This window comes from Anolis carolinensis, chromosome 4, assembly GCF_035594765.1.
Source record: "Anolis carolinensis isolate JA03-04 chromosome 4, rAnoCar3.1.pri, whole genome shotgun sequence".
Taxonomy (NCBI): domain Eukaryota; kingdom Metazoa; phylum Chordata; class Lepidosauria; order Squamata; family Dactyloidae; genus Anolis; species Anolis carolinensis.
In genome coordinates, this window is record NC_085844.1 from 80,945,191 (window position 1) to 81,089,369 (window position 144,179).

Below are 144,179 nucleotides of genomic sequence, written 5' to 3' on the forward strand. Positions count from 1 at the left end.
TAACCCCAACTTTGAAGAAGTTACCCAAGATGGATTCTGTTCTCAAAATAGATTTAGCACTTCAGATTGCTACAAGTTTAGATTAAAACCTGTCATGCAGTCTACACTACACTGACATGGAGACCACCAGCCACCATTGGTAGACTTGCTGCTTCACCCATGGCTGGATCATATCACTGTTCTGCCTGCTTATAGAATCATGGAATCATAGAGTTGGAAGAGACCATGTGGACAAACTAGTCCAACCCCCTGCCATGCATTAAAATCACAATCAAAGTACTCCTGATAGACGGCCATCCAGCTTCTGTTTAAAAGCTTCCAAGGAAAGAGCTTCCACCAGACTCCGGGGCACAGAGCTCCATTGCTGAACAGCTTTCACAGTCAGGAAGTTCTTCCTAATGTTCAGATGGAATCGCCTTTCCTGTAATTTGAACCCATTACACCAAGTCTTACTTTCCAGGGCAGCAGAAAACAAGCCTGCTCCCTCTTCCTTATGGTATCCTTTCACATATTTATACTAGACTATCATATCTCCTCTCAACCTTCACTTCTGCAGGCTAAACATGCCCAGTTCTTTAAGATGCTCTTCATAGGGCATGGTCTTCAGACTTTTGATCATTTCAGTTGCCCTCCTCTAGCTTGTCAATATCTCTTTTGAACTGTGATGCCCAGAATTGGACCCAGTATTTCAGGTGAGGTCTGACCAAAGCAGAATAGAGCGGCACCATGACTTCCCTCAATCTAGACACGATACTCCTTTTGATGCAGCCCAAAATCCCATTGGCTTTTAAAGCTGCTGCATCACATTGTTGGCTCATGCAAATTTCTTGGGAAGACAAGCAGACAAATGTCAGTGTGCTGGAAGAAACAAAGACCACCAGCATTGAAGCGATGCTCCTACGCCATCAACCCCACTGGACTGGCCACAGTGTCCAAATGCCTGATCACTGTCTTTCAAAGCAGTTACTATACTCTCAACTCAAGAATGGAAAATGTAATGTTGGTGGTCAGGAAAAGAGATTTAAAGATTCGCTCAAAGCCAACCTTAAAACCTATGGCATAGACACTGAGAAATGGGAAGCCCTGGCCCTTGAGTGCTCTAATTGGAGGTCAGCTGTGACCAGCAGTGCTGCAGAATTCAAAGAGGCACGAATGGAGGGCTTAAGGGAGAAACGTGCCAAGAGAAAGGCGCGTCAAGCCAATCCTGACTGTGACTGCCTTCCGTTTGGAAACCGATGTTTTCACTGGGAAGAATGTGCGGAACATGTCAAGAATAGGTCTCCACAACCACCTACGCATCCACCACCAAGATACTACACCCCGAAGACCATCATCCTCGAGGGATCGCCTAAGTAAGTAAGTAAATCATTTATTACATACACATTCCATTCTCCTTTCAAAAATCAAGAACTCAGTTCTGTTCTCCTCACTTCCCTTCATGAAAGGAAAGCACATCTTTAACCCTCATCTAGGCAGATGACACATTTTAGTCTCCGAAGGTCATATTTTGTCACAAAATGCACAGAGAACTAGACCTTCAAAGTGAGTGTTTAATAACATTGTTAACAGAAAAGTTGTTAGCAATGCCCTCAATTTTCAGCCATCTGCTGTCTACAGATGTTGTTTTTAATGCAAACCAAAAATGCCTGGGAGAAAATTGTCCCTGCACATCGATTCCATTTATGTTGGTTACAATTTTGTTGTTGTTTGCAGTTGACAAATATCAACCATCTCATGGAGAACATATTTTCTGGGCCTGGGAGTGTGGTATTCTAGAAATGATTTTGCACCCCCAAACATTCCTGTGTACACAAGGTGTTTTTATATACTGGAATAGCCTGGAATTCTCACTGGAATCAGTATATGGCTGACATTAAGATATTCAAGGGAAAGTGTTTTTCTTTTTCAATAGCTGCCTGAATGGGGAGATTCATCTTTGTACAGCAATTACAATTCAGCAAACACTCCATCTCACCTCCAGCACCCTGATTCTCTAGCCAAAGGAGGTACGAGCTGGCTGGAAGTGGAGGACAGCATTTATTATACAAGCTATGAGATCACAGGACAAGTGACACAAGTCCTGGTGATTATTTTTTGTTTGAACAAACAAAAGAAATAGAAATGAATGGGGCGAAGGAGATAAGGAAATCACCAGTGACTTTATGGATATCAAGCAATCTAGGTGGGAAAAGTGCCAGAAGAAGCAGAAGGATATAAGAAAAATGTCGGGAACTGTTCTGTCACGCGCTGGGCCTGTGACTGCTTGTTTATTATATAGGACGTACGCTTTATGCCCAGCAGGAAGCCAGAATGCCTAAAGAAAGGTTGTTGAGGAATTTCTCTGAAAAGATGGCCTTGAAGTCTTTATTGGAATAACGAAGTCTTTATTGACGAACAAATAATAAATCTTCAAGGAGTCTTGTCCCCACAGGACAGGCGATTGGCTTTAAATAACTGTGAAAACCCTCTTATAACCCCTCCCAGGCTATCTATTATCTGGGCCTAGCTGGTCTGGGACCCACTGCCAACTCCAAGTGCGTCTGGTTGTCGAGTGGACCTACCAGCCAAGGCTTGCAGATGTTTCTGTGCTGTTGTTCTGTATTCCCAGACGGTCTTTATCCCTGGTGTTCTTGAAATATTAAGCTTTTTACGGGACGAGCTGGTCTACGTCCTATAGTTGAGCTTCCTAAGTGAGACTAACTTAAAAATGGCTCCTTCCCTCCCAGAGCCCTAAACAAGGGGCGGAACCAAACTTAATGGTGATTGACAGGTGGCCTGTCCTATGAATGCAAACATTTGCAGCAATAAAGTAAAGTAGAAGGTTCTGGTACAGCTGTACCAGCACAGGAACAGTACAGTGAAAGTGGGTGAAAATAACCAGAATAATAAACTTGAACTGTAACAAATTTCTGTACTGTGCTTGCTTGAATTGTCACACCCTATGTGAAGCCTCCTTTCGTTTTTCCATCAGCACCCATGAGACTGGTTGCCTCTTAGCAGTTGTCTACTCACAGCTATTGACCCCACTCTCTGCATTTGGTTTCCATATGGAATACACAGTTCTATTTCTAAGAAAAACAGATGACGGGCCCTGGCACATTTCCACAGAAGAATAATCTTGTTTCTATAAATATAGATTTAGATAACTTGTATCCTTTTGCAATCACTGAGTCGAGATTAAAACTCCAATGCATACTTCGACTCAAGGTGAACAAGGCTTAACGAAAAATGAAAATAGCTCCAACTGGTAGAAATTACCGAGAGAGAACCAGAATGGTGTAGTGGCTTACATGTCAGGATACTATGGTTCAGGTCCCCACTCAGTCATGGAAAATCCCTAGCTGGCCTTGGCCAAATTACACTCTACTGACTATTTAGGTATGTGGATGAATCAGCCTGTAGAGAGCCACAAAATGCACAGAGGATGACTCTGCATGCTTGTGGTTCCAACAGGCCTTTGAAAATGATTTGCTCTAGATCCCACCCTGGCCACTGGCTAGAACCCTGGTTGCACTTTACCCACTTCCCCGGCCCTATCACACCTTGTTGGACTAGTCTAACCCTCTTATAGCGACTCAACAGGCCATGAGATCAAGAAACCCAGTTTGCCTGGGGGAAATGTATAAGGGAACCCAAAACACCTGTTGGAAATGTAAAACTCATATTGGATCATTCTATCATGTATGGTGGACATGCCCCGAAACAAATAAATACTGGCAAATGATACATTTGGAATCCCAAAAAATATTACAAAAAATATTTCCTATGAAACCAGAATATTACCTATTGGGACTGACAGACTCAGAAACAAACTTCAATCTAAATGAAGATAAACTGTTTACTTATATAAATACAGCAGCAAGGATCATATACGCGAAATATTGGAAGTTACAAGTAATCCCTATGAAAGAACAATGGCACGAAAAAATGGAAGAGATTCGAGATATGGATGAACTAACTTTTTTATTAAAAATACATAGAGGTCAGCCAATAAAAAAGACAGATTGGATTTTATTTAGAGATTATATGAACAGACTGTAAGGAACATGCCTTGGAATTGAAGATTTAACAGGACAATAGGAGGGCAACCAGATCGATAAAAATTAAAACAAACATACTTTAAGGTCCCGAAGAGGAAGGATGAAAGAGCTAATAGTGTTTACCCTTACCTCTTATTTCATTGTATAGGGTGTGTGTGTGTGTGTTTTTGTGTTTTTTTTTAACTTCCTGTACCATACCTGCCCAAGACCTGAATATGTCCCCCTTTTTATTTTATGTAAATATGGTTTGTACAATGTTTTGTTTTGTGGAAAATTTTAATAAAAATTATTTCAAAAAAAGAAAAAGAAACCCAGTTTGCACTTTACCCATCAGCTTGCACCTTAACCACTTCCATCTATTTGGCACTTTGTTACACTAGCCCTGCCCCAGCCTTTCATAGTGTCTGGGCCCTCCCTGTAATCTTGTCCATTGATAGCTGAACTTCACCCAATGGATCAGTATTGAACTGGTTTTAATTTTGTATGAATATGTTGTGTCATAGTAATTATGTTAATGTTTTATTATGGTTGTGTTATATGTTTTGTATTGGTAATTGAGTGTTTTATCTATGTTGGAAACCACCCTGAGTCCCTTCGGGGAGATAGAGCAGTATATAAATAAAGTATTATTATTATTGGGTTGTTGTATGTTTTCCGGGCTGTATGGCCATGTTCCAGAAATATTCTCTCCTGACATTTCGCCCACATCTATGGCAGGCATCCTCAGAGGTTGTGAGGTATGGAGAAACTAAGCAAGGAAGGTTTATATATATATCTGTGGAAAGTCTAGGGTGAGAGAAAAACTCTTGTCAGTTGGAGGCCAGTGTGAATGTTGTAGTCACCTTAAATAGCATTGAATAGCTTCATCTCCTGGCTTCTTCCTGCCTGGGGGCATCCTTTGTTCAGAGTCTTTAGCTGCCCCTGGTTGATTCATGTCTGGAACTCCTCTGAGAAGAAGCTATTCAATCTAACAACACAGGAAAGGCCATTACTGCTTCAGAAGGAAGGCTTTGAGCACAAATGTAAAAAAAGGCATTCATAGCTAGTATATTTGTCTCTGCTTAGCAGTAATTTATAACTAGAAATATGATCAAGATTCAATAGTAAAACACATCAAAAAAACATCATTGGAATCCTCTAAAAAAATCCATGGATATGGATGTGTGGAGAATAAGCAAACAAACAAGAAAAATGACTTTGGACACATCAAATTAGTATTTGTGTTTAATTTTAGGTAAAGGTAAAGGTTTCTCCTGACATTGTCTAATCGTGTTTGACTCTGGGGGTTGGTGCTCATCTCCATTTCTAAGCCGAAGAGCTGGCATTCTCCAAAGACACCTCCAAGGTTATGTGGCTGGCATGGCTGTATGGAGGGCCGTTACCTTCCCGCTGGAGTGGTACCTATTGATCTACTCACATTTGCATGTTTTTGAACTGCTAGGTTGGCAGAAGCTGGGGCTAACAGCAGGAGCTCAGCCCCCTCCCTGGATTCAAACGGCCAACCTTTTGGTCAGCAAGTTCAGCAGCTCAGCAGTTTAACCCACTGTGCCACCAGGGGGGCTGTATGTTTTAGTATTGTATAATTTGTAGTTTGTGTTTGTTATGCATTTTATTCAATTTGTATATTGTGTACATCTTACTTAATAAAAAATTGTGTGTGAAGGATTAGATACATAGATGGCACAGCTCCTTGTTGTCTTATATGCTTTACATCTTAATAACTACTGAAGTAATACAGTAATACTTCGACTTACAAGCGACCCAACTTGCAAGTTTTTTGCGATATGAGCCATCGCTTAGTCGATTTTTTATTTGAAATGCGAGCTGAGATATGTCACAGAATTGTGGCACCCATTTCATTGTTCTTTGAGGGAGCCTTGTAATTCCTTGGAAGCTGGGGGTGCTTTGACCTTTGTCTCTTCCCTTAGATCATGAATCTCTCCGTCCCTCCTTTCCTCACATGCCACTCCCCAGAGAAAGGGGAGTTCCCATCGCCTAACTTGATCCAACTCAGTAGCTCCTGGTGGCGCAATGGGTTAAACCCTTCTGCCGGCAGGACTGTTGACTTGAAGGTTGGGTTACTGACCTAAAGGTTGCTGGTTCGAATCCTGTGAGAACGTGGATGAGCTCAGTCAGCTCCAGCTCCCCATGTGGGGGCATGAAAGAAACCTTCCACAGTAAGGTAAAGGTAGGTAAAGGTTTTCCCCTGACGTTAAGTCCAGTCGTGACCGACTCTGGGGGTTGGTGCTCATCTCCATTTCTAAGCCGAAGAGCCAGCGTTGTCCATAGACACCTCCAGACACCTTGGCTGTCATAACTGCATGGAGCGCCGTTACCTTACCGCCGGAGCGGTACCTATTGATCTACTCACATTGGCATGTTTTCGAATTGTTAGGTTGGCAGGAGCTGGGGCTAACCGTGTGCGCTCATTCTGCTCCCGGGATTTGAACCTGGGACCTTTCGGTCTGCAAGTTCAGCAGCTCAGTGCTTTAACACACTGCGCCACCACAAGGGGCCCACCTTCCACAAGGATGGTAAAAAAACAAACATCTGGGAGTCCCCTGGACAACATCCTTGCAGACAGCCAATTCTCTCATACCAGAAGTGAATTGCAAGTTGCTCCCGACACAAAAAACAAACAAACCATTGTCAGCTTGGTGACAGAACAAATTAAACTCATAAGTCAAGGCATCATTGTAGTTACTGTAGTCAGCTATGATAGCAGCAAGCTTTTCCTTGCCAAAGTCTAGTGAATGTACTGTTTGTGGGCATCCTTTTTCTCTGTGTGTGGAAAGGAAATGCTTCCTTGCCTATACACAGGATACAAGGTGATGACAACATTCTGCATATGATAGAGGAAGTGCTAGCTATAGACTCACCACCATTTCCAAAAAGGACAAACTATTCATTTGATATACTATTATAGGCTTATAGCAAAGTAACCTGGAAGGCAGTTGTTTGCATAAGAGAAGAGACAGGAGATGAAAGTACATTAAGCCCTTCCTGTTCCAGTTGATTTTTCCTGTCAAACTCAACCTTTTCTAAATGTTTCACCGTGTCTGCAAGAATAACAGTGGGCAGAGGAGAAGCTTGGGAACATGGTTTCGCAGCTGGAAGCCATGGGGCTTCCTTCCTCTTGATGTAGTCTAGTGTGACTTAACAAGCAACTGCTGGCAAAGAGAAATTTTATTGGGGTGTTGTATGTTTTCCGGAAAACATACAACAACCCTGTCATTCTGGCCATGAAAGCCTTCGACAACACAGAAAATTTATTCCTTTTCCTTGGGAGGTTGTATAAGTTCTCCATCTTCTCAGACTAAGCAGGGACTTTTAGGAAAAGGAAACAAGATTCTGCTGTGAATGTTCTGTTGCAGCAAAAGAATTAAATAACAACCTCATCAGACAGACTGATTTGCCCGTCCTATGCTACTTCTCCCTTTTCAGCACAGAGTCCTTCCCGCAATGCACACCAACTTCTGACTGGGCTTCCATGGTGAAAGAGGAGATGACGTGACACATGCCATTTCAAGAGCAACATGGGAGGCTTCCCCTGTTGCTTTAGGAGCAATGAGCGGAAGCTGGGTGGTGACGCTTCTCCCCATGGGATGGGAGAAAAGGCAAGTCACGCAATGCATGGCATGGACCAACACTTCTTAATGTCCCCCTCCCGGGCCCCCATGGATTTGCCATGATGTGTGGTGAATCTTTACCCCTTTGTGATAAGGTTGTAAGTCAGCAACCAAAGCTGCTACTTGAGGTTATGTATGGAACAAACTCTTTATATAGGACAGTGTTTCTCAACCTGGAGGTCGGGACCCCCGGAGGGGTCACAAGTAGGTGTCAGCGGGGTCGCCAAAGACCATCAGAAAACACAAATTAATTCACAGTGCTCTCCATAGGTAGGTGAACTACATCTCCCCTAAATCACTGTCAATTCCTCCCAAATCCCTCCAGTATTTTATGTTGGTCATGGGGGTTCTGTGTGGGAAGTTTGGCCCAATTCTATCATTGGTGGGGTTCAAGGGGCTCTTTGATTGTAGATGAACTATAAATCCCAACAACTACAATTCCCAAATGTAGTTTGGGATTGCTATTTCCCCCAGACTTCACCTGTGTTTACATTTGGGTATATTGAGTATTCATGCCAATTTTGGTCCAGATCCCTCATTGTTTGAGTCTACATTGCTCTCTAGCTGTTGGTGAATGACAACTCCAAAACTCAAGGTAAATGCCCACCAAACCCTTCCAGTATTTTCTGTTGAAGTTCTGTGTGCCAAGTTTGGTTCAATTCCATCGTTGGTGGAGTTCAGAATGCTCTTTGATTGTAGGTTAACTATAAATCCCAGCAACTACAACTCCCAAATGACAAAATCAATCCCTCTCCAACCTCACCAGTATTCAAATTTGTGCATATCGGGTATTTGTGCCAAATTTGGTCCAGTGAATAAAAATACATCCTGCATATCAGATATTGACACTACAATTCATAATAATAGAAAAATTACAGTTATGAAGTAGCAACAAAAATAATTTTATGGTTGGGGGTCACCACAACATGAGGAATTGTATTAAGGGGTCGTGGCATTCGGAAGGTTGAGAACCACTGATTTAGGAGAAGGGTGTTTCAGGATGGACAGTTCCTACAATTCTTCCATCATTTCTTCCTTATCTAATACTGTATGTTAATAGTAAGAAAACAAATAGGAATTAAACAGTAGGGAGATTATAAATGGAAGACAATATAAAATCCTATTAAAAATGCTGGTTGATTGTAAACTAACATCCACTCCTGACTGAGCTGGGAAAATCCAGAAGGCGAGAGAAGAAAGATTTTTTTCCAAGCCCAGCCAAACAGACCTTGCTTCTCAAGGACTGACTGATGACTCATTCTTTCCTTGAAATGATCCAAAAGCAGCAAAGCTGATATAGCTAATGATTTCTGAAATTATTTAGCATGCATTGTATGGAGTTCAGAAGAAATTTTAAAATAGCAATGATTTATCATTTCAAGCAAGTCTCTCAATAGTCAAGTGCCTTTATAATTGCAACTTTTTTTTGGGGGGGGGGGGGTTAAAAGCAACTTTCTTTTTTACTTCTTTGTTACTTTTCAAGATATCTGAATGTTTTCGATTAAGCATCACAACGCATAGCATCGACAGATATCTGAACCATGGGAGATTGCTTCTTTACTATTTAGTTACAGTTTGAGTGTAAAAATTATCCCTTGTTGAGTTACAAATGTAATCTAACATGGGTACACCTAATTACTGGGGAAAGAAATCAATTCTAAATAACATAGATTTATATGGAAATGTATGGAGAAAAAAACGCTTCTCATGGATCAAATGTGGAAACAGGACTTCAGCACGTACACGGGCTACTTTGTTTATGTGTTACCCATCAAGCTAAAGTGTCAGCAAAACCCATCAAGCAATGTTACGGTTCATTTTAGTGATTGAAAACAAAAGAGCATGCACTAGCCTCATGTCTCCAAAATGGATGGCTCTTCTGCTCTGCCTGCTCATTTGATTTGTGAAAGGAGTTTGTTCAAATAAAAATTAGAATTGCCAATGAAGCTTTAAAGACCTACGTACAATAAGTGTTTTGTTTTTAAAAGCTTTTTGCCCTGCATTTGCACAAAAGGAAAACACACAGATCAATGCTTTTAGCCACTTCAACTGATTGTAAAGATTGCTTCTACAAAAATCACTCCAATGATGTGATGAGCTGCTTGATGTTTCCAGAAACATCCATGAAGAAGGGCAGCCTTAAGGATTGGCTGGGAAGACTGTATGTCAAAGTCCTGGTGAATATACATGGGAAGAGAGCAATGGAAAAAGAGGGTTTCAAATCTTGCTCTGATGGGAATTTGTGGTGGAAACAATGGAGGAAGGAGTTTAATGCATATCTTTGGATGTACTGACCCATTTAGTTTTCATGGCAAGAATACTGGGATGGGTTGCCATTACCTTCCCCAGGGATCATATTTAGTTTGACCTCTCTGCCATGACCTTCCCATCTTGGGTGTCCCTTTTCGGTTTAGCTCATGGCATCATCGAGGCGCCCAAGCTCCAGCACCGTGTCAAGGTAATGATCCTTTACAGGAGTTAGACATCAAGAAAACCAAGATTATGGCAACCAGACTGATTGATAACCGGCAAATAGAGGGAGAAAACGTGAAGACAGTGACAGACTTTGTATTTCTAGGCATAAAAATTACTGCAGATGCAGACTGCAGCCAGGAAATTAGAAGACGTTTACTTCTTGGGAGGAGAGCAATAACCAATCTCGATAAAATAGTGAAGACGTTTACTTCTTGGGAGGAGAGCAATAACCAATCTCGATAAAATAGTGAAGGGTAGAGACATCACACTGGCAATAAAGGTCCGCATAGTGAAAGCAATGGTATTCCCTGTAATAACCTATGGATGCGAGAGCTGGACCATAAGGAAGGCTGAACGAAGGAAGATAGACGTTTTTGAACTGTGGTATTGGAGGAAAATTCTGAGAGTGCCTTGGACCGCAAGAAGATCCAACCAGTCCATCCTCCAGGAAATAATGTCTGGCTGTTCACTGGAGGGAAGGATATTAGATGCCAAGATGAAGCACTTTGGCCACATAATGAGAAGACAGGAAAGCTTGGAGAAGAGAATTATGCTGGGGAAAACGGAAGGAAAAAGGAGGCAGGGTCACCCAAGGGCGAGATGGATGGATGGCATCCTTGAAGGAACTGGCTTGACTTTGAAGGAACTGGAAATGGCGATGGCCGACAGGAAGCTCTGGTCCATGAGGTCAGGAAGAGTCGGAAGCGACTGAATGAATATGCAACAACAACTTCAATGCAAAGAAGAGGAATTGAATAAGGGAAGGAGCAATTTAGAAGTTGTATGTTTTGATGGGTAAGTGAGGAGGGAGGGAGGAGTTGAAAGACTTGATGAGGCTCCAAAGGGAAGGTGGGGAAAGGGGCAAGGAATTGGCATTGTTGGAATGACAGCAGTGGAGAGGTGGGTAAGCAGAAATATCCTGGCAAGGAGGTGCATCAGTAATCATAACTCACAAATAATCAAATCCACAAAAGTGAAACCTATGAATACAGAAGGCCGACCTTTCCTGTAACCAGAAAGTTTATTGGGAATGTTTATATCCCATTTTATTCAATACTCAATTTGCTCAGAAAAATATTCTTTATATGAAATGGCCCATTTTTGAAAAAATATCTGTGAGGAGAGGAAATTCTCAGCATGAAAAAGGTGTGGACTCCTATTTTGGATGAGGAACATATTCTGAATAGAATTCCTCAAGTGCTTGTTCTCCAAAACAAAATTTGACAATTTATATACGCTTTTTAAAAAGCACGACTAACATAACATGTAGTTTATCCTTGTGACAGATGTCTTTTTCACTCATTTGCTACACAGGAATTGTATCAAGTGGAACCCCACAAATTTGTCCATTTGTTGCTGTGAGTTTTCCAGGCTGTATGGCCATGTTCCAGCAGCATTCTCTCCTAATGTTTCACCTGCATCTGTGGCTGGCATCTTCAGAGGTTTTGTTGGCAGTGAGGCAAGTGGAGTGTCTATACCTGTGGAATGTCCAGGGTGAGAGAAAAAAAACCCTTGTCCGTTAAAGAAAGTGTGGATGTTTGTGATGGCATGCCTAAGCCTTTGAGAAAACTATTATGTCTGGCATTACTCAGAGGCTATCTGTATACCTTCTGTTAAGATAAAGACCCTTAACATACAGAGGCACTTTAAGTAAGATTAAAGTTAACCAAAACGAGTTTACTGAAAACAGGAAGAACAAAGGGCTAACTCCACCCAGGACTATGGTAAGATATCTTAAAACAATACATTATGAAAGGAGATTTTACTGGTTGCAGTCATCTCTCTGGAATCCTTGAAAGTCTTTTGCCTCTGATGTAAAGCGATGGATTATAAGCTGGTGTTTATAAGCTGTCTTGGTCTTCTACTTTGTGAAACTTGGGCTGACCACAAGCTTCTGTTGTCTCTGAGACTGATGGTATATAAATACTGCTAAATGCAGATTTTAGTGCTAAGGATGCCTGTTTTGGATTGCTAGGCCTAGGATTTCCAGGCAATGTCCAGGCCTCTACATGCTGTGGCTGTGATGCAGAAAGAAAAAAGGAGCCTAGCAAGAAAGCTCTGAACAGACAAATGGACTAAACCAACTAAGGCTGACCTCTAGGGGTGTTTTTTAAGCTCTACCCAAAAACTAATACAAATCGAGGCACCTACACTATTGGGAAACCCTAAACAGAGGGAACTGAAGCAAAGGAGAGGAAAAGGCAGAGCCAATGGACTTTTCTTGTCAAGATTTGTTCTTCAGGAAATTGCCAATGCTGTCCTCTGAGGGTGAAAGAGTGTAACATTGCCCAAGGCCATCCAGTGAGTTTCCATGCCTGAGCAGGGATTTGAACTCTAGTTTTCAGAGTTGTAGTCAAATACTGAAACCACTACACTACACTAGCTCTCTTTGGAAAATCTGCTCACTTTATATTACAGCCTTTTAGGGGAAACAGAAAAAGACTAGGACATTGGCTGGGACTCTTGCTAAAACCTCTAAGGCAGTGGTTCTCAATCTGTAGGTCCTCTGGTGTTTTGGCCAACAAATCTCAGAAACCCCAGCCAGTTTACCAGCTGTTAGGATTTCTGGGAGTTGAAGGCCAAAACATCTAGGGACCCATAGGTTGAGAATCGCTGCTCTAGATTTTACTTTCATGATAGGGTCAGAGTTTGGAAATGAATAGTTACAGCGAAAACCTTTCTAGTAAATTCTTCCCCATTTTAAATAATTCCTTACTTTACCCTTGTAATGTGGGATAACTTTACTCCATTTGTGCTGTGACTATAACTTTTAGTTACTTTCATAATTACATGGTGGTGGATACAGATAGTAGAGGAAAAAGATCATATGGTCCAAGTGCTTTGCTTCATGTCTTGTGTTGGGTGTTAGGGTGACATCAAATGGCTCAGAAGTTAGTATATTGTTGTAGCCCAGACCATCAGGTCGTAGCATTCATCTCCAAAAAGTTTAACTAATAGCATTCTTTTAGTTAATTTCTGGGAATGGGAAAGAACAGTTTTATCCTTTAGTTCCTTAGCACTGGAACAATATCTGCAACTACTTACTTTAAATGTAGTTTCCAAGCTCAATAAGATTGTACCTCTATGCCATTGAAAGTGGTTAGAGAGGAATGACATCATGTATTAGTGCTAGCTAAGTGCTTAATAAAATACATTATCATTTAGGCAGGCGGGCAGACAACATCCATAATTTGGCTGTTATTCGGTGACAGAGGACACAGATCATGAAGGTTAAGTATATATATACACATATATTCCAGTCGAGACTAGCTGGCCGCTTTGCCAGATTTGACTCCCAAAATCAGTCTGAATAATGAATCAATACCCAGCAAATTCAGAACCATTATCAGAACATATGCATGATTTTCCACATCCTTTCTCTATGTATATAATGGATGTAGCTATGGGTAGTCTCATGCAAGTCTTTTAGCACAGCATTGCCCTGGCACATTCCAAGGGAGCTTTACATCCTGTCTCCCCCTTAACCCTCCATTGATTTTCTGAGTGAAGAGAAAGAATGGCTGCAAAGTGACTTCTTGCTGCTTGCATGATAAAGGCCTCATTTCAAACCATCTGCAGAATAGAGGGTGGGAAGAGGAGGGAGATAAATCAGTATTCCACAGGCATTTCTACTGCTATTGTTGGTGGCTAAAATTTAAAAACCAATGTAATAGAATGTTAAAGGGGAAGATTTTTGTGCCGGTAGTCATAAGAAATGCATGGAGATGAAAAAGAGAGGAAATTGCAGAGGAATTGACAGGTGAGAGAAAGGAGGGGCAGAGCAGGGAGAAGACAGCACAAGACTGACAGGCCTATTCAGGTTTGGTGATTCTAGCCAAGAGAACAACAGGAAGCTGTGTGCACTGAATACTAACAGGCACCACTATCTTCTCTGAAAGCCCATGACTTTGCAAGAAGAATAAATAGGAGTGCACAGGTTGCCAAGGGGGAGAACAGCAGGAAACATGGTACGCACACAGATGGCATACTGGTGGAGAGTATTCATTGGCTGACCTACCAACAGGAGTCCTGCTCATTCTGGATCAAAACATAAATCCATCCAATTCAGCGGTATGTTCACACTGGCAGTTAGTGCAGGTTCTGTCAGATCCGTTTTCTCAGTAGTATTGCAGTTCACAGTCTCATTCTGGGCTGGCTGTAGCTTCTAAGGCAGTCATTTTTAAGGGCAGCTCCATGCATTGCAATTGTGATGTCTCAGGGACCCTTGATCCATGACCCCACAGCCATCATAGATCAAACTGAAGAGGATATGGGTTTTTCCCCATTTCAGCAAAATTCCTTTCCATTCCAGATGTCCTCTGTTGACAGTTTGGTGCCAAAGCTAATTACAGAAGCCCTTGAAACAGAGCCTGGTTCCCCGGAAAGTGTTGTGTTTGATAGGAAGTCTTTTCTCAAAACACATCGCTCCAATAAGGAGTTTTTGAGATGAAGTGCGAGATTAGTGGAGAGAGAGGATTGTAATTAAACCATTTCTCCTGGGAAGTTTAAGGGAGGCTTACATCTGGCAGGTTGTTGTCATCAGTCCGTTCCCTTGGGAAAATGAGGACTCAAACACCTGGTTCGGGGAGATTTGAACTTCCATAAAAGTTCTGGGCACAGGCTACCCGTCGCGGTGTCAACGTGACAGTTGGAAAGTTAACATCAACTCTTGTTCCTGTGAATCTTGGCGGCCTGACGGTGCACTACTCGTGAATAGGCCGGGAGTTGCATCCCGTTTCCCTGCCAAGTCTGGACTACATTTCGGTTCCACCACGACCAACCTTGCCTTGCCTTGATTCCTTGCCTTGGACATCGAACCTGGAACTTTCCTGAGAGACCTTGCTTTTTCCCCCACTCAAACTGCTTGGAAGTTTGAGTGTGTTTCGGTTATTGGATTTAAAAACTTGAACTCTAATACTGGACATTGAACTTCATATTATTGGACTATATTTGACCTTTCCTAAAAGGACTATTGCTGGACTATATACTCTGCCTATTTTTGTTTGATTCCTTTATTGCTTTAATAAAGATATTAGATTGTTTATTGGCCTCTGTGTTGGTTTTCAGTGCTCACACAGCCTAGAGGTGTTACAGCAATCACGATAGGCATTGCAGTAGCTTTGGTTGTCAATGGGAAGCCCACAGCAGCCCCTACCTCTAGCTTATGTTTCCCAGCAACTGATATACAGAAGCATATTGTCTCTGAAACTGAAGTCCTATTCATCCCTACTAGTGGTTGTGTATGACTTTCTGGGTGGTCCTACATTGCCATATACAGTGATTCCTCACTTATTGCGGGGGTTACGTTCTAGAACCACCTGCAATAAGTGAAAATCTGCGAAGTAGGGACACTATATTTATTTTAATATTTATACATTATTTTAGTCATTATACACTATTTTAAGTCTTTATCAATCAATTGTGTGTTGTTAAATCGCCTCCTTCTCCTCCCGTTGCCACTTGGGCTCCTTTTCTCTCCCTTTGGCTTCTCCTTCCTCCCTTCCTTAGGCTGTAATTTTTTTAATGATTTATAATAGACTTTTAGAGCTTATTGAAAAACCGCGAAACAGCGAATCTGCGAAAAGTGAACCGCGACGTAGTGAGAGAACACTGTAATGCAATGTAGACTACCATTAGCAAAACACAAGCAGGCTGGTGCAAGTTAATCCTGGGTAGGCCACTTAATGTGGCTGCACCCTGGGTTAAAAAAACACAGGGGAAAGTGTTCCAGGATATGGAATTTTTCCTGCATTGAGGCAGCGGGAATAGCCATTAGATCCCTATGCGGAATACAGGATTCTGACCTCTTAGCCATTGGGCAATCTGCAGGTTCAGGCAGCCTGGAGAGGCAGGGTGGCTATCCCCCCTGACCCCCTGCACGCACACACACAGACAAAAAATCATCACTTACCAAAGTGTACTCTTTATAATAAAACTTTATTTGTATTCTGCCCTATCTCCCCAAGGGGACTTTCTGATTTGACCCATGTGACTGAGCAAAGCAGCTTAAGAGGACCAAGTCCTCTCCCAAGCTCTTCCCAAGCTGCTGGGCTCAGTCACATAGCAGCAAACCAGGAGAATAAAGAGCAGGGAGCTCCAGGAAGGGGTGATTTTCTGTCTTTTTTTGGTGTGTGTGTGTGTGTGTGTTTAGAATCCTGCTCCAATCCCAATCGTGCTGAACCAGTTTTAGCATTGCTGGGCTGTGGGGCCATTGTCCTGCCCCTAAGAAGATTGGTAGCACCCCCATGTAGCTATACTTCAGCTCCAAAACAGCATTATTCACACCAGTTTGAGCTGCATTATGTGCCTGTGTAGAAACACCTTTTGTCATGTATTTGTCCCTTCCTCTTCTAAAGCTAGTTCAGTTAAGGTGGAGTTGAAGATTACACAATATTTTATGGATCCACTTACAGATTGTGAAAATGAGAGGCCATTTCCATCACACACACACACTCCCCCCAAAAGCGATGAAGTAATGATGAACATATTTGTGTGGGGGGCATGGAGCTTCTATGAAAACCAGCAGCAACAGAGGCTTCTGTGCCTTCTTGTTGTAGGCCATGGCTTTGACATTGCGACAAGTGTCAAGAGTGTTGCTATTGATGGCCATCATGTTCTACCACTTCCTAAAGAATACCTTTTTTGGGAAGGAGAGAAAAGCAACAGGAACTCAAAACACCCAATAGAAAGGATGTAGAGAAGAGACAAAGCCGCAGGGTGATTGAAAAGAGGATTTTATTCTTCCAATTAGCCAGATGTTTTCTGGACTAATAACATCTAATGTCCTTCTCCAGGGCCTGATAAAAGAAAAAAAGGACAATACATAAAAACAATTAAATATTACTAGACTGAAACAAGTTGGGCTAACTTGAAAGTATAAAATTGTCAATACTATTCCATTATCCAGGCGGAGACCAAAAGGAGATGCTAGAGAGAGAAGGATAGTCCATTTGGGGGGGGGGGGGAGCTGAAACAGGGAAACCATTTTCCCCCATTCACTGGTTATTCCCCCTCTCCACTTCCCATTTCATAAACAAGGGTTGTTTCCACAATGGCAACATGGGTGAGTGGAATAACAGGAAAACAAGGGGAAATTATTTTCCTCTTTCAATCCACTCTTCACCCCGATAAAATGGACTATCCTTCTCTCTCTAGCGCCCTCTTGTGGCCTCCACCAGGATAATGGAACAGTACCAAATTATCCAACGGCAAGGCGAATTAAGCCGTTGCCCACGCTGGGCCCACCTTTGGGGCCTTCAGAGATTTTGAGGTAAGTAGGGTTTATATATCTGTAGAAGGTCCAGGGTGGGAAAAATCACCTTGATTAGCATTTAATGGCCCTGTGGCTTCAAGGCCTGGCTTCTTCTTGCCTGGGACAATCTTTTTTTGGGGGGGGAGGTGTTAGCTGTCCCTGATTGTTTACTGTCTGGATTTCTCCTGTTTTCAGAGTGTTGTTCTTTATTTATTGTCCTGATTTTAGAGTTTTTTTTAAACACCGGGGGTTATCTGGGTTATCTAAGTCCACACTGCCCTATATCTCTGTTCAATGTTTGGTGCTAAATTCGCAAATATAGTAACATAACAGTACCATGTATTGAACTGCTTTTTCTGTTGATTTGTTGTAAAACATGATGTTTTGGTGCTTAATTTGTAAAATCTTGATGTAATTTGATGTTTAATAGGCTTTTCCTTAACCCCTCCTTATTATCCTTATATTTTGTATATGTGATTTTATTTGTTTTTAATTGATTTGTTTTTATATTGTGAATTTTATATTGTCTGTTTCGCCTGGGCGTGTCCCCATGTAAGCGGCCCCAAGTCCCTTCGGGGAGATGAGACAGGGTATAAAAATAAAATTATTATTATTATTATTATTATTATTATTATTATTATTATTATTATTATTACAGTAGAGTCTCACTTATCCAACATAAACGGGCCGGCAGAATGTTGGATAAGCGAATATGTTGGATAATAAGGAGGCATTAAGGAAAAGCCTATTAAACATCAAATTAGGTTATGATTTTACAAATGAAGCACCAAAACATCATGTTAGACAACAAATTTGGCAGAAAAAGTAGTTCAATACGCAGTAATGCTATGTAGTAATTACTGTATTTATGAATTTAGCACCAAAATATCATGATATATTGAAAACATTGACTACAAAAATGCGTTGGATAATCCAGAACGTTGGATAAGCGAGTGTTGGATAAGTGAGACTCTACTGTATTATTATCCAACATTTCCGCTTAACCAACGCTTTTATTTTTCAATGATTGGTTTGCGGGGGGGGGGGGGGGGAATGCTGTTTGCCTACACTTGAAAAATACCTAGGGCCGGCTCTGACTACACTTGTGGTCTTTTCCAACTCTATTATTCCATTCCATTCCATTCTATTCAATGGATCCAATTTAGACACGCAGATTTCTACACTGGTCTTTTCTGAAACATGGCTTCCTCAATCCCTTTTCCTGAAATTTAGTATGAGTCTGAACGCCACTCATTTTCAACAGCAAATAAATAAAAAAATAAATGGCAAAGACAGCACTACATGTTGCTTCAATTAGGCAAATGAGATGACTTGGCAGGAAGTACTGTAATACTTCAATCAAATCCATTTGGATGTGTCAGAGAAAAATTCACAGCCTTGTCAGGTGTCCTCATTTGGTAGCAGGAATAAAAGGAGCCCCCGATGGTGCAGTGGAGAGCAAGCCAGCTGCAATCAGCTGCAATGAATCACTCTGACCAGGAGGTCATGAGTTCGAGGCCCGCTCGGAGCCTATATTTGTCTTGTCTTTGTTCTATGTTAAAAGGCATTGAATGTTTGCCTATATGTGTAATGTGATCCGCCCTGAGTCCCCTTCGGGGTGAGAAGGGCGGAATATAAATGCTGTAAATAAATAAATAAACCCTTATGCCAGAAGGACTGGTGACTTGAAGGTTGAGTTGCTGACCTGAAGGTTGCTGGTTCGAATCCAACCCAGGGAAAGCACAGATGAACTCCCTCTATCAGTTCCAGCTTTATGTGGTGACATGAGAGAAGCATCCCACAAGGATGGTAAAACATCAAAACATCCGGGCGTCCCCTGGGCAACGTCCTTGCAGATGGCCAATTCTCTCACACCAGAAGTGACCTGCAGTTTTTCAAGTCACTCCTGACACGAAAAAAAGCAGGGATAAAACCTGGAGAGCACATTCAGTAGAGTCTCACTTATTTATTTATTTATTGATTTACAGTATTTATATTCTGCCCTTCTCACCCCGAAGGGGACTCAGGGCGGATCACATTATACACACATAGGGCAAACATTCAATGCCCATAAACACATCAAACAGAGACAGAGACAGACAGACACAGAGGCAATTTAACCTTCTCCTGAGGGATGTTTGATTCTGGCCACAGGGGGGAGCAACTGCTTCATCATCCACTCTGACGGCACTTCCTCACTTCCTCATTCCAACGTTGTAAATTAGTTAAACTTGCCTCCCCACTTTTTATAAGTGGTACCTTATTTCCTACTTGATAGATGCAACTATCTTTCGGGTTGCTAGGTCAGCAACGGCGCAGGAGCTATATTTTATTTTTAATTGACGGGTGCTCACCCCGCCACGGGCTGGCCTCGAACTCATGACCTCATGGTCAGAGTGATTTATTGCAGCAGGCTGCTCAACAGCTTGCGCCACAGCCCAGCCCCAACTTATCCAACATAAACAGGCCGACAGAATGTTGGATAAGCAAAAATATTGGATAATAAGGAGCGATTAAGTAAAAGCCTATTAAACATCAAATTAAGTTATGATTTTTACAAATTAAGCACCAAAACATCATGCTTTACAACAAATCAACAGAAAAAGCAATTCAATACACAGTAACATTATGTAGTAATTTACTGTATTTATGAATTTAGCACCAAAACATCGCAGTGTATTGAAAACATTGACTCCAAAACATTGGCTACTAACAAATTGACTAAAAATAAAGATAGAATTGCATAAAATGAACTTACAGTAACAACATTGTCAGAAATTAAATCCATAAAAAGTTCAGTCCTTGCTGCCTAGAGAAACAGCTGTGGATCCGAGCGGGAGGCAAACTGCATTGGATAATCCAGAACATTGGATAAGCAAATGTTGGATAAGTGGAACTCTACTGTATTATAAATCTTTTATAAGTAAAATGTTTTGTATAATGGAACAACAAATAAATGAAATTATCTTACTATGAAGTTAATAACATCTAATACACACCATTCACAAGCATAAATTTATATTTAATCACACTGATAAGTTATAAAGGAAGATATCCTCGAGACTATTTTAATTATTTATACATTTGCGCAGATGGTCGGAAGTGGGGAAGGGACTAGGGAATTCGGTGTGGCTGCTTCCAAGAGCATCTGATGCAGTCTAGCTGCATACTTTTTGTAGATGGCGTGAAGTGGCCTGATAGTAATGCAAGATAGTTGTGCAGATAATCCTGATTCACCTCCAATAGGTGTATTTGCTGTGTCAATTTTACCCCATGTTTGACTAAGCTGGTTTAGTGCTAAAAGTGGAGTTGCTCATTGAATACTTAATTTGCATCTCCAGTTACCCTCTCCAAGGCAAAGTCCAATGTTTTAGAAAATATGTCCAGTGGTATCACTCCGGGGAGGAAAAAGATTTTCTTCCTAGCTACTTTAGCAGATGGAGCCCCTGCATTAGCTCTCTTGCTGCAGAGTAGTTTTATATAAAGCTAAGCAAACAAGGGACCAGCTGTTGCAATTTCTGTTTCCAAGAGGGCCTGGATTGTTAGTGATAATACTAGTTATGCCGTGATTTACACATAGCCAGACCCTCAATGTCATGGTCCGCAGCTACTTACCAGCTGTTCTGTGATCTGAATTATGCTGTTCTTAAAGGCCAAGGTGAGTAAGGAATCTCACTTTTTCTATAGTCAGAGATGTCAGACATGAAGAGATACAGTATCTGTAAAGCAAGTCCAGCATTGTAACTGCACAGCACAAGAAAGTTACTTTCTTTATACAACAACTCTGAGGCCCCGTCTACACTGCCATATAAAGTCCAGATTATCTGCTTTGAATTGGATTAAATAACAACAACAACAACAACAACAACAACAACTTTATTTTTGTATCCTGTCTCCATCGCCCCAAAGGGACTCAGGGCAGCTTACATGGGTAAAATAACATAGTGAAAATGGGACACATTAAAATTCATATACGACATCATAAAACAATATAACACAAAACACCATGGCACAGTATAAAAACAGGATAAAAATAGTAATCAACAATAACTAGTGAGCATGGAAGAGTAAACAGTTCCTGTTTATATGGCAGTGTGGACATATACAATCCAGTTCAATGCAGTTTTTTTATTGTATCAGAAGCAAACATACTGCAAGTCGCTTCTGGTGTGAAAGAATCAACCGTCTACAAAGATGTTGCCCGGGGATGCCCGGATGTGTTATCATCTTACTGGGAGGCTTGTCTCATATCCCTGTAAGTTAGGGCTGACAGACAGGAGCTCACCCTATCTTGCAGATTTGAACCACCAACCTTCAGGTCAGCAGTTCAGCTGGCACAAGGGTTTAACCCATTGTGCCACCACGGCCACTTAGGGCCCTTCCACACAGCCATCTAACCCAGAATACCAAGGGAGAAAATCCCACAATATCTGCTTTGAACTGGGTTATATGAGTCCATACTGCCATATATCCCAGTTCTAAGCAGATAATGTGGGATTTTATTCAACTGTGTGGAAGGGGCCTTAGTTCAAAGCAGATAATGTGGATTATCTGATTTGATAACCTGGATTATATGGTAGTGTAGAAGGGACTTCAGACTCCCCAAGCCAACCCAACTACTGACCGTATCTGAGATCGTTTGTTGGTTAATCTTAAAAATATTGTTCTTTGTCCTTTATTTACTGTAAACGGCAAATGGCAACATTCCCCTTTAAATTCTAAAAAGACAACTCCAGTGATGACCTCAAAGCACATCACCATCAGCCATGCAAAGTATATACAACATGAGTCGCAATTGATTTAGTTCTGTGGCTCATTCAGTGAGCACACAAGTGGAGATAGCAAAGGCAGAATTTCTGCCAGAAGCCTCCTACCCTCAACCTTTAAATATCATGCAGCTAGTGCCAGTTTGCAGTGAATCAAATTATTATTTTTATCTAGATAAAAATTCACAGAGCATTGGCTTCCAGATTCTGTTGTGTTTCTTTCTTCCACTATTATGTTACTTTCAGCTAACAACAGAACATTAACATCTAACTACCTTGACACACGGATGCCAGAACCCAGCGCCACACACCCTTCGTTGCCCGGCTCCAGTTGAGAGCAATCCCATGGGAGGAAAAGTCAATTGCGCAGCTTCCCCCCATTAATTTCAATGGCAACACGGGAAGCCTTCCATTATTGCCACAGCAGTGGCATGCGCTGGTTCCACCCTACGTCACCCATGGAGCTCCGCCAGCATCGTTTGATGGGAACCAGCAGACTCTGTGATTGATGTTGGACAGCATGCAACCAAAATCCTCCCTTTGTGATGAGGTTCTTAAGGCTGGATTCTACATTGCCCTATATTCCAGAATCTGATCCCAGATTATCTATTTTGAATTGGATTATATGAGTCTCCACTGCCAGATAATCTATATATATATATATATAAGGGTAATGGAATCACGGCACCGGACAAAACAACTAAACTAAACGCCCCACAACCTTGAAAATTGACAGCACAACCTCTCATGCATGCCTCTACGTTCATACAACAAAAAGAAAAGAAAAATTAAGTCTTGGCCACAGCAACACGTGGCCGGGCACAGCTAGTCTAAAATAAGATCCTGGGATAAATGTTGGCCAGTCTTCTCCACACTTATTACATACAACCAAACTTGAGAGCAGTTCCAATATTGATAAATAGACTATCATTCCTGCCTGCTCCCATGGTTTAGGCAGGCCATGTGACTTCACACACAAACAGGTTTCAGTGTAGCATGCAAACTAAGATCCAATCCAGCTAAAAAAGATGTCTGTAGGTGTGTAGGAAAGCTAACCCAGCCTAATTTGGATAAAGTAGTACTTTCTTTAGACCAGTGTTTCTTAAACTATCCTCCTCCAGGTGTTTTGGACTTCAGCCCCCAGAAATCCCAGTCAATTGGCCAGCTGTTAGGAACTGTGGTACCCTGTTTCCCTGAACATAAGACAGGGTCTTATATTAATTTTTGCTCCCAAAGATGCACTAGGTCTTATTTTCAGGGGATCTTATTTTTCCATGAAGAAGAGCTCACATTTATTGTTGAACAACAAAATGAACATTTATTATATACTGTAAAGTAGTTGTCATCACAAACCAGCATAATCAGACAAACTATGAATCCTATCAAGAATTTCTTGTTACTACCATTATTTACATGTACAACAATCTATGGTACCTCTTGCAGTTTAGGTTTCACAAGGTTTCCACGCTGATTTCTCTCTATTCTAGTTTCAATATAGTCATGAATGATGAATAATATCATATACTATAATAATAATATGATAATATAATAATAATATAATGATATACAATATATTAATGAGATAATATAATAATAGCATATAATAATAACAGAATATGATAATACTAGCTGTGCCTGGCCACGCGTTGCTGTGGCGAAGTATGGTGGTATGGGAAATAAAGTATTGAGGAATTGCTGGTAGTTAAGGTCAAGGGTAAAGGTTTTCCCCAGACATTAAGTCCAGTCGTGTCTTACTCTGGAGGTTGGTGCTCATCTCCATTTCTAAGCCGAAGAGCCGGCGTTGTCCGTAGACTCCTCCAAGGTCATGTGGGATGACTACATGGAGCGGCGTTACCTTCCCGCTGGAGCAGTACCTATTGATGCACTCACATTTGCATGTTTTCGAACTTCTGGGTTGGCAGAAGCTGGAGCTAACAGTGGGGGCTCTCTCCGCTCCCCCAATTCAAACCTGTGGCCTTTCGGTCCAGAAGTTCAGCAGCTCAGCGCTTTAACACGCTGCGCCATCAGGGGATATTATTTCCTAAAGGTTGTGAATATACAATATTTCTGATTGGTTTTTTTTGTTTGTTGGAGGCAAGTATGAATGCTGCAATTAGGAAAAATGATTAGGATGTAATGGCCTTGCAGCTTTAAAGCCTGGCTGTTTCCTCCCTGAGTGAATTTTTTGTTGGGAGGTGTTAGCTGGCCCTGATTGTTTCCTGTCTGGAATTCCCTTGTTTTCAGAGTGGTATTGTTTGCGATATTTTATGTGCTTCTACTGTCTGTGGCCCTGAGAAAACAGAGGATTTTCCGGACTTTGATGATGGGAATACTTTGTTGGGAGGTGTTAGCTGGCCCTGATTGTTTCCTGTGTGGAATTCCCCTGTTTATTTACTGTCCTGGTTTTAGAGATTATATTGTTCTGCATTATTTTATCCCAGTAACTATTTCATATTAAAGAAGAATCTCACTTATCCAACATTCGCTTATACAATGTTCTGGATTATCCAACGCAGTCTGCCTTTTCATAATCAATGTTTTTGTAGTCAGTGTTTTAGATTCATTCTGATATTTTAGTGGTAAATTTGTAAATACAGTACAGTAGAGTCTCACTTATCCAACATAAACGGGCCGGCAGAACGTTGGATAAGCGAATATGTTGGATAATGAGGAATTAAGGATAACCCTATTAAACATCAAATTAAGTTATGATTTTACAAATTAAGCACCAAAACATCATGTTAGACAACAAATTTGTCAGAAAAAGTAGTTCAGTACACAGTAATGCTGTATAGTAATTACTGTATTTATGAATTTAGCACCAAAATATCACGATATATTGAAAACATTGACTACAAAAATGCATTGGATAATCCAGAACGTTGGATAAGCGAGTGTTGGATAAGTGAGGCTCTACTGTAAATACTACATAGCATTACTGCGCATGGAACTACTTTTTCTGTCAAATTTGTTGTATAATATGATGTTTTGGTGCTTAATTTGTATAACGATTACCTAATTTGATGTTTAATTGGCTTTTCCTGAATCCCTTCTTATTATCCAACATATTCACTTATCCTGCCGGCCTGTTTACGTTGGATAAGTGAGACTCTACTGTATATTGATAATCTTATATTATCTGATCAGAACTGGATTATATGAGGCTCCTTCTTCACAGCTGTATAAAATGCACACTGAAGTGGATTATATGGCAGTGTGGAGTCAAGATAATCCAGTGCAAAGCAGATAATATAAGATTATAAATGGGTTATATAGCTGTGTGGAAGGGCCTTGAGTCTACACTGCCATATAATCCAGTGCAAATTAGATAATCTGTGGAAGAAGTCTAAGTGAGGCCTAAATGGGCCTGTCCCCTAACTGAAGCCTGGCTGTCCCTTGGCTGGTTGCTAGGCAACCAAGTGGGCAGAGATTAGCCCTCTAAACTGGCAGCAATTGGATAAAAAAAATTATTGCTCTCCCTCTAATTAGGACTTTATTTTTCTTTTCTTTTTGTTGTATCAACCTTGAGGCGTGGATGATGGGTTGTGTTGTCAAATTTTGAGGTTGGGGGGCCTGTACTTTTGTTGTTTTGTGAATTGCCGTGATGCCATCACTCTTTTATATATAAAGATGGTATTAACAGGATAATATAATAATGGGATATAATAACAGAATAGCATAATAATATAATAATAGGATAATATAATAGAATAATAGAATGGAATAGAATGATATAAAATATATTAATAGGATAATATAAAATGGAATATAATAATAAAAGAATAATAATATAATAATATGAAAATATAATAGAATAATAATAGAATAATAATATAATGATATAATAATAATAGAAAAATATAATATAATGATATAAAACATATTAATAGGATAATATAATAATGGGATATAAGAATAGTAACAGAAAATGATGATAATAATAATATGGTAATAGAATAATAGTATAAAATAATAAGTTTCATGGCATGGGATAGGAATAAGGATGAGAGGAGAATCCTATGCGTCCTGTACCTTTAAGAAGCAGAAGGAGCAGGATGATTGGAAAGCCCTCTTCCTTCCCTCCCACTCTCCCTTGCCCTGTCTCCAGGAGCCAATCAGAAGCCTTGGGGGCAAAGGGAGCATGGCCAGGAGCCTTGTCTCCGAAGGAAGAAACGGCAGCGCAGCAGCAGCCATGAAAGGTTCTTCAAGCCACGTCTCTCCCTCCCTCCGGTGTTTTTGAGTGCTGCTTCTGCCCTGCAGCCATGCTTCCCAATGGAACTCTGCTGCAGCCTTAGTTGCTAGGCCTTACTTTCAGGGGAGGCCTTATATTTGGCAATCCCCCCAAACCCCTACTAGGTCTTATTTTTTGGGGAGGTCTTATTTTAGAAGAAACACGGTAGCTGGAGTTCAAAACATCTAGAGGAGTACAGTTTGAGAAACTCTGCTTTAGACAATGGTGCCTATAGTTTAGATACTTCTGGGGCCATCTTTGCCTCTGGAGGAGCAAGCTGTTACTGTGGTAAGGAATGTGTTGGCACAATTTAAGCTAGAATCCACTGTCTTCTATTTGGTGAAGTAAACTTTAAGGCCTACCTTGCAGGGTTGGGATGTAGAGGCAGTTCAAGGCCTTGCTTGGAAAGACTAAACCAGGCAGGGGGGAGGGGTGATCAGGCAGCTTCATGTATGGAGGTACAGTCTGATTGGTTGATGAAGTTTGAGGGAGTTGTTTGGCAGCAGGAGGTAGGCGGAGCCAGAGAGACAGTGGGAGCTGATCAGCCAGAGAGTTAGTCAGATAGGGTTTGGTGTTTGAAGAGTTTGATAGTGCAGTTTAGAAGAGGAAGGAAGGGAGAGTTTGGGAACTGTTAGTGAGAAACCTCTTTGAGGGAAATTTTAATTAGCCTTCAGGGAGAAGTGCTAAGAATTGTAGTGAGCCTCTAAAGTTAGAGTGCTTATGTTTCGAACCTCTGGAAGAGAGGGCTCAAAGGTTTTAAAAGCCTGTTTGTATTCCTTTGTGAGGGAACATATTTTCAAGAAACTCAAGTTAAAAGAACCACTCTCTGTTAAAGCAAAGTCTGTTATTTTTATTGAAACCAATACGCAACTTTCTGTTCAAGTACAAATAAACATATTTCTGTTTTATTTCACTTCAAGTGTTCATGTATCTTCCTGTTAATCATAATAAAGAGGTGGCCTGTCTGCTTATTTACCCATCTCTCTATAAGACAGAGTTTCCCTCCATCTTTGGGTCTCTCTGCGTGCTGGATATGTTGAGCAGTGGCACATATATGTTCTAAATGGTGGCAGAAAAAGTATATAAATCATAATTGGTGGCAGCAAAGAAATAATATATTTTGGTGGCAGTCCAGCCGCGTCCTCCACAACAACCCACACAAGCATTAGTTGCACTTAGCTATTGTAAAATGTTCAATGTGAAGCTGCCTTTGCTACTGATACAGATGGCTAAATCCAGCATATTCTTTGGGGAGGGGGATATCTGAGGCATATTGTACTAATGTTTTATTTTAATTGGATTTCTGTTATAAATACATTCCCTATTGGCTGCTGATTTGTTTTTGACCCAGATAAAAAATGACAGTTATAACCTTTAAAGTCCCAAATGGTACAGGTGCAGCAAATCTAAATTCACTCCTACATGATTACACCCACCTGCTGAAGTTGGTGAGGGAGCCTTTTTTGGGTCTTAGCACTGGTGTGGGTTGAGCCTTGGAGCTGCTTCTCCCAGGAATCCTGGATTTTTCTTGTCAAGTTTGAGAAAGGGCAAACTGTCTGAACAGGCATTTGACATTTGGTCCATGATTCAGTTGTAAAATATTGCTTATGAGATATGCACAAACCTGAGCCTATATACTCTAAAGCAGTGGTTCTCAACCTGTGGGTCCCCAGATGTTTTTGGCCTACAACTCCCAGAAATCCCAGTCAGTTTACCAGCTGTTAGGATTTCTGGGAATGGAAAGCCAAAAATATCTGGGGACCCCAGGTTGAGAACCACTGCTCTAAAGGCACCAGATGCTGTAGGATCTTGGAAAGTAAGTAAGGTCAGCCTTGATTAGTATATGAATGGGAGACTACCAATGAGTGACAGGTTCTGTAGGATATATTTCTGAGGCCCCTTCCAGACAGCTAAATAAAATCCTACATTATCTGCTTTATTTATTTATTTCCCATACTTATACCCCGCCCTTCTCACCCTCGAAGGGGGGCTCAGGGCAGCCTCACAACTGGGAGCGACTTGATGCGCACATACAATTTCAGAATAACTGTTATACTTAAAACTAAGGATTAAAATATAACTTATTAAACAACAATTTAAATTACGCACATTCATAATCATAGTCCAGGATCAGTCCATTAGTCAATCACTTTAAGGGTTCTTAATTAATTGGAATGCACTGACATGCTATGAATGTGTCCCAGCCCACCACCACATTTTTGTTATGTTTTTAAATAAGAAAATGTACTTTATAAATAAAAAAATGTATATATGCACATTCACATGGAATAATAAAAAAGAAATGGTAGAAGCACAAGGTTGTGGCACAATGGTAGACGCACAAAGTTGGGGCAAGGAAGCTCAAAGTATAGAAGGAGACACATCGTTTTCTTCATACTGTACAAATTCCAGCCTCTCTCCCTCTCTTCATGAAGCCAAACAATGTTGTTGTTTATTTGTTCAGTCGCTTCTGACTTTTCATGACCTCATGGACCAATCCATGCAAGAGTTCCCTGTCAGCCGTTGCCATCCCTAGCTCCTTCAAGGGCGAGTGTATCACTTCAAGGACACCATCCATCCATCTCACCCTTGGTCGGCCCCTCTTCTTTTTTCCTTCCATTTTCCCCAGCATCATGATCTTCTCCAAGCTTTCCTGTCTTTTCATGATGTGCCCAAAGTGTTTCATCTTTGCCTCTAATATCCTTCCCTCCAGTGAGCAGCCGGGCATTATTTTCTGGAGTATGGACTGGTTGGATGTTTTTGCAGTCCAAGGCACTCTCACAATTTTTCTCCAACACCACAGTTCAAAAGCGTCTATCTTCCTTCGCTCAGCCTTCCTTATGGCCCAACTCTTATATCCAGAGGTTACTACGGAGAATACCATTGCTTTAACTATGCGGACCTTCGTTGCCAGTGTGATTTCTCTACTCTTCACTATTTTATCGAAATTGGTCATTGCTCTCCTCCCAAGAAGGAAACGTCTTCTGATTTCCTGGCTGCAGTCTGCATCTGCAGCCAGGAATTTTCAGCCAGGAGCACTTAAAATTTTCAGCCAGAGATTTCCTCCAAAGCTTCTGTTCAAGCAACAAACTCCATAGGATTCAGATATGGCCATTAAATGGAATCAGAGTGCAACATTTGTACAGCGTGAAGGAGCCCTTGATCTTTCAAACACATATGGGTCTAAAACAATGGTACCACTTGATCCACAGTCCATAGTTCCATATCATAGTTGCCTCTCAAATGACCACAAGGCAGTGGAGAGCGGCAGACAAAGTTCATGTCAATATTTGGACCAGTTTGGGGAAACACTACTTTTCCCACTTGGTCTCAAAATGCCCATTCTTCCCTTTCTTCTTATTTGGAAAACATATTATAGTCAGGATGAGTATTAAAGTTTTATTATTTACTTTTCAACAAAATGGTGCTCACTCCCATATAAATCCATTCAGCATTTTATTCTTTCAGTCATATAGTGCTATGATTCATGTGAGTTTAAAACACAAAACTGCACACACTTAGAGGATGACATTTTTAAAACCAGTGTTGGAAAACAATTTTTCCCCTTGAACATGTCACCAATATCAAAGCATGCATGAAATGGTTGCAGGAAGAAGGGAAGGAGAAGATGCATTTTACAAGCCTGTCTCAAGAGCCCCTTCATGAGACTGTTAAATCTAGCTGTATAGCCTTTAGGGTTGCTTCCAAAGACTATGGTTCACTTGGTATGAAAAATGCAGTATGCAAAGTCCTTTGGCAGGAGGAAGAGAATTGAAGCAAGGTGTTTGCCAGTGTGGCATAGGAGCAGAGCTGCAGCTGCAAGGGAGGAGAGGCACTGAGGGATTGGCATAAGGTATGTTTTGATATTGCTCTGTTAAGTTGTAAACATATTATTTTATTTTACTTACTTAACTATATCAAGGAATACTCAGTTCAGTGTGCTCGATTATGCTGCTTTGAGTAACAGGAAGCCTAGGAGAACTTGAAAACTTCCACTACCAAATAGTGCACACAAAATGCAACATTAACACCACACTGGCATATTTTATATGTTATTCTACCATAATATATATAGCATAAGACACAAAAATGCTTTATACCAGAGAACACATATTTACCAAGGAAGGTACATCTATCCAATCATGAACGGACTCAACTAAACTGTACCCAAAAAGTTGCAGTGCTTAGAGCAGTGGTTCTCTACCTGTGGGTCTCCTACAACTCCCAGAAATCCCAACCAGTTTACCAGCTGTTAGGATTTCTTGGAGTTGAGGACCAACATCTGGGGACCCACATGTTGAGAACCACTGGCTTAGAGAGACTTCACACTTTGCAGCCCCTTCCTGTTGCTTCCATTTTGCTTACTTACTCTATGGTTTTTTTCAAGGATTTTTTTATTCTCTATGAGAGCAAGCACCTATGTAGCAGAAGTTTATATATTAAAGAACTAGACTATATAAAGTAGGGTCGCATGCATGAATCTGTTTTCATTCTCTCACATATATCATGTTTCTGCTATTCCATTTCGACATCAATTTGTATGTGTGAAAATGTTCACTTTTTATTTCCTCTTTAAAATACACAGTTCTAAACTATTTCTTCTCAAAACATGCATTTGAAGGTTATTTTTCTAAAATGAAAAACAGTGTTTCAGAATTGAGAAAGTGCAAAAAAAAACCCTGAAACGCTTTGTTCTTTTCTGCTCATTTGTCTGGTAGGGGCTGGTAAGCTCTGTTTACATTGGAATTAAGAATGTTTAAAAAAATACAAAATTCCTCATACCTCAAGAGGAAAATTTCCTCAGCCAATAAAATTTCTTCACTCTTGTGGGCAGGGGGGAAATGCAGCAGACTCCCCTTCCTTTTTATTGTGTTTTGTGCAAAAAGCATGAAAATTCTGTATCAGATTCTACTTAGCTAAGAAAGCGAAAAAAGAGAAGCATGTCAAGAATGGGATCTAATTAACTTCTCTTGGCCTAATCTCTTTGAGCATGATCTCCTTCTCCCGTAGTAAAGTAAGTTGGGGAAGGGGTTACAATCGAGGCAGTAGTGTCAAAATTGTGAATAAGTAGTGATTGTGAAACTTGAAAGAGTAACTGCTTTATCATTGTGTTGTTGAAGGCTTTCATGGCCGGAATCACGGGGTTGTTGTGTGTTTTCCGAGCTATATGGCCATGTTCCAGAAGTATTCTCTCCTGACGTTTCACCCACATCTATGACAGGCATCCTCACAACCTCTGAGGATGTCTGCCATTAATGTGGGTTAAACGTCAGGAGAGAATACTTCTGGAACATGGCCATACAGCCCGGAAAACACACAGCAACCCTGCTTTATCATTCATCAGCTACATGACGACAAAGATGTCTATTCTGATGATGATCAGAGCATGGTCAGGCCAGGAAAACTTATTTGGTTAAGTACAGTGTGAACTGATACAGCATTCTGACCATCATTTTTTCACACAAAGTCCTATTTTTGTACAATTTTTGCAAAAAAAGTAACAGAACACAAAAAATCAAGTCTCACTACAGAAGGATGGAATTTTGAAGTTTTCGATGTCCATTCTCCCAACTAAGAACAAAACAAAGATTTACAGCCTAACCTGAAACATCGGGACTTAATTTCTCAATCATCCATGGTTTAAAATGATTAATGAAATGTAGAGAACTTTATTAATGAATGGCAACCAATGATCCAATATCTCAATGTAAAATTAATCTAAAAATGTAAATAGGGGAAGCTATAAGAGTGTGGGCAAGGAGGAAATGGATATTAATTTGGAGCCTATACCTTTATATGTACTATTTAAATAGAAGACTGTGACCTCTTATTAAAAATATATTATGTGAGAAATGATTATGAAAGACTAATCGCTGGAAAGTATTGCACTGTATGCAACAAACACTCGCAAATGTATGTATATTTGAATGAATTAAAAAATAAATAAATAGTAAATCCAAAAAAATGATTAATGAAATTATGTGTGGCGGGGGAACTTATAAATGACTATGCATATCATCTCCATCATTGTGTGCAGAGAAATGCTACAGATATATATATATGTATATATGCATATGTATATATATGTATATATGTATATATACCTATTGGTGAAGAAGGCTGGATTACCCACTGTAGGCAGTTGACAGATTTCTGCTCTCCTGGACTGCTGGACTGTTGGTTGAAAGCTATCCACTTACACTGGACATAGTAAATATAAAATATTATATAGTGAGGAGAATGCAGAGTTTCAGAAAGTTATGCTTCTGGATTATACTTTCCAAATGGCTAAGGGAGCCTGGAGACTTTTCCAAACACTATAGCTACTATTAAGCCTTCTCTCTATAGACTCAATGGGAGCCATCAAGAACAATCCCCAACTGACAGGCATTATAGGGACAGCCACAGCCACATTCTGGGTCCTGTTTCTTGAGTCAAATATATGAAACAAACTACATATAAAATTGTGCATGTCTGCAAAATTCTAGTTAGAATGTCATCTCATTTAAAAGACTCAATTGTTTAGCTTTCTTGTGACCAAGTAAACTGTGACCTGGCTGCAGACACTGCTAGAAGAGGGAGCAGCATGTCAGGATGGGATCAAAGAATATTTAAAAAACGGGGAAAAAAATTAAGATATTAATCTGAATAAATGAGAGAGAAGAAAAATTGTTGTTCCTGAAGTACTAGTGATAAAAAAGGGATGCTTGAAGAAACAATAGTAAGTACACTAGGTTTATGTGAAATCTTTTTTATACAACACCATGAAGTAAATGAAAGTCAAAATGCATATAATGTTTTTATATGTATTTTTTTCTTTCTTTTCTCTCTCTCCTTTTCCATCTCTTATCCTCGTCTTTCCTTTTCTTTCCCCATTCTCGTCTATTTTTTTTTTTGTTGTATTTCTACTGTTGCTGTATTATATCTAATAGAAAACAACTTGTCAATAAAAATTATATTTAAAAAAAGGATGGGAATACTCTGACCCATATTTATATTTTGAACTATAAACCCTGCAGTCATTGACCATGCTGCTAGAGCTTCCAAAACTGAGACATCTGGAGAGCCAGAAGTTTCCTACTTTTGCTTTGCATGAGATGTTGAATCCCATGGGACCTTGAATGAGCCCTACGTTGAACATAAATTGACCATCAGTCATAAATAATTCTAGTAATAGTGGAGTCTGACGCACACAAAACGTTAAGTGGATAAATGCAGTAAATAATGTAATGGCTTTTAATATCTTTGGGCTATGGTAATTTTGAGAGAATATTTTCTCCTTGGGTTGTTGATAAAAGCCGAATGAAAGAAAAGATACTTATCTTTGAGGAGATATAGGATAATAGAGCTTGTTACAATAATTGAGGTCCCATTTCCATTCTTTGGATTTATTAATATGAGAAAAAAGCATTCATCACAGGCCTGTTTTAGTGCAAATGAAGCTGTGATGTTAGCATTATAGTCCACAATGGATGCCAATTTCCCTCCATTAAAACGTGACTCTAAACGGGTTAGGCTATTTTTGTCCCCCTGTATGAGTGTGTGCATGTGACCTCCTTACAAAAACATTAATGGTTTCAGATGAGACGCTTCCTTTCATAATAAATTTATAAACATATTGAATCCCTTTCCTGTAATCTGAGCAGTTGGACTAAAAGCAAGCATGACACTGATGCAGAAAGCTTGTGCTAATATCCCTCAATTTCAACAGTCGGGTGAGGATGGTATTTTTAGCATAGGCACAGCATTCACCCTGCTATCATGAATTACAGTGTTCCTCACTTATTGCATTCCAAGACCACCTGCAATAAATGAAAATCCGCAAAGTAGGGACGCTATATTTATTTTAATATTATTTTAGTAGTTATACACTATTTTATATGTTGATAAATTGCCTCCTTCTCCTCCTGTTGCTGCTTGGGATCCTTTTCTCTCCCTTTGGCTTCTCCTTCCTCCCTTCCTTAGGCTGTAAATTATATTTTTTATGATTTATAATAGTCTTCTAAAGTTTATTGAAAAACCAAGAAACAGCGAATCCACGAAAAGCGAACCGCGAAGTAGTGAGGGAACACTATAAACATCCCAAGATGAAACATATAATCTCAGAAGTATGCCCATAAGAGTTTGTGGGTCTCCGTTCCAATTAGGTCTTATAAGACTGTAGCCTGAAGAGCAGCAAGAGAGGTGTTAATAGTGCCTGTAAAACAGCTTTCCTGTAATTTGAACCCATTGCTACGAATCCTAGTCTCCAAGGCAGCCCCTCTTCCTTATGACATCATTTCACATATTTATACATGGCTATCATGTCTCCTCACATCCTTCTCTTCTGCAGGCTTAACAGACCCATCACTTTGAGCCGCTCCTCATAAAGCATGATAAAGATTCTATTATTTTTAAAGTTATGAAAGCTTTTAACCTTTGCCATTTTTGGTGCTATCTTGCCTAGTTACAAGTTTGCTTCAGTTTATTTTGTTAAAAGTATTTGCCTAGGTGACTTGCAAATAAGAGACTGCTGGAATAAATACATCTGGCATCCACGAAAAGCATCCATACAGAAAAAAAAAACGTGATCTGGATTCACCAAAGTGGCTAGGAAGGTGGTAATGACTTTATAAATGGAAGCCGTTTTCTGCCTTATGATTCACCCATCTATTTTCACTCTTGCCTCTTATATCTCATCAATGCTTCTCAACCATAGGGTACATCATATTTGCAAAGACATATCACACAAAAGTCTATGACAAGACAAAGAAACAAACATGCATTTCCCCTTCCCTGTGAAAGGTAGTTTAAGAACCCTGTTTCCTTGTTCTCTCTTTATTGCATAAAATCCCAACAACATCCCTCCCCCAATCCCAGCACAAAGTCTATTATAAAATATTTGTTTTCTGCAGAGTTTTGGAGCATTAGCAAACAGCGGGTGTCTACATAAAGTCTATTTTAAGTTGTGTATCTTAGGTACTAAAATACAACATATGCATAATACATACAGAATTGGGCATGCTCCTGTATTGTGAGGAGATAGATGTAAATACTGCACAATATCTAGTAGCTATATTCACATACTCAAACAGCTTCAAGATTTGGATTTTCATCTGCAAAAGATGGTTGTTGCCTAAGCAAGTACCCTTTGAGCAGGAACTATATATGCTTGCATGTTTGCAGAGCACCAGCATGAGTTTGTGAACAATAAATAACAGTCAATGACGATTATAAATAATATAATGGTAGAATTCAGTGCCACCTTGGTCCATTGGTGCAGGAAAGCAGAGAATGGAAGTTTTCATTAATGTCTAGTGAATTGTGTAAAGAATTTGTAAACTTGGGTGTAACTCCTCCTTCTTTAGGACAACCCTCTCCAACATGGTACCCTTCGATGAGTTGGACAATTCCTATCAGCCCTGGCCGGCAAAGGCCAATGATGAGTCTTGCAATTGGAAAGGTTTCTGAAGACTGTTCCTAGCACCTGGAAAATCAAATCTTTTCTCCCATAGCAAAACTGGCCACAATTAATCAGGTGAGAATATCTTATAGATCTTTTGGTACTGTCTCATTATCCAGGGAGGCCAAAAGGAGGCACTAGACAGAGAAGGATAGTCCAAGGAGGAGATCAATTTCCCATGTTTTCACTGGTTATCCCACCCCACCCCTTTCCCATATAATAAATGAGAGTTGTTTTCACAATGGCAACATGGGTAGGGGGAATAACAGGAAAACAGGGGGAAATGATTTACTCCTTCAAACACCCTTTCCTCTTGTAAAATGAACTATCCTTCTCTTTCTAGCCTCTGCTCTTTTGGCCTCCACTCGGATAATGGAAAAGTACTGATTTTTTTCAGATTTTTGTTTATTTCTTAGAGAAAGCCTTTTGCTCTTTACCCTGTAATTTTTTTTAAAAAAAATATTTAAAATTCCATTCCAGGACCAGCATTTCACACAGAGGGAGTGCCATTTTTGTTCCTAGCTTCAGTTTCCATTCTTTGCAAAGGGGGCCGAGCTGACATTTCAAATGAAAAGGAGAAAGAACAGTGTTCATATTTGGTTTGAAATGCAAAACTATTTGCAATGGCTGTTGAATTTGTGTTCTGTGTAAATGAATAAGGGACAGCATTTTCAAGAGGTAGAGAATGCTTCAGGGTCATACTAATACAAAACCATAGAAAGCTGAGCTTTTGACCTAAGAGTGAGTTCATGCACTGCCACATGTGCACAGGTTCTTCAGCCTGTGAAATAGTTGTCCAAATGGACAGAAATGCTTATCTCAGCCTTACTTCATCAGTATGTTTAAATTCATCCAAGTGTGTGGCTGTTACCCACCTTGAGTCCCCTTGGGGAGAAAGGTGGGTTATAATATAAATAAATAAATACATAAATAAATATAATAATAATAATAATAATAATAATAATAATAATAATACATTGGTGAATATCCAAATATACAGGGAAATAGTGCTGTGGGACCTTGGGTAAGGATTAGTCTAGAATTTCTTACCCGTAAACAGCATATGATGACATACATGCTCCATTGAACACTAATTGTGTCATAATATTTGCACTAAAATGTGCGGTGCAAAGCCAGAAAGTTATTTTTGTTATTTGCAATATATTCTGTCTACTTGATCTTTATGGGGGGGGGGGGGGATGGCAAAATCTTCTGAAATAACTGCTAAAGTTGCAAGCTTCTGTGCAGCAGCAATAGCTTGCGGGCGCAAGATGGTGTCACAGTCTTAAAATGTTTTATTATTTTATCTTAGCTTTTATTGTTATTTGAACATAGAAATATTTAATACTGTTTTAACTCTCATATTTAATACTGTCTCTTAACTCTGCTTTTAAAAGTTGTATTTTAATGCCTAACCATATGTTTTATTTACCGTTTACAGTTTGATTTAATGCTGGTTATTGATTGAAATAAAATATTTGAATGCAAATATATATATAAAAAGAGAATTGATTGCAGGTTTACTATCTTTTCAAACTCCAGTTGGGATCCAAGATTGATTGTTGATCAAGTATGGCCCTACCATTGAGCAGAGTGAGACATCTGCCTGAGGGAGTAGATTTTTGGTGTTTCAAAAGGCCATTTAACATAGTTCCTTAATTGGTGTTTTGGGGAGTTTCTGCTTCATGTGCCAAAACACTGTGTCTAGCTTTCGGTATTCTGTACCTTGATTTGGATAAGCAAGTGTCACTGTTTGCATCTAAATCTGACTAGATGAAATGTCTTGGGTCAGGTCTCCCATTCTTTGCAAAATGGCAATAAATAACCAAAGGAACACATAAGCTTTGGTCTTACTTGTCTTTTTTTGTCTGCAACCTAGTTGTTTGTTTGTTGCCCGCCACCATCCTATACCCTAATTTATGTATTATTAGCTACTATTCTGACTAAAGATAGAATTTGTGATCTGTCTTGTTCTTTCTACATTGTATCTTCAATTTCCAGCCTTGATCTCTGGACTTTTCTAACAACGGCAACCTCTTCCTACATTCTGTAGGAACTCATTCTGTGATCTGAGTTTTGCTGCCTGTTGCCCATTGCTGCTGATTATTTACAGACAGGCCTGGTGTAGTAACATTTTAGCAAGCTTCACTTTGTGACTGGTGAACTCAGCATATAGTATAGGCCAGATGTTACACTCCAAAAAAAGAGCATCGGCTGCAAATGATTTCGTTGCTCTTTGTGTACATGTGCTTCAGTTAAAAACAAGACGTGCCTGTGCACACAAATGAGGACCACAAAGAGACCATTGGACTTACATTGTGAAATGTTTTTACACATATACACAGCCCAGTTTCTCCATTTTCTTCCATTCCTCCTCTCATTCTACTGCTGTTGCAACACCAATGAACTTGAATTCACATATGGAAATGGATTTGGCCCAGTGCAGGAAGCTCATGGTGACTAAGGAGGGAAAGCTCCCCAGCTCCAGCCCTGCTTTAGCTGAGCCTTCTCTGGGTTTGAGATAGCAGGTCTGTGTAAATTTTGGACCTCAGGAACCTGGGATAAGAGTCTTTTTCCATAAGGCTGTGGATTTTCCCCTGAGCCTGGTCAAAACAGGAAGATGAGGGCTCTTGTATGTTCCGTCTTGTCACCTCCCGTGTCTGGAAGTCTATGTTCACCTTTAAAAAACGTAAAAGAAGATACTTTAAGAGCGGAAAAAACATCTCTTTTTCAACATAATATAGCAATTTTGTCTCTCTTCTCCAAGTCAATCTATTTCCTTTCAGCTGAAAATTGGAGGGTGGGCATATTTAGGACAATGACATACAGTGCCTTGTAGTAGTCACACGTCCCTTTGACTTTTCCAAACTTTTTTGTGTTGCAACCTGAAATTTGAATTGATTTAATCAGAATTATTACCATTTTATATATACAATAGGCTGAGCTCAACTTTGGCCACATAATGAGAAAATAGGAAAGCTTGGAGAAGATAATGCTGGCAAAGCCAAAGCCAGAAAAAATTGGGGAGACTTTTTTTTAGTGAATCATGAAGAGTACTTCCATAACACAAAATAATTTCAAAATCAGGCTCCATCAATAAACTTCAGTGGACACTCAAGACAGATACACTTCAGTGGACACTCATGGGGATTTGGTTAATCAGTTAAAATTTATGATTAAACCAGTTTTTTTTAAACCTGGTTAAAAATCTAACCCTACCCCCCCCCCCCCCCCCGGGTACAGCCCTGGATGCTGGGGAAAATGGATGGAAAAAGAAAGAGGGGCCGACCAAGGGCAAGATGGATGGATGGGATCCTTGAAGTGACTGGCTTGACCTTGAAGGAGCTGGGGTCGCGACGGCTGACAGGGAGCTCTGGCGTCGGCTGGTCCATGAGGTCACAAAGAGTCGGAAGCGACTGAAAGAATAAACAACAAACAAGGCTGCGCTCTATGAAAATAAAAAATTATTTATATTATGCCACAAAAATTAAGTACACAAACAAACAAACAAGCCATGGCACCTGTTGTTTCATGTATTCACAGCCTTTGCCATAACACTGCTGCAGCCTTTTCCCTCCAGAAGGTATATTGTTGAATGGGGTCCATCTTTATGCAATTTTAAGTGCCGTATGATCCAAATACACTTGTTTTCTGAATGCCCCAGAGATATAAACAAATCACATCATGAAGACCAAGGGAGCCAGCAATCCAGCAAGCACAGGGAAGCTGGTCAGGACTCGGAGCAAAATGGATGGCACAAATACAGAGTAATTCTAGAGGAAATCTGTTTCAAACACTAAGGATCAGGGATTAAGGCAGAGATTCACCATCTAGCAGGACTGGCGGGATCAGTCACAAAACTAAAGAGGAATCAGCCTGAAATTTATCCTGTCCGATGAGGTGGTATCTCAGCTCTCCTCCACCAAACTTTTCCCAAGACTACAGCAAGGTATGTCAGTTCCCAGAATTCCCCAGCCAGTATGGTTACTAGTCAAATAGGCTTGGGGATGCTAGTAGCTGTAGTCCAAATGAATAATATGTCCAGTCTATCCCCAAGGCACTGTTCAAAACTCATACAGCGAACATAACTATACCTCCTGTCTACTAACCTCTCGTGGTGCTTGCACATCAACAAATTCTTCAAAAATCCGCTGGGCCTTGGATGCCAGTTTAGCAGTAGACCTTGTCTTTTTGAACTCCTCACAAGCCAACCAGAACTCTAGGTTTTCCTCGCTGAATTCTGTCTTCAAAAAGGCACGAAATGCAGCCACTCCATCTGAGAAAAGATAGAAAAGAATTTTAATCAGAGTTAAAATTTGGTATTTTTTCTATTTGGGCATTCTATGTACCACTGTTAGTCCTCCATTGGGAGAAAGACAGCATATACATTAAATATAAAATAAATGCAGTGGGCACTGATTTTGCAATACTTTCTCAAAATTGTGCAGTCATTCTTTCAAATCTAAGACCTGTTTCTGAGCATATTTGACCCGCTGATTCCAAAAATGGTACCAGTTTCTCTCTATCAGCTCTAGGTTTTGGGATACAGAACATATCCCGTATACCATTCTTCATTCTGTTCACCCATAAAAAAATCAGGACATTTTAATGCAATGTTTAAATTATCCTTGAAAGATACTAATTACTAAGTATCTTTAGTAATAATACTAATTATAATACTAAGAAAATAATTAAAAATTAAAGGAAAAGTATACTACATAGAAATCTACTTATTTCATACCAAAAGCAGAGATGTATTATTCAAAATTTCCAGTATAAATGTAACAATATCTAAGAAACTAGAGCCAATGCTTACTATCCAGTACAATTTTTTGAATCAGCACTCCAAATTATTCCAGGAACAGGCCTAAAAACCAAGACACCATACTCTGAAGGCAGTCAGTCTTCTTGGTTGGGCTGTGTTATTGTAAGTTTGCTTTGAGGTTAAGTTTTTCCCACTTTGCCTTTACAACAGATATGGGGCATTTACTGCATTGCTAAACCAAGGCAGGTTGATACTATGCCAAATATGTTTGCAGGAAGAGGATGCCTGCCATAGATGTGGGCGAAACGTCAGGAGAGAATACTTCTAGAACATGGCCATACAGCCCGGAAAACATACAACAACCCTGTGATCCCGGCCATGAAAGCCTTCGACAACGCAGGATGAAGTGTGTGCCATTGTTTCCCGACTCTGTCATTCCTTCACAATCATGTTAAGCACATGGTGTTGGAATTAGTTAATGATGGTGGTGAACTAGCATCAATTTTTGCATTCATGTCAGAACTTTCTCTCACATCTTTCTCTCTGTTCATTTCCTCTCAGCCCAATCTGTAGCAAGACTTGTGATTAGTTTGGAAATTCCGTGAATGCTTTGTAATAGATGTTATTGGCTTTATTCACTTTCTGTATATAAATATTATTTGCCATTCAAATCTGTTACTCAGTGCTATCTTTCACTTTCTCGGGGAATAGTTCTCTATGTGTCACGTCCAGGAAGCAGTCCAATGTGAATCAATGTCCGCAGCACTTTGGATTTTGGAAGAGTTAGGCAAATCACTCTGACTGTGTGTGCACATTTTCAAAATCCTGAACTGTGATAACAAGGCAAGTACAAAAGGATGGGCGAAGAGCGATCTGTCTCCAACATGGAGCTGGCAATTGAAGTCACTGCCTTGTGAGCCAAGTTCATCGGTTTACAAATTTTCTGAACCCACAGCTTGTTACCAGCTAGCTTCTCAGGGAAATGTTTTTTAAAAACCAAACACATAAACAGCTTTTCATCATGCGTTTCCTGACTGTATTATTTTTGTATCATTCTTGTCTTCTTCATTTCCTCACTACTTACATTCCAAAAAACGAATGATCACCAGAAGACGTGAGGAAAAGAACGGAGACACTGATGAAGCAAAAGCATTTTCTCATGACTCCTCGGATGAGAAAGATGTACCCCAGAAATATGCAGAGTTGTACCCCAGAAAGCAATTTAAAGAAGTCAAAGGGCAGAACTACCAGTTGGAGTCCTAAAGATTTTTAACTAGCCTCCTGCACTGGATTTACTCCTTGGCCTTGTAAATAAAACAAATTATAGAAAAGAGACTTGTACTTCAGAGTGTTTATTTTATTATTTCTCTTCCCCTTGCCTTTCTACTCTGGCCTCGTGTAACCTGCATATTTTGTATCTCCAAGAAAGGCAACAAATTTTAGGACAGGGGAAATTAGACAGAACAGCATCACCATGGCCTCTGCTCACAAAGTGAAGGCAGGAGAAAGAAGTGCTCTTGTTTTGCTATCACAACTAGTCAAAGGTATTTTGTAGGTTTTTTTTTAAACATATCTTTTTATGAGAGATTAAAAAGGCACTTTGATTTGATTTATACCTTGCCTTTCTCCCAAACAGCACTTAACAAGATTAACAGTTCTCAAATAAGATAAAACATACACACTTGAAGCAGTAAACAGATTGAAAACACCATTGAAACAAATTAGTAAGGGGAGGAATAGCACCCAGTTGGTTAAAGCCAATCTGTTTAACTGCTAAATTGAAAGGTCTTTGTCAACAGAAGGATAACAGGGGGAAAGGCTGCCTCGCTTCCTGAAGGAGGAACGTTCACAGCTAGGAAAAGAAACTGCCATCAGGGTCTGTGGTGCAATGTTGTCTTCACTGGAGCCAGCACAACACAGAAAGCCTCCTAAGTCATAGGGAGGAGGGAGCAAGCTTGTTTTCTGCTGCCCTAGAGACTAAGATGTGGAACAATGGCTTTAAACTTCTACCTGAACATTAGGAAGAACTTCCTAACTGTGAGAGCTGTTCAGCAGTGGAACTCTCTGCCTCTGAGTGTGGTGGAGGCTCCTTCTTTGAAGGCTTTAAAGCAGAGGCTGGATGGCCATCTGTTGGGGGTGCTTTGGATGAGATTTTCCTGCTTCTTGGCAGCAGGTTGGACTGGATAGCTCATGAGGTCTCTACCAATTCTGTGATTCCATTATTCCTGTGTTGAGGTGGAAGCGTCCGGCAACACTTTCATCCTGGTTTGGGGGTATAGCCTATGCCGAATGTCACACAATGTCATGTGGTGTCTGGTGTTAGTCTTTGTCTTATACTCACATTTGGAATCAAACTGTTTGCAGAGTATGCGTGTTTAAAACTTAGATCTTTCTGATCCACATTTTAAAAACTCAAAAAAAAAAACAACTGAAAAAAAGGACTACAATCCACCTGATAAAGACTCTTTTGAGTTGAAACCGGTTGTGGTTTTGCAGTCTACTATCCATAATAAAGAACAAGAACAATAATTATATATAAGAAGAGGACTCAATTTGTGTATGTGGAACAATCAAAGAACTAAAGAACATTTATTGTTTATGAGAAGAGGAATAAATTCATCCTTCAAGAGAAAAATATTGTTTCTACTGTGAATGTAACAGTCCTTTGTTTGAACGCCATTTGTATCTGTTTTCATATTGATGTATTGAACTAAATTTAGGTTTAATGATTTCTGTATTACTGTAATAGTGGATACTTGTCTTTGTAGTTAGTCTTTGTCCCCCAGATGGGATGAAAGCATCCTAGTATGATGAAATCATCCTGTCTGATGAAGCTGTACAACCCTTTTATTCATGACTGCCTATTCCCAATAAAGTTCTATTAAGCTAAAGGACATCAAGTGGCATCCTCAGGTTGTGAATTGCCTTGTCCCCACAAATGTAATAGGTGGATACATTGTTTTCATTTACCATCAGGTGTCTTTTTAGCATCTAGATAGCAAATAGAACTATTAATTACATCAACCATCATCCCATCTAAAACGCTATTGATAACAATACCAACAATAACAAAACTATTAGCACTAATCATTACCATTCTAGGCATTATTATTACAATAGATACTGTTAATAGAACTACAATATTCTCTATAAAACATCCCCATTTTAACTTCTACTTGTCCAATCAACTAATGTTTTTTAATACATTCCACCGATCACTACCAATAAAAACCCTAGAACTTAGCCAAAACACAGCAACAATAACAAATGATCTTCTATGATTAGAAAAAGCCGGCCCAAAGGGGATAACAACAATACAACTTCCTATAACAAATCATCACAAAAAAGCCTAATAAAAAACTACCTTACAACATTTATCTTTACAATCCTACTAACTATAATTTTATTAACCTAACCACCCGCAAACTACCACGAGACACCCCACGAGTTAACTCCAACACTACAAACAATGTTAACAACAAGCCCCACCCACAAATGACTAAACCAAGTCCCCCCACCCCATACAATAAAGAAACCCCCTCAAAATCACCACGAACCTCATTAAAACCAGAAGCCTCACCTCCAACTACACCAAAGTTATAAAAAAAAGAATCACCACTAAATATTGCCAAAAATACCCCTAAAAAAAACAAAATACGCAATAAAATAACCTACAACCGATAAATCCCAAATTCCCTCTGGAAATGGATCAGAAGCCAATGCAACAGAATAAGCAAACACAACCAACATACCACAGTTGACATTGACAGCCATTTCTATATGAATAATTTAGAATCTGAGGACATACTATCATGCTGAATCCACAATGCCTCCTCAGTCTACTAACACTTATATAAGTTTCCTTGTATGCTACAGAGGGAATACTAAAGAAAGACCCACAACAACTATTCTTAGCGGCAGTCTCACAATCTATCAATAAATACATTAAAAATGAAATAAATGTTTCTTTCAACTTAGTGTCAGCACCACTGATTATTCATATTCAATCTTATTCACTGAGAAAGGAAGTTGTTTGCCAAAATGAAAAGTGAACCCTTGCCCTCAAAGATATTACAGTAGAGTCTCACTTATCCAATCTAAACGGGCCGGCAGAAGCTTGGATAAGTGAATATCTTGGATAATAAGGAGGGATTAAGGAAAAGCCTATTAAACATTAAATTAGGTTATGATTTTACAAATTAAGCACCAAAACGTCATGTTATACAACAAAGTTGACAGAAAAGGTAGTTCAATACGCAGTAATGTTATGTTGTAATTACTGTATTTACGAATTTAGCTCCAAAATATCATGATATATTGAAAACATTGACTACAAAAATGGCTTGGATAATCCAGAAGCTTGGATAAGTGAGACTCTACTGTATATTGAAGGTCCACCTGGCCTAGAAACACTTCTTTTAAAAAGTAGCAATGTATGGGAAGTTTAGAAAGGTTACATTCCACTCCCAGCTCTTCCTGAACTCATGAAAGATAATAATTTCAGGAAACATAGTTTGTTTGGCCTTTAGTCAAACCACGTTCAAAGGCCAGGAGGTCAAAGTCTGATTTTCTCACCAAGTCTTTACAAACAGATATGATATTTGCCCTGTTTAAATCATATTTTCTAAACCCTTGAAATCACTGAAAATCACATCACTTTTATGGGAAGTACAGGGATCATAGGAATCTAAAATTTCCCTCTGTGTGGGGAAAACAGAGGAAGAGAGAAAGTGGAAATTCCAGAAGGGGTAGAGGTCCTCTACACAAAAACTAGAGCAGAAAAGAAGGAATAAATATTTCCAAAACAAACCCAAGCATCCAGAGGTTGTTACTGCTGCTGCCGTCCACCTTCAAGTCATTTTCAAGTTATTGTGATCCTAGGGCAGTGGTTTTCAACCTGTGGGTCCCCAAGTGTTTTGACCTACAACTCCCAGAAATCCCAGCCAGTTTACCAGCTGTTAGGATTTCTGGGAGTTGAAGACCAAAACATCTGGGGACCCACAGATTGAGAACTATTGCCCTAGAGTAACCCTATCAAGGGGCCTTTTTTTGGTGAAATCAGCTCAAAGGATGTTTGCCTTTGCTTTCCTCAGTGGCTGAGAGAATGTGACTTGCCCAAAGTCACCCAGTGAGTTTCCACAGCTAAGTAGTCATAATTCAACCTTCATTGGCTGGCATGTTTTCTCCCCTGCACATGATAGTTGCTATCAGGCTGAAAATTTAAGGACAGACTGTCCTATTAGATGTTGAACAAACGATGAGCTACGTGTCGTTCTCTGTGAGGGATGAAATGTGAGATAGACTTGTTTCCTGTCTCTTCCAGCATCCTGTCAAAATGAATCTTCGTCCGTCTGGCCAAACAGTCACTCCTAGGCATATAATCTACAGGGATATCAAGCCCTCCCTCCTTTCCCTGTCCCTCCCTATCTCTCATTTTGTTGTTGTGTGCCTTCAAGTCATTTCTGACCTTATAGCAACAATAAAGGGAACCTATCACAATATTTTCTTGGCAAGATTGGTTCAAAAGTGAATTATCTATATCTTACTCCAAGACTGAGAGTGTGTGACTTGCCCAAAGTCATCCAGTCGGTTTCATGACTCAGTGAGGATTCAAATCCTAGTTTCCAGAGTCATAGGACCTCATCCCACACATTTCGAGCTCCATTTCCATTCACTTCAGAAACAGAGTCCCACGGAGGCCATCACATGATATAAGGGTACTTTCGGTGGGATTCAGTGGGATTTCGTTTCTACAACACATGGAAACAGATCCCAGACTGCATTTTCAGGATTTGGGTGCTACTTGACTCCAAACAGGGGAAAGTGGGGGAAAGACGAACCTCAACAGGAAAAGGATGGGGAATTGCTGGCCATCCCAAAGATGGATTTCAATGTGAAGGAATGGACTAAGACAGTTCTCTCTGTTTCCCCCTTCTTTCTTCCTGCTCATGGGCTGAGATTCATAGTCCAAAGCTCAAACCACAACACCATGCTTGCTTCTTTGTTCTCCTCCACTCCCCCATTACCCTGGCTGTGTTTTACATCATTACAAGTCTGACTTTGCTTTCAGACATATGAACTAAAAAAATAACAAATCAGACAAAAGGTGAGTGAATTTTTGGGTGTTTATCTGATGACTTTAAGCAGAAGTGGTATCATATTTGACACTTCCTTTACAAGTCAGTCCCACTAGAGGCTTAGGTCCCTATCACAAAGGCCCATGGATTTACTACACATTGTGGCGAATCCATAGGCTCCCAGTGGGGGGTGGGGGTGGAGAAGCCATCAATCCATGCCCCGCTTCCCACAACTTGTCTTACCTCTCATCTCATGCAGGGAAGCATAATCCCCCCTCCCCATTGCTGGTAAGGCAACACAGGAAGGCTGACATGTTGCAATGGCGGCAGTGTGAGCCGCTACCTCTCCTTTTTCAGCACAGAGCCTGAGTAGAAGTGCCTGTTTGTTGTCAATGGGCTCCATGCTAAAAGTGGAGTGGAAGCTGAGTATGACTGACAAATCAGCCCGTGTGATGGGGTAGTTAGCTGAGACAGAGCTTTGTCTATTTCAAACTCAGCACATCATAACCCACGCTATTCAGCCATGCGAAGCACAAGAACACTTTCCTTTTAGGCACACACTTGCCCCCTCCAGCATTGTCTCCTTCTGTTCAGTCATGTTGTGCAAAGCATCCTGGCCCTGTTGATGTCAGCCTACTGCATCCCTTTGTTGTCAGTGTGGCCTTCCCTTGCTTGTTTTTTCAAATTTAATTTGTAGCAATTGGAGGTAGTAAAACATGACTGAAATTGTCAGCTACTCTAATTTGTTGAGGTAAGTGGTACCACTGAGACTTTTCGGAGTGATGTTACCTTTAATTAATTAATTACTTTCTATCTTCATGGATTGCTCATTAGTGCCTGTTGAGCAGATGTAGAACACAAATGGCCTTTTTATTACCTTAATGTCCGTTTTTGTCCCCATGGATGTCCCCACTATAATTAAGGCCTTCAACTTCCTCAGTTTTATATAGAGGGGAAATAGAAGAAATGGGTAACTAACTACCATCAATCCACACAAGAGAACAGAAACCCACCTTGAGCCATTTAGAGAGAAACCTCAAGGAAAATTATTAATCTCACCAGTATACAATAGATCAGGTTGAACCTACCAGACGAAAACCTTGTCATTAACAGTTATTTCTTGATTTTGTTTCTAATATTTATGTGCTGCCTAGAGACAGTGTTGTCTGGACAGCCTACTTTAAGCAAAACCATGCATTTAAGTGAAACATAAAATACAACAAAATTTGTTCCTCTCTGAACAAATTTTGTCAAGAATTTGTTGGGCTGGTATAACTCAGTGATGATTTGAAAGCACACAACAATAACAGCAATAACAATAGCAACATAGACTGTTAGACAATACTACATTCACAGGCACCTTCCTATCCGGTGAAGATAAAAGAGTCTTGGTTAAAGCAAAGATAGACAAGTATTCTTCCAGATATTTCGGACTATAACCTGCACAAATTCCTAACCATTAGTTAGGCTGGTTAGGACTGATGGCATTTGTAGGCAAAAACATCCAGAGGGTCCATTTGTGCACTCCTGATTTAAACAGAGATAGCCTAATTTAATGTCCAGGTTTATCTGTCTGTTCAATGCCACTTTTCTTTATTAGTGGGCAACTACCTTTGCTTTTCATTTCCCTTATTTCACACTTTAAATAGAACTGTAGTTCAAAATACCAATTTATTTATTCTAGGCTCCTAATTCCCTAGAATGTGTTCTCCCCTTATTTGAATTTTAAAAGACTGCTTGAATCATAGTAGTCTCTAAGTGTTGTTTAACTGATGAACAAACATGAACGCCTCTGTTGTGATATAAGTTTTTCCACTCTGAACTGTGATTCTACATGTTTCACAGGCAATGTCATCACCAGTCAGAGGCAATAACTCCCATCCTGGATTTTAATGAACATTTTAATAGATTATTACAACCGGATTATCAATTGATGAACCCATTGACTGATCATTTTCAGAGACAGTTTCCCAAGCCAGTAGGGAGAGTTCAGACATATAAAAGAGAAAGTTGATCAAAAATGCCTTACACCAAATTCCTGATCTGGCACTAACTTTCCAAAGTATTAGGGAATGACTTTTTCTAGTTCAGCTACTTAAAATCCTTTGATTTGGGGCATCTCCAGCAGTCCAAGTGCTTCATATGGCATCTTATTTCCATTTTTTTCTTTTTTCACTCAGAAAAAACTTTCCTGTTCCCTGGTAGTGCAATTTCACTATGCTCCCAAGCTATTTTGGAGGGATCTCTTCCCCAAAAAACAGTAACTTCTTGGTTTGAAATATCCATTTAGCCTAAAAGAGCCTAGGGGCAGGACAAAAGCACTGCAAAATTGTCCATGATATCACCTTCCAAAGTCCTTCAAAAGGCAAAAGAAATGGGGCCATGGGTCTGTTTTCTCCACCATTGGTCTTGGGGACACATTCAAAATATTATTTGTCCCAAACTCCTTTATACTCAGGCAGATGTCCCTCTCTCTTTCAGACATACCTCCACAATCTGGTCATTTTAATTCTGGGCTGCACACTTCCTACGCTTTAGACACCATGAAAGCTGATGATGTTCTAAGATTAGAGTTGCCTGCATGAAGTTTAATTAACTTCTTCATCTCACTAGATCAGTAAAGCATTTGGGATCATTGGTTTTCCCTTAAGCTTTGCAACTCCCCATTTAGAAATTTAATCCATTGCACCTTCTCCCATTTGTTTTATCCCATTGTCCCTCCAGGATTTCAATTATTTTCTTTTTTAAAAGAACATCACCTCAGAAAGAAAGTGGTTTAAAATTAACCCAGATCTTTCCCCAAGCCTCTGCACTGGTAATCGTAAGAAGTGGTTTTAAATTAACCCTGATTTTTCCCCAAGCCTTTCTTTTGTGATTGTAGAAAGTTGCTTAAAATTGGGGAAATGGGCATTTCAGCTCCTCCCATACACAGTCATTGTTTTATTTACAAGCAGGCAATAGGGATTGACATGACAAGGGAAAATTGGCCATTTGGCCCATCTCTACATGGAGAATTTAACAATAAGTCGATTGCCAACCAGCTTGGGAACTGTTGGGGAAACCAATATTTTAGAAATGGCAAAATACCTCAACCCCATGTTTGAAGTTTGAGTCATGTGAAATGCACCGTGGATTGCCGTTTCTTAAATGTGTAGAAACGCTGATTTAACTGTGTGTGATAAAGTCCAGAAGAATCCAGTTTACCTGTCTGAACACATCTCCCTCTATGAACCACCCCAGAGATTAAGATCTTCCGGGGAGGCCCTGCTCTCAGTCCCACCACCGTCACAGGCATGATTGGCGGGGACGAGAGACAGGGCCTTCTTAGTGATTGCCCCCTGGCTATGGAACTTCCTCTCTGGCGAGATTAGATCAGCCCAATCCCTCCTGTCCTTCAGAAAAATGGTAAAGACCTGGCTGTGGGACCAAACCTTTGAGACAGCACAGTGAGGCAATAATAGGAAATCTACTCCGCTGACCTGAGCCAGCATGGTGTCCTGAGTTGGTTTAAACAGCTGATTTTAAAGCAGATATAACTGATGTATATATGTTTAAAGTTTTAATGTTTAATGTTTTTATTTTTTTAATATTTGTGTATATTTATAATTATTATAATTATTTATAATTATGGAATGTTTGCTGTATATACGAGGGTTGAATGAAAAGTAATGCGTCCACATTCGTTACTTGGGTTTGGATGGGAATATTTTAATAAATCAAATGCAGAAATAATCCTTAGAATGTGTTCTTTAACTACCACTATTTACTTTTCCACATAATCACCAGACAATTGGATACATTTCTGCCAATGATGAACAAGTTTTCTGAAGCCGTCACACAAGAAGTCGACACTCTGTTTCCGCAACCAGTATCTCACAGTTCTCTCAACATCTTCATCAGAAGCATAATGATGTCCCCGCAGATCTTCTTTCATTATTGGGAACAGATGGAAATCAGACGTTGCTAAATCTGGACTGTATGGAGGATGCTGTATGGTGGTGAGATCCAGTCTCTAAAGTTCTACTGTGATGGCATGTGAAGTGTGTGGTCTAGCATTGCCATGCTGTAGGAAAACATTTCCTTTTTCCTTTTGGACCCTTGTTAGCCATCGTTTCAAAGTTTGCAGCATTGTGATGTAATGCTCTGAATTTATTGTTGTTCCACGTTCAAGGAAATCAACATGGATAACACCATCTGCATCCCAGAACACTGTTGCTATGATTTTTCCAGCTGAGGACTGTGTCTTGAATTTCTTTTTCTGGGGCATGTCTTTGTGTCGATATTCCATAGACTGATGTTTCGTCTCTGGGTCATAATGGTATACCCACTTTTCATCTCCTGTCACAATTGAATAGAGAAAGGCATCACCTTCATTCTCATAACGCGAGAGGAGTTCCTGGCAAATTTCAAGTCTCTGCACTTTCATTTCAGGCATCAGCACCCTGGGTACCCATCGTACACAGATCTTCCGATAGCCAAGCAAAGAAATAATGTGACCCCCACGTTCTTGTGAAATGCCGATTATGCTTGAAATTTCTCTCTGAGCGATACGACAATCCTGAATTAATCTGTCAACCTTTTGCTTGTGAAAATCGGTGGCTGATGTCACAGGACGTCCAATTCTTTGTCATGCAAGTCAGATGTTCCCACTTCAACATCTTTAAATTTTCTCGCCCAATGACGCACAGTACTCACATCAACACAATCACCATAAACAGCTTGCATTCTTTGATGAATTTCCTTTGGGGTGACACCTTCTGCTGTCAAGAATTCAATGACTGCATGTTGCTTAAGTCGCATTGACTGACCATCTGCGCAGGGATCCATACCTTGCACTTTAACAACACAACCATTCAATGCTAAGGCTTCCCGCCTAATGGAACTGTAGAGGAGAGTCTAGTCAACAAGCCAGTACCTGCCGCATACCAGTACTGCCATCTGTTGAGGAGTTACGAAGGCGGAGGCATTACTTTTCATTCAACCCTCGTATGATGTGCTCCGCCCTGAGTCTCCTTTGGGGTGAGAAGGGTGGAATATAAATGTTTTAAATAATTTTTAAATAAATAAATATTGACACTCCTGATGAAGAGAAAGACTCTGGGTTGGGTGCTCAGTCTCTTTTGGAATGGGTGGTAGTCTCACTGAAGAACCGTTCTCCCTGAAGAAACAAGTATGCAGTCTGGAGAATACTTCTAGACTCAGCTTTTCATTTGGATCACCAAATGGCAGATGCAGCTAGAAGTGTCTTTGCCTTGCCTAGCCATAGTGAGCATGCCACAATTATGTCAAGAATAGATTAACTCAGTCCACTCTCTATGGGGCTACCTTTGGAGAATTTTTTGGAACTGTGCCTGGTTGAAAAAGTGAGTACTCACTTATAGGATCCAATGACAGCTGTCTTGCAAAGTCCTATACTGCTGGCTAATCCATTTCCAGGCACAACTCAAACTTTTGGGGATGCGTTTTAAATCTCTAAGTGGCTTAGTTCTAACATATCTTATTTACTATCTCATTTCTAAGGCCCTCAGGTCTGAAAGAGATGACTTCCTCTATAATACAGCTTTAGTTGAGATTTAAAAAGAAGCGTATTCCCAGCAGCCACAATTAAATGATATTCATTATATGACTTTTCGTTAATTAGGCTTCTATTTATTGGCAACAACTTCCACTGAAATCATTATATTGTGATTTTTTAAAACAATTTTATTGTGTTTTCAGGATAGATTGGATTGTTATTTGCTGCTCTAAGTCATGCCTAAGGGTCTAAAAGACAATTGTTTTCAAACAAATAAATACTTTAAACAAGGCTCTCATGTTTGAAACACACTTTGTTACTCTATTTTCTGCAGCAACCCCCACTCCACGCTATGCACTGTGTATGTATGTGTGTGTTGGTAAAGGAGTGTTGTTAGAAAGGCGGTATCCTTAGCTGGTTAAAATATGCTTTATGTTGGAAAAACTCACCGTAAAGGTTGTTTCCAATATCAACAGAAATTTGGGCATTCCCAGTGTGAAAACAGTAAAACAGAATAATATTTTCATGCATAGCACGGAGATAATTGATCAGTTTTAAATGGCGAAAAAGAAGCTGATTATATGGTGTGGAGGTTTTATATATAGCTTATGTGGAAATTACATACTGCAGGTTGTTCACTGCTAACATAAATTATATGGTCTAACAATTGAAATAAGTAGCTCTTTCTTACTCGGCAGAGGTGTGGGTGGAGAGCTGCAGCCTACCTTGGAAACTTGAATGCCCAATTCCTATTCTTTCTAATTAACTTGTTAGGCAGCTTGCAAAACTTTTCATTAATAATAATAATAATAATAATAATAATAATAATAATAATAATAATAAATTTATTACCCGCTTCTCCCTGTGGTTCAAGGTGGGATACAACATCATTAAAAGGATAAAACACTATTGAAAGATATTCAACACGATAGTAAAGGTAAAGGTTTCCCCTGACGTTAAGTCCAGTCATGTCTGACTCTGGAGGTTGGTGCTCATCTCCATTTCTAAGCCGAAGAGCCAGCGTTGTCCATAGACACCTCCAAGGTCATGTGGCTGGCATGACTGCATGGAGCGCCGTTACCTTCCCACCAGAGCGGTACCTATTAATCTACTCAAATTGGCATGTTTTCGAACTGTTAACAGTGGGCACTCATTCCGCTCTCCGGATTTGAACCTGCGACCTTTTGGTCTGCAAGTTCAGCAGCTCAGTGCCACTGGATGCACAGAGTTAAAATACAAGTTAAAATCCACTAATAAAATGCAGATTAAAATTCACAACTTAACATTGACCGGGTAGGCCTGCCAAGAAGAGATGGGTCTTCAAATGTGTCTTAAAATCCGACAGCTCATCTAGCTGTCAAATCTCAGGCCATTCAGTCGTGGGGCAGACAATTAAAAGATCCTCAAGGATGACTGTCGCCAGTTGTGTCCTGGCAAGCTGGAGTAGAAACCCCCACAGGACCTAAGTATGGGGTGGCATGTTGTATGGGAGAAGGCAATCCTGTAGGCAACCTGAGACCAAATCATGTAGGGCTTTAAAGGTTCAAACCAACACTTTGTACTTTGCCTGGAAACTAATTGTTAGCCAGTGGAGTGACTTTAGTATAGGGGTGATATTGTGATCGAGGTGACCACCCTCCCCCCCAGGACTTTGTAAAAGATAGTTCAAAAATCAAGACTTTATGTTCTATATTCCATATATTTATAGTAGAAGGTGATTGAGACTTTTTACTGGAGTTTACTGTGGATTATCCCTGCACTCTGAGGCAAGAGATAACAACTTCATGAATTGTAAAATCATGCTGCTAAAACTCCACTTTTATGAATTTCCATATTGGGTTCCCCAGATGTTATGAACTTCGTTCTTATCGAATATTTTCAATTGTTTATGTCATTCATGATTCCCCTTTATGCAATGTAACTCCCTTTTATGGATTCTCCCTTATTTCCATGAAATCTATCTGTCTGCCTATATGTATTTGTACTCTTTGGGATCCCCGGAAAATATGTATTTTTCCCAGCAGGGTTTATATTCCAACTTTATTTTATTTTTCATTTTATTTCATATAATTGTCAAGTCATGAAATCAAATAGGAAATATTTTGAACTCAACCTGAACCCCAGAACCCATCCCATTTTCTATGACCCAGGCTTCCCTTCCCAAAAACAAAAGGATAATCTGCCACCGCTTAACCCAATCAAATTCAGATTGCATGGACAATATAGGGCTTGAGTCGCCGAATTCGGAGTGTTGTCCTAAAGATGATTCGCCCCAAGGCAAACATTGTCATATCTCACCCAAAGGAAAACCCAGGACACCTCAGGAAGGCACCCTGCAGAGCCTGTCAATTATGGCTCATCACCACCCATCCTTACTTCCACCTCTGACACCCCAAGGCATATCTAAAATCTGTATACGTGACAGAAACCCAGGACATCCTTGATTGCTGCCATTAATCCCTTTAGAAATCGGTCTAGCAGGAATTAAATCCGCTATTTCCTGCCCTGTCACTTCATTGTTTCAATAACTCCCGCCTTCTCCTTCCTGATTGGCTCGAGTGGGGACAAAGAAGCAGCTCCCTATTGGGCCAACAGAGCAAGGCGGGAAACGAAAGCCCGCCTCGTTCAACCTTCTAGCCTATCAACGATCAGATGGGCGGGGAAGTGGGGCGGGAAATTCAAAGGGCTGTCAGACTGAAATTTTGTATAAATATGGCTTTATTTTGATTATATGGTACCCTAGTAGACTGAATGATCACTACTAGAGTCCTTTTCAGCTGAATCGCTCAATAAAGACTCCTTGGCGGATTTTCCTTCAACTTTGGCGGACCTTCTTCATTTCGGCTTCAGGTTGTATTGCGGCTCATATTTTCCTATTGGCTCCGCCAAGGTCCGTTCTCTCAGGACCGGATCGGCTCTCTCCTTAAGGGCCCGATCCCCTAAAACGCGGTCGACAACAATATCCTCACTCCTGAATTGTTGTAAGTTTTCCAGGCTGTGTGGCCATGTTCCAGAAGCATTCTCTCCTGTCATTCACCCACATCTATGGCAGGCATCCTCAGAAGTTGTGAGGTATATTGGAAAGACTAAGCAAGGAAGGTTTATATATCTGTGGAAGGTTCAGGGTGGGAGAAAGAACTCTTGTCTGTTGGAGGCCAGTGTGAATGTTGTAATTAATCACCTTGATTGGCATTTAATGGCTGCTTCCTGCCTGGGGGAATCATTTGTTTGGAGGTGTTAGCTGCCCCTGATTGATTCATGTCTGGAATTCCTGTTTTCAGAGTGTTGTTCCTTATTTACTGTTCTGATTTTAGAGTTTTTTCATACAATACTGGTAACCAGATTTTGTTCATTTTCATGCTTTCCTCCTTTCTGTTCAAATTGTCCACATGTTTGTGGATTTCAGTGGCTTCTCTGTGTAGTCTGACATGGTGGCTGTTAGAGTGGTCCAGCATTTCTATGTTCTCAAATAATATACTGTCTCAAATAATATCATGAATATTTCAGTGACCAATCTGGCTACTGTGTTTTGAACTATTTGGAGTTTTTAAACTTGGTACAGAGGTAGCCCAATGTAAAGGAAATTGCAGAAGCCCAACCTTGAGATTACCAGCCCGCACATCACCATGTTTAGGTCCTGGGATTCTAGGAAGGGGCATAGCTGGCGTATCAGCCGAAGGTGGTAGCAAGCACTCCTGACCGTTGCATCAGTTTGGGCTGACATTTGGAGAGATGGATCCAGGAACACTCCCAAAGTGTGAACACAGTCTTCCAGGGGGAGTGTAACCCCATCCAGGACTAGTTGACATGCTACCATCCCTAGGTTAGGATTCTTAATGGCAAGCACATCTGTTTTGTCTGGATTCAGTTTCAATTTGTTTTTCCTTATCCAGCCCACTACCTCCTCCAGGCATTCATTCAGAGGAAACACACTATCCTTAGCGAAAGTTGTTTTGGAAGGCACAGAGAAATATATTTGGGTGTCATCAGCTTACTCATAACACCCTGCCCCATGCCTCCAGATGATTTCTCCCAGAGGTTTCATGTAAATATTAAAAAGCATTGGGGATAGAATTAAGGAGAGCTGCAGAAACACACACAGGAAGTGTTGGGAATGCTGTATCTCACAGCAGATGTATAAACCCACATAGCATTCAGAGTGGTGAAATGATCAGAATACCGGACTATGACTCTGGAGATCAGGTTTCAAATCCCCGAAGTTAGAAAAGTCACATTCTTTCAGCCACAGAAGAAGGCAAATGTAAACCCTTCCTGGAGAAATTTTGCCAAGAAAACCCCAATCTAGATTTGCCTTCAAGTCAAAAGCAACTTGAAGGCATACAACCACAAACTTTCCATGGCAGTAGAAATAGGAGGCAGCCTCCCCCAGTTTAAATTCAGTGAGTTTAACAGTGGGAGAAATTAACTTCTTGCCATATCCTGAAGTTGCCCACCCCTGCAGTAAAAAGCGTAATTTGAGATGCTATTACACTATTTTCCCACTTGATAATATTGCTAACATGGGATGTCACACAGAAAACAAATCAAATGTATTTTCTTTGTTGATGTAAATTTAAGGAGTTTAAGGAGATGTCAAGTTGAAACTTGTACCTGAAAAATCCCCAAGACCTACATTGTGCTATATCTCTTAAAAGTGCTGGATCCTACTCCTCTTTCCCTTGAGACCTTTATAGAGCGATTAAGTAATATGTGTTGTCATTTATAACTATTAGTAAATTGCCAAGGAGGGACCGAAGATGATACCCCATACAGAAGAAAGGCACTTCCACTCACATTTGTGGGAGAGGAGGACATCAAAAGAGTCTCCCCATCTTGTAGCTTCTTCTGTTGATAATCTTCTATGAGAAAGAAACAGACAATCAAGCACTATAATCATGGGGTGAAAGTAAGTTATTTTTTAAAACAGTGGGATGGGAGAGATAGAGACTTGTCCATAAAAACCAAAGCTCAGAAAAACTCAATTGCCATCTTAGTAGTGGTACTATTTACCTAGTTTTTAATCCAATATTTTACTTGGGGTTGTTGCATGTCTTTCGGGCTGTGTGGCCATGTTCCAGAAGTATTCTCTCCTGACGTTTCACCCACATCTATGGCAGGCATCCTCAGAGGCTGTGTGGCATGAATATTTTACTTGATTGTTCCAAGGTTTAGTTTGCCACATATAACACACAAATGGTTTCTGTGTGGTATCACATAAGTCTTTTATTTCTCCTTTTGCTACTCTGTTTATAAATTAACTTCTAAATTAACATCTTATTTGATCAATTCTCTATTGATAAATTCTCCAATGTTCTCCAAAATTTGACTATTTTGAGTGTTGATGAACAGAAAATTAGTGAGGTCTTTATTTGACAAATCTTTATTATCAAATGTAAGGTAATGGTAAAGGTTTTCCCCTGACATTAAATCTAGTCATGTTCGACACTGGGGGTTAGTGCTCATCTCCATTTCTAAGCCAAAGAGCTGGCATTGTCCGTAGACACCTCCAAGGTCATGTGGCCGGCATGACTGCATGGAGCGCCGTTACCTTCCCGCCAAAGCGGTACCTATTGATCTACTCACGTTGGCATGTTTTTGAACTGCTAGGTTGGTAGAAGCTGGGGCTAACAACGGGAGCTCACCCCGCTCCCCGGATTCAAAACGCCAGCCTTTCAGTCAGCAAGTTCAGCAGCTCAGCGGTTTAACCAGCTGCGCCACTGGGGGCTCCATTAAATGTAAAGAGATCATTATTTTAGAGTGGCGTTACTAATGAAATAATTATTTTATAAAGGAGACTCTAAAATTGTTGCAAGCTGCATAGGATACCAACCGTAGGTTGTTCTGGCTGTCAAAGGTAAACTATAAAGATTAGTACTTACTTGAACCCTTGGTTACCAAAACTATACAGACTGTTTTCTTTACTCCCTTCAAGAGCAAAAACCAGGGGGGAATAAGTTCATGTTGTAGGCAAGGAAAAGAGGTAAATGAAAAGTAAGAGGGTGTCTACTCACTTCAAAGCCCGGTTAGGTTTGTCTGGCAAGATGGCTGTGAAATCGCTGCATGAGTCCGATTTGTGAGACAGGCAGCCAAGGCGAGTCCTCATCCCTCTGTTTCTGCAGTCGGTCATACAAGGCAGGGGAGCAAATGGGAGAGAAGGAGAAGGAAGGATAATTAGCCCCACAGCCTAAGTCAACATAAAACCCTTTGACAAACATTGACTAGTGCCAAATGCCTTCAGGAAAGTTACAAACTGGATAAGGAAGCCACTCCCCTACTTTTCCCACCACAAAACTGGTATTTTTGTTATGCCATTTCTGCACAGTGAGAATTATGTGCCACCCTATTTGGAGGGTCGTGCAAAATTGTCAAGCAGTTCTGGCGGAATTATTTACAATTAAAATGTGAATAATGAAAAAAACTCCAATGTTAACATATTCTGATTATTCCATTCCATTGTTGTCTATGTTTGTGTTCAAGAATTGAGGTACAAAATAATCTTAATTTTTAAAGTACCTTTACAATTTTGTTTTGGACCACATTTGTGTCCTGGGTCACAAGCGGCCTATGGGCTGTAGGTTGGACAAGCCTGATCTACAGAGTCCCTTTCAATTGTATGGTTCTTCACTCTTTCTCTATCAGGGGCTGTGATGGCACAATGGGTTAAACTCTTGTGCTGCTGAATTGCTGACCTGAAGGTTGGCAGTTCGAATCCACAGGACGAGGTGAGTTCCTGCTTTTACCCTAGCTCCTACCAAATAGCGAAACAACAAGTTGTCAACTGTTATACACAATAGTGTTATACAGTACTTAAACGTATGAGTCAATTTAATCTAGAAATGAATAGCTAAACAAAGATATACAATGGTACAATACCCAATAATGCAGGTTTTTTTTCTTTGCAGAGATTACTCATATAATCAGAGTTTTTATCTTCACTTGTGTATATAGTATTTTAAATATAAGTCCCGTTGGTAATCTGTATACTCCTTGTGGAGGTAATTCAAACTGTCAAGAATTATACCTAATAATAATAATAATAATAATAATAATAATAATAATAATAATAAAAACTTTACTTATACCCTGCTACCATCTCCCCGCAGGGCTTACATGGGGCAGAGGCCCAAACAACATAGGGACAAAATAAACAGCAACATAATACAAATCACAATATAAAAAAGATAAAACAGTAATACAATATGAAACAAGAGCACTACAACAGCCAAAGCCAATCAATTAAAACAACAATACAAGGATAAAAAAATTGCATTTAAAACACATAAATGGTAAGGCCATAATAATACAAGACTATTAAACTTACTCTTCTGCTATTCATTTCTAGATTGAATTGACTCATATGTTTAAGTATTGTATAACACTATTGTGTATAGCAGTTGACAACTTGTTGTTTTGCTATTTGGTATTTGTTATAGATATCTGTGTCTCTTGGATATTTACCCTATCTCCTGCCAACCTAGCAATTTAAAAACATGTAAATGTGAGTAGATCAATAGGTACTGCTTCAGCAGGAAAAGGCAAAAAGATGCTCTAAGCAGTTATGCTGGCCACACAACCAGGAGGTGTCTACAGACAATGCAGGCTCCTCAGCTTGGAAATGGAGAAGAGCACCTCCCCTAGAGCCAGAGATGAGCACCGCCTCCAGAGTAGGAAATGAAAGGAGAAGCCTTTGCCTTTGTCTGTGTATTTGTCACTCAGTGTATTTCATTGTAATAAGGCATTGGATGTTTGCCTGTGTCTGTTTATATGCTGTAATCTGCTCTGAGTCCCTTCGAGGAAAAGGGAGGAATATAAATAAAGTATTATTATTATTACAGTAGAGTCTCACTTATCCAACATAAACGGGCAGGCAGAACGTTGGATAAGCGAATATGTTGGATAATAAGGAGAGATTACGGAGAAGCCTATTAAACATCAAATTAGGTTATGATTTTACAAATTAAGCACCAAAAACATCATGTTATGCAACAAATTTGACAGAAAAGCAGTTCAATATGCAGTAATGCTATGTAGTAATTACTGTATTTACGAATTTTGCACCAAAATATCACTATGTATTAAAAACATTGACTACAAAAATGCGTTGGATAATCCAGAATGTTGGATAAGCGAGTGTTGGATAAGTGAGACTCTACTGTATTATTATTATTATTATTATTATTATATTATAATATTATTAATATAATAATAACTTTATTTTTATAGCCTGCCTCCATCTCCCCGAAGGGACTCAAGGCGGCTCATATGAGGACAAGCCCAATCAACACGCTTAAAATAAAGCATAGGATTCATAAAAACAACATCATAATGAACAAAATAAGCATATGCATATGCAGTACTGCATATGTTCCCACTCCCTCTCTGTTACATGAAGGGGCCAATTAGTAATAACATTGCTTCCTACAAAGGCTTTCTAAATTGCATCTCCAGTTGTCTGACTTGCTCTAGACAAGTGAATGGAATGGAGGCACTCCGAACTGAAAAAAATGTCGGTAGGCTCCACTACCTCATTAGGCAAAATATGGAAGCAGTCATTAAACAGGTGGTTATGAAAGGGCAGCAAATGTAAAGTTACACAATTTATTATTATTTCATTTTTATTCCTATAGAGAGCCTACTTTGGCATTTGTATTAACTCGGGTGCCCAAATAGGACTTTATCACACAAGCCTATCATCTCATTGAAATCATTTTGTTTAAGGAAACAGAAATATACCATTATTGGAATCATCACTTTCTCACCTCACTACAATTATGCAATGCTGCCACTTTGTTGATGTAAATTCCTGTATTCCTTTTTTTGCCCAGCTTCACTTGCTATGCATGTTTGGTCTACCCAGTGTCTATGCACAGTCCTAAGTTCTTTGGGCATCCAAGTTAATACAAATGCCACAGCAGGCTCTCTTTGGGAATAAAAATTACAAGAATACATTGTATAATTTTACATTTGCTGCTCTTTCAAAATCACCTGTTTAATGGCTGCTTCTACAACAAGGGTTGACCTTGTTGTTTTAACAGTATCTCTGCTGCACTTTATTCCTTTTCTTCAGTTGGAAATAGTTCCTATGTTTACACTTGCCCTAGCCCCTTATCAAGATAATAGTTCCGGGTATTTACCTCTTCCTCAGTTTACAATCTTCACTATATGCACTCTCTCTGACCCAGTTCATTTTTAGGAGCCTACCCAGGTTTTTATCTAACTATGTTTTACTGTAAATGTGATTCTTATATGTTTTATTGAATTATTTATATATTGTTGTGTCTTATATTGTCTGTAACCACCTGGCCCTGGCCCCATGTAAGCCGCCTTGAGTCCCTTCGGGGAGATGGAGGCGGGGTATAAAAATAAAGTTATTATTATTATTATTATTATTATTATTATTATTATTATTATTATTATTTTATTATGACACAGCAAACAGGATAGATATGCTGGATTTTGTATCACAAAATCACAAGTCGAACACTTCCCAAGTGTCTAGGACTCTGTGATGTATTTTCGGATGATGCGCGCAGATCCCAGTAGGGTGGTCTTTTGCAGTTGGCAGATCGTAATTTTGTCAATGTCCATTGTTTCCAAATGCCGGCTGAGATCTTTTGGCATGGCACCCAATGTGCCGATCACCACCGGGACCACCTGTACTGGTTTCTGCCAGAGTCATTGAAGTTCAATCTTGAGGTCCTGATAGCGGCTGAGTTTTTCCTGTTGTTTTTCGTCAATGCGACTGTCACCTGGGATGGCGACATCAATGATCCAAACCTTTTTCTTTTCCACAACTGTGATGTCTGGTGTGTTGTGTTCCAGAACTTTGTCAGTCTGGATTTGGAAATCCCACAGTATTATTATTATTATTATTATTATTATTATTATTATTATTATTATTATTATTATTCTACATTCTGCCTAATGAAGGATTGCAGCCTACCCACATTTTTTTTTAGTTCATGGTGCCTCCATTCCATTCACTTGTCTAGAACAAGTTTTTTCTATTTTTCTTCCCCTCATTTTGCCGCAACTGTGCAGTCATTTCTTCACTTTGCAATATTGGAACTGTAGCGGAATGACATTATTGTAAAGAGTGACAGATGAACAGTGATATTAGAGTGATTGATGAGCTTTTCCCACCAATGAAAAGACATAATTCTAATGCAATATGACAACAGAAGAGATATGACCTTATGGGGTATGCCCCATCAAAAGGTGCTATTATCCTGCCACAGTGGTGCTTTATCCGCTCTGTATGATAAAGCCTTCGTCAGCCTTGACTTGGGATGGGAAGAAATGGGTTTTCTGCTTTACCACAGGAAGACTGTGGCCTCCTAGTGGCTTTTTAAATTATATTAGCCTAGTATTTATGGTGGCCCTGGGAGTCCTGCCAATAGCACAAGGATTTGGAGCTTTATCTCATTTATAAACACAACAGTTGCATTTGAGTGATTATAAGTCCACATTCTGTGCCAGATGGTCACTTCCACTTGGAATTCTGTGAATATAGAACCGTGGAAGCCTAACAATCCTGGGCTACGGAGGTGGATGGATGCAGAGCTTACAGGAGGCAAGAAGCTTATGTAATCTTACATCATGACTTAAAAACAAGGTCATGAGAATTTCAGTTTGACTGCATGTCTCTCCCGAATCCTCGTGACTGCAGAGAAAAGCTTGCAGGAGTTTATTACAGTTTGACGTAAAAGTGACACCTCACACACTCAAAAACCCTCCCAAACCCAAACAAATCATTTATAGCTGTGCTTATGTTTAACTAGGTAGAACTAATGAAAAGTGTCTGTGCTTTTTGACTACTCAAGACATGAACGTAGTTTGGGGTGTTTTTTTCTTGATTTGGAAGAGTCCCTGTGGTTAAGATTAATGTCTCATTTACTTCTGGCTAATCTGTTAAGAAAATTGCTGTTTTCCTTGAAAAACTGTTTTTTTTCCACCCACACTTTCCAATCCTACCACATCAGCCCACTAATTTAGGTGATATGGTCACCTAGCTAGTTCTGTCACAATTATTATATAATGGTGATTTGGAAAGTTTAGTCATTCCTCCCAACAGGCAAAACAAAAGGATACTGAAAGACACATTTTGAAAGCAATGAGTATATTCTTCTCTATTGTTAAGTAAGAGGAAAAAATTAATTTGTGGTGCAATCATAAGCAAATTTACTTAGAAGAAGGCTTCAGTTCAATAAGCTTACTTCTAACTTAGACTGTATTAAATTGCACTGAAGGTATGTAGGATTTTAGCCTACGTGTGTGTGTATGTATGTATGTGTGTGTGTACGTGTGTGTGTGTGTGTGTGTAGACACAGGTCTGCTGAAAATGTTTTGATTGCATCTAAAATATGATTTCCAACCAATTATCCCTTTCATCCATTAGACAGAGGCAATTGGCTTTGTTTTGCTATTAAGACACAAGTTAATCACATGCATATTTATTAAACATATATGGATCATTAAGGGTTCTACATCTGACTTAGTTTGGAAAGTTATTTTTTAAGAAGGAATTACCATATTGGTCAGGTTAAATTGTCCACAACTGAGCAGTGATAGAATTATGCTCTGGGACTGCTAACCTCCTCCTTTCAGTAATTCAGCGGTTCTCAAAATGTACTCCGTGCAGCCCTTAGGGTTCTGTGAAGCATACTTAGTGGCTCCATGGTTCCCTCTTTTTCCTCCCTTCCAAGCTTTCCCTCCTTCCTGCTCCTCCCCCTGCTGCCAAAAGCTTCCCCCTTTTGACACTAAAAGCCTTTTCCCCTTGCCTTCCTCATTACCCAGATCCTTTCCCCCTCACCTTCTTTGCTTCCAATACCTGGCTTCCCTCCCACAACTCAGGAGGTGCTCTGATCGTGCTTTTCCTCCATGGCAAAAGGGGGTTGAACTGGATGGCCCCTGGGGTCATCCACTGAAATACTGTTAAGTTTGTGTTGGTTAAAGTGGTTTTTCATTTTAAAATTTATATTATCCTTTCTTTCCTTGTTTTTTTCTACACTACAAACAAGAGTTGTGCAGTGTGCTTAGGAATTTGTTCATTTTTTCAATTAGTTCACACAAACACTCTCCATCTATCTGCCACTGACCCAGCCCATTAGTCAAATTTTAAAACTCAATGCAGCAAAATGTTTGTCCATGCTTGACATTTATAGGTAAGGTAAAGGTTTTCCCCTGACATTAAATCCAGTCGTGACGACTCTGGGGGTTGGTGCTCATCTCCATTCTAAGCCGAAGAGCTGGCATTGTCCGTAGACACCTCCAAGGTCATGTGGCCAGCATGACTGCATGGAGCGCTGTTACCTTCCTGCCGGAGAAGTACCTATTGATCTACTCATATTTGCATGTTTTTGAACTGCTAGGTTGGCAGGAGCTGGGGCTAACAGCGGGTGCTCATTCCGCCCCCGGGATTTGAACTTGGCACCTTTTGGTCTGCAAGTTCAGCAGCTCAGCGCTTTAACACACTGTGCCACCAGGGGCCCTTCCTTGATATATATACATTATACATAATATAATATACAGGGCTGTAGCTGGGGGGGGGTTATGGGTTCAACCTCCCTCCCCTTGAAATTTTTCAGGTTTAAAAAAATCCCTGGGTTACTCACAAATTTTAACTGCTTCAAAAAGGGCTCAACAGCTGAAAAAGTCTGAGAACCACATGCACTAATTCATTACAGCTTCAGTATGTAATTATACTTCTGCTTTCTAAGTTCTGGTGGGTTTTTTTTAGTGCGCACAGGAGGAGAAGATGAAATGCCACTCTCTTGTTTTAAATGGGTCTCAGACAACCCATTTGAAGACCAGCAAGTAAACTGGGCTGTGAGAAGATGGCTGAAAGCAAGTAAGCATGGCAAAGAAGACAGAGCAGAATTTTGCTCCCTTTCCTTGGCACTCATCTAATCTTGCTTTGTTAAAAATATATAATTATCTCTTTGGCTACAAGCACCCATATGTCTACTTTGGCCCTCAAAAGGGAGCTTTGGTCATTTGGCAAGTGTACCTGAACCCTCAGCTATCTACCTTGGTCTGTAATTGAGTAGCAGACCAAATGGAGCTATACTGTATGTGAAACCATCAGGTTTTCGTACTTCTTAATTTTTCTCATGGCTTTTATTGTTGTTTTTACTGTTACCGTATGTTGCCTTGGCAGGTTTTACCCCAAGAGGGATGGAAACATCATTTCAAATAAATAGCCTGCATGATACATTCAGAAATCCAGAAATTAAAGGCTAGTTCATTTTTGATCTAAACATCTGTGACTACTTCTGAACATCTGCCATAGCAGAAGGCAGTGTGAGAGAGGGCTCCACATGCCTCACAAAGTCCTTCAGACCTTTGGGAATGTCAGAAATCTTTGGTCAGACCAATGTCAAATCATCAGTCAGACTGAACTTGTTATGAAGTCAGATAAGGCTGCACTTCTCCCTTTATCTTGATCAGCTTGAGAGGATGCACTACACCCGCCTATCTTCACATGCACATCCCTCCTCACATTCCAGGACAGGTCTTTTGGAACAACTGATTGTCTCTTCTTCTCATCATTCTCTAAAGGATCCCCAGAAATGCAGCTTGAAAACCACTCCAGCACACTCCATAGTATGCCACTGAGAGTCTAGCATCTAGGATAGCTCAGTTCATCCTGAAGTCATAACCCTGGACCTCAAAGGACTTTCTTCTGAATCTTCACAGTGAAACAGCCTGCAAGATCTTTTCCTCACTGCACAGTTAAATATAAAATGACATTTCTTAATGCCATATGGGAAGCCGTTGCAAAAAGCTTTGGCGCTCCCTCCGAGACACTTTCACTCTGCCCACTTCTCCCTTCTGTTATTATTGCTCTTGGATAGATTCTATTTATTGAATATTTTGCATATGAATTTAGAGCTAATCTAAGGGTTAGCTGCTTATGATAATCACCTCCCTAGTACCATACATCATGTCCCATAGTATTTTGCTCCTGCATAAACAAACAAATACAAACAGGAGAATTATTAGCATGCTCCACAGCAGGGGTCCCCAAACTACGGCCCGCGGGCCATATCCGGCCCGTCGGAGCCATTTATCCGGCCCGCGCATGCACACTTCTCTCCTCCCTTGCCCCGCACACACCTTTTTGACCGCCACCGCCGAGGAAGGCGCACATGGGGTGAGAAAAAGGCGTTCGCCTTTCTTCCCTTGCCCCGTGGGCAGTTTCCCACTGCTGCCACCAAGGAAGGCGTGCCGGGCGAGGGAGGAGAGAAAGGCACAGGCCTTTTCCTCGCCCCACACACAGCTTTTCCACTGCTGCCGCCAAGGAAGGTGCTCACGGGGTGAGGAAAAGGCCTGCACCTTTCCTCCTTCACCCCGCGGGCAATTTTCCCACCGCCACCACTGAAGAAGGCAGAGGGAAAGGTGTGTGCCGGGCGAGGGAGGAGAGAAAGGCGCAGGCCTTTTCCTCGCCCCACGCGCAGCTTTTCCACTGCTGCCACCGAGGAAGGTGCTCATGGTGCGAGGAAAAGGCCTGCGCATTTCCTCCCTCGCCTGGCACGCACCTTTCCCGCTGCCTTCCTCAGTAGTGGTGGCGGGAAAGCTGCCTGCGGGGCGAGGGAGGAAAGGCACAGGCCTTTTCCTCGTCCCATGTGCATCTTCCTTGGTGGCGGCGGCAGCGGGAAAGGTGAGTGCGGGGCGAGGAAGAGGCCTGCGTCTTTCTCTCCTCCCTCGCCTCACAGGCAGCTTTCCCGCTGCCTTCCTCGATGGTGGCGGTGGGAAAGCTGCCCACAGGGCGAGGGAGGAGAGAAATCCTCGCCCCACACGCAGCTTTTCCACTGCTGCCACCGAGGAAGGTGCGCATGGTGCGAGGAAAAGGCCTGCGCCTTTCTCTCCTCCCTCGCCCCGCAGACAGCTTTCCCGCTGCCTTCCTTGGTGGTGGCGTTAGGAAAACTGCCTGTGAGGCGAGGGAGGAAATGCGTAGGCCTTTTCCTCGCACCATGCGCACCTTCCTTGCACCATGTGCACCCTGCACACACCTTTCCCGCCACCGCCGTCACCAAGGAAGATGCACATGGGGCGAGGAAAAGGCCTGTGCCTTTCCTCCCTCATCCCGCAGGCAGCTTTCCCGCCGCCACCACCGAGGAAGGCAGCAGGAAAGGTGCGTGCCAGGCGAGGGAGGAGAGAAAGGCGCACGCCTTTTCCTCGCCCCGCACACACCTTTCTCGCTGTCACGGAGGACACAAGCAGGGAGTCCGCATGTGCCTCTCTCCCTCCTCAGTCATTCCAGTGTGAATGACTGAAAGAATACTCTGCAGCCCTGTTGTGGATTCTTTTTTCTTGAAAGCTAGCAATCTCTTCCAACCGTGATTATTACAGTGTTATTATTTTTGTTGTTGTTGTTAATGTTGTTGTTGTTGGTCAGGGGTGCTTTATGTTTTGGTGCACAAAGGCAGAAGGGGGTTGGGCAAGATAGCCGAAGGAGTATCTTCCAACCATGTTTATTATGGTGATATTATTATTATTATTATTATTATTATTATTATTATTATTATTATTATTGGATGGCTATCTGTCAGCGGTGCTTTGATTATGGTGTGGTGCACAAAAGCAGAAGGGGGTTGGAGTAGATGAGGGTCTTTTCAACCCTCTTTATTATTTTTATGGTGATAATGATCATTATTATTAACATTGAGGCTATATTTGTTCCCTATTTGTTTGTTTTTTTACTTCAAAATAAGATATGTGCAGTGTGCATAGGAATTTGTTCATATATATTTTTTAAAAAACTATAATCCGGCCCTCCAATGGCCTGAGGGAGTGTGAACTGGCCCCCTGTTTTAAAAGTTTGGGGACCCCTGCTCCACAGCATTTGATGAAAGAAAAAAAGGCCTGTTTTATCAAGATTGTTCACAGCATTCCTAGTAACTGACAAGAAAAGAGGAATATGCAGAACAATCTGATCTTATTTCAAGCCATTTCCAAAAGTTTACAAAATAACCCAATTAATATATCTACAATTGTTAACCAACTAAAGAATGTTTGGTTTCATAAACACCTGCCTTCTACTCGTAGTTTATGTGTCATCGTTTATGTGCCTTTTTGGACACTGTGGAAAATTTAAATTTGTCAAATGATTTATAAAAAATAAATAGCTAAATTTGTCAAATGGTTTATAAAACATAAAAAAGGAAAAGCCACTGCATCTTCACCAAATTCCCTAGTATTGTAACACATTAGAATCAGAAGAGCTTCAAAAGATTAAGAATAATACCTTTAACTTGTAGCAACCAGATCGATCAACAGATTTTAGTGAATTACTCAGCCATTCAACCTGATTAAAGTGTGCTTATATTTTCTGCCCACAGAGAGACATATATTCATTTCCTTCTCGACACAATGAATGAGACAAACATTTTATAAAAGGTTAGCATAAGTTTTAAAGTCATGAGTTGGAGATCCGGTTCTCAAGCAAAGCAGATTGTATTTATCAGATGAGTATTATCAGGTATTTTGAAGTATTGCTGCTGATTTAGGGTGAACCCATTCATTTGTCAAGAAAAAAATCTACAGGTTCAGCTATTTTTTTGTATATTTGAATTTTCTTTCACTGAATCTCCATCAGCTCGTGGTTTTCTTCCTCATTTGGTTTTCAGAACAACTCTGAGACAGGCTAGAGTAGGCTAGAGTAGTGACTAGTCCAACGTGCTAATAATTAGGGTCTAACTACTATACCAATTAAAAGAAGAAAAGTAATGCAGTGCCCTAATAAAGTTATGCCAACTTAGAGCAATGGGCAAAATTCTTCCATGGCCTCATCTACTGATAAAAGCCTGCTGATTACAAAATACCATGTTCTTGTTGTGGAAAATAACTGAAAACCTAGCACACTTACTCTGGGCAGCTTGAGATTTAGATGTTTTTTATATATACTGTCAAAGTGCACGGATACTACTCTTGCTCACAGGGGGCTCTTCTACACAGGGCAGAAACCCAGGAGGAAGTGGGTTAAAATAACCCGCTTCCTCCTGGGTTTCTGTCTTCACTCCTTCTCACAACCCTGGGCTTTCCATCAGGGAAATCCCAGTTTACTTTGGATTAATCTGGGTTAACCTGAGATGTCATTTTGATGCCTAAAATTAACCCATGATGGGTCACGAGTTTGGAAAGGTCCAGGGACTATTCTAACAAACACCCAAATCTCTCTGTTCAGGCACATCACATACATAACTGCCATGCTGCTTAAATTCTTCTGGTGTCTGGAAGTAAATGACTGCAGAATATGCTGACGGTGCACAGAAGACAAAAAAACTGCAGCAATCCTGGGTGGAACATTGCCACTAATGTCCAGAATGGGAAACAGGAGATACAAAGAGAAAGCACAAAGCATAAATCATGGTACAGTAGCGTCTCACTTATCCAAGCTAAACGGGCCGGCAGAAGCTTGGATAAGCGAATATCTTGGATAATAAGGAGGGATTAAGGAAAAGCCTATTAAACATCAAATTAGGTTATGATTTCACAAATTAAGCACCAAAACATCATGTTATACAACAAATTTGACAGAAAACGTAGTTCAATCCGCAGTAATGTTATGTTGTAATTGCTGTATTTATGAATTTAGCACCAAAATATCATGATATATTGAAAACATTGACTACAAAAATGCCTTGGATAATCCAGAGGCTTGGATAAGTGAGACTTTACTGTATAAGGGAAGAAGAAGGACTTTACACTGAGCTCCACATTCTTCAGTCTAGATTTATATTATTTGGAAACGAAGTTGCAACTATAGTATCTGCAATAAACCCTGAGGTGGTAGAACTGGCTGGTGCTGGTGACATTTCTTAAACTCCTTGCATGATATTAACAAGCACATCTCATTGGCTTGCATAAATATGAGTCTAGTGACTAGATCCAGGGAAGTCATGTTACCCCTCTATTCTGCCTTGGTCAGACCACACCTGGAATACTGTGTCCAATTCTGGGCACCGCAGTTGAAGGGGGATGTTGACAAGCTGGAATGTGTCCAGAGGAGGGCAACTCCTCTGGATCAAGGGACTGGAGAACAAGCCCTATGAGGAGCGGCTTAAAGAGCTAGGCATCTTTAGCCTACAGAAGAGAAGGCTAAGGGGAGATATGATAGCTATGTGTAAATATGTGAGGGGAAGTCATAGGGAGGAGGGAGCAAGCTTGTTTTCTGCTGCCCTGGAGACTAAGATGCGGAACAATGGCTTTAAACTACAGATTCCACCTGAACATCAGGAAGAACTTCCTCACTGTGAGAGCTGTTTGGCAGTGGAACTCTCTGCCCCAAACTGTGGTGGAAGCTTATTCTTTGGAGGCTTTTAAGCAAAGGCTGGATGGCCATCTATCAAGGGTGCTTTGAGTGCAATTTCCTGCTTCTTGGCAGGGTGTGGACTGGATGGCCCATGAGGTGTCTTCCAACTCTATTATTCTATTATTCTATTATCAGCAAGTGGCTGATCTACAATGTCTCCTCAAGTGCTATTTATCCAAAAGATGTTTTAAAAACAACTTTATGCACCATGACTCCTACTGGTCTGGTTAGCTGGTAGGTTCTGGGATCTATACTCCAAAAAAAATATTCTGCCCCAAGCTTTGACTCCCACTCATGTTGGGAAGTGATAATACTTTGTCATCTCGCTCTGCTCTGTGTATTGTTATTCCAGCCCACTTCCCATTGATATAAACAGATTTTGGTTCCACATTGTTAGATTAGCAGACTCAGAATCCTCCCAAACAAAGAAATGGACTGATGTGGAAAGAAAGTGAAGATGGAAGGAACACATTTCTGGAAGTTACCTGTTAAGCATCAGCAATGTTGCCATGCAGGCATCCCAATTAGTTAAAGTGTTCGCTAACCTTCTTGTTCGGGTGTAATTTCCAGGAGTCAAGACTTCAGGGAAGAAAAAGCAATAATGTCATACTCTGTTATTTCAAATCAAAGAATCCTTTGCAAAACGTGATAACTGTCTTGCCTCCTAGAATTCTCTTGCCTCCTGGAAGCGACAGCTGAATTTCCTTGTAAGTTGCTCAGAACTTAAGTTCAGTTTTAGCAGTAAATGCAACTGCTGTTATCACTTCCTCTATGCTGAGGTTAAGATCCAATTTTCAAGTTGCCAATGGAGGCGCAGCAGAGCAGCAGGAGTAACACAACGTCAATCAGCAAAAGGTGGTGTCTTAGCTCTGGCTCAAACTGGATAAGGAGGACAAGCTACGCTCGTGCCCCTGTGATCCATTCATGTCAAAGCTGAGGTTCCTGGGCAGAGCTGGCATTCAAATGGGAGGGCTGGCATTCAAATTTATCTGTAAACGAAATAACAGAAGGCCTTCATATAACTGCCAAGGGAGGCTTTAAGAAAACAGCTTCTAATAATATGCATGCACACTATGATTGCATGTCAAGATAAGTCATGATCTAGGTTTTCATGATTAAACTCTACGAAGAAGTCAGCTTCAACACACTACCTGACATTTTGGTTTGTTATTTTATGTAAACCATGGTTTTGAAGAGTTGAACCTTCAACCATGGAACAAGCAATGACAAAAGCGCCAGAAAGAAATAGGGGGAAAGGTTTCTTATTTAGCCTATATATACTCATACAGAAGTCTAGAAATTTTAGTAACAAACGTAAAGGTAAAGGTTTCCCCCTGATATTAAGTCTAGTCATGTCTGACTCTGGGAGTTGGTGCTCATCTCCATTTTTAAGCCGAAGAGGCAGCGTTGTCCGTAGACACCTCCAAGCTTATGTGGCCGGCATGACTGCATGGAATGCTGTTACCTTCCTACCTATTGATATATTCACATTTACATGTTTTCGAACTGCTGGGTTGGCAGAAGCTGGGGTTGACAGCAGGAACTCACCCTGCTCCCTGGATTCGAACCACCGACCTTTTGGTCAGCAAATTTGGCAACTCAGCACTTTAACCCACTGTGCCACCGGAGGCTCCTATTTTAGTAACAAAATCAACCTCCAAAAACTGTATTTTCTCTTGATCAGATATTAGAACACAAACTGGTGAATTCAAATTACAGGAAATGAGATTACACGAGAAATAATTTTGTAAGGGTATGAGTATCTTAACACTAGACTAGTAAACAGCCTTGAAAGGCAGTGGGCTCTCCTTTGGAGGTCTGAAAATCAATGTGGGATTGACATCTCTAATAAGTGCTTTACCTGTGGATTTCTGCATGGCAGGAGTAGATGATCCAAGGTGACCCCCCCAACTTTGTGATTCTTTGATTTTACCATTTGTTTTGATTTTTTGATTCTACGATTTGTAGAGGCATCTGCCATGCGATTTAGAGTTCAAGTGTTAAACCATTGCTTGTCGTGGTGTCAAATCTACATGCAACTATATATGAGAAGGACTTTGCAGAGCAGGCAGAATCACAAACAGAAACAAGAGGGACGGGGGCAAAAGTACCACTGGGAACTTTGGTCTTTTAGAATCTAGTACCAATTTGTTCAAAGAAATTAGCCATGAATATTATAGTCTGAAATTCAGTCAAGCAAGAAAGTGACAGGAACTGCTGCAGCATTAACAACTAAGGGTTTAATTACACATTACCTTTGTAAATCCCAGTTTCCCAACCAGTGTTTGCAGGGACAGATGATATGGAAGAACACCAACAGGGAAGAATCCCAACCAGGATTCTAAAACTTCTCCTACTGCTGGAAATGTTTCCAGGATGTTATTAAGCAGATTTTCCACGTAAATCGGAAACTACAACCCCTGAAAATACTAGAGAAAAATGGCTGAAGGGGACCACTTGCAGAGAAGCATAATCAGGTGGGAAATGCATTATGCTCAAACCCGCCACACAATCCATTACTTTAAATTCTTCTTTCAAGGCCACTTTCCAGTCCAGCTCAGATTGCTTCAGATTTCTGTGCTGCTGAAAGAAAGGGGGCTAGAAGAAGCTGTGAGAAGTTACCAAATTAGATAAATTATAGTTATGGGGGCACTGTGCAAGGCTGTTTGTTGTTATGGCCTTCAGATTGACTCCAGTTCATGACAATTCTATGACAGGATTTCTTTGCAAGATTTATTCAGAGGAGGTTTGCCACTGCCTTCCTCTGAGACATTGCAAATAGTCCAAGGTCACCCATTGCTGAGCAGATATTTGAGCACTGGTCTCCTAGACCAAAACTCAAGTCACTAAACCACATCCAGTCTTTCTGGCAAGATTTATACGTCTTCCTTATAAGCTAAGAGAGAGATTGCCCAGTGGGCTTCTATGCCTGAGTTGGGATTTGGATCCTGGTCTCCCAGAGTCCTAATTCAATACACAGGCCACTGTATCACTTCTCATTTAGGGCTACTAAAATGTTTAAAATGTTAGAATAATATACTTTGGGGCATAATACTACAGGCTCCTTAATGCTAACATAAGTTAGGGCCTTAGCATATTTTAACCTTCTTCTGACTATGGGGCATTTGTGGGAAAGATTAAATGTTAGGTTGTCTAGGTTATATGAATCCCATTCAGATCTTGTTATGCTGTTCTACTGTTAGGACAAAATGAGAAATGGATGGCCACGAGAAGATTGTGAAAGTTGTATAGACCCCACAAGTAACTTTTCCCTGCTCTGTTCACAACTGGCCTAAATTGGTTGAGTAGCATCTCATTGATTTTTTTTAAAGGAAGGGATGCAACTAACCAGATGCAAACTTCCCTTCATATGTTATAACTCTGTAGGAGGGAGAATTTCAATAGCTTGTGTATCTCAAACTCCCCTTTCAACAAGGATTTCGAATGGGGTTGTTGTATGTCTTTCGAGCTGTGTGGCCATGTTCCAGAAGTATTCTCTTCTGACGTTTCACCCACATCTATGGCAGGCATCCTCAGAGGTTGTGAGGTATGTCCATACCTCACAACCTCTGACGATGCCTGCCATAGATGTGGGCGAAACATCAGGAGAGAATACTTCTGGAACATGGCCACACAGCCCGAAAGACATACAACAACCCTGTGATCCCAGCCATGAAAGCCTTCGACAACAGGATTTCGAATGTCACTTACCACCTCATCAGACAGGGTTTTTTTCCCTGTCCTAACACGCTGATGGACGGAGCCCGCTGGAGCCCATCAGATGATGCACGGCTACTTCCAGCGGGGCTCTGTTGGGCTCTGTCCCGGCAGCGTGCCAGCAGCGCACTAAGAGGGAGCTGTACCCATCTCCTCATTGAAGAAACTGGGAACAGCACGGGAGGAAACTGGGGACAATGGGAAAACATTGTGGGATGGCAGCCCATGATCAACTATAGGAGACAAAGCTGGGCACTGCCCCAGTTTGCCATGCTGTCCCCTGCTTCTGGACCTCCATGTGATGATGTCCTTATTTTGTGTTCACCATAGTGCTCATCAAGGAGATGGCTGAGCAAATATGCTTTTTTAAGACACAAGAAATAAGGCTTTCGACCTTACCACCTGAGGCAGGCGAAGCGTCCTGCTTCATCTGGCTTCATCAAAGAAACAGAGAGGTAGCAGTTTGAATCCATTGCCCTGCATGGCGTTCCCTCACAGTGACACTTTCCCCATCACACGTGGGAAACATCGTCCTTATGGCAAGGGTTCATGTTGGCTCCATTGGAGCCAGCACAACACAAGCAAGCTCCTGTGTTGGAAGGGAAGTGCTGTACAACACTTCCACTGTGGGCAGAGCCTCCGCCAGATGTCCAGCAATGTCATGGGATGGGTGGTGTGGTAAAATGCTTCCCAAGCCCCTTCTGATAAGGTCATTTGGCTCACACCACAAGGCAGACTTAAAGGTGAGACTTTACTGAAAAAGTGGAAGAGTGAGCTAGCTGTTCATGTTCTTTGGCAGAGCTTCATTACCTCCCAGCCTCAACTTCATGTCTGCATTACTGAGATAATAGCAATTACAGGTGAGTTAAGAGATAAGAGGAAGTCACCAATTCAAATCTTACCTCTGCAGCAAATGAGTTGTTGGCCTTGTGCATATTGCTGTTATCTCCTGTGTCTGCAACATGGTTATTAAGATAGTGGCCAACATTGCAGAGCTGTGGCATTGAGAAGAAAAACAATAGCAATCTCGAAGCAGTGGGTGGGTCTGAAGGCCCTCAAAACTCTAGAATGGGCTGCCAGTGAACAATCTTGGCCTCTGTTTAAAAATCTGATTATGTCAACACAAGCACACACATACACTTCTTTTCTAACTAATGAAATATGGATTGCATTACATGCCTTGCGTGGCATTTCAACTGAAATCAATCTCCGTAATTCTCTAAACCCCTTTGAGTTTTTTCATTAGCGTGGTCTGATGCTCTCCCCCCCCCCCCCCCGGAGGGGGTTCAACTGCACGTGAAGCTGGAGCTGGACCCACCTTCTCTAGATGCCACTTTTTTTTTCGTGTCAGGAGCAACCGGAGTTGCTTCTGGAGTAAGAGAATTGGCTGTCTGCAAGGACTTTGCCCAGGGGACGCCCGGATGTTTTGATGTTTTACTATCCTTGTGGGAGGCTTCTCTCATGTCCCTGCATGGAGCTGGAGCTGATAGAGGGAGCTCATCCGCGATCTCCCCGGGTGGGATTCGAACCTGGCAGCCTTCAGGTCAGCAACCCTACCTTCAAGTCACGAGGCTTTTATCCCTAGGCCACCGGAGGCTCCTTTAGATGCCACTAACTAGAACCTTCAGGGTTATTTTTACCTTGTCCCATCTCTACGTTGTTTGTGTTGTTGCTGCTCAAGCTTGTGTAGTTATGGAGACATAAAGGGATGCAATGGGGTGGCAGGCAGAGCAGCTCTGCTCCTTGTTGCCACCATAAAGTTGCAAAAGCACTTAGAAATTAAGCTTCATTTGGAGGGCATCTGAACTTCCACGACCTCTGAGGATGCCTGCCATAGATGTGGGCAAAACGTCAGGAGAGAATGCTTCTGGAACATGGCCATACAGACCGGAAAACATACAACCCCGTTTTCCAGTCTATTTGTGCTTTTATCACTAGGATACAACAACCACACCAAAAAGGAAATTCTCCTATTACTCCATTTTCTTCCTATAACCTTGTCCTTTGAACACTGGGAATAAAAGGGCTTTTTGTGAATGAGAAATCTATAACTTTGCGTGGCAGAATGCCCAGCTAGTCCCAACCTGCCTCTCACGTTTACTTTCCTAAGGAATCTATTTTTCTTTTTGCAATAGAGTAGGTGCAACAAGGATATTCAGGTACAGATTTCTAAAAGGCAGCAGGGAGAGGAGGGGAGAGAGTTTACCCACATCATGGCACGTAACTTAAGCAAAGCATTACAGTACTCGAAGCTATAACATCATTTGCACTGTACTCTTTGATGCAGGAAACAACAGCAAAAGGTAAAATGGAAGCACATTTCATGGGGAAAAAAGAAAATCTTCCCATGTTTGGTTTTGTTATCAAGGGAAGGGACAAAGACAAACAAATTGGTCATCAAATGCAAACACAGAAAGGGCAAAATAATTGAACATGGATGATGCATCTCAGACAAACAAGCAAACAGAAAGAGATCAAGAAAAGATACTCACTGCCTTTGACCTGTCCTCGTGCTCTGGAGTTCTTTACCAAGTGTGTGGTCACAGAGGCTCTATGGAGAGAATAGAGCAATTTCTTAAGGGGGGAACACGCCACACGCAGAGACACACCTCTCTCTCTCTCCCCTCCCCCTTCTATTTGGACCAAGCATCCATTCAGCAGAAAGCTGTCATCCTCTCTCTCTCTCTTCTGCAGATCGCATCCAGTAAACACTCTAGCAAGCTAAACTGAGCAGGCTTGATGCTGGGTTGGCACTGCAGAGCCAACTCACTCTCAATTCTATTGGTGGGATTTCAGAGGCGGCCCACCTGATCGGAGCATCTGGGAGCATCTTCTTTCATCCTTCACTTCCCCCTTGCTATCCTGGTTGCAAATCCCCTCTTTCTTCTACCAAATGGAAGTAATCCACCACTCAAAGCAGACATTCAATGCTAACAGGGAGAACATTTAGTGCCAAGTGCCTCACGGTATTCTCTGCCCTGCAAAACTCCCCATGCAGTTGCTAATCTAATCCTAGGAGTCTGAAGAGAATACCAAACTGCACTGTTTTAAATAAGTCCTTGGTGGGTTTAGAATAGGATAATAAACCCATGGAGATTTCCACGCAGACAATCCCTCGAGCGGTGGCGGTGGAGGGGGGGGGGGTGCTGGCAGAGAGAATAGCATCAGCAATGCCAGCAAAGTCAAATTGCATCTATTAACTGGCAAGGCAAGTTTCTAATTGGGTGCAATTGTGTGATCAACATAACCAATTTATTTTAAAAGGGAGACAGAGGCAACTAAATGGAGATGAGTGAATTCCTCTCTGTGTCAACTCATCCAACGGACTGGACCTTAATGTCGTCTCACATTTTCTCATGCTTTCTTTCACCTGACTGGCACCATCAGTCCAAGCACATCTCCTCACTCTTTTTTTTTTTTTTTTTGACTGGGAGGGGGATTCCTAAGGTGATTCATTCATGCTCTCTTTCTATGTTTCTAACAGGTGTTGGGCATGGGTTCAAAAATAAAAAGCATCGTGCATCTCTTCAATATTTTTCTCTCTGATTCAGTTTCTTTAAGGTAAAAAGGTAAAGGTTTCCCCTGACGTTAAGTCCAATCATGTCTGACTCTGGGGGTTGGTGCTCATCTCCATTTCTAAGCCGAAGAGCCGGTGTTGTCCGTAGACACCTCCAAGGTCATGTGGCCGGCATGACTGCATGGAGCACCGTTACCTTCCCGCTGGAGCGGTACCTATTGATCTACTCACATTTGCACGTTTTCGAACTGCTAGGTTGGCAGGAGCTGGAGCTAACAGCGGGCGCTCAAGCCGCTCCCAGGATTTGAACCTGGGACCTTTCAGTCTGCAAGTTCAGCAGCTTAGCGCTTTAATGCACTTCGCCACCGGGGCTCTTTAGTAACAACAATACATAAAAGGAAAACACTGGAGAGGTGATATTCAGTGATAGTATAGTCTGGTCCTCCCATAAATGTCTATACGTAAATGAGAAAGCACTACCTCTTTCCAAGGTCATGCAATTTTCTTAGCTGAATGCATCAGGATCAAATTGTGTGTGTGTGTGTGTGTGTGTGTGTGGGTGTGTATCTTACGAGGTGATAAATAAGAACAAAATGAGTCCAAGGAATAGGAAGACACTTAACATCATTGTACCATGGTCTATTACTGTCTATTAGTATCACAATCTTGTTCTCTGTGAAAACTGGAACACATCAGCATTACCCTTCTTTCTTTCACACAGTCCCCACAATGGCACTGTATTAATGCAGATCACTCATATCTGCTTAATGCTTACTGCATCACTCGGAAAACAGTAATCTCTGTCCCTTCTAGTGCCTACGCCTTTAAAAAAAACATTAACTTCAATATTGTACAATTTCAAGATTTGGTCCAGAATTGTGAGAATCTACCAATTTGTGGTTTTGTTAGTAAACCATTTCACAGTTGTGCAATATCGTTTTTTCCATTGTAATGTTTCAGCTATTGCAAGGACCACGGGTTCAGAGCCTGGCATATCATACTTCCAAAAGACTGAATAGGACACAGACAGGGTGAAGGCAAAGATCAGAGGCTTTTTTCTCCTTGGCCAAAGAGGATGTCACCAGAGACAGCGCTCCGAAAACTGACATTCCTGCAATTGTGAACATACAGGTTCATTTATAGTAATCTGAGAACTATTCAAAACAAAGGCATTCTGCCATGCTGCCTTCTGGTTGGCCTAAAATAGTGCTGGCTAAAATACATTCTGATAGGACTAGGGTTATGTCTATCATCCTCGCTGATTGACTTTGGTCATGGTGGGAAATTTAATAAAGTGTCATTAGCATATTGGAAGGCTTGTGTCTTGATCCACCCAGGAAAAGGGTGCGAGTGGAAAGGATGTGGCTGGACAAAAGATAATGGGTCTAGATGGGTTTTGATATTTCTGCTCCAGTGAATACAATAGGTGCCAGCCATGTAAAGGGTGTTGGCAAATTCAATTGAGACCAAAAGTAGGGGGTTCATCATTTTGGGGTCCGGTTTTCGATAGCATCTTAATTATTCGGGCTGTGGCGTAGGCTGGAGAGCAGCTGCAATGGATCACTACAATGAATCACTCTGACCAGGAGGTCATGAGTTCGAGGCCCGCTCGGAGCCTATGTTTGTCTTGTCTTTGTTCTATGTTAAAAGGCATTGAATGTTTGCCTATATGTGTAATGTGATCCGCCCTGAGTCGCCTTTGGGGAGAGAAGGCCAGAATATAAATGCTGTAAATAAATAAATAAATAAATAAATAATATTCCCATCATAGTAAAAGTTAGTGTGTTATCGATTCCAGTTTTATACAAGTTGGTTTATGCTGTCAAGTGATGGTTTTGAGGACCAAGGCCACAACAGAAATCCAATTGGTGACAATGTTTCTGCCAATCTAGCAGTTCGAAAACATGCAAATGTGAGTAGATCAATAGGTACTGCTCCAGCGGGAAGGTAACGGCGCTCCATGCAGTCATGCCAGCCACATGACCTTGGAGGTGTCTACGGACAACGCCGGTTCTTCGGCTTAGAAATGGAGATGAGCACCAACCCGCAGAGTCAGACACAGCTAGAGGAAACCTTTACCATTTGATAAGATGCCTGATCACATATTGTTGAAAACCACAAACACGCACCACAACTCCCATGTAATAATATCATTAGAATCAGGCGTGTGGTAGATGTATTTTCCAAGCCCTGACCCAGGGTTAAATTTGCTGTGCACTTGCTTGGCATGCTGATTTGAAACTTAGTGGCTCTGTGTTTGCTGCATGTGTTAAGTAAAATAATAATGCGCCCCCAGATACTGTTGGACTTCAGTTTCCAGTATGATCAATAAGGATTCTAACAATCTAATATCTAATGATTCAACATTGGGAATTGCTGCTGTACAGTGAGTTAGAATACGTATTTTTAAAAGGCAGCATGTTTTTCCTTTTTAAAAATGTTCTGGTGGTTATGTCTACTGTAAATTTCAGTTTCAGCTTTTCATTTTAATCCATTTGTTGTACTGTACAGTGGCCCCTCGATATCTACGGATGTTCTCTTTTCGGACAATCTAACCACCCCCATCCCCCACAGACACCAAAAATCTGTGGATGCTGAAATCCCATGATATACAATGGTGTAGTAAAATGGTCTCCCTTATATAAAATGGTAAAAATCAAGATTTTTCAAGAAATCAAATCAGAATTCAAGACATTTTTTTGGTGGAGTATTTTCAAGCTGTGGATTTTTGAATCAAAAGATACAGATGCTGTAGTTTTAGTGGACTAACTGTACATCAAAATCAGCAGAATTTGGTCCTCCTTCATCAAATTTTCAATCTTATTCACATTTCATCAACAATGTTAAGTTGATTATCATGCTTCCAGTCCAAGGCACTTTTTATCCAACTCTATCTCCCTCATCTTTATTATGCTGGTTAAGCATTATACAAGCTAAACATCTTGGGTTTTCTACTTTTGTGCTAGAACTACAGCTAGAGCCAAAGGCCAAGACTCTCCATGTTGTGTTTTGTTGTTAACAGCTTTTGACTTATGGCAAGCCTATCAATGAGAAATCTCCTAATCATGCTGGTATCAACAGCTCAATTCAGTTATTGCAGAATACAATCTTGCATTTCCTACTGCTTTCTGTATTGCCAAGTATTATTTTATTATATGGTGAGTCATGTCCTCTCATGATATATTCAAAGTACAACTATCTCAGTTTAGTCATCTTGGCATTCAAGGAGCACTCAGGCCTGATTTGCTTTAAGACTCGCTTATTGATCTTGTCTACAGTCCATGATATCCATAGAACTCATCTCCAGCACCAAATGTCAAGTGATTTGATCTCCCTCTCAGCTTTCGTCTCTGTCCAGTTTTCACAATGATATATAGAAATTGGAAATACAACGGCATGGAGAATCCTGACTTTGGTATCCAACAATGCATCTTTACCATTGAGGATCTTGTTGAGTTCCTCCATAGATGCCCTTCCAGGCCCTAATTATCTCATCCATTTTGATTAATAATGGCCACAGATGACTTATATAACTTTAAAGTAGATTATGAAGACCCTAAAAGAGGTCAAGATTTTCCTTACTTTGGTGCAGTCATTAGTCAGAATGGAGCCTTCAGTCAAGAAATCAGATTTGAAAGGAAAGTGAACAGGCGTGGGGACTGTGTAGTTCACTGGTTCTCAAAGTGTGCCACCAAAAGCCATTTTTCCTTGTCGTCCATATTCCCCACCACCACCACCACCACTACCACCTTGCTTGCTTCCTATTTCCTTCCCACTGCTCAGGGGGTGCTTTGATTGTGCTTTTCCTGCATGGCAGAAGAGACCTGAGCTGGATCTCCCTGGGGTTTCTGCTATTATTATTATTATTATTATTATTATTATTATTATTATTATTATTATTATTGCTGCTGCAAAGGCTGGATGGCCATTTGTACACACACAATATACACACACACACACATATACATTACATATAATATATTATATAATATATAAACATTTCTTAGGGCTCCATGATGAACTTTTGTTTCAAAATGGTCTTCGCAGCTGAAAAAGTAGCTGCTGTAGTTCATCAGATATTTTGATCTGCAGCTCCCAATGTTCTACAATATTGGCTATGCTGGCTAAGGCTGCTGTGTCCTACAAGCCCATTGGCCTTGGTCTACCTGCTGATCACACGAATTTCCATTTTTCAGCATTAGAATTCTGTCCCCTTAACAGAGCTTTTATGTGTGAGTTCCTTTGAGTAGATACCCCAAAAAGTCTCAAGGTCCCTGGTACTGACATGCTTGGAAAATATGGTATGAATTCCAACTAAACTTGTTTACTTGTTTACACGCTCAACTCACTCTTTGCTCATAACAATTGATTGGCGTGGGTGAATAATCAAACAACCTAATGTCATTTTGGCACAAATTCAAAGCTGATATTACAAGTAACATCATCCTCATCCTCATCCTCCTCCTCCTCATCATCATCATCATCATCCTGCTTTATCTCCCCAAAGGGGACTCATCATATCCTACAGCACTCATTCTTTGATGGTCTATTTCTTATTCAAAAATAAACTGCTCAGTGATGCAGAAGATATATACCTTACGAGAGCCTGACTAGTTTTGAATCCAGTTATCATGGGGACAAGAATGAGACTACTCTAAGTAATAGGTCCAGAATAGTCACTTATGGACTCACCGCCAAGACTCTCCCCATGGAAGACAATCATACTTAACTACAAGTGATAGTCTATGTTATGATTTTATGTAAAAATAGATTATACTGGAAGGTATGTATGGGAATATATTTCTTGGTTTTGATGAATTTATCATCCCATTGTTGTGAGGCACACTGAAATAGTGTTATAACTGAATAAACAATATGCTACAGAGAAGAGGTTACTGTCCAAGGCCATTCTCTAGAACAGTGTGTAGTTTGAGTGACAGAGAGATTTGTGCTTCTAGTATTGACAAGCTGTCTCACGAACTACCAGTATCAGCCTTCTTTGTGCATGTGAAGGGAGATGGAGTTGTGATAGGGAAAACTCAGATGGTAGCTGCAGCAACTCTTTTGCCAGTATGAACACTGGCCATGCTGACTGAGGGTTGATGGGAGTTATATTCAAAAAACAATTGGTCATGCTGCCAGAGGAATTATTGGAGTTGCAATCCTAATGTGTAGGCTATATTTCAGGAGATTATGAGTACTCTACGTAATACATGTGGTCACTTTAAGTCAACAATGACTTAAAGGAGGATATGCACAATCCAAAAGTCACCTTCTTTAGCCTAATCTACAAGGGTTATCCAGAAAGTAGATTATGTTTTGGAATAAAAATGAACAAAGTATAGGAGAAAACATTTACCATATGCCGTTGAAAGCCACACCCAAATACCACTTCTCAACATAGTAGTCATTCAAATCTAGGCACTTATCGTAGCGATGCAAGAGCCTGGCAACTCCTTCCCCACAAAACTCTGCCGCTTGCGTCCTCAAAGCAGCGTTTTGGCAACGATGCGCGGCTGCGGGAGGGGTGATCTTTCAACTGCATATGGTAAATGTTTTCTCCTATACTTTGTTCATTTTTAATTCCAAAATGTAATCTACTTTCTGGATAACCCTCGTATAACACATGCCAACAACCTAGTAGTAATCACAGTAGTCAAGCTATCCTTTCCCAGAAAAAGATACAAATGTCAAACCAACCAATGCTGTCAAAAGTTTTTCTGGGTCACTGAGACCCCCTGAGTCTCAGAAGCAATGTTAGGTCTGTTGGATTTTTGGTTGTGTGTATATGGAATGTAAATCAAGTGTTTCTGTTGTTTTACAAGTGTGTGTTTCAGCAATGAAACAGTTAACAGCAGGCCAGTTTGACTGACAGCCTGCTGTGACCTATGAGACATGATTTCCAGCCTTGGAGGTCAGAACTTCCTTCGGACTAAGGAATGTGTTTCTTATCTCTTTGAACTGTGTGAGACAAGACGAGCCGAAGAATGCTGGCTTCGAGCGATGGACTTTGCTGGTTTGTAAATATCTTTGTAAATATTAAATAAGTGTTTGAACTTCAGACTGCAGATGTCTTTGAGTCTGACTTTGGAGGAATTGGTGAGGGCAGAAGTTCACCAATTCATCAGGATGCTAATCTGGAGATGATGATCGATGGTGTTTAAAGAAACCCACCCACACGCACCCTGACCCCTGGCTCTGCATCATAACAGGGTCCAAGTATATGCAGAAGTTATGTGCTTGCTCTTTCATGAAAACAGTGACCTCCCCTGAGAAACGGTTATATACCAGCTTCTTGGATTCTGGAACTAGTTCCCAAAAATGCACCACCATCTTATCAGGATTCAGCACAAGCTTCTTAGCCGGCATCCATCCCATTACTACACCCAATCCAGGCAATGGGTCTGCACCTCGCCAACCTCATGTTGAGATGACATAGAGAAACCATGCTGGACACCATCAATACAGTCACAGCTGTAGCATAACAACCAAAATGTATTTTTCCTTGGGTCAAATTGAAAACCTGCAGATTTGGTTCATCAGTGGTTTTCAGGACGGGAAAAAGGAAGCATGTGTTGCAGAAACAGTAATGTTGCTGTCAATCTGTCTTTGGCACTCTAGGAATGTAATGTAATTTTTTGTCCCAAGGAAAAACTCCTTTTGCACAAGGCAGATCAATTACTTCTTTTGGAGCCATTAATGGCACCATTTTATTTTGTTTTGTTTTAAAACTTTACTGTTTTCATTTCCAACTGACGAAGGACCCTTTAAAATAGTTTGTGTCATATGCTCAATCCAAAACAACAGAGTCTGCCAAAAAATATCATAACCTTTGTTTGCCTTGAGTACAATAAACATGGTCAAGTAGCACTGTTTCTCACAGCTTTAAGTAGCTGTTTTTGTAACTCAGTATTATTCAAGGAAAGGGATACAATATTTTTCAGCTTGGCAGCTTGTAACATTCCTAGCTGATATGCCTACCAATTTGTATCTGTAGCTGAAAACTGAAAAAATATCATCAGCCTCTCTCTCCCTCTCCCCTGCCCCCAATATATTAGGTTTGTGCAATCAATGAAAAAAAAATGTTTCAAGACTCATTACAAAATTAGGTGGTAGGGATTTACTTACTAATATTGAAGTATCAGTCAATCCTCCTCTTTGCAGATTCAACAATTTATCAGAATTTTGTTAGGAGAGACAAACCTCTCCCCTATCCTAATTGGGGCTTTCTGATGCTGAACAGAATTCTGGGAGATGTAGTTTAGGGCAGGCGCTTTTGTATTCTCTGCCATAGAGCTCCTTGCCTTCCCATGCACATTCTAAGGATTATTTCTGCGTTTGATTTATTAAAATATTCCCATCCAAACCGAAGTAACGAAGGTGGAGGCATTACTTTTCATTCAACCCTTGTATATGTTTCAACCAACAACAAGTCCTCCAAACTGGAATAAAGAAGCAGAGTTATTTATAGCTAGTGCCAACCCAAATTCTATGCTATAGTCACCCACCTCTCCATAAACCAAATTTGGATGTTTTGACCCATATAAATGATATAATTGGCATGTGCTTATTTTTCATACATCTACGCACTTTTAGTCATCATGAGGAGAGAAAAAGATCTGTGTGGGTACCTGAAAATTGGGAATCTTAGCATATATACAGATGCAATGTGGGAAAATATTAAAGGCGATATATATATATAGTTTATAACATGTGAAACTACATAAAAGTGTAAAATCCTCCTTACTCCTATTTTCTAGCTGAATTGGCAGATATGAATACTAAAAATCTGAATCCCCTATCAGTCTTGTTTCCACTCTCCCCAGGTTTTATATGGTGCTTCTTGTTTTATGTGAACACAAGTTGTATTTTTTTTCCCCAAAAAATGTTTAAAGTGCAAAAAAAGGTTATTCAAAGTGTAAAACCGAAAATTAGGCGAAAAGTTTCTTGGTAAACAGCCCTGTTTCATTTATCACCATCCCCATCTCAGAAAATGGGAGAAACAGTGCAGAGTCTTTTAATACATATATAGGATTATGTAAGAAGAGACCATCTATCAGTTGTGGAAAGCTTTCTGTCCATATGCACAAGTGTGCAGGTTGACCTCCTGTCGGTTACTCTCAACTAAAGAAGAGCCATTCAATAGGTAAATTTCATTTATTTAATGAATCTATTCAACCCAAGACCAACAATGGGCTGACTTACTCTCATCATAGGTGCAAAGTTATAATTGTTGATCATGTGGTATGTCATACATGGTACAAGATGAGCAAAGAAATGGGCATAAGGTATTCTTTCTGAAGCTTGTTGGAGATTTTTTTCCCACCAACTTTGAAGTTTCTTCCTCAAAGCTTCCAAGCATTATACAGACTTGGTGCTTCTTTGTTGGCTAGCTATCTTTTCTTCTCTCCAAGCTGCAGTAAAAGAAGAGCAAATATGTGGAAAAGAGAGGCAGGGTTGGGGAGAGAGAAATCTTTTTCATTTACTTCTCCTCCTGTAACTTACTGATAAAACATCATAATAAACATATTGATAAACATCAATTACGATAAACATCGTAATTTTCATAAAAATGAAAGTGACCTTTTTATGTGACAGAAAAATATCACATCTACTGGATCTTTGGTTTGGGGGAGTGTTTATGAATTATGGGTGGAAAAGATATTGTATGAAGAGATCCTGCCAAGCCATTTGTTCAGAAGTAACCTGTGCTGCAGTGCAATGTTTTGCACACTATTATTTTTTCCACTACTTTAGTTATAATGGGTGAGTTACAGATGCTGTCTATTATTTATTCCATAGATATATTACTTTTTAAAAATCACTTCAAATACAAAAATGGCCAAATACGCAACGCAATGACATCACTCATACAATGATAGGATATAATGAGTAAACATTAAAATATCAACATAAGCAATAATAATAAAAATATCATTTATAATGCTATAATTTGTTATGCTAGACACCTACACTGGAGTTAATGAATTAGGTGTGTTCTTGGCCATTACTTCTTTAATAGAAATGTTGGTATCAGAGGCGGATATAATGTGGAAAGAATAGGAATACCACAGAAAAGAAGAGCAAGTTTCAACAACTATTTCATCCCAAATTAAGAATATGAATATGTGAAATAAAACAGCCAGGCTAAAGCTACATCTTCACAGTCATTTCATCCAGGTCAGGATGTGGATTAAGGAGAACTAATTCACTGTAGAGTGCCTACTCAGGCATCCCACAAACCAGTTCCCATCTGAGACAGTGGCTACAAAGATCCACTGATTGTAGAGAGATCCAATCTAAATATGTTTTTCCCTACATTATCTGGCAAGATACACTGGTAGGAAGCAACCTGAGTAATGAGAATCAGCACTGGAGGGAAACAGGGGAAAGCAAAAAAGATAAATTGAGCGGTTCCTTGGGAACGCTAGGGTTTCCTCTCCAGAGGGGAGGTGTTTGTTTGCCTTCTGGTCAAGATGGTTTCTTTCACTGAATGCTTCAGTGCTAACCCTGTCCTCACAAGCGCTCTGCATTTTGGTCTAAGATTACTGTTCTGCATGGTAAATTCACTGATTGGCTTCAGCGGATTTTATGGCTTGGTTCCAAATTTTGGTGAGTTTTTTTTTAATATGCTGTTTTTGGCTGGATGTATGTTGCGGCATGCATTAGGAGGGTACATTTTGTGGAAACCCTGACTTTGAGCCAGTTTCAAACCATATTTTAATGCCTGTGTAGGGGAGCCCTAAGTAAGTCGTACATAAATAAACAAAAAAAAAATTCAACCTTTTAGAGATCATTTAAACGTATCCAGAGACATTTTTTTTCTTTCACTTTTCCTATGGACACTCAGTCACATGGAGAAAGCTGCCATTTACCTTGGCTGTTATAGGCAGGCATACACAGTTACAGTAGGAGTGAAATCTCACCTTTTCCATCTCAAGCATCATTGCATTGTTCACTGCAGGCATGATGTTGCAACTTGACATGAAAACCAGTGTTTCGCCAGCCCTCCTTCATCCTCCTGATCCAACTAATAAACTTTTAGCTAGATGGAGGAATGGGGTTTGGGCAGGCATTAAAAAATTGTAACAAGCACTTCTTTGTTAACTAGACATGTCTGTATTTAAAACATAACTGCATAGGTATTGCCATTAGCCAAACTATGTGTTACAAGTAATGCCATTACAGTAGAATCTCGCTTATCCAACGTTCTGGATTATCCAACGCATTTTTGTAGTCAATGTTTTCAATAAATCATGATATTTTGGTGCTAACTTCGTAAATACAGTAATTACTACATAGCATTACTGCGTATTGAACTACTTTTTCTGTCAAATTTGTTGTATAACATGATGTTTTGGTGCTTAATTTGTAAGATCATAACCTAATTTGATGTTTAATAGGCTTTTCCTTAATCCTTCCTTATTATCCAAGATATTCGCTTATCCAACGTTCTGCCGGCTCGTTTATGTTGGATAAGTGAGACTCTACTGTACTTGTAATGAATCACTTCCCAGTTCCACTACAGTCCTAAGTGTGTAGGAAAACTAGACATCTCTTAGTTTCCTGTTGTATCCCAGAGCAGGAACCCCTATGTCCTTAAACACCACACCAATTGAGTATAAACAACAAGCAGTTTATTGAAGACTATATGAGAGCAAAACAATACAAATGGTGCAAACTGTATAGTCCAAAAGGTATTTTTCAATAGGCAAAAAATAGTCCATGAATTTCCAGGTACAAAGATAAAACACAAGGAACAAGGTTGCAAACTCCACAAGAACAAGGCAGCTTAAGATCCCAAAACTAAGAACAAGAACTTGGCCAAACAGGAACCATGAAACTAGAAATCCAATTGGAAGCAAGACTGTCCTGAAAACCCAACGTTGACCACACTGAGGTAAAAAGCCCCGGTGGCAAAGTGAGTTGCTGAGTTGCTGAACTTACAGACCGAAAGGTCCCAGGTTCAAATCCGGGGAGCGGAATAAGCACCCGCTGTTAGCTCCAGCTTCTGCCAACCTAGCAGTTCGAAAACATGCCAATGTGAGTAGATCAATAGGTACCGCTCCGGCGGGAAGGTAACGGCGCTCCATGCAGTCATGCTGGCCACATGACCTTGGAGGTGTCTACGGACAACGCCGGCTCTTCGGCTTAGAAATGGGGATGAGCACCAACCCCCAGAGTCAGACATGACTGGACTTAACATCAGGGGAAACCTTTCCCTTTACCTTGTCTCTTATAAAGCCTTTCCTGTCTCATGCAATGAAAAGAACACATTCTGTTTCACTTTCCCACCAGACACAGTTTTATTTTCCCTTTTTTCTTGGAGATGGGCTGATCTTCAATGGACCTGTGAACTCTCCCTTTGTTTATAAAAGCCTTCACTTCTATCTTCAAGCTCATTAAATTCTGCACCTGACAAATCATCCTCAGAAAACTGATTCTCAGAAAATGACTGCTGAGGACCTCTCTCAGGAATTTGGCCTTGAACATCCACACTCTGTTTGAGTGAAACCTCAGGCCTCTCAGAGCCAGGCCTGTCAGGAAAACCATCTTTCCCATTGTCATCAGGCACAGGCCCAGAAACCCCAGCATCCCCATTGACATCAAACACTATCACAGGCTGAACTACAACATTTTCTTCCATTTTAGGATTCATTTAGCTAAGAGTGGGAGATCATTTTAAGTAAGCCACTATAGAGCTTATCCTTCAGTACTAGACTGGAGAGACTATTTATTTATTTATTTATTTATTTACTGAGAGGCTTTTTATTCATTTACAGTAGAGTCTCACTTATCCAAGACTTGCTTATCCAACGTTCTGGATTATCCAATGCATTTTGTAGTCAATGTTTTCAATACATTGTGATATTTTGGTGCTAAATTCGTAAATACAGTAATAACTACATAGCATTACTGCGTACTGAACTGCTTTTTCTGTCAAATGTGTTGTATAACATGATGTTTTGGTGCTTAATTTGTAAAATCATTACCTAATTTGATGTTTAATAGGCTTTTCCTTAATCCCGCCTTATTATCCAACATATTGACTTATCCAACGTTCTGCTGGCCCGTTTATGTTGGATAAGTGAGACTCTACTGTAATTATTTACTGTATTTATATCTTGCCCTTTTCACCCCGAAGGGGACTTAGAGCAGCCTTACAATAGACAACAATTTCATGCCATAACAAACAAAGATAATATAAACTAAGCATAAACATTAAAACATTAAAATATAAAATTAAAAACAATATAAATATTAAAACCACTTATGGCTATATGGTGATATCATATCCTCTAACATTTCACAGATGAATAGCAGAACATATGCGGCCAAGCAATATGAGAGTGTGGTCAAGGTGGCAAAAATGATTAACTCATAAGAACATACGAGTTAGGAGAGGTTGCAGCCGTTTGTCTGAGCTGAAAAGGGCAAAATTCTGCCCACTGTCTCTCCCCCAGCTGAGTAAATTGAATGCAAACTATTGTTTCCTGAAACTGATGTACAAAAGAGAAAAGTCAGAGAAAGAGGTAGACACTGGGAAAATATATGTTTTTAACTGAAATATGATTGCTCACTGGGAAGTTTAAGATTTATTTTGGAGAAGCATTTCACCTTCTCTCTTCCCAGCTCAGGGTTGCTTTAAACCAAGATCGAAAAGAGGCATATGTGTTGACACAAGCACTGGACAAATGTAATTAAATGGACAATAAAGAGAATTGGATTTCACAAGGTCCAATAATTTAGAAAGCCTCTTTTGACTCAGGGGAAGAGGTTTATGGAAAATTCCTGTTCAGATAGCCCTAGTGCTTTCTGGAGTTGTTTGGTTTGTTTTTCCAGCAGTTTCCATGAAGCCAGCCTCTATTTAATAGGTTTTTTTAAACAATCATTTTAATATTAGGCTTGAATGCCATCCAACAAAAATTTAAATCTCGTTAGGAACCCATTTTAAAGTAATTTCCTCATGACCTAGTAAACAGTCAAATGCTCAAATCATAAATACATGCTGTACTGGAATGAGACTGTCAGTGAGATTCAAAGGGGAGTTGTTGGGTGCGGATTTAGAACTCAGCAATCTGCTTTCCTCCACATCTATCCAGACTTGGCTGTTTTGAGAACAATTTCCCCCATCCTCTGAGTGTAGAGCAGGGTTTCTCTTATTCCGGCCCTTCCTTTTCTGTGTCTACCTTTCCTTCCCTTTAAGGAGCTTACATTTTCTTTCTTTGTCACGCTTAGAAGCCTGGCTCATATCTTGGTGTATAAGAACACTTTTACAGATTAATGAAGTCCCCTCCAGTGCCAGGACTTCATCCCACAGCAATATCTGAACTGGTGATCAGATGGGATTTCAGCCCAGTTTCTGCTCTTGTTGAGCTCTGGCTAAAGAAGCCTTTCAGGCCCTGGGCACCTAGCAGTCATCATGTGTCACATGCTATTCCCAGTCTCCCTTTAAAACTGTCTGGATTGGCCCTGCTTTGATCTGAACTTCAACTAAATACCTGATTTGAGGGACAATATTTTTCTGATCCCTAAGTCCATCTACAGAAGCCAATGGTTTGCTATTGGTAGTGTGTGTACCTTTGAGTCATTTCCTACTTTTGGTGACCCTAAGGTGACTGTCATAGTGTTTTCTTGGCAAGATTTGTTCAGAGACTGCTTGCCCTCTCATAATTGACATCTTCCTCAAAACCATATTTTCCACATGAGGAGATCTGTTTCAATCTGCAATCACCCTAGGTTGGCCATGTCATGCTTTGCAAATTTATTATTTATTTATTTACAGCATTTATATTCCGCCCTTCTCACCCCGAAGGGGACTCAGGGCGGATCACATTGCACACATAAAGGCAAACATTCAATGCCATAACATAGAACAGAGACAGAGACAAGACGCAGGCACGGGCTGGCCTCGAACTCATGACCTCTTGGGTCAGAGTGATTTGTTGCAGCTGGCTTGCTTTCCAGCCTGCACCACAGCCCGGCCAGCAAAGGCACTGTACTGTGTGTTAACTGGAAAATGAAGTACATGAAGCCGATTGGCTGAGCCTGCAAAGATCTGGGGATTGATTTGATACTGTTTCTGTTCTGCTGCTGCAGAACCAGATTTGGACTGCTGACTTGAGTACTGCTGGTGACGAAAGCAGTGGACTCACTTGCTATTTTTAAGGCCTGTTTGTTGCTAAGAAAAGATGGAGAAGAACCAGGACTGTACTATTCTCTGAAACAGATTTGTGGACTGAGAAAGGACCATTTATGACTGTGGACTTCTGTAAGTGATCAAAGGGACCATTGTAAATACAGCAGAGTCTCACTTATCCAACATAACGGGCCGGCAGAATGTTGGATAAGCGAATATGTTGGATAATAAGGAGGCATTAAGGAAAAGCCTATTAAACGTCAAATTAGGTTATGATTTTACAAATGAAGCACCAAAACATCATGTTAGACAACAAATTTGGCAGAAAAAGTAGTTCAATACGCAGTAATGCTATGTAGTAATTACTGTATTTATTAATTTAGTACCAAAATATCATGATATATTGAAAACATTGACTACAAAAATGCGTTGGATAATCCAGAACGTTGGATAAGCGAGTGTTGGATAAGTGAGACTGTACTGTACTACTATTCTATTCTCTTGGAATCAGTCAAGTTCCTGTATTTTTTATCTGCAAACCTGAGTGGCATGTTATTGTTCTGCGGGTGGCTCTGGATAGCAGACACAAGTAAGAACTTCCATTTATCATCATCAATCCATAACAGGCCAAAGCTAAAAGTGGTCAAACTGTAGTAGATTATATACAGCTCTGGGCAGATGCATGTTCAAAAGGACATGGACACTGTCTGCTATTTTTAATTCCTCTTGTTTTTCAGTGTTAAGTCATCTCTCCTGGTGACACTTCTGAATTTTGAGGTATGTATGTACTCTTGAGCACTGCAGCAGAACCAGTCCCTAAAGGCACTAAAGAGCTTCTTCCTGGCTTCTCTCTTTGCATACCGTCGCTCAGAGTTCCTGCAGTTTCATATACACAAACACCAGATTCTTGAAACCTCTGCCTCCCCCAGATAGCAGAGGCAGTGCAGACAGATGACAAACTGAAATGCTAAAAAATATGCTTTGCTCTTTGAGCGTGTTTCACTTTGATAATTATTCTTCAGGAAGATTCTATTCAAGAAGAGCCACAAAACTTCATGGGGATCAGTGCATTGATGTGTGGCAATGGAGTGCAAATAGAACAGAGAGACTGTATTGTAAAGATGGAGAATGATGAGCTGTTGAGCATAATATTGGCCTCCCCCTGCAGCTTTCAGACAGATTGTTGTTGTTTCTGCTGCTGTCAATACATCAGTGTCTGAAATGCAACCTTCCTGGAAGGAAAATAAGTGAGCTTATTGTGAAATCTCTGAAAGATTTTAGATTGGAGGTTGTACCGCCAGAGAACAAAAGAATATTAAAGGCATACTCTGCTGGAATTCTGCAATCCACAATAACTTTCTAAGTGAAAAACAAATGGGATGTACAGATAATGTTATAGGCAGAATGGCTAGAAAAAAAACAGTTAATACAGTAGAGTCTTACTGATCCAAGACTTGCTTATCCAAGGTTCTGGATTATCCAAGGCATTTTTGTAGTCAATGTTATCAATATATCACGATATTTTGGTACTAAATTCATAAATACAGTAATTACAACATAACATTAATGCCTATTGAACTACTTTTTCTGTCAAATTTGTTGTATAACATGATGTTTTGGTGCTTAATTTGTAAAATCATAACCTAATTTGAGGTTTAATAGGCTTTTCCTTAATCCCTCCTCATTATCCAAGATATTCGCTTATCCAAGGTTCTGCCGGCCCGTTTAGCTTGGGTAAGTGAGACTCTACTGTACTGGTTAAAGAGAAGACCACTAAATCAATAATTGTGCCAAAATGCAACCTGGAGAACATCTCTGTATCATTTAAAGGTAATGAACAAAATAAATTTTCACGATTAAGCCTAATTGACTAGTAGGCAGAAGAACACCAGACTGAAGTCAGGGATAGGTGTAAAGATGTCATGATCATTGTGTTTTATTCATGATTGCTATGTTAGGGTTGACTGTTTAAGATTATATATTTCAGCTATTCTTATACAGAAGCTGGGAGCCTCTAAGGCATGGCCAGGAAAAGGGGCGTGGCTTCACCTTGCTGGTGGAAGCCTTAGAATTCAAAATTTAGCAGTTGGAATTCGGCAGTTGGAGTTTGTCGGTTGAGCAGAGCAGTTGGTTCTGTTCAGTGAGAAAGGAGTGTGATCAAAAAAAAGAGATTGTGGGAGGAAGTTGAGCAGCTAGAGAGTTTTAGCGGAGAAGGGCTAAAATTAAAGTTGCTGAGCCTTTAGTAGGAATAACTAAAGAGCTGAGGCTATATCCCTAAGTCAAGGAGGACTAGGGTGAACCAGTTAAACTCCGCAATCCGAGTTTGATCGGGTACAGGTCAACTAAGTTCAAGAAGGACAGTATTCCTAACTGAAAGAAACAAGTAATATAAAGCTGATACCATACTAAGCTCAGTGAAACTATTGAGAAATCTTGCAACACTTACTGTACAGAAGTAACATCGTTCACCTCAAGATATAACATTCTTGCAACCATCAAGCTTTGTGCTATAAATAAACAAGTTACTGTTTCTTCAAATGTTGCTTATTATTTGAGCAAAGCATCTTTCAAAGGTGGTGGCAGCGACAACATTGAAAAGTGGAATACATAGAGGTAGAAGGTGAATCCTTCGCAATTTGGTGGCAGCGGTGGGATCCAAAAAGATTCCATCCCTGTCATCACACTTCTTTACATTTGGTGGCAGCGGTGGGATCCGTGTAACAAAGACTGATTCAGTGCCTGGGATATGTGTGACAAGAACTGATTCAGTGCCTGAAATTCGTTTGGCAAAGGTTAGTTGGTGCCGAAGATAAGCTTTAGGTAAAAGGGCTGAGGTAAAACTTGTCTGGAAATGGCCACCAGGAAACAGAAAAAGTTGGCAGAGGAGGCGGGAGAGCTTTCCTCCTCAGATTCAGAACAAGTAACCTTGTCTGAAATGTCTCTCAAGTATCAATTAGAGATGAAGAAATTAGAGATTGAGAGAGAGAGCCAGGCAGGCTGAATTGGAAATGAAAAAGATGGAGGCTGAGGAAAGAGAGAAGGAGAGGGCCAGGCAGGCAGAGTTGAGGAGAATGGAAATAGATTTGGAGAAGCAAAGATTGACACACTCTCAACCTCATGCTGATACCCAAGAAGGGGATTTGAGAGCTGAAGCACCTGATGTAATTTTAAAAAGGTTTCCCAGATATAACAAGGAAGATGATATAGAAAAGTTCCTTATATCCTTTGAAAGGTGCTGTAAAGATTTTGAAGTGAGTGAAGACAAATGGATGTTATATCTGAGGCCACAAATTAGTGGAAAGCTTCTAGAAATATATAGTGATATGGCTGAAGACACTCACAGAGATTATAAGATGTTTAAACTGCAGGTACAACAAAAGTTTCAGTTGACGCCTGAATTTTACAGATTAAAGTTCAGAACTTTAAGGAGGGACAGACACCAAAGTTTTGCGCAGGTTGCTTCAAAGCAAGCTCAATACTTTGACAGCTGGGTGAGGACTTCTGAAGTAGATTCCTTTCTGCAACTTAAGGAACTATTGAAGCTGGAGCAGCTCTTTCACCTAGTTCCCTCAGAATACAGATGGCTAATTCAAGACCGAAACCCAAAGACAGCCAACGAAGCTGCAGTTATGATTGACCAGCTAATTACCTTGAAAGAAGGTTTTAGGAAGGAGGAAGAACCAAAAGAGAAAAAACCTCTAAAGCCGACGTTTTACCCTCACGCACGCACACAGATGCAAAGGGGAGGTTCAGGAGAAAACACCGCCTATAGGAAGCATGAGGCAGTTGCAGGCCAAGCCAGGCCTGAGGAAAAGATAAAATGTTACCATTGTGGAAGGCCAGGGCATCTTAGATACCAATGTAACTTAATCAAGAAAGACAGGTCTACTTTCTTTGTAAATAGAGCTCCAATAGAACAAGAAGTGGAACCTGAAGTTAAGTCTAGAAGCCCTGATGCGAGGCCAAAAGAAAAACAATGTTTATTTATCCTTTCAAGAGAAATCTCTGAAGACTATTTAGAATCTATTGTCATAGATGAGATACACACGCAGGGATGGAGAGACACTGGGTCGGATGTCTGTATTATACGTCCTGAAGTGGTCCCACAGAGATACCAACATCCCTCTTCAGAGATAAATTTAAAGGGGATAGGTCCGTCGATACCAACCCCTGTAGTATCCTTACCCATCAAGTACAAAGGCTGGGAAGGATTATGGGACTTCGCTGTCTGCGCGGACATCCCATACAAATGTTTGATTGGGAATGATTTAAATGGAAAAGTTAGGAATTGGCAGAAAGAAGCTGATAAACATGAAGGCAACATGGAGGTCCACACTCCAAAAGCCAAGTGTTTGACCATCCAAGCTAGCTCAGAGCAACTTCCTGAGTCTAGTTCGAACATCACTGAGTTGGTCAGCGGAATAGAGGGAAAACAAGAGATACTGCGAGAGCAGCTAGCAGATGAAACATTACAACCTTTGTTCTTGCAAGCTCAGAGCGCCACAGGAACAGAAGAAAGTAAAACTCCTAAGTTCGTACTTAAGGAGGGAGTTTTATACAGGAAAAGTACAAGCCATAAGACTTTGAATAAGCCAGAAACACGTACCCAAATAGTGGTACCTGTAAACTACAGGAAACAACTGTTAGATGTGGCCCATGACAATCCACAAGGAGGGCATTTGGGGGTTAGAAAAACCGCCCAAAGAATCAGCAAGAACTTTTTCTGGCCTGGCATGTATCAACATATCAAGGAGTTTTGCAGGTCGTGCGATACTTGCCAAAGGTTTAGCACGGGAAGAGATAAGACCAAAGCTCCTTTAGTTCCCATGCCGGTTGTTGGGGAACCCTTTTTCCGAGTAGGGATTGATCTAGTTGGTCCTTTGTATAAGCCCAGTCGGAGAGGATACAAATATATCCTCACAGTAATAGACTATGCAACCAGGTATCCAGATGCAGTGGCTTTGACCAATATTGAAACTTCCACCATAGCCAATGCGCTGTTATCAATTTGGGGAAGGACTGGATTTCCCAGAGAGCTTGTGTCAGACCTGGGGACTCAGTTCACCTCGCGGCTAATGAAGAAGTTATTAGAGTTGTGCGGAATTAAACACCTAACGTCCACACCTTATCATCCGCAAACGAATGGCCTAGTAGAAAACCTGAACAAAACACTAGTGAAAATGATCAAGGCCTATAGCCAGCAGAGACCCTACGACTGGGACACCCAGTTGCAGCAGCTGTTATTCGCATATCGATCAGTCCCACAGGACAGCACTAGTTACTCGCCTTTTGAACTGTTATTCGGAAGGAAGGCTCGTGGACCCCTTGATTTGATCAGAGAGCACTGGGAAGCAAGTCCTACGCCAGATCCTGTTCCTGTCGACGACTACATCAAAGATCTTCAGTCAACATTAAAGATGGCCAGGAACATCGCCCAGGAACATCTTATGACGGCCCAGGAGCAACAAAAGATCCGGTACGACGCAACGTCGAGACCCCGAGACTTCAACGTCGGAGATGAGGTCCTGTTTTTAACACCTAACAAGAACAACAAACTACAGATGGACTGGACTGGACCGTGGAGGATCGTCAGGAAGCAGAACCATGTGAACTGTGACATCCTAGATGAACGATTGGGGATTGAGAAACGGGTGCATGTAAACATGATTAAGCCATATGTAAATAAGTCGGCAAATGTTTACTGTATAGTATCAGAGGAAGATACAGGTCCTTTTTCATTTTGGGAAGGTGATAGGGAGATACATAGAAACTTGGATAAAGTATCCATAAATTCAGACTTATCTCCATCACAACAAAGAGAGGTTAAAGGAATCTTGGCTAAGTATAAAGTCATGTTTTCGGATTTACCCGGGAGAGTGCAGGGAGTGCAACATAAAATATGCACCGGTGACGCCGCACCGATAGCATCCCCTCCCTATAGGGTAACGGGTAAGATAAGCGAATGCATAGAGCAAGAGGTCAGGGAGATGTTAGATTTGGATATAATCGTGCCATCTAACAGCCCTTGGGCTTCGCCCACAGTGTTAGTAAAGAAGCCAGACAAAACCGTAAGGTTTTGCATAGATTACCGGCGGTTAAATAAAATCACCCAAAACGACATGTATCCGATGCCCCGTTTGGATGATTTACTAGAAAGAATTGGAAAAGCCAAATTTATAAGTAGTATTGATTTGACTAAGGGGTTCTGGCAAGTGCCTATGGCACCTGAAGACCAGTCCAAAACGGCCTTTCGAACTCAGGGAGGACTCTACGAGTTCGTAGTTTTACCATTTGGATTAAAAAATAGCCCTGCGACATTTCAGAGGCTGGTAGACAAAGTTCTCTATGGCTTAGGTGAGTTCTGTTTAGCCTACATGGATGACATAGGTATCTATAGTGATTGTTGGGAGGACCATCTTAAGCATCTTGATTTTGTGTTGGGCAGGTTATTAGAAGCTGGGTTAACTATTAAAGCTTCTAAATGCAAGTTAGGAAACCATACGTCTAAGTATTTGGGACATATTATAGGTGGAGGGTGTATCAGACCTGATCCCACCAAGATCAAAGATATACACCAATGGCCAATCCCGAAAACAAAAAAACAAATTAGATCATTTCTTGGTTTGGCCGGATATTATCGAAAGTTCATTCCGTCTTTCAGTAATATAGCTGCCCCATTATCAGACCTTACAAAAAAGAAACACCCAAACCAAGTAATTTGGTCTTCCAAGTGTCAGGAATCCATGGACAATTTAAAAAGGGCCCTTACTTCTGATTCGGTTTTGAAAGCCCCAAATTTTGATAACCCATTTATTTTAACTTGTGACGCTTCAGACACTGGACTAGAAGCAGTCCTAAGTCAAATTGATGAAGATGGAGAGGATAGGCCCATACTATTCCTCAGTAAGAAGTGGCATTCTAATGAGCTTAGCATGTCCACAATCGAGAAGGAATGTTACTCGATAATTTGGTCCATAAAGAAACTGAAACCATACTTGTGGGGAAGGAAGTTTACGTTACAAACTGATCACGCACCCCTAAGATGGTTGGATAATGTAAAAGGGACCAATAACAAATTATTGAGATGGAGTTTATCACTACAGGACTTTACATTTGATATTAAACATATAAAGGGCAAATGTAATGTAGTAGCTGATGCTCTATCCAGAGCACCTTGATCGGAAGACTTACAGGTTTGTATTTAGAGTTTAAGGTATGATGCTATGTTTATGTATAGATATGTATTTTGTGTTACTCTCTATTATTTTTGCTTATTCTGGGTCTAGAAAAAGCAAAAATAATCTTTCCGGGTTGGAAGGTATGTAAAGATGTCATGATCATTGTGTTTTATTCATGATTGCTATGTTAGGGTTGACTGTTTAAGGTTATATATTTCAGCTATTCTTATACAGAAGCTGGGAGCCTCTAAGGCATGGCCAGGAAAAGGGGCGTGGCTTCACCTTGCTGGTGGAAGCCTTAGAATTCAAAATTTAGCAGTTGGAATTCGGCAGTTGGAGTTTGTCGGTTGAGCAGAGCAGTTGGTTCTGTTCAGTGAGAAAGGAGTGTGATCAAAAAAAAAGAGATTGTGGGAGGAAGTTGAGCAGCTAGAGAGTTTTAGCGGAGAAGGGCTAAAATTAAAGTTGCTGAGCCTTTAGTAGGAATAACTAAAGAGCTGAGGCTATATCCCTAAGTCAAGGAGGACTAGGGTTAACCAGTTAAACTCCCCAATCCGAGTTTGATCGGGTACAGGTCAACTAAGTTCAAGAAGGACAGTATTCCTAACTGAAAGAAACAAGTAATATAAAGCTGATACCATACTAAGCTCAGTGAAACTATTGAGAAATCTTGCAACACTTACTGTACAGAAGTAACATCGTTCACCTCAAGATATAACATTCTTGCAACCATCAAGCTTTGTGCTATAAATAAACAAGTTACTGTTTCTTCAAATGTTGCTTATTATTTGAGCAAAGCATCTTTCAAAGGTGGTGGCAGCGACAACATTGAAAAGTGGAATACACAGAGGTAGAAGGTGAATCCTTCGCAATTTGGTGGCAGCGGTGGGATCCAAAAAGATTCCATCCCTGTCATCACACTTCTTTACAATAGGTAAAAGTTTTTCCCTGACATTAAGTCTAGTCATATCCGACTCTGGGTGTTGGTGCTCATCTCCATTTCTAAGCTGAAGAACCGCCATTGTCCATAGACACCTTCAAGGCCATGTAGCTGGAATGACTGCAAGGAGTGCATTACCTTCCCGCCGGAGGGGTACCTATTGATCTACTCACATTTGTATGTTTTCGAACTGCTAGGTTGACAGAAGCTGGGGCTAACAGCAGGAGCTCACCCCACTTCCCGGACTCGAACTGCCAAGCTTTTGGTCAGCAAGTTCAGCAGCTCAGCAGTTTAACCTGCTGTGCCACCAGGGACTCCAAAAAGTTAGCGATATTTTGAGGAAAGAATGCAAAATAACACTATGTGCAGTTAAAAAATAAAGTAAAACGCCTCTCTGGGTAAGAGGTGAAACCTTTCAAGCAGAGTTTAGATTTCTGATTTTTTTTCATTTTTTGGAATACCTGATAGATAGATAGATAGATAGATAGATAGATAGATAGATAGATATAGATATCTTGAGGATGAGACCTAATTCTAAACATGAAATTCATTTATGTTTCATATATACATTTTATACACATAAGGAACCCCTGGTGGCGCAATGGGTTAAATCCTTGTGCAGGCATGACTTCTGACCAACAGAAAGTTCGAATCAGGGGACAGAGGGTGAGCTCCCTCTGTCAACTCCAGCTCCCTATGCGGGGACATGAGAGAAGCCTCCCAAAAGCATGGTAAAGCATCAAACATCCGGGCGTCCCCTGGGCAACATCCTTGCAGACAGCCAATTCTCTCACACCAGAAGCAACTTGCAGTTTCTCAAGTCGCTCCTGACACAAAATAAAATACACATCATAATTTTATACACAATCTTTTAAATAATTTTATGAATGAAATAATGTTTTTGAAGCCACGAGGCTACTCCGTCCCATTCAACCTGCCCAAGGGAGGATGCCCCTATATAGAAGGCGACCAGGCTTTGAAGCAGCGAGGCTATTCACTGCAATTCAAATTGGCCAAAAAACCATTCCCCTAGAACGTAAGTACCCAGCCTTCCAAGCAGCAAGCCTATTCCATTGTATTCAAGCTCACCCAACCAGTGATTCGCATAAGAAGAAAACAACCAGGCTTTGAGGTTGCAAGGCTACACTAAACTTGGCAGCACAACCCCTCATCCATACCTCTACATTCATACAACAAAAAGCTCCAGCTACTCTAGAAAATGGCCAGGCTTTGAGACTGCAAGGCTATTCACTGCTATTCCACCTGGTCAACAAATTATTCCCATAAGCCACAGCAACAGGTGGCCGGGCACAGCTAGTAATACAGTAGAACCCCGGTAGTCCGAGTTAAACGGGCGGACATCAACTCGGTCAACCGAATAACTCGGATTACGAGGCGGGACGCAGGCTGGAACGGGAGGTGCTGCAAACGCCTCCCGATCCAGTCCTCGTCCCCATGGAGAGGCCTCCCCGCGGTTGGGAGCACCCCCGCAATGAAGGGGCTCTCCCTCCCTTTGGCGGAGGCCTGGAGCCAGGGAAGTGACTCCCGCTTCCCTGGCTCCAAGCCTTCGCCAAAGGAAGAAAGCCCCTTCGTTCGGCGGGTAATAATAATACTGTAATAATAATAATTAATAATTTTATGTATACCACACTGTTTCTCTTCAAAAAAGAGACCCCGTGATTTACAGTAAAACTAATACAAAACCTTTTAAAAACAACCCAAAACATGCAAACATTAAAGTAGACTTATATATTAATTATATCAAAACTCCTTAAAACTGATTTAAAAACCTATTCATAGTTAAAACTACAGCACCTCCTGACTTGATCTTCTTCTTTAAAAACCTACATGAATAAAAAGGTTTTAGCCCACCACTGGAAGGCTAGTAAGGAAGGGGTCAATCTTGCTTCCCTAGGCCGGGAAGTCCAGAGTTGAGGGGCACCCACTGCACCCTCATTCCTACCAGCTGAGCTAGCGATGGAGGTGGGACCAAGAGAAGGGCCTCTCCTAAGGATCTCAGAGCCCGGGTAAGGTTGTACAGGAAGATGCTATCAGCCAAATAGTCTGGACCTGAGCCATATAGGGCTTTAAAGGTCATTTGAATTGTGCCTAGAAATAGATCGACAGCCAGTGTAGTTGCTGCAACAGAGGAATAGAATCAAATGAGCCATCTAGTCCAACACCTTGCCATGCAGGAAAAGCACAAAGTACCCTCGACAGATAGCCTTCCAACCACTGTTTAACAGCCTCCAAAAAGGAGCTTCCATCACCCTCCAAGGCAGAGTTCTCCTGTTGAACAGTTCTTATGGTCAAGAAGTGTCAGAGCGATTTGCTAGGCACACACGCAGCAGACGTCGCTGACGAGAAAACACTAGATAAATAATGACGTTGGAGTCTTCAGTTCTCTATCAAAAGTTTTACTCACGAACGGAATACACAGTTCTCACGCAGGCACAGACGGGAAGGAAAACAAAGAAGAAAAATAAAATAGGAAGCAGAGGGCAATTTATCCCAGACTCTGCTGTCTGATGCAATCCAAGTTTGCAGGCACTTAACCCTTTACACACTGGCATAGTAAACAGTACACAGTGCATGATGCAATCTCCAGCACACATTGCACCACCATGACTCGATTACATTTAAACAACTCTATATACAATCAATCCTACTTTAACAAGAAGTTCTTCCTAATGTTCGGGTGGATCCTCCTTTCCTGTAATTTGAACCCATCGTTCCGAGACCGAGGCTTCAGGGCTGCAGAAAACAAGCCTGTTCCCTCTTCCTTATGACATCATTTCAGCTATTTAAATGTGGTGATCATATCTCCTCTCAACTTTCTCTCCTGCAGGCTAAACATACCCAGCTCTTTAAGCCGCTTTTCATAGGGCATGGTTGCCAGACCTTTGATCATTTTAGTCCGGTTGTCAATTCCCTGTAACCAACCCCAGTTAGCAACCTGGCTGCAGTTCTTTGGACTGCAAATTTGAAATTTCCAAACACACTTTGAAGGCAGCCCCACGTACAGTGCATTACAGTAATCCAAACAGATGTAACAAAGGCATGTACCATCATAACCAGGTCTAGCACCTCAAGAAACTGGTGCAGTTGGCGCACAAATTTTAAATATACAAAAGCACTCCTGGCCACCGCAGAAACCATGGCCTCTCCAGGTTCAATACTGGGTCCAGGAAGACCCCCCAAATTACGGATCTAAGTCTTCAGGGGGAGTGTAACCCCATCGAGCACAGGCTGGACCTTTGTTTCCTGATCTGCCTTCCAACTCTGTCTTGTATTGTCTTTGCTCTATTCTAGGTGCAACTCTGTCTTGTATTATCACTGCACTATTCTATTAGGACCTCATCACAAACGGCTATGGATTTGCCAAGCATCATGGCCAATCCATGGGGTCCTGGTGGGGGGAGGGGTGAACAACCCATCCTTCCATGCCCCACATTGCCCAACTTACCTGGACCCCCATCCCATGGGGGAAGCAATCAATGCCCAGCTTCCCCTCCCCCACTGTTTCAAGGGCAACACAGGAAGCACCCCTTGTTGTCGCAGTGGCGGACTATGCCACGTGCTTCCCTCTTTCAGCACGGAGCCTGTTCATAAGTCCCTGTGCATCATGTAATGGGCTCCATGTTGAAAGTGAAGAGCAAGTGACGTACTACGGGCAAATCAGTCCATCTGATGAGGTCATAAGTCTATTATATAAGCATGTTCTAATTTTTTTAAAATGTTCTGTAGTGTGAGTTATCCTGAGCCATCTTGTATCAGTGGAAAGGAATTAAAATTTGTAACCAGATCTGAGGGAACAAACAAATGGTTGTTCCGTCTACCTCAGTACTACACCGTTTGTAAAAGTAGAGTCTTTTCAAATGTCATTCTTTCTGTGGATTTAACTTTCCACCCAAAACAGCAATAGCATTTCTAGCCTATTTCCTTTGTTTATTGGAAGTTAGAGGGAGCAATTTAGGCCCCTTCAACACAGTTGTATAAAATCCCATGTTATCTGCTTATAACTGGGTTATTGGTTTGTTTATTTACAGTAGAGTCTCGCTTATCCAACGTAAACGGGTCGGCAGAATGTTGGATAAGCGAATATGTTGGATAATAAGGAGAGATTAAGGAAAAGCCTATTAAACATCAAATTAGGTTATGATTTTACAAATTAAGCACCAAAACATAATGTTATACAACAAATTTGACAGAAAAAGTAGTTCAATACACAGTAATGCTATGTAGTAATTACTGTATTTACGAATTTAGCACCAAAATATCACGATGTATTGAAAACATTGACTACAAAAATGCGTTGGATAATCCAGAATGTTGGATAAGTGAGACTCTACTGTATTTATATGCTGGTCTTCTCCCTCAGGGGGGACCCAGAGCGGTCTTATACAATGGCAAAATTAGATGTCACATATAATACAAAATGTAGTAAAATCAAATACAGTAGAGTCTCACTTATCCAACACTCGCTTATCCAACGTTCTGGATTATCCAACGCATTTTTGTAGTCAATGTTTTCAATATATCGTGACATTTTGGTGCGAAATTTGTAAAGTCAGTAATTACTACATAGCATTACTGCATATTGAACTACTTTTCCTGTCAAATTTGTTGTATAACATGTTTTGGAGCTTAATTTGTAAAATCATAACCTAATTTGATGTTTAATAGGCTTTTCCTTAATCTCTCCTTATTATCCAACATATTCGCTTATCCAACGTTCTGCCAGCCTGTTTATGTTGGATGAGTGAGACTCTACTGTAGTAGTAAAACACAATTAAAAGCCGATATCCAAATCCAATTAAAACAATAAAAACTGTGTGACCATTACAGCAGGGGCAGTAGAATTGAGCCAAAAGTCAGAGCCAGTCCATGTTCAACTTCATATTAATCCAAAGAATCCATCAGGTCATATCAACCCATATCTTAGAATGGGCCAAAGGCTTGGTCCCACAGCCAAGTCTTCAGCTGCTTCCTAAAAGACATGAGAGAGGGGGCTTCCCTAATCTCCCTTTGCAAGGAGTTCCACAGCTGCGGAGCCACCACCGAAAAAGCCCTGTCTCTCATCCCCACTAACTGCACCTGTGACGGCAGTGGGATCGAGAGCAGGGCCTCACTCGAAGATCTTCATTTGCGGGACGGCTCGTAGGGGGAGATATATTCGGAGAGGTAAGTTGGACCAGAGCCGTTTAAGGTTTAGTAGGCCAAAGTCAGCACTTTAAATTGTGCCTGGAAGCTAACAGGCAGCAAGTGGAGCTGCTTCAGCAGAGGAGTTGTGTGCTCCCTAAATGGTGCTCCGGTTAGTAACCTAACTGCGGAACATTGGACTAGTTCCAGCTTCCGAACAGTCCTTGAAGGCAACCCCATGTAGAGCGCATTGCAATAGTCCAAACGAAATGTAACAAGAGTGTGGACCATCGTGGCTAAGTCAGGCTTCCCAAGGTACGGGCGCAGTTGGCACCTAAGTTATATGGCAGTGTGGACTCAGATAACCCAGTTCTATGCAGATATTATGGATAATCTGCCTTCATATTCTGGGTTATATGGCGGTGTGGAAGGGCCCTTGGAAGCCAGTCAACCATGAGGTTTAAAGCCTCATCCCTTATCTGTATAACACTGTGTTGACCTGGATTTCTTGGTCACTCTGTACCCAACGACAGAATCATACACCTTCCAAATCAGAGGTCCCCAAACTAAGGTCCATGGGCCAGATGCAGCCCTCCAAGGTCATTTACCTGGCCCCCGCCCTCAGTTGTAGATTTAGGCTCACCCAAAGTCTGAAATGACTTGAAGACACACAACAACAACAATCCTAATTTATTTGACTATCTCATTGGCCAGATGCAGGCCCATGCTTCCCATTGAAATTCTGATAGATTTATGTTGGTTAAAAATTGTTTTTATTGTTAAATATTGTATTGTTCTTTCATTGTTGTTTTTGACCAACAAATAAGACATGTGCAGTGTGCATAGGAATTTGTTTGTATTTCTTTTTCAAATGATAATTTGGTCCTTCAACAGTCTGAAGGATTGTGGACTGGCCCTCTGCTTAAAAAGTTTGAGGGCCCCTAGTCCAAATGTTGTTTGACATAAACTCCAAGCATTCCTCACCATGGTCTAGGCTGTCCAGGTCACACGTGTTTTCCCCTTGCTCTGTCCCAATGGTGTAGAATATTTTTCAACTTGAGGGCCATATTCTATTTCAGAGAAGTTCTTTGGTCATTTTACTGCCCATAATGATATCCTAGATCAGTGGTTCTCAACCTGTGGGTCCCCAGATGTTTTGGTTGTCAACTCCCAGAAATCCTAACAGCTGGTAAAATGACTGGGATTTCTGGGAGTTGTAGGTCAAAACATCCGAGGACCCACAGGTTGAGGACCACTGTCCTAGATCAAATTGGACAATTTGTGTAGCATGTGTTAATTGTATGTAATACACATATTCCTTAATGTAATACACATATTCCTTAATATTTAATCCAGGGGTCCCCAAACTAAGGCCCGGGGGCCAGATGCGGCCCATCGAAGCTATTTATCTGGCCCCCACGGCACAAGGGCAGAAGGGGGTTGGGCTAAGTAATCCAAGGGGTCTCTTCTTCTCTTACAACCCTTATTATTATTATTATTATTATTATTATTATTATTATTATTATTATTATTATTATTATTAAACATTAAGGCTGGGAGGCCATCTGTCAGGGATGCTTTGCTTGTGCTTTTGGTGCACAAAGGCAGAAGGAGTTGGATTAAATGGCCCAAGGGGTCTCTTCCAACCCTCTTTATTATTATTATTATTATTATTATTATTATTATTATTATTATTATTATTAACATTGAGGCTGGGTGGCCATCTGTCAGGGGTGCTTTGCTTGTGCTTTTGGTGCACAAAGGCAGAAGGGGATTGGACTCAATGGCCCAAGGGGTCTCTTCCAACATTCTTTATTGTTGTTGTAGTTGTTGTTGTTGTTGTTATTAATTACTATTGCTCGGTGGCCAACTATAGTCCGGCCCTCCAACGGTCCGAAGGATCGTGAACCGGCCTCCTGTTTAAAAAGTTTGGGGACCCCTGATTTAATCAGACCTTCCAGAGAGACATTTTGACTTTTTATTGGAACATTTTCCTACACAAATCTGGGAAACTGGCAAGACAATGGTGTAATAAGAAAAAGGGAAAGGTCATTTCACAGTCCACATTTGGGTCCAAGGTTTCAACTTCCCCAACCTGTGTTCTTTAATTGATCCATGAACTCTCTTGCCCTAAAAGAGTTTTTTTTTTGTTTTTGTTTTTTTGTTATCAGACCTGAAGTCACAAAAAAACTGGGTTCTCCGTTACTACAACTGGGGAAGTGCTGACTTTTTTTCTTCACCCGATGAACAGCTGTATTACAAGCAGAAATTCACATGGTAATGTTTTCCCGAGCATCTAGGCAAAAAGTGATTAAATGAGTTTGTTGAAAACTCATTTGTAGCCCACAGTTAAGGCATGCACAGGAGCACAGCATAAGAACAAGGTATAAAATGTGGAGGGAAGCATCAGTCTTAAAGAGAGTAGCCCGTTCAGGTTTAGCTGACTTCTCCCTTGTCACTCATTTTGTGAAAAGATCTTTCTTACTTCTTTTGTCTTACTTGCTACATTTGTTGACTGATATATAGACTGTCTCTTGGGTCTTTTAAGCCAACATCCTCCAACTGACTTGCATTTTCTCTGCTTTATTTGCAAGCTTCCTCTCGGTCTCTTGGAGAAGTTATATTGATTCTGCAACCACTTCCCCTCTCATTTCAAATTAAAAGAAGAAGAAGCCGACGCCAAGCCTATAATGGGGCACTAATCGCAGCTGTTTATCACAACAGCCTGAAGAGACAGAATGTCAAACACCGAAATAACAAACAGCAAGCAACCTTCTTTCCAAAGAAATGCAAGCAAAACAATTAATACAAGGAAGGCCACATCGAGATTGGCAGAGCCTATTAAGACTATTCTTCTATTTGTTACTATAGTTAGTATCATCATCACCATCATCATCATGAAAATCATTCATTTGATCTCACTGCAACAAATGCCCCCCACAAAAGCCATACAGTTTGAATTTGTGCTGGCTGTCAGCTTGGAAGAAGTGTGACGGGATATGTGGGTGAACAGGAAGGAGAGCAGCACTGTCTTGTTTGGAAGCAAGTCTCTCTCCCTTTTTGTTCAGTCATGCTGGAGAGGTTAACATATCGAGAGGAATGCATAAAGATGATATTTACGGAGGTGACAGCTGAGGAAGGACCATGAAGTCCCTGCTTCCCACTCATTCATTCAGGCCCACTACTAACACCCCAGTGCCATTCCCGGGGAGGTTATATCTGGTCAGAGAGCAGTCACTTCACCACAAAGGTACTAGACATGTTCCTTGTCATAACCACAAGTACCCAGACCTTACCTGTCTCTTTGTGGTCCGCACAGTCGTGTCGGCTTGGGTTTGGCTGGTGCTGGAGGGGCACGGCTTGCTGAGGCCCTGCTGAACCACAGAATCTGTGGCCTCCTGGTACATCGGAGAGCTTGAAGGGGAGCCAGCCTGACCACGGTCTTCTGTCTACAGTAGCCTTAGTAGCATGCTGCCGAGCCAGGCTTCTTAGCTCTGCAGCTCATGAAAAGAAGAAAAGGAAGGAGGGGGAATGAAAGAGAGAGAGAGACCAGGGAGAAGCGACCGAGTGAGGATGCTCCCTCAGATGTGTGTGCACAGAGAATTGAAATGCACAAAGGACAGGGCAAGATTGCACAGGCTCACAGCCTGCTTGCCCTCATTATTCCAGCACACTGACTTTTGCCCGAGGCTCCCTCCCTCAAATTCAGCTGTTTCAAGTGTAAAATGGTAAGAAGCCAGGTGGGGGGGCTGGGGGGGAGGTTGATCCCACTGGGGATCGCTGGATTATAAGAACTGCGGAAGGGAAAGGCTGAGCTGACGTTCGGTTTGCTGGGGTTTGTTTTTGGCTGCACCACAAAAGCAAAAGGCTAACAGAGCAAACAGAGGTGATTTAATTCATATATCGAGATGTATTTACTCATGACTATTAGGTTACCCTTTAATGGGTGAAAGGATGCCATGTTCCTACTGAGGAGTGTAAGGGAACATTAGTTCATGATATCTTGGGCTCCAGATGAGCATATGCAATTAGGAGCAGGTGTGGGCCCATTATTATAATTACATAATGTACAAGTCGACCTTGTAATGAAAAAAAAAACTACTTCGAAATCTCCAGCTTGCCTGGCCAAAGCTTGAAGTCCAAAAAAGTAACTTCTGTGCTGTAATTGAATTGGGAATGAAATGACATCTGTTCCAGTTGACAGCAGCTGTCCAAGATTTCCAGCAGGGGCCTTTTAAGCTCTGGCTGCCACCTGAGATCCTTGTCATTAGAGATGAACCTGGGACCTTCTGCTTGCTGAACATATGCTCTTTTCCTGTTTCTCAGAACAATTAGTTCTCTCTAATCAGCACATTGGTTATTAATTGGCTTTGGGCATTTCTGAATCTGTTGGCCCTTCCTGCTACTCTGTGTGATCTTGCGGCTTATGCATTCCTGCCTCTTATAAAAATCTTGGAGGGGAATTTACTTAGCTATGAGCTATACTTAACAGAAGCTGGCAGGGTTAAAACTTGGAACCTCTGGGTCTACACATGGTTTTCAGGGTGTTGAATCACAGCTTTGAGGCATGTGGTCAAAACCTATATTGGCTTGGCCTATCTCAGCTTGTCATTAGATGCATCTGAAGCAACAAGAGCATATGGTCTTCTACTGCATGTCCTTTGGTCGCAGTTTAATCTTCACTAGTTTGGACCTTGTCCTACCTCTGAATTTATCTGTCTCCTAATTCAGTTTGTTCTCTTCTCCTCCATCTGGCTTCTTAGTTTGTTCCTCTGTTTTGACATATTCACACGGGTGAAAAGGAGAGGATGCAAGGCTTGTCCTTTCTTTGTTGCCATGCCCCTGTGGACCTCTTATCCATAATGACAACTGGAATGTTAATGTAAGTTTTTAATTTAAATGGATTTTTAAACATGCTATACATTGTTTTGATATATATGTTCATGTTGTAAGCCGCCCTGCGTCCTCTGAGGGGTAAGAAGGGCGGGCTAGAAATGATGTAATAAATAAATCTATATATATATAAAAGGGTAATGAAATTTCGGCCTAGGACAAAAGAACAAAACTACACATCCCAGAAACACTAAACTTGGCAGCACAACCCCTCATCCATGCCTCTACGTTCATACAACAAAAAGAAAAGAAAAATAAAGTCCTAATTAGAGGGAGAGGAATAATTGTTTTTATCCAATTGCTGCCAGTTAGAAGGCTAAGCTCCGCCCACTTGGTCTCCTAGCAACCCACTCAGCCTAGGGGACAGGCAGTGTTAAGCCTCACTTAGGCCTCTTCCACACTGCCTATAAAATACAGATTATCTTATTTTAACTGGATTATATGGCAGTGTACGCTCAAGGCCCTTCCACACAGATATATATATATAACCCATTTATAATGGACATAATGTAAGGTAAAACCTTTACCCTTTACCTTAACTACCACCAATTCCTCAATACTTTATTTCCCATACCACCATACTTCGCCACAGCAACGTGTGGCCGGGCACAGCTAGTAAATAAATAAGTTAGGTGAAAACAAAAGAACACAAGATATAGGGATGGAGTATGGGAACATCCACCAGAGTTTGAAAAGAGGTGACATGTACTCTAGACCCTGTGCTTGTATGGAAAGAAGACTTTTCTTTTAGGACAAGTGTTCCCAATGTCCCCCCGCACCTATTTATGAAAATGTGACTAGAGGACTATTCTTCAGAGAAAAGTGAATCTAATTTATAAATGAATCAATAGCAAGCCCACTTGGTTTTACATTCCTCAGGCCATGGACTGAGAGACAGAAAGGCAGATACAGCTCTATCCTGTCCCAGCAACTGCAGAGATCCTCTCGCTCTGTCTTCAACTGTCATTCTTCTGCCCACTTAGTGGAAGCAGACAGCTAGGCACAGCTCCAAGATGTCCTGGCCCAATAACTATCATTCCACTGATTACGGAGTGGGAGGCAGCCAACCAGTCATAGTTGCCTCGTGTTTTTGCCCAGCAGCTCTATACAGTGCTTCTCAGTGGTTTCAACCACTATTCCTCTGGCCACTGAATGGGAGTCAGCCAGCCAGACACAGCTCTAGCACATCCTATCCCAGCAGCTGTTGGCAGACCCTCCCATTGTCTCCAACTGCCATTACTCTGGTAGACAAACAGACAAACACAGCTCTATCATAGCTAGCCCACCAGCTGTTGTGACTCCTCCCACAGTTTCGAAGTACCATTCCTCTGGCCACGGAGTGGGAGACAATCAACTAGATACAGTTCCATTGTGACCTGGCCCAGCAAAGTTTAGAACTGCCATCCTTCTGACCACTGATTGGAAGACTGAACACCAGACACACAGCTCCATCATGTTGTGTCCCAAAAATTGCAGAGAGACCCTATAGAATTGAGCCATTGCAGTTATAATGTTGTCAAACTGTATTAATTCTTCAGTGTAGATGAACTCAGTGTCCCAGCCTAGGCAGGGGACAATGATTGGTTCAGGCCAAACTTCAGAAGATCACACTGTCTCAACCTTGGAGACACACTTTCATATATGCCAGATTATGCTCTGTGAAGATCACACTGCCTCATCCTTGGAAGTTCACAAAATCCTGATATTAGAGCATCCAAACTGAATCTCCATTGGCAGCATAGCCCTCAGGGAAGCCAAGGGATGTCATTTTGTCTGTTTCTGTTCTCATGAAGACACAGGCCAGTATGAACTCCAAAGCTAAATGTGGTCTTCCTTGCTGGGTACTGGGAGTTGAGACTGTCACTGATGTGAGGGTTACAGTTTTATTTCATCAATGGTGTTGCCTTTGGCTTGCTATGCCAGGGCGTGCTATAGAGCAGGCCTACACAACTTGGCTCTGTCCTGGACAGCTCTGACAGTGAGGACAAGGAGTTATTAGAAGGACCAGTGTTGGAGTTGGAGACCAGCAGACCTCTCAACCTACCTGAGGCCTCTTCTGCACTGCCATATAAAATCCAGATTATCTGCTTTGAACTGGATTATATGGAAGTGTAGACTCATATAATCGTTCAAAGCAGATAATAATGTGCATTATCTGCTTTGATAATCTGGATTATATGGCAGTGTAGAAGGAGCCTTGGTTATTGCAGGAGAAGAGCCTTCAGCAGCAACTACTACCCAGCAAAAGGAGCAAGCATTAGGGCAAGCTGATAAAAGGTTGTGTTCTGTCCCTTTTACAATTCAAACGTGAGCATTCTGCAAACCACACGTCTGCTCGATTTGCAGAGAAATAGGCTCTTCACAAGCAACACATGAGAACATAGAATAAAGGATTCTCCAGTTTTCAATCTTGTTGCAGGAGGCAACGTCTTGCTTCTTGATGAAACTTCAGATATTGGCTTTGTTGATTCTGAACTGCACCTTGATTTCTGTGTTTGTATTTTGGTTTCAGCTTTTGACTTTGTTATCTTTGACTTTCTGGCTTTGTTGACTCTGAAATAGGAATTCTTGTTGCTGCATAAATTCTGGAACTCTTTCAGCATGACCATGGTAATTTGGACTTGGAACCTGGGAGTTGTATCATTTCCAATGGTTGTATCATTCCCAATGGTTGGTGCATGCTATAACACTAAACTACAAGGACTTTACTCTGGATTGTATGTGTTATTATCAGGGCTTTATTTGAACATTATGTTATTTGTTTAACAGGGACTCCTCCTACCTGCATGATTGACCAGGAAGTGAAGGAGGAAGAGTGGCCCACAGTGATCTTTGAAGGGGAAGACTTTTTCTCATGAGAATTATATGAGATTGGTGAATAGCTTGAGCTTTTTCTTCACTGGGTTGTTGTATGTTTTCCGGGCTGTACGGCCATGTTCTAGAAATATTCTCTCCTGACGTTTCGCCCACATCTATGGCAGGCATCCTCAGAGGTTGTGAGGTATGGAGAAACTAAGCAAGGAAAGTTTATATATATCTGTGGGAAGTCCAGGGTGAGGGAAGACCTCTTGTCAGTTGGAGGCCAGCGTAAATGTTGCAGATAATCACCCTAATTTGCATTGAATGGCTACATCTACTAGCTACTTTCTGCCTGGGGGCATTCTTTGTTAACTGCCCCTAGTTCCCATGTCTCAGAGTGTTGCTTCTTATTTACTGTTCTGATTTTTGAGTTTTTTAATATTGGTAGCCAGATTTTGTTCATTTTCATGGTTTCCTCCTTTCTGTTGAAGTTGTCCACATGTTTGTGAATTTTAATGGCTTCTCTGTGTAGTCTGACATGATAGTTGTTGGAGTGGTCCAGCATTTCTGTGTTCTCAAATAATATACTGTGTCCAGGTTGGTTCATCAGGTGCTCTGCTATGGCAGATTTCTCTGGTTGAGTTAGTCTGCAGTGCCTTTCATGTTCTTTGACTTGTGTTTGGGCACTGCATTTGGTGGTCCCTATGTAGACTTGTCCACAGCTGCATGGTATACGGTAGAATCCTGCAGAGGTGAGATGATCCCTCTTGTCCTTCACTGACCATAGCATTTGTTGGATTTTCTTCACTGGTCGGCCCATCCGCCTGTTGTCTTCCTGTTCAGGCAGACAGGCAAATGGCCGGCTGACAAAGGGAAAGCCTCACCCCACCTACAGGTTGCAGGAAAGCTCTTTGTGGTTTGCATCCAGCCTGCAAGCCGTATCTTGTGCAGGCCTGCTGTAGAGCAAGGCCCTTGCTTCATGGTTTAAGGGGTCATATACTGTCATCATATCCTGATGACAGTAGTTTGTTCATAGCATCAATATGCATGCCACTACAAACCTCCCAATACTGCATGCTTCATGGGACAAGGGCTTCTTTTACTCATATTGCTTTCAAGTCCTACCTGTTCAAGCCTGGGAAACAGATTTTTCTAGGTGATTTGCAGTAAGGGACAAGATTGTATGGACTTATTAAAAGCTGATCTGTGGCTGATTGTATAAGAGAAACCCCACAAGTTGCAGTTGCAGTTACTCCTCACCAAAGCAACACATGGTGAGGTACTTGCTGGGGATTCTCCTCCAAGCACAAACCAGGACAGCCCCTGCTTAGCTTCTAAGATCCAAGGCCAGCATGTGGGCCATGAGCCATACATAGCCTACCCCTGATTTAGACATTCCTCTCCCCAGCATCTCAAACACCAGGATCTCTGAAGTTGGTGAAGAGAAATATTTCTCAAGAGTAGCAGTAGCCCTTTATTTCCAAACACCCTCCAGATAGCATTGTTTCTCATTTCCCATAGAAGGTACAGATTTGGATGCAGTTCAAAGAACAGACAGAAGCCAATAAGGGAATTTCATATCTCCTCCTCTAGAGCAGATGTGACAGCTTGCTAACAGAAAATGAATCATCAATGACCAGCAACATTGGGGAAGTATTAATAGATTGGCAGTTATATATTTTTAAAAACAGTTGTGATTTTAGAGTAATATCTGTCATGGCAGAGATTGCACTGCAGTGACTTTCTCACGTGGTGATGATTATGGGCATTGTGCAGCACAGTCACATTCTTCTGGGTCATTTCATTTATCGTTACAGTATTCCTGTCTGCCACATAACAAAGATATCCCACGGGATTCCACATTTGTGAAACATCTTCCCCTTCATGGCCCAACTATTGCCAATGCCGAAGTAATTCCAGAGTTGAGTAAAAGCATGGATTTTTATTAAAACCTTTGGGACCTAATTAATTTTACTCATATTTATACTTGCACTATGATTTTAAACTGTTTTACTGACCCAAATTTCCTCATTTCTAACTTTTCAAATATATTTTTACTTTGTTTTTACTCTTTTATATTCATTAAATCTATTTATATAGTATGCCACCCTGAGACCCTATGATATAGAGCAGGGTACAGGAATTGGAGGGTGAAGAAATTTCTTTCAGGTGGGCAGCAGAATGAGGGCAGAAGTTCAAAAAGGTGTGGGGAGTTTGGACAGCAACTTGCAGAGTCTCAAACCATTGGTCCTGCTGATTGGTGGATTCTGGAAACTATAGTCCAAAAAGAGACAGCTTCCCTAAGCGCTGAATGGGGAAATCCCAAGCCCAGCAGCTACAGGATGGAGCTTTGGATAGGTAAAGATAAAGGTTTTCCCCTGACGTTAAGTCCAGTCATGTCTGACTCTGGGGGTTGGTGCTCATCTCCATTTCCTAAGCCGAAGAGCCGGTGTTGTCCATAGACACCTCCAAGGTCATGTGGCCAGCATGACTGCATGGAACGCTGTTACCTTCCCGCCGGAGCGGTACCTATTGATCTATTCACATTGGCATGTTTTCGAACTGCTAGGTTGGCAGAAGCTGGAGCTAACAGCTGCCGCTCACGCCGCTCCCGGGGTTTGAACCTGGGACCTTTCGGTCTGCAAGTTCAGCAGCTCAGTGCTTTAACATACTTTGCCACCGGGGCTCCTTGAGCTTTGGATAGGATGTCTTAAATACCGTATTACCATTGTTAATGTGGTGAAAATTAAAAGATACACTGAAACTGCTTTGCACAAAGTTCAAGAGGAGTATATATTTGAGAAGAGTTAGGTTGATAGATAATAGAGTTGTGCAGGGATCCCGTTATCCTTTGTTACATCCACTCTTTTGTTACTTTCATTATCTTCGGGGGCACATAACAGGAAGCCCCCTCTCAGTACGAAAATCAGCTTGAAACGAAAACTGATCCTGGCTCCTTGCCTACTTTTTGTGAGTGGCTTCTTTACCTTGCAAAAGTGTGTGTGTGGCATGCAAGCTTAGAGAGCAAGTGCGCCTGTCTGCAGCCGAGCGCCTCCCTTGGAGTAAACTTGCCTCCTTGGCTTGGAAAGTATGTATGGTGTGCAGGCCCAGAAAGCGGGCACGCCTACCTGTCTACAGCCAAGCAACTCCTCTAGTAGGAAACAGTTAAGAAGCCTCCTTAAAGCATGCACCTGCCTGCAGCTGAGTGCCTCTCCTCTAGAGTAGAGCTTAAATGTTTAAAATGAGGGAATGGGGAGACTGTGAAGCCCGCCTCATAATGGGCTGATAGAAACCGTATCTTTCGGCACGCCAGACCGGAAACAGATATCTGCCCTCCCGATTTCGGGACACTCCCAAAAAATGGCCCCCATCAAAAGCCGGGACACAAAATGGGTCAAGGTTTATCCAGATTGCAGAAGCCTAATAGATAATGGTATGTTGCCACAAGACTGATAGAGTCCTATTTTTAAGTAACACTATCTGAAACAATGAAAGGGGGGAAATCAAAAGTCTTCCCTCTATGGGTGATGTTACTGGTAAGTGAATTTTGCAGGTCATTCAAAGCCATTATCCCAAATTAGGCAAATCTTGCAGACCTGACTGCCCTTATCCTAGGGTACCACATATACATGAATCAACCTTACATATAGCTTGAGGGCAGACTTTGGAGACTAACATATGGATTTTGATTTGAAACATGGATGAAGAGGGGAGAGATACGATCACGAAGGTAAGCAGGACCTGAACCATTTAAGACTTTGTAGGTCATCACCTGCACTTTGATACCATGGCAGAGCGAATAGAGAGGGTTGGTGATTTTGTTTGGTTCTCCTAGGAGGGACTAAACTCTTACCTTTCACCACTCTATTGAGAAAAGGAGATAGTTTCCTTTTCATCTAAGAGTTAAGGCACAGTACTCACTTTGATCTGTGGATGAGTCACTCTAGGTTTCTTGGGTTGATTTTTTACTAAATTTTCTAGACTTATACTTGTGTATATACTGGGTATGATGGATTACTAACTATATAATTCAATACAGAGAAAATAGTAAACCAAATGCAGTGAATCCTTTTCACTGCTCATCTTTTTCAAAGGCATTTTCGTCTATGAGAGTGAAAAATTCCACTTTGTCAGTTTATGTGTGAAGCCATAAATTTGCAGCAAGATGTTAATTCAGGAAGATTTTAAAAAGAGGATCATGATGCTTATGTAACTGTGAGAAGTCACAGCTCAAACTAAAAATCTTTATTACGGTCATAGACCAGCATAAGTGGGGTTCAGTCTCATAGAAGCATTGTACATTAAAATTTAAAAGGCTAAAAAAACAAAGGTATGTTGAAGGATAAAACACAAAACTCTAGAGAAGGGAAGGGACTAAAATGGGATGGAGAGGGAGGGAGATTGATGGAGAAGTAGGAGCATTCAGAGCACAAGTCTAGGGGACTGGGGCGGGAAGAACTGATATACATTTCAGTTAGCTAATAGATTGTTAACTGTTGGATCCAGTCATCACTCGAAGGATTTTAAGTGCTACTGCACAAAACTTGGCAGCATTGTAGGTTATAACTGGGTTGGTATCTGAGAGCAGCAGGTTGGTGTAAAATTGTCCTGAACGGCCTGGGTAATTATATAGGAAAGGCAGGAAGAGTCTGGATCGAATGTCCCTATAAAACAGACATTGGAGGAGCACATGCTTAGTTGTTTCTATTTGACCAGAGTCACAGGGGCAGAGTCTCTCTGGGTAGGGGGTCTTCTGGTATCGACCGTTGAGTATAGCTGATGGAAGAGCATGACATCAAGCCAGGGTAAAGGCCCTCCAATGATTGGGAACCTCTAGATTTGTTAAAGTATGCCATCGGGGAGGCAAGATATCTGCTGGCTTTGTTGACAATAAAGGTTGGGGCGTGAGCTAGATCCAGTTGGCGCTCTGTGTCTAAGATATGTTGTCTGATGATTGCTTTGGCTTGATCAGGCTCCATACTGAGTAGCAGCCCTGGAGAGATGCCCAGTGATGAGATTTTTGTTGCTACTGCCTGTTTCCATGTGGAGTGGAAGTCACCCTTCATTGTTAGTAGGGCAAGGCCAGGAGAATCATGGGATATTCTGAGCCAGTAATTGAGTATGACCACCCACACTCTGGCCTCCACTTTCATGAAGCCTGTCTCCAGTCACAGAATGGCATTGGAGATGCATTTTGGTACTTTCAGGGCTGATCTCAGCCTGTGTTGGAGGGAGTTACACTCCCCCTGAAGACGTAGGTTCTCAGCTCGGGAGTGATCCTGGACTCATAGTTGAGCCTGGAACCCCAGGTTTCGGTGGTGTCCAGGGGAGCTTTTGCACAACTAAAACTTGTGTGCCAGTTGCGCCTGTACCTTGGGAAATCTGACCTGGCCATGGTGGTCCATGCTCTGGTTACATCCCGTATAAATTACTGCAACATGCTCTACGTGGAATTGCCTTTGAAGACTGTTAGGAAGCACCAGTTGGTCCAACGGGTGTGTTCCATCTCCCAGAGGTTTGGTTTGCATTTTTCCATAGTTTTAGAAAATAGCACCTGTTTGCATTTGCTCCAGGGTTGCTGCAGATTCTGCAGCAGTCTGATAGGATATTAGCAGAGTTTATAGCCAGTTTGCAAAGCCTTGCTGCTATAGGCTTGAAAAGTATCAGTTTGTTCTGGAGACCGCCCCTTTTTCTGGGGAAAGAAGGCTCCATTTTGAGAAGCCTTTTCTGCCTTCTAGACTGAAGAAGAAACAACTTAGATGTGTTTGCGTGGCCAAGCCAGGCCAACTCTCTAAAGGCCATCGTAAGTATTGACCTGCCTTTAAAACCAGTGCCAAGCATAGATAGGGGAAAGACCTGTTCTTTCTAATAGCTTTGGCACTGGGGCAGAGAACATCTCCAGATTTCTTTGCCACTGGAGGAAGCCCTACCAACTTCGCCTCAAAAACTAGCTTTGAGCTTAGATAGTTATAGACTTTTTGATAGCAGCTCAGGACTAGGGTAAAGCGGATCTCAGGATCTCTTCGCCTTTGGTGGAAGTTAACCTAGCAACAAAAGGGGAAAAGCAAGCAAGGGACATCTGCAAGGTTTTATAAGTTAACTGTTTTTATTTGCAACCTTAATTACATGTGCCAAGTCTGCCAAGGACTTTGTGAAAATAAAATTTTATTTGATTGTTCTACTTGAAGTGCCTTTGGTTACTTGGATTTCCAGAGCTTCTAAGTAAGGTCCCTGCAGTTCACCTGGGCAAAGGAAGAAGCACATCCTAAAGCTTAAAAAGGTGCCTGGGTGTGACGCCATAGGGAGGCAGCCAGGCAGCTCACCGGAGCGGCAAACAGGGAGCATACTACCACCCTGTTGCGTCAGCTCCACTGACTGCCAGTCTGCTACCAAGCACTATTCAAAGTGCTGGACATTGGGTTTTCCATAGCCCAGCAGGGATATGAACCCTGGTCTTCAGAGTTGTAGCTCAATGCTAATACCCCTAAGCTGTTTTTTCACCCTAAAAAAACAGCCATGTGACATCTCATCTTAAGGCGTACGTGTAGAACAAAGCTATAAAAGTGCCTGATTTCCTTGCCTTGTGTCCCAATTCATTTGGCAGACATGAGCTCATGAATTTCTGGATTCTTGAGTCTCTCATTAATTGACTAACTAGGCTGACAACTTTTGCCTGTCTGTATCTTGATCTAAGTCTGTATCTTGCTAGAGAATTTGAAAGTAACAATGCCATACAGACAGGCTTTTATGCTTTCTGGTATTGCTATCAGCTAAGGGTGACATCACCTTTGAGTGAAACAATTTGTTGACCTTGCTCATAAAAATGAGACTAAAAATAAGTTCTATAACACCAAGCTCGTTGCCTGTGAGCATTTACTTCTTATGTAAATTCACTTGTGTGATAGCTCTTCTTTTCTTTGTGTGAAACAAGGCTTATAATTATCACAATACTGTTCCATTATCTGAGCGGAGGCCACCAGGGGCAGCTAGAGAAAGGATAGTACAGTTTATGGGGATGGAGGGTGGGTTGAAGAAGAAAAATCATTTATCTCTGTTTTCCCATTATTCCCCCCATCCATGTCCCTGTTGTAGAAACAACCTTCGCTTATGACATAGGAAGCTGGGAGGGGGAATAACCAGCAAAAATGGGGAAAATGGTTTTCCTCCTTCAACTCCCCCCCCCCCCCAAAAAAGTGGACTCTCAGTCTCTCTCTAGCACCCCCTGGTAACCTCTGCCCGGATAATAGAACAATATCATTATCATTTTAGAGAAGCTTCCTGCCTTTCACCTTATTTGTGAATTCAAACTGAATGGCCACAGACTGGTGTTTTCCTTCTTGTTTGAAACAGAAAGTGTGTTTGGGGATGTCGTGTTTTATTTTTGGCTGAATTAAATGTGGAGCTCTATCTGTGCTATCTCAATCAACTATGGGTATTTTCTCTGTGAGTGCAGAACACTGTTCTTAATACGTTCTCCCCAATGTCCTACTTTCCTCTCATCTAGCCAGGGGGACTGAAGATAAAACCATGCCTCCTGGGCAATGGGAGTACTTCTGGGAGCTCCCTGTGGCTTTCAGCTAGACTATGAACTGCATCAATGAATTTCAAGAGCATTTCCAGAGGGAGAAACACACTCGCAGCTATAAAGCGCCATGTGGTTATTCTGCCTCCGCTCCCCAAGAGATTGTCTGCAGTAAGGAAGCAGGCAAAAGTAGCAGTGGAAAAAAAACAAGCAAAAGCTACAAATGGCAAATGACATTTTCTAGAGCCCCTGTTAAATTGAGTGACACAGTAAAGCCCTTTGTTCAAACTATGCTTACAGTATTATCAGTTACTGTCACTATCTGTATATCTGTGCAAGTAACTGTGGGGCATAGTTATGTGAAAAAAATGCTGGACGATGGACCTCTCTGACTTACCCAGGCAGTGTCTGTTGTCAAGGTACATTTCAGCCCCCTGAAGTCAGCTTCTGCATGTCCTAGGGGTGTGGGAGAAGGCATTAGACACAATGCCTGAGCCACAGACCTGATGTGGACAATATGGGACTTCCAGATGTTAATGGATTGCATTGCCTTTAAAGCTGACTACCATACCCACAGGAGCCCCGGTGGAGAAGTGCATTAAAGCACTGAGCTGGAGACCAAAAGGTCCCAGGTTCAAACCCCGGGAGCGGCCGCTGTTAGCTCCAGCTCCTGCCAACCTAGCAGTTCGAAAACATGCCAATGTGAGTAGATCAATAGGTACCCCTCCGGTGAGAAGGTAACTGTGCTCCATGCAGTCATGCCGGCCACATGACCTTGGAGGTGTTTACGGACAATGCCAGCTCTTCGGCTTAGAAATGGAGATGACCACCAACCCCCAGAGTCGGTCACAACTGGACTTAACGTCAGGGGAAACCTTTACCTACCATACCCACAGGAGGTATATGGAGAACTACACGTCCATTGCTTCTTTGGACAATATTTTATTTGATGTGGGAAGACTGAAATAAAAGACTCGCCCATCTGTCTACTAGATGGCAATGTCAAAACAGATATGTGAACAGGAGCGTGATTTGATACAAAATCTTATTTAAAATATATCAATGGTGCTTAAATTCTGGCAATGTACTGTATTAAAATTCTATTCAATGTGCCTTTAAGATATGGTGTTCTTACGGCCTTGTGATACTATGTAGTCATAGAACTAATACTGAACCTATAGTGTGTCCTTGCATCTATCTCAGGGCCCATCCAGACAGGCCCAAAAACCAGGACCTGTCTCAGTTTTACTGGAGGTGTCCAAACGATGCCTCTGGTAAAACCGAATTAATTCAGAACAAACCAAGGCTTCCCTGGTTTGATCTGAATTTATTAGACACTCCATTAGTACCAGGCTTTCCTGAAAGACACGGGTCTAATGGGGTATTGGGATTGTGGAGTCTCACTTCCAGGTAGTCCTGGGACTACCCGAAGGTGAATCCCCATTGCCATCTCACACCTTTTGGGCTCCTGCAGCCCAAACGTGCAGAATGGCACTCACCTCCTCCCCCCAAGCCCCAAAATAACTCTTAAAATTAAGTTAAACTTACCTGGTCACCATTACATTCCTCCTTGCTCCCTCCATCTCATGGCACATGATTTCCTCATGCTCTCATGGCACGAGAAGGAACATAATAGTGGCCAGATAAGTTTAACTTTGTTTTTAGGGGTTATTTTGGGGAGCTTCAAGGTAGCTGCATGCAATCTCGATTGTTATTGGGATGGCATGTAGCCCCCCCCCCTTGGAAATCCCAGGTTTCTTGGGTGGAGTCGGGACACAAATCCTACCAAAGCAGGTTTTGAAACCCACTTTGCTGCAGATTTGTGGGCTATCTAGAATGCCTTAAGTCCTGTTGCAACACACAGTATTCCTCTCATTTTGACATTTCTTTTTGGAAGTTAAGGTGATGTTTCTAAGCCTCCAATTTACTCTACTGTGGCTTGATCCTGAAAATGGGGGTGGGTGAAGGGGTGGGGCCAGGTTGGTGTGCGCTGGGGGATGGATGATGATGATGATAAATAAATAAATAAACCAGTACAAGTGGTCCGAGTGATAACTGGTGCATTGGGTGCCGTGCCAAAAGATCTCAGCCAGCATTTGAAATCAATAAACATTGACAAAATTATGTTCTGTCAACTGCAAAAGGCCACTTTACTGGGATCTGCGCACATCATCCAAAAATACATCACATAGTCCTAAATGCTTGGAAAGTGTTCGACTTGTGATTCTGTGATATGAAATCCAGTATATAAAACTCGTTTGCTGTGTTATACTCTAACTTTGTGTCAATAATAATAATAATAATAACTATTATTATTATTCTGTTATCTGTGAGTCAGGGTACTCTTGTTTCCATAGTTGATGCGGCATTTGGAAACAATAGACATTGACAAAATTACGATCTGCCAACTGCAAAAGGCCATCCTGCTGGGATCTGCGCGCATCATCCGAAAATACATCACACAGTCCTAGACACTTGGGAAGTGTTCAACTTGTGATTTTGTGATACGAAATCCAGCATGTCTATCTTGTTTGCTGTGTCATACAATAAAATAATAATTGTATTTGGCATGGTATGGAACCAGCGAAGATGGGTCACCCATGTTCTTGTTCACCTATAAAAGACTGGAAGGGTCAGCACCATTGTTCTTTTCTGATCCACTGAGAGTGTAAGTGAATGGTCAGAATGACAGAAAACGTGCAATTGTGTGTCCATGGTGGGATCAAAAACCCACCTCTGCTATTTGACTGAATGCAACTAATATTGGGAGCAAATGGAAAAAGTAGAAACATCCTCTTGTACATGATGAAGGTGCCGTTTTAGTTTCCAAACTGATTTCTATTGTGAAGAGGTCAAACAGGTCAGATACTACATAGCAGAGCTGGAATACAGCCATTGTGTAGATTCAGCCAAGAGCTCCATTTTAAACCTGGAATCAGGGAGGCACTCTACAGCTTTCTTGCTGAGGATTCCCAGGATTACATAGCATGAATGCATGACAAAGTGGAATCATAACACTATGATTGTAGTAGTAGTAGTAGTAGTAGTAGTAGTATGCCTTCATTTCTGACTTATAGTAACCCTATTATAGGGTTTCATATAGTGTAAAAGTACCCTTCAAATTGATAGCCACAGGAGATCCTTTCTTGCCATTCAGATATTCCAGCCTCTAGTATATTCCATTTTACAATCTCGAAACAGCTATTTCTTTGACCAACAGGTACTATTGGCAGTCCGTTGCCCCTGAAATTAAAAATACAATTCCACTTTTCTTTATAGTAAAAAGGCTGCCTTTCCAATCCCTTTCCATTTCCCTATTACTTGTGGGAAGATCAATTAAAGTGTTGCTATATTCACAGTTAAATTGGAATAAATGTATGTGAGATACAAATATAGTTCTTTTCTATGTGGCTTTGGACATAGTTCAGTAGGAATAACTGTTTTGGGACACAATCCTGTGCTACATGAGAGTGAACCTTCCTGAACTCTATGGGACATACTTTTAAGGAAATATGCATAAGATTGTGCCAGTTGCTGAAAACGTTTTGAAGAGTTTGTAAACAGATAGGACACATTTCAAAAGAAAGCCATGAAAGTGCAGTGAATTTATTATTAGTAGCTTCTTGAGAAAATAATAATAAATGTTATTTATAACCCGCCCTATCTCCCCTAGGGAAACTAATGTAATTGCGGGTTTAAAAAATGATTGTACATGACAACATTTATGATAAATGTGTCCATAGAAGATTTCCCTAAATCAGGTCTTCTGATGCAGCATCTTTCTGGGAAATACCTTATGGGCAAAACACCTTCTGGTTAGAGAGCCTCTTGGGGAAATGCACTTGGCAGCATTTGAAGTATTTTCCTCCTAGAGAAAAGCTGTTTCTATGTTGGCCTATTTTCCATTATTAAAAAAATTAACCCAGTAAACAATCAAGCCTTGTTATTTCTTGCTTCCTGAAACATTAGCGATAATTCTGTACAGATCAGAATTTGGTCTCTTTTGAATTCAGAGCTTCCTAAGATTAAATATTTAAAAATGGTGGGGCTAAAAATTCTACTTTTGGTATGAATTACAAATATACTGGGTTTTTTTATGTGTTGCCAATATTCCAGGCAGTGGAGAGTTTTTATACATTAACAAAAATTAGGACATGGACTGGCATAACTTTGACATGCAAATAGGGGCACATTTTCATGAAAGTAACATAGAACGTCAGCCAGCCCAAAAGTCTATCCCAGAACAGGGGCAGACCGGCAACTACTTTGCAGGAGCTAGGTTTGCGCTGCCTGTTCCATTCCTGGTGACAAATATGGAGCCTACTTAATAATTTATTTACAAGTATCACGCCTCACTTGCTCTCTATTAAACTATGCTGGCTGCCCTCAATAGATTTAACTTGGAATGTACCAGAGGGCATCACTGTACTGTACTGTGTGTGTGTGTATGTGGACACACATATACGTGTGTGTGTGTGAATTTTTTTTCATGTCAGGAACGACTTGAGAAACTACAAGTCGCTTCTGGTGTGAGAGAATTGGCCGTTTGCAAGGACGTTGCCCAGGGGACGCCCAGATGTTTTTGATGTTTTTACCATTCTTGTGGGTAGCTTCTCTCATGTCCCTGCATGGGGAGCTGGAGCTGATAGAGGGAGCTGACATCTGTGTTCTCCACGGGTTGGATTCAAACTGGCAACCTTCAGGTCAGCGACCCAACTTTCAAGTCATCAGTCCTGCCAGCACAAGGGTTTAACTCACTGCACCACCGGGGGCTCCTTTGTGATTTATACACACACACACACACATTGCATGTGTGTTTGTGTCTTCAAGTCATCTGCCCAATTATGGAAATCTTATGAATTTCACCGGGTTTACTGCAGAAAGACATACTTACATATGGTTTTTCCCAGTTCTTTCCTCTGGAATACAGCCTACAGCATGTGGTATTTATTGGTGGTCTCCCATTCAAGTACTCACCAGAGCTAACACTGCCCAGCTTCAAAGATCAGACAGAATATGATGCCATTAAGAGTATTCACCGCCTTTAGATAGAGGCTAGTAGGGCTGTGCGGAAAAAAATGTTTCAAAACTCATTACAAAATTAGGAGGCGCTGGCGTCTTGTTTCTAAAGTGTTTCTAAATTATCGTTAGTGAACATTTTGTTACTATAATGAGAGAAACGAAATCTTGTTACTTTTTCGTTATAGTAATTTCTCAAGTGGGGAAACTAGGGGCTCCTTTCTCCCTCACTTTTACAGCTATTGGGGTGAAACTTTACACAATGGTAGGACACATTTACCACTGTTAGCCCATCAACCTTCAGAACGTTTCACCTATCCACGGATTTTTGGGGAGTTTTCAGTTTTTATAAATGACTTTTAAAAAACCTACAAAAGCTATCTCTTTGAATTTTCTATACAATGACACAAGAGAATAGGGGATCATTCCCCCCAAGTTTCAGAAATATTCATATACCTACTGATATTAGGGAATATTTTAATGTTTTGACAAAAATGTTTTTAAGCTACAACAGCTATTGAATGTCTCTCATATTAACCAATAGAACTTACCTTTAAGGATTTCTTCCCAGCCCAGCCCAGAGATGTAATTACTAGAATGATCAGTCAGTCCTCCTCTTTGCAGATTCAACAAGTTATTGGAAATCCGGCTGGTGGCTGCTGCAGAAGGACGAATCTCTTCCCTATCCTGATTGGGGTTTTCTGATGCTGAACAGAATTCTGAGAAATGTAGTTTAGGGCAGGGCCTTTTGAATTATCTAGTCCTTGCTTTCCCAAACTACATTTCCAAAGAATTCTGTGCTTTCTCAGTCTCTTTCCCAGTGATCTCTGCTTTCTGACTGCTGCTTCCCTTTCCTAATGGCAAGAGGCCATTAACTTAAAGAGGAAATGCAGACTTTTTGGCTTTGCTTTGCTTCCTTACACTGAAAATGAAATTGACTTTGGGATGCTTCCGAGATGTACAAAATTCAAGCAAAAAAAAAAAGGTTTAATTCTTAAGTTTTTGGCACAGGCCACTCCCGTGAGTCGGACATTGCATCGTAAGTATGAATTTGATCCATCTTACGAGGACTAACAATAATTTTGCATAGCCCTAGAGGCCAGTCTCTTGCAACTTGAAGCTCATGTCCAGCCTACCTTTAAAGAGTGACAAAAAGTGCGTCCAGACAGCCTCATAATCAGGGACAAATAAATAGGGCAAAAACATCACCCAAACATGGAGCTGTCAGTCTTAGTTTATGCTCCCCCGCTGTCCTGACACATTCATTTGTAGACGTTTTTAGAAATTTGCAAAATTGACATTGACTTTTTTTAATTGACTGTCTGAGATGCACTGGCCTTCATAAACACTGATGCAGATATCTCAATGTGCACACAAGTAGATTTCTTGTCATTATCTCTCCTCACACTCCAGCTGTCTTTATTTTTTCCCCTCATGAACCATGTTTTCCCCTGAAGTCACTTGCCTCCCGTGCTGGTGCCCACTGTATAAATTCAAGCTCTGTTTAATTTCATAAACATCAGAACAAAGGAATGGTTGCAGAGAGTTCTCATGGAAATTGTTTTCCAATTGTGCTTCCATTTAGCCACCTGTGTGTCCGTGGCTCCATTTGTTTACAGTCCTCATTATCTGTTTTGGGATTTTAAAATACGGACATGTTCTGGAGTAGTCCACACCAGAGTATAGGAATGAAGTTGCATGTTTTCCTTGAGTGCAAATATGTCATGCAAATATGCACATTTTTCAGCCAAACTCAGGTTTAAAGTGCACCTTTTTAATGTGTGTTTTTCAGTCATTAATGCAATCCAGCACTCATTTTCAGCAAATGTCATTTAGCCACCACCATCCCCTTTATCCTGGTTCCTTCTGCATTTTAGGGGCTGTGTAGATGGGCCCAGAAGCAGTTTGATAGCAAGAAGCAAATTGAATCCTCTCCTCTATATATACCTAATATACAGACAACTGTTTATATAATTGTTTTTTAAATATTTTGTCTCCTCCTTTTCCACCTTATTTTAGACGACCAAACCAAAGCAATCCTTGGTCTGAGGACTAACAGCATTCACTACATCTATACGTGTACATGGATGTATGTATTCCATTTATACCCTGCAAAGTGACTTTCAGTAATTTAAAATAATTAATTAAAACAACATTTTACAACAGTTGGGGGGAAATTAAAAAACAATTTTGTTTAAAAATACATGGATTTAAAACAGTTTTAAATACAATGAAAATGTACTGTAATTGACAAAATGCAAGCTAAAAACACAGCACACCAAACAAAAGCATATTTCTTTACTCAAGGCAAAGTCAACGTATGAAGCATGAGTATTTTTATTAAATCACTTCCACAACCATAACCTGCATTACTATTAGTCTTCAGTTGACAGAAGGCTTTTCCGCATCTAATTACACCACAGACTGCAAGGGGTTGTTATCCCTTCCTTATCACAGCTGGATAAGGAAGGGCTAACATTCCTATCCAATGTGCTGTAGCATCAAAAAAAAAAAACCTTACCTCTATGTCATCGCTGAAAAACATCAACGTCAACCAGCTATATTATAACTTGGTTGCTGGAAACTTCTGGAGCCTGAAAGAGAAATCTTCTGATCTGGGGAAGCCATTAATCATAAAATTTGGTGGGTGGTCCAATTCATTTTGGACAAAAAAAAACCTTCCAGGATTAAGCATGAAATCCTAATTATATTCATCCTCACATCCCTAATTGGACACATTGTTTTTGTTAGAAAAATATTTCACTTAACTGCAAGACTGTTAAATCCTCCTCTGGGGAAAACTTGTGTTTTCTTATATTTTTGGACATACAGTTGGCCGGCCTGCCATACGCACAAATTCTGAAGACATGACTTCCACCAACCTCAGTTGAAAATTATTATTTTTAAATCCCAAAAGCAAATCTTGATTTTGTCATTCTATATAGAGGACAAAATTTTACTACACCATTGTGTATAATGGGACTTGAGCATCCATAAATGTTAGTGTCCCAGATAGGTCATGGAACCAAAACCTCAGCAGATATCAAAGACCCATTGGGGGGATGTTGACTGCTTGGGTATCAAGTTCATCTCACAAATCAAGTACAGAAAGAGTTTTATCCAAAGACATGTTACAACATTTGTTCCACAACCAGCAAAGTAAGTTTTTTGGGCTACAATTCATAGAACCCCCCAGTAGTATGGACACTGGTGGGAGGATTCTTGGAATTGCAAACCAAAAATGTAATGTTTCCAGTCTCTGATTTCTTCATAGTAAATTGCATCTACTGATTCTCTAAAGTTGCCTTATCAAGTGTTTTCACTGTGGTGTTTTTCTATTTGATTATATGTATTACTGTATAACCGACTCCAGGAGAAGATGAAGACACTTGACAGCTAAGAGACAAAGGAAAGACTGCCTCCAGTGAAGCCTACTGCATTGTTTAGAAAATTTATGTGGATATCACAACATAGAATTCTTTAGAATGATGCTATGAAGAAGCTGCAGGTTTTGAGGGCATACTCTATGCTAGTATGTGAAAAACAGAATGTGTGATATCATGGTTTCACCATTTGACTGTATTCTGGGAGACCAGGATATGAATTCCCACTTAGCCATAAACATTTACTGGGTGTCCTTGGGCCAGAAGTTCTTCTCTTACCAAGAAGATCTTATGATGAGTATTATGACCATTTCCCCTTGAACAGCAAAAGCATTTAAAAACCAAAAATATGTATTCAATTTCATAGTACTTTACTTGGCAAAGCAGGAAGCGGCTTTATGTCTAGAAAAATCTTTTAGAGATTAAAAATCTGAGATGCAGAGTTAAGCTTAAAAGTTTCAAAAAGCCTATGTGTATGTCGCCTTTCTCACTGCACAATTATAGATGCTTCCAGATAGCACCAAAATGTGTGTTTTAAATCTGGGGCTAAAAATCCCAGGATCTGACAGTCAATCCCAGGAAATGGTCTCTGGCAATCATCACATCTTCCTTTGAAGCTGATCAAGATAGAGGGCGGACAAAGGACATGAGGTGGAAGGTTTTTTAAAAAAACTTCACTCTGTTATGCGCTGGACCTCAAATGCGCACATGCAAATATCTTAATGTAAACACAAGCAGATTTCTTATCTCTCTCTTCACCCAATTGTTAATTCAATCTCTGTTTAATATTATAAAGTTTAAAAGAAAGAGTTTCAGAGAGTTCTAATTGCTTGCCACTTGTGCTTCCCTTGAGACACCTGTGTGTCCCTGGCTCCATGTTTAGGCAGCCTGATCGGCTGATCAGCTATTTCAGGCTTTTAAAAAGTGTGCATATGTTTTGCATGACTGTAGAGATATACAGTCATATGAAGGCGTGCATTTTCCGGGTGGAATAATATGTGCTTTTCAGCTGTTAACCCAATTCTACCCTCACTTTGGCTAAACATCGTTTAGCCACAATCACACACTTTTTAACCCGGTTACGTCCAGGTTTTTGGCCATGTGTAGAAGAGCCATGTGGAAGCTAGCTTGCATTCAAACATCCTTCTGCATTGATGGAAACAAGTTATATTAATCTATTTCTAGTCCAGTAAGGCAAGTTTAAAAATCACAGAATGAGCTGCCTCACACTACAGTCTTATAGAAGAGCAATACCTTCTGTATATCTGTGTTGAATTTGCAGTAATTGCATATTTGGACTAAAGTACTCACAACTCTGCTAGTAGAGATCATTCTGGGAGCTCTGCTAAAAAAATACAAGAAAATCTAGGAAACAGTCATACAGGTTAAGTATTATTTATCCAGAAAATTGAATTTCTCCAAAATGGTTCACATGGGATTAATAGCTGACATAGGACCTCATCACATTGATCTTCGGCTCTGTCCTAGGATGCTTGTAGGACAGAGCTATGACAAAGCCCGACGGAGCCCATCATAATATGCAGGGCTACTTCCAATGGGGCTCCATCCTGCACGAATTACTGGCCCAATAAAGACATAACTGTTCTCTGAATGTTTTATTGTCTTGGGGGACAAACAGCACTACCTCTGAATATTTTTAAAAAACTTTACATCATTAAACTCCTCCCATAAACAAGGAGTTGATATTCCAGGAAGGAAAGCGAAGAGTTGCAAAAACAACAACAACAACAACAACAACAAAAAACTGGTGGGGACTTACCAATTTAAGCATCGTAGGACGCTTGCCAGTCAGTTGAGGGGCGGATGGCAAAGAACCCATCACACAACATTCCTCAACTTCCTAGGAAGCTTGAAGCATCCTAGGATGCTTTCTTGTCAATATGGGAAGGCTCCCATGTTGTGCTGGCACCATTTGAGCCAGAATACTTCTGCTCCGGTTGGGTGACACTTCCCCTATGTCAGTAGTTCTCAACCTGGGGTCTCCAGATGTTTTTGGCCTTCAACACCCAGAAATCCTAACAGCTGGTAAACTGGCTTGGATTTCAAAAGTTGTAGGCTAAAAACATCTGGGGACCCCAGGTTGAGAACCACTGCCCTATGTGATGGGAGAAGTCTTGCTGTGCCGGAGCAGCACGCAGGGAGACTCCAGCGCCCCGTATGCCTGCTGTTTCACCACAATTTCTGGCTAAACAGTACAGAGGGAACATGTAATAAGATCATAGGGGTGAGTTGCAGCAGAAGTGCTTTAGGCAGTTCTGTTGAACTTGCAGACCTGACAGTGAAGGTAAGGCTCCATTTTGCAGTAAGCAACACTGGCAACATCTATTAAAGTAGAAAGAGAACATAACTTGACTGGTTACAGCTGAAGTGTCTTGGATGAGTATGGGTTCAAATCCAGGTACTGGTCAACTTGCCAACTCATGACAGCCAACTCATCCAGTTCACCTGCTGGGTGGCTCAGAAAAAACAGCTACGAGACCCCACTTTGGCTGAAGCCATAGTGTTGTTGCCCTGCCTCCAAGTTGGGCACAACTATGTTTCCCCAGGCCTCATCCCTACCAACTGAGTCTGGCCCCATACCAAGACATCCTGAAATTGTGACAAAACTAATGTCTGTACAGTTTGAACTTTCTGACTTGGGCAATAGCCCAACCAATTACCAAAGAAATGGGTCTGAAGAATAATGTCCAACAGCCAAGTGACTGTCAGCACTTTAGATGGCCACACAGGCTTCTAGAAAGAAGAAGCAGAGGGGCCCATAAACGTGGTGATCTCCATCAGGAGTCACAAATTACACTCTCTATTAATGTTCCTTGGATTACCAGGTCTGGAGCATCCTAGGTCCTGAGATTTCACAGTAAAAACAAGAGGACAGATGCTGGTGATGTCATACGGCTGGGGGGCACAATGATGTCATTAGACATGGCACATTAAGCATCAGCATAACTGCTTCTAGTTGCCATTCAAATAGAAAACACAAAGTCTGACAAATGAAAAAAGATTGTGTTTTTTTCTGTTTCGGACGTACAATCTCCAAGATCTGTACTGAAGAGGAAGCAACAAAAATTGTTCTCAACTCTTGCTTTTCACACCTCCACATCAGTGTTGTAACCCAACTGAAAACTGAACAGAAAATCCATTCCTTCCCCCCCCTCCCCCAACAGTTTTTAATATGTTTCAGAAACTTCTTTAAAATACATAGCAGCTTTTGTTCACATCATTTTTCCATACAAACAGAAAGGTTTCCAAATATCCTTTTACCCGATTGCCCTCTTATCTTTCTTTTCTTTTTTAATAGTCAGGTTATGGAATCCCCTTTCATGTCCAGTTTGCTTTGTGAATTTGAACAAAGGAGAAAAAGGTTGCTGGTGAAAAAGAAGGAAGATGAGTGAAGTCAGGAGACATAGGCAGAATGAGAAGAAGGATGAGAGTGAGAAATAAAGGGATGGAGAAGAAGGAAGATAAATAGAAAGAGGGCTGGAGAAGTAGAAAGGATGAGGAGAGAAGAGAGGAGTGGAGCTAGTTAAAGGCAGCAAAAGTAATGCGGCTGGAAATAAAAGGAGAGGGGAAATGAAAGAGAGAAAGGAATAAGATATGTATTCATCTGTTGAGGAAATAAAGAAGCTGAGAAAGAAGGAAGGAAAGAAAGAAGGGAGGGAGGGAGCGAAGACTTATTGGCCAGGCAAACTATGCTTGTAACAATGGTGCAACCTATGAAAGGAATTTATTCTGAACTTTCAACCATTTTGGGCAGGATGAAGAAGCCAACTTTGCTTCATGTTCCTGCTTCTTTCCACAATAAAGTAGTGTTTCTCAACCTGGGGTTGGGACCCCTGAGGGGGTCGCGAGAGGGGTTCAGAGGGGTTGCCAAAGACCAGCATTTTCTGTTGGTCATGGGGGTTCTGAGTAGGAAGTTTGGTCCAATTCTATTGTTGGTGGGGTTCAAGGGGCTCTTTGATTGTAGGTCAACTATATCCCAGCAACTACAACTCCGAAATGTCAAGGTCTATTTTCCCCAAACTCCAGCAGTGTTCACATTTGGGCATATTGAATATTTGTGCCAAGTTTGGACCAGATCCATCATTGTTTGAGTCCACAGTGTTCTCTGGGTGTAGGTGAACTACAACTCCCAAACTCAAGGCCAAAACCCTCCAAACCCTTCCAATATATCCTGTTGGTCATGGGAGTTTTGTGTGCCAAGATTGGTTCAATTCCATCGTTGGTGGAGTTCAGATGCTCTTTGATTGTAGGTGAACTATAAATACCAGCAACTGCAGCTCCCAAATGACAAAATCAATTCCCCCAACCCCACCAGTATTCAAATTTGGGCATATCAAGTATTTGTGTCAAATTTGATCCAGTGAATGAAAATACACCCTGCATATCAGATATTTACATTATGATTTATAACAGTAACAAAATGACGATTATGAAGTAAAAATGAAAATAATTTTATGGTTGAGGGTCACCCCAACATGAGGAACTGTATTAAGGAGTCATGGCATTAGGAAAGCTGAGAACCACTGCTTTAAAGGCTTATTGGGACCATTTAGTCTTGAATTTACTTCTATACCATCTCAGATGCCATATTTGACAAAACTAAAGATAGATGTAGCTAGGATACAGTCTAGTCATGTTGTTATGGATACTTTTGAGCTTTCACAACCTGACAACTTTAATAAGGTTCTTGGAGGACTGAGGCATGCCGCCTATTTATTAACTTTTAAAACTCTCTAGGGTAGGAAGCCTGAATTACTCAAGTACATCTTTTAGGATGAGAATTATGCCTCCTGTCCTTAGAAGAGGTGGTGGTTGCTAAAATAGCCATTCTTAAAATCTTAACTACTGCAGTGTTATCAACACTTTCATTTTTAGCAAGATTTTGGAGCAGGTAAATCATAGAATAATAGAATAAAAGAGACATCTTTTTAAAAGCCTCAAGGAAGGAGCTTTCACCACACTCTTAAGGCCAGGTGGAATCTCCTTTCCTGTAATTTGAACCCATTGCTCTGAGTCCTAGTCTCCAAGGCAGCAGAAAACAAGCCTCCTCCCTCTTCCTTTTGATATCCTTTCACATATTTACACATGGCTATCATGTCTCCTCTCAACCTTCGCTTCTGCAGGCTAAACATACACAGCTTTGAATAGGGCATGGTCTCCAAACCTTTGATCATTTTAGTTGCATTTCTTTGGACATATTCCAGCTTGTCAATATCCCTTTTAAATTGTGGTGCACAGAACTGGACACGGTAATCCAGGTGAGGTCTAACCAAGGCAGAATAGAGAGGCACCATGACTTCCCTCGATCTAGACACTATACTTCTTTTGATGCAGCCCAAAGTCCCATTGGCTTTTTTAGATGCTACATCATTCATGTTGGCTCATGTTTAACTTGTCCATGAAGACTCCTATGTTCTTTTTCGCATGTACTGTTGTTAAGCCAGGCATCACGTATTCTGTATTTTTGCATTTCGTTTTTTCTGCCTAAATGTACTATCTTACATTTGTCCATGCTGAAATTCATTTGATTAATTTTGGCCCAGCTCTCTGGTTTCCAGGTTTGAGGTCTTGTATCTCTTCACAGGTGTAAATATTTTTTTTACATATAATGCTATTCCACCCTCTCTTCTGTTGGTCTAGTTCTCTGAAATAGATCATACCCCTCCATTGCTATGTTCTAGTTATAGGACCCATCCCATCAGGTTTCAGTTATGTCTATTACATCATAATTGTTTTGTTGTGCTAAGAATTTCACTTTATCTTGTTTATTTCCCATTGGTACTTGTTGTGTTTGTCCAACCTCCTCTTTAGCCTTTTGTCTGTTACTCCGGGCCTTCATAAACTACTGTTCCCAAGGATATTGTCACTCTTCCTCACACAACTTAGTTTAAAGTCACCCTGATCAGGATTGCCAGTCTCTGAGCAAAAACATTCCTTCTTATTTCTATAAGTTGCAACCCATCCTGTGCCAGTAGTCCATCTTCCTGGAAAAGCAGACCATGGTCCAGGAAACCAAATTATTCTTCCTGACACCATCTGCAGAGCCAATTATTCACCTCTACTATTTTTCTACCTTTCCTGGGCTGTGTTGTACAATGGGGAAGAGAGATGAAAAGACCACTAGCACATTAAGGGCCCCTCCAGACAGGTCATAAATCCCAGGATCTGATCCCAGGTTTTCTGCTTTAAACTGGATTATATGAGTCCACACTGTTTATCTGGGAGAAACAGAAAACCTGGGATCAGATCCTGGGATATAGGATCTGTCTGGAAGGGAACTAAGATATTTTAGCTTTCTTCTGAGACTGTCAAAATCCTTTCTGATCTTTTGAAAAATATGTTTTGCAGTATCATTGCTTCATGAACCAACATGAAAGGGGGAGAGTGAGTGGACGATGTGTCTTGTCAGCAGCTGAGTTATGTGATGGATTTTTGCCCCAAAGAGGCAGCATATTTCTCTAGGCATTCTGTTAGGTTCGCAGATCACAGCTTCTGTTCCTCTTAGGAGTGAGCTGCCTACAACCAACACCCATCTCCTTTGAGGATTGACAGGACCCTTTCCCGTAAGGTGCTCTGCGGACTCTGAAATCTGATCCTGTTGCTGTTCTTCAATTCATTTCAAATTGGACTGTGAAGCTCCAAACTGGCCTCCTCAGAAACATCCCCTTGCATTCATCAAGGATAATCCAGCCAGATATGTTGAATACCACCTCACCCCCATTCGCCCTAGTGTGTCCTTGTTCTGCCTCATCTACAATTGGGGAAAGAGCCTCTGCTTCATTCTATAGCTGCAAATGTCATGTTTGTGAACTGTCCTCCTCCCCAGAGACATCCCCCACACTTTGATCAAGGACACTCCACGCAGCTGTATCTAAGAACCTCTCATCCTCCTCAAAGTGTGGTATTTCCTCATCATCTGTTACGGATGAGAGAACTCTCAACTTTAAATAGTCTTGAGGGATATTGATTATTTAGTTTTGAGCTGGTTTTGGTATAGAAAAAGCATCTATTTTTTAACTTCAGTAGATAAGTCACACGAGGGAGTGGACAGGGCAAGTGTGAACTTGGCCCCTTCCACGCAGCTTAATAAAATCCCACATTATGTGCTTTGAACTGGAATATATGAAAGTTTGGACTCAGATAACCCAGTTTAAAGCAGATATTGTGGGATTTTCTGCCTTGATTTTCTGAGTTTATATAGCTGTGTGGAGGGGCCCTTTATTAGATAACTCTGATTTTTTGTTTCATTTACCACCCTTTGGGATTGCATATGTTGGGTTTAAGTGGTTCTGATCCTATTGGCAGGTTGATCTCAGAGGTTCTACTCAGGGGGCTTCCACTCTACCCTGTGGCCATTGGTCTCTAAGCAGGGTTCAGTTGGTTCTTCATACTAGTCAACATCTACATGAACTTCACTTGAATATATTATCTAGAAGTTTCGCCTGTAGTGTTACTAATAATGCAGATGGCTACTTCTATGTTTTATCCAGACATTTTAGGGAGGTAGTGGAGCTTCTGAAAAAGCAACTAGAAGCAGTCTAGGATTAGACAAAATCTGAAGTTTGATCCAAATGTGAAAAGAAAGATGGAGAAATCTGGATAAAGGGAGTCAACTGGTATTGGTCTGAGAGGGAATGCAGTTAAGTATACAGTTAAGTATTCCTTTGCCTGTCTTGGAAATCATTGCTTACTAATATGCTCTTGTGTTAATTATCTCAGAAGTAGCCAAAATCAACCTCCACCACTCCGAACAAATCTTGCTGTTTCTTTATGTATGTGTTGTGTGCCTTCGAGCTGAAAATTTGAAGGCATGCAACACACACACACACACGTGCAGGTTAATTATGCCTTGCCATTATTATATTGCACTTTATTGACTATTTTAGCTGTGAAACTACCTCTCCCCATTTTGAAATATTCTGCACTTTGGCACAGATCCGTGTATTAGTCTTCTGTTTTAAACATTTTATTCTGTATGCTGATTTTTATGACTGTTTTATTGATGCTGATGTTTTATTGTTGGGATATTTGTTTTATTGTCTTGTTGCTGTTGTTATGTTGTTGTGCTGGGTAAGGCCCCATGTAAGCCGCCCCGAGTCCCTTCGGGGAGATGGGGCGGGGTATAAAAATAAAGTTATTATTAATTATGGCAGGTTCAATGTAAATCAGGTAGCAACCCTGAAGTATCTTAGTCGGAGCTAGGAACCTTAACCGCATAGGATACTTCTTTATTTCCTTAACCCCTTAAGAAACCTTCACCTTGACTCACTCAGTTTTTTTTTTTTACACCGTGTTTTGCCTTCTGTCAGATTCCATTATTTTACTTTGAACTCTTATCCCCTGACAGAATAATGAAATAATAAATAAAGGATGTGTTACAAATAGCAGCTTAACCTATTTTGCAGTACATTTCCAGGTATTAAATGTGCCATAAAAACCGTGAAATGTTATTACTTTGGGGCAATTGTTTAGGAGGTAATTTTGGCTAGCTAGTAAATTGTTTGTATGGATCTTTTTAAATCTATGGCAACAGCCATATTTTACCATTTCTATTTAATAGAGGTTGCTTTTGTTAATTTTATATGTATGATTTTATGTAAATGTGTTATTGGTTTTATATGTTGATATATTGCATTTTATGTATTGTATGGCACCAGTGTGTGCTATTTTGCAAGCCACCCGGAGTCCCTATGGGAGATAGTGGCGGGGTATAAATAAAGTTGCTATTATTATTATTATTATTATTATTATTATTATTATTATTATTATTATTATTATTATTATTAGCTGAGTTCATTTTTAAATTCCCCACTAAGCAAACTCCCATGACTAGTATTCTATCAATGTAATAGTGGAGCCCCCGATGGCACAGTGGACTAAAGCCTCGTGACTTGAAGGCTGGGTTGCTGACCTGAAAGCTGCCAGGTTCGAATCCCACCTGGGGAGAGTGCGGATGAGCTCCCTCTATCAGCTCCAGCTCCATGCAGGGACATGAGAGAAGCCTTTCACAAGGATGGTAAAAACATCAAAACATCTGGGCGTCCCCTGGGCAACGTCCTTGCAGACGGCCAATTCTCTCACTCCAGAAGCAACTCAAGTTGCTCCTGACACGAAAAAAAAAATCAATGTAATACTCTGATTAGCCTATCATGACACTGTTTTCAAAGGAGAAATTAAAATGTGTCAGGGATAAAGGCCTGTTTTTGTCCCCGCAAGTGTCTTTCAAGGTCTACACTGATATGTTTTTGGCAAACTGGGATGTGATAAGATATCATGTCCTATATTGATCAATTTTGGCAACTTTTTAAAAGTTAGGTTCATGTGATATAAATTAGGACGGCAGCATTTTGAGGTGTTCTGTAATGATTTGGAGGCAAGTTTTCCTTACATTTTTAAAAGAACTTGGGGAACTGAGGTTGTTGTTGTTATACAACTCTAAAGCAAAACTATCATATGATGGTTTGTGCAACATTATTTTTGCCTTCTTATGAGTCTGAGATAGGGGCCACAGTGACACAGTGGGTTAAACCACTGAGCTGTGAAACTTGATAACTGAAAGGTCAGTAGTTCGAATCCGCGGACCAGGGTGTGCTCCCATCGCTAGCCCCAGCTTCTGCCAATTTAGCAGTTCGAAAACATGCAAATGTGGGGAGATCAATAGATACTGCTATAGCAGGAAGGTAACATTGCTCCATGGAGGCCACATGACCGAGGAGGCATCTATGGACAACACTGGGTCTTCGGCTTAGAAATTGAGATAAGCATCACTCCCGAGAGTCGGACTCGACTAGACTTAATGTCAAGGAGAAACCTTTACTTTTCCTATGAGTCTGAGAAGTAAGTATGACAAAACCACCCACTAGGTTTCCATGGCTGAGTACTGACTGGGAACTGAAGGCTGATTTCTGGAATGTCAGATCAACACTCAAACCACTCCATCATTGTCCATCATCGACGATCACTCATGTTCAAGTATGATTGCCTTCCAAGTATACGATTTTGGCGGTGGGTGTCTGGGAGTGGGTCTTTGGGGGGTTTCAAAAGAGGGGGGTCAGCCCAATTGCAACCCATGTGGTGCACTTTGTTCTCCCATGGTCCATACCTATTTAGAAAAAAGACCATTACCTTCACCCACCTTTTACATTGGCAGATGCATTTCCTCCCATTTTGGCTTTGACTTTTGTCTTACGTTCTTTGTTCCTTCCTTGTGAGTCACTGATCAAAGCTGCGGAGTGAGCCATTTCCTCAAGGCAGTTTTCAGCTCATCCTCAGTGCGGTGGCACCATTGGAAGTGCAGTTACCTAGCAACGACAGTGCTTATTTTTACTACAAATATCCCCCCTCCCTCGCATCAGAGCCCCAAAGGCCTATTAATAGCAGCTCTAGAAGAGATTTATCTGAAGGAAAACAGCTTTCCGATTCTTGCGCCATTTGCCGACCCTTCTAGAAATGGTTTTTGAAAACACAGCTGTGTCCACTTCATGTAGGTGCGGGGAGAGGGAATGACCCCTGCTGGGTTAGGAGAAGGACGCTTAGCTTTGCAGTGGCTTTTAGAAGAAAAATGACTCACTTGGCTGGCAAAAACAGTGGCGTTTTCCATGCTGTGCCTCATGAACTATGTTGTAGTTCTGCATATGCCATGAAACTTGCCTACAACCTTCAGGTGTGGTGAGCAACTATATCTCATTCAAAGTGTAATTCTATCACAAAGTATGAAGTCCATTGCAGACTGGAGATCTATGCAAGAACTATTAGGCTGAATCCTAAACCTGTCTTCAGACTCTGGATCAGAGCTGGGACTCATTTGCCATTCTGAATGTCACTAAACAGGAAGTCTATAGCCACTACAAGTGATGAAGAAAGGTTGTTGTATGTCTTTCGGGCTGTGTGGCCATGTTCCAGAAGTATTCTCTCTTGACGTTTCACCCACATCTATGGCAGGCATCCTCAGAGGTTGTGAGGAATGGATAAACTAGGCAAGGAAAGGAAAAAATATATATATCTGTGGAGAGTCCAGGGTGTGGCAAGAGTCTTTTGTCAGTTGGAAGCTAGCATTAATGTTTCAGTTAATCACCCTAATTAGCATTGGAAAGGGTTGTCTCTTGCCTGAGGGGCATCCTTTGTTCAGTCATTAGCCGTCCTTGGGGCTCCTCTGTCCTCAGAGTGTTGCTTCCCATCTACTGTTTTGATTTTAGAGTTTTTTTAATACTGGTAGCCAGATTTTGTTCATTTTCATGGTTTCCCCATTTCTGTTGAAGTTGTCCACATGCTTGTGGATTTCAATGGCTTCTCTGTGTAGTCTGACATGATAGTTGTTGGAGTGGTCCAGCATTTCTGTGTTCTCAAATAATATACTGTGTCCAGGCTGGTTCATCAAGTGCTCTGCTATGGCTGATTTCTCTGGTTGAATTAGTCTGCAGTGCCTTTCATGTTCTTTGACTCATGTTTGGGCGCTGTGTTTGGTGGTCCCTATGTATACTTGTCCACAGCTGCATGGTATCCGGTAGACTCCTGCAGAGGAGAGAGGATCCCTCTTGTCTTTCGCTGACCGTAGCATTTGTTGGATTTTCTTTGTGGGTCTGTAGATAGTTTGTAGGTTGTGCTTCTTCATCAGTTTGTCTATGCCAGGGGTCTTCAAAAATTTTAAGTGGAGGGCCGATTCACAGTCCCTCGGGCTGTTAGGGGGCCGGACTATGATGAAACAGTCCAAAATTAGGATTGTTGTTGTTGTGTAACTTCAAGTTATTTCAGACTTAGGTCAACCCTAAGTCTAAAGTTTAGAACAGAGGCCAGGTAAATCACCTTGGAGGGCCGCATCTGGCCCATGGGCCTTAGTTTGGGGACCCCAATTTAGGCAATCTCATAAGACCATAGATAAGCAAAGAGACCTCCAAAGACCATCTAGATGGTCTCATAAGACCATAGGTAAGGAAAGGGACCCTCAAAGGCCATCTAGACAGTCTCATAGGACCATAGGTAAGGAAAGTGACCTCCAAAAGCCGTCTAGATGGTCTCATAAGGCCGTAGCTAAGCAAAGAGATCTTCAAAGACCATCTAGACCATCTCATAAGACCATAGGTAAGCAAAAAGACCTCCAAAGACCAGGTAGACTTAGGTCAACCCTAAGTCTAAAGTTTAGGACAGGGGCCAGGTAAATGACCTTGGAGGGCCGCATCCGGCCCCCGGGCCTTAGTTTGGGGACCCCTGGTCTGTGCGGTCAGTGGTTCCCTTGATGTATGGTAAGAACACCTTTCCTCTGGGTGGATCTTTGTCTTGACTCTCATGGCTCATTCTTGGCCTTGCAACTCTTCTGATGTCTGTGGTGGAGTATCCATTGGCCTGTAGAGCCCAGTTTAGGTGGTTTAGTTCACCTTGGAGGAGGTGAGGTTCACAGATTCTTTGTGCACGGTCTGTCAGGGCTTTGATTGTGCTCCTTTTTTGACTTGGGTGATGGTTGAAGTTTTTATGAAGGTATCTATCTGTGTGTGTAGGTTTTCTGTAAACTGTGTGGCCCAATTGTTGATTGGGTTTGCGGATGACCAGAACATCTAGAAATGGCAGTTTTCCTTTTCTTTTTCCATGGTGAATTGGATGTTTGAGTGGATGCTGTTAAGGTGGTCCAGGAACTTGCTGAGTTCTTCCTCCCCATGGCTCCAAATCATGAAGGTGTCATCTACGTATCTGAACCAAACAGTTGGCTTTTTTGGTGCTGTTTCTAGGGCTTGCTTTTCAAAGTGTTCCATATAGAACACTGAGAGTTTAACTGGATAAACAATACATGTGGATAGGCATTGAAAATTCCCATAGTAGGACATGACACTCTGATGGGTTTAAGGTTGCAAGGGAGAGGTCTATTATGTGATGAGATGGGAGCGGGGCATTCCCAAAACCTATTTGGCAAAGGCTGCAGGAACACCCTTTTTGGTATTTATGAATCATTGGTAGGTGTTTTGAGCTGAGCGGATAACTTGTGGTCATCCTTAAACCTCAATATTTTTGAGATCCATGTTTTAGAACACTATCCGCTTCCATCTTTTCCAAGAATAATGTCTTCTGTGAAGCTAATGGATTAATTGCACATTCATGAACAAGACACTCCCAAATACTATATGTGGTATTCACGAACAGTTCGCAAAAATACATCATAGCTAATATAATTCTGTTTGTATGTGCGTGTGATCCACACACACACACACATAACTTCAGCTACTTGAAGACTGCAATTAAGGTGAGAAGAAACATTGAGTTCTGAAGGAGAACAGCAGATGAAATCATGAAGCTTATTATCAATTTTAATTAGGTATTTTATACCAAACTGTAATGGTTCATATTCTGATTGATTAACCATGTGAACAGAGCATCCACCACATTCCTAACAATTTCAAGATTTATAATACAGCGACTTAAGAGTTTAATTCATTCTATGACCGAGTTCTTAACTCAAATACTCTCATTGGAATGCATTGAAATGCTATTAATCAATTCCCACTTGAAATGCATTGAAATTCTATTGATCAGTTCCAACCCCTCGATCCTTCCCCCATTTTCTGTTATGTGTTTTTAAATAAAAAACATTACTTTATAAATAACAAATAATGTATAAATGCACATTCACAATAAAAAGAAAGATCAAATTTAAAATGGTAGAGGCACAGTGTGGCAAGGAAGCAGATTTGAGGAAACAAAATGTGTGTTGGCCAGGGTAACAGCAAGGCAAAACTTACACATTCATATGGAACAACAAAAAAAGAAATATGAACTTTAAAATGGCAGAAACACAAAGTGAAGAAGCAGAAGCGTTATTTTCTTCATTCTGTTCTCATTCCAGCCTCCCTCCTTCTTTTGTTCTCTCTCTTTCTGTGTCCATGAAGCCAAACATACCAGGAATAAAAACCACACAAAATCAACTAACCCAAAGTTCCTCAACGTGGACAAGAGCAAAGAGGAGAGCAATTTCCCAAAGTGGACAAGAGCACGAGGCATGGAGGCTACTCCCTTGAAGCCCTAAAGCTCTGTATTCTCGCTCTAGCACGCCCTCTGGCGCTAGCTCTTAACTCAAAATGCTACTCTTATGTCAAAACAAAATTCTTAATTTCTTAATTTAAAATGCTCTTAAGTTAGGGTGCTCTTAAGTAGACATTCAATTGTATCATTAATATCTGAGTATCAATATAATTACTATATCATAGAATTACTGTATCATAGAAATAGCTTAAGTAAGTCTCATTAGAGACATCAGAAAAGAATAAATAAACAAGTGCTGTCATTGTACACTGCATTAGAGTTTAGAGCAAGCATGTTTTATTTATTTTTAGATTGGTACCAGTCAAACTTGTGAGAGGGGAAGGACCTTGCCTAATTTGGAATGCAACACCACCTCTGTTTAATATTAAATACAACATCTTGTTGTTTTGACTCCCTGAGTTGAGTTGGTGCTATTCCCCAAAAGCCGTGGTTGATAACGCCCTTGAATGTACATTATATATTTGCCTTCAACATTGTCAGCTGAAAATATTTTGTTTCACTCATGAACTTGATTTTAATTGCAACATCCGATTCATGGTGTGTGTGTGTGTGTGTGTGTGTACTAAAGGAACCTCTCTGACTGTACAAAACTCTAGAACAGCTCAGCTGCAAACCTCTGCCCTAGATTTGAGTTAAATGTGCTTTTAAAGATCTCTCCCCCTTCCTGCCCGATTTGTGGGTTTTTCTTCCTATGCTTAAGCTTTCAGCCTCTATAAACTTCAATTGCACATACCAACTGTGCCGAGAGAGAGAGAGAGAGAGAGAGAGAGAGAGACAGAGAGAGAGAGAGAGAGAGAGAGAGATTTCATAGAATCATAGAATCATAGAATAGTAGAGTTGGAAGAGACCACATGGGCCATCTAGTCCAACCCCCTGCTAAGAAGCAGGAAATCGCATTCAAAGCACCCCCGACAGATGGCCATCCAGCCTCTGCTTAAAAGCCTCCAAGGAAGGAGCCTCCACCACGGCCCCGGGGAGAGAGTTCCACTGTCGAACAGCCCTCACACTGTTACACTGATACTTCATCCTTTTTAGATTCAGTTCCCTATTTGCCCATCCTTTGAATCACAAAAAGCAATCAGTAGGTCAGGCAAGCAATACTTTTGTTCTTTTAGTAATGTGAGGGATCTCTTATAAATACAGAGTGTGTGCAAATAGTTTATCATATAGCAGGAGCCTTAGTTTGGTATGAAGAACCCACATGGGATAATCCATATACAAATATGAAGGATTGGATAACCTTTAATCTTACCTTGACCCTTACTTTACAGATACAGAGAGATTCAAAGCCACATCAATGATTCTAACAATAGGCTTTTAATAGTGTGCCGAGCTGTTTTTATTTCTAGCCATTTTGATTGATATGTTTTAATTTTGT

The 144,179-nt window shown here is 41.0% G+C and overlaps 1 protein-coding gene across 8 annotated transcripts; it reads right to left on the reverse strand.

Moving 5' to 3' along the window:
- Positions 1-29,778: 29,778 nt before the first annotated feature.
- rgs8 (regulator of G protein signaling 8) lies at positions 29,779-108,664 on the reverse strand. Of its 8 annotated transcripts, none has more exons than XM_008122368.2 (7): positions 108,436-108,501; positions 76,718-76,776; positions 70,994-71,497; positions 58,204-58,305; positions 56,987-57,051; positions 39,945-40,111; positions 29,779-38,513 (listed from the first exon to the last, which is right to left on the reverse strand). In XM_008122368.2, the coding sequence occupies exons 3-7, from the start codon at positions 71,017-71,019 to the stop codon at positions 38,331-38,333; spliced, it is 543 nt and encodes a 180-aa protein (XP_008120575.1). In that variant the 5' UTR covers positions 71,020-71,497; positions 76,718-76,776; positions 108,436-108,501; the 3' UTR covers positions 29,779-38,330. The 8 variants fall into 8 exon arrangements, with proteins under 8 accessions (XP_008120575.1, XP_016853585.1, XP_008120573.1 ...); XM_016998096.2 differs by lacking the exon at positions 108,436-108,501 and adding an exon at positions 77,033-77,051; XM_008122366.3 differs by lacking the exon at positions 70,994-71,497 and having other exon boundaries at positions 56,987-57,048; positions 108,436-108,664.
- Positions 108,665-144,179: the final 35,515 nt, after the last annotated feature.

Excerpts from the sequence above, each read along its gene's own strand:
- rgs8 (XM_016998093.2), bottom strand. The coding sequence starts at position 108,546 with ATGTACCAGGAGGCCACAGATTCTGTGGTTCAGCAGGGCCTCAGCAAG. Across the intron at positions 76,777-108,435 it reads TGCGGACCACAAAGAGACAG|AGCCTCTGTGACCACACACT; the intron begins GTAAGGTCTGGG and ends TTCTCTCCATAG. Across the intron at positions 57,052-58,203 it reads AAACCTAACCGGGCTTTGAA|AAGATTATCAACAGAAGAAG; the intron begins GTGAGTAGACAC and ends TCTTTCTCATAG.